We start from the raw sequence: 144,179 nt of genomic DNA, 5'->3' as shown, positions 1-144,179 counted from the left end.
AAGTTGAATCAATGCAGGCTGAAAATCATTGCCCTCACTAATTGAAAGTGGCAGGAAAAAAAAAGAAAATGTCTCTCTTTACACCTGTAGCTAAAAAAAGGCTTTCAAGGTATAGAGGTGATCTTAGGGGCCTAAAAGTTTGAAAATATCCCTTACCATACTTTGCTTCCAAATTTAACAATGCTCCTCATTACTTTTTCCTGTAGGCCGATGTCTGATTATTTGGTACACTATGGATCTACTCTTCCAAAAGTCCTACCCTCCACTTCAAAATCTTAGCAGAGGTTCCTGCCAGTTCCTTATTTCACATGCTGAAATAAGACACTGCAGGCAGACTGTGAGGTATCTTCCAAACACTCCAATCTGAATATCCCATTCCCTGTTATACTAAAAAGAGATCTCACAGTCCACAAAAGGACCAAGTATGCGTGCTAAGTATGCCTTGCAAGAAAGCAGAGTCTAAAGCTCAGACCCTGTAAACTAAAACTCAGAGGGATCTTCTTTCAAATAAATGGGAGAGACTGCATCTTTATGGATTAAATGACATACTGTTGGGTTTTTGTTCTCTAGAAAATTCCAATTTCCTCTCAGGCATTGGTTAAACTCTTACAGCAATAGAAATTCCGACTCAGAGCAAACTCTCCCCTGGATCTACCCTCTCTAAGACATAAGTCTACATAGTTAGTAATGAACTATCATTGCACAACTCTTTATGCAGTGCTATTTTCCTATTCCAAGCCACAGCATGATCTATAAACACACTGCAAAGTCGAAGCTGCTGCCCAGGGTATATAAGGAACAAATATGTAGCCTTTTCTACCTCAAAGTAAGCTGCTGGGAAAGGTAATTATGCCCTTCTTGTCTGTGATTGGCCAGCTTCCTGTGTATGGATGTGTGAGCTTTCATTTATTACCTCCTGGGTTACCGGCACAAGGCTGCAAAGGAAAAGGGTTTTCTAATGGGATTATTTTTTTTCTGGAAAAGGAATTAAAATAGCAATGAGACAATTTAAATCACAAACAGTGGTACTTCCCAATCTTCCTCTCTATCTAATACAAAAACTAATACAGCTAAAAGTTCCAGAGGAATAGTCTGGGGTGGATTTCAACCCCTCTCTATTGTCTACTCCCTTCTAAATAATATGTGCAAAGGGCAGAAGTCTGTGCAATCAAGGTAGAGTAAGACTTTAAGTAACATGATTTTAATATTCATAAGGGTTTAACTTCTTAGACACTACTTATGAAATCTTCTATTACATCATAATAACAGTCTTAAAAGGAAGTCACATAATGTGAAACCTACCATTTTTACACCAGTAGAAATACTTTAGAGCTATATTCAGAACCTGTTTCCATAGCTGGGTCAAAATGACCTGCCAGTCCCTAAAAAGTATCAAAAAACAATGAAATCCAGAGTTTGTGGAGGACAGTTGCAAAGAGAGTAAATTCGTTGCAGAAATAACAATCATACACTAAAGCTTTAGCCTAAAATGCATTTTTCATCACAATACCTTGCATAGGCCCTCACTAAGTCATATCAGAATTATCAAAAACTCTTACCTATTTCATTGGCCTAAAGACTGCTACACAGCCTTATATTGTTAGCTCATATGTGAAGAAGTTTATAGCAGGAGAGAAGGAAAAGGGTTACTCCAGTTCTTTCAGACACCACCGCATGTCCCAGATGACCTGATCTCTCCCTTTCTTCTTTACTGGAAAGGAATTTTTTCTTGGTCACACTTTGTTGTACAAGGGAGGGATATTCCCCAAGAAAAGGAACATGACAAACTAATTAAAACAAGGTTATATTGTACAAACTACAGATCAGTGTCTGCTGAAGGTATCTCTCAACTGGTTCTTTCTATAAAGAACTTCCAGTTAATTTAACTTGTTTACAATATAAATATATTGGAAAATAAGTGCTCTTGAACATCAATTATAAAACATTTTTTTATTTGGATAAATTAAATTCTACATGATTCTGAACCATTAAGCATGATGTATCTGAGCTTGGGAAGACAAGAGGGTGTAGGGGCTGCAAGATACTGTCAAGTGCTTGTGTGCACCACTGTCCTCTGCTGGAGGAAATCAGCCTCACTCACGTGTTTGTGACTGATCAACTCCTGCTGGCAGTAGATGACATAGAGCAAAGATGACATAAGCAACAGTTTATGTTCATTCCCATTTAAGCTCCACAGGCCCGTGTCTTAAGATGGAAGGTCATTAATTTTGTCGTCTGTGACACGTAGCTGTGTAAACATTTAAGGTGTTTGCATCTGCCCTGGACAGCGTTCTCTATTGCCGTGGACCTGCAGAGACTGGACCTTGCAGTTCACAAGAAGATCCAAGACTTCAACCGTATGGTACCTTATCATTCGATGCCCAAGGATTGCAAACTACCGCCTATAAAACAGCGGCTGGTTTTGTACCAGCGTGAACCCAGAGGAAAACCACACACAGGCATCTGTGAGGACCTGAGCCGCCTAAGACATTTCAAACAACAGCTACAAGAGAGTCGCGAACGCAGTGCCTGCCTCCAGCTTCAGCATTCCCGGGACAGGCGTTCCCAGACGAGGCACACAACCCGCATTCCCGGTTATCTTTGGCGGCGCCAGGGCGAGCGGCCTGATGGGAGTTGTAGTCCGCCCTCTCCGCTCCGCACCGCCATCCCGGACTGCATTTCCCAGGGGGCGCTTCGGGAGCCTCTGTGCCGTCAGCAGGGCCATGGCGGCCATGGCGGCGCGGGCTTGCGGCGGGGCCTGGCGCCGGGGCTGGCAGCACGGCAGGGGGGTGCCCGGGCCCGCTCTAAGTCCTTTTCCCCGCGGGCAGCGGGCTGTCGCCTGTAATGCGAGAGTCGAGGCGGTGCCAGCGGGGAAGAGCGGGTACGGTGCCGGGAGAGGGGCGGGTGAAGGTGGATCCCCCCTAGGGCATCCCGCCCTCCGGGTGGAGCCGCAGGGTGGGGGCACGGGAGCGGCGGTGACAGGGGCAGGTCCCGGGCTAGGTGCTCTTCTGAGCGGAGTAATGCGTGTACAGCTTGCAGGTGGCTGGCAGCACCTTGTGAACGCGTGTTCGTGTCGCACCCCTCCCCAGAGCCCACACAGTGGTTGCCGCGGCAGCGGGGCCGTGGCCCTCTGGCACGTTCGGCTGCGATAAGAGCCCGCGGCTCGGGCGCGGGAGGACCCGCGTGTGCGGAGTGTGAGCAGCGAGGGCTGCACCAGCGCTCCCGAGCGTGGTTTCAGGGGTCGTGCTGGTCCAGAGGAGGCTGTCTGCCCCAGTGCGGGATTGTGAGACTTTGGGCAGCGTGCGTTTCATTCCTGGTGCAAATGAAAGTTACGGCATAAACAAGTTCTGCTGTTCTTTGGTGAGCCAGAGGTTTTTCTCTGCACAGCTGATCACCTCATGAAAGTTGCGCAGACACCGGCATAAGCGTGCTGCTGATTGTTTAGAGACACTCAGAAACATAATCCTGGAACAAACATGGGTGAAGCTTCACGCTTCTTATCAGCGTTGTTAGCAGGACTCGAGGGCTGACTGCAGCACCTGCCTTTTCCTCTGAGTGTAAGCCAAGACACTGATTAAGCGAAGCCTGGTGTAATTTTTAATGTCAAGATATGATGGAGATGCATTTCTGAAGAATGCTTGAAACAATGAAATGAATTTGTCTCCAAAATTTGAAAAAGCCCTACATTTTTCTCTAGACCTTGAAGCATTTTTATAGATAGTTGAAAACACCAAAGCAAATACTGTGTTTTGGTGAAAGAAAATGTATTCGCTCCTTTAGGCACCTGAACCTTAATCTTTTATGATAATATTATTATACTTAAAGCAGTGATATAAGTGACACCTGCATCACTAGTTTGGTGTTTGTAGGGATGTCCTCTGCTGTTGAAGGGCAGATGGAGAACTAAAATCCTGGTAATGTATTATGTTCACCTTTGGAAGGAACACTGTACTTGATGTATTTGTTTGATGTTTTTTCATAGCTTGCTTATCTCCTGTAGCTATCTGGGTACTCGTGCTGCTGAAGTATTCTGCCATAGAAATGTGATTTCATCACTGAAATATTATTTGTGCCACTTCATTTGTACAAGGCCAGATAATTACTTAGAAAAACTGTCAAACAATTCATACTGTAAAGGTGACCTTTTCCTCTTGTCCATATAAAGGTTATGGATGTGAGAATTGCAATTACTTTTTAGATAATATGGAGAAGCTTTATTCTGTGGAATACGCTCAGAGAATAGTAGCTCTCTAGTTGAAATGATGATTTCTCTCTTACCAGATTACTAATGTTTATGCTAATATACTGCTAACGCTGCTCTGGAGAGCCACCTTTCCCAGCATGCAAGTGACTAGCTGGCAAAGAATACATAATTTATTATGCCACCTGTCTGTTGGAGATTTATCAAACTACCTGAGAAGTAATTCATATTTATGATGATTTTGTGATTTTCATGAGGCACCAAATTAGGGTTCATCCAGCATGCAAGTGTGCCTCATTAATTTCTCTGAGATTTCTCATGTAAGGAAAAATTAAAAGTTTCAAACCATTACATTTCCTTTTTTTATTACATTCTTTTTTGCGTATAATGAAGACACTTTGCCATATAGTCCCCCCATATATTGTCAAGTAGTCTCATTTCTGCAGTATTGCAGCACAACTTTTTCCATTACACTGTAGATGTATTTGCAACATCATTTACAATATTTTTACAATTACATTTTAATTTTTGTTAATAAATGAGGAGTTTTTAATTCTTGTATTTCTAGGTGTTTGTGGGTTTTAATGTCATCTGTATTTAAACTGTTTTTCCCTCCTCTTCTTTCCTTTTCAGTCTTGCTCCATGGGTACCAGTCGTGGGTCTGGAAATTCATGCACAGATCAGTTCCAACTCAAAACTTTTCTCTGGTTCCCAAGTCCAGTTTGCAGCACCTCCTAACTCTTTGGTGTCTTTCTTTGATGCTTCTTTACCAGGAACTTTACCAGTAAGTTAAGCTACAGTTTAATTTATGTCAGGATTAATGTCAGACAACTTTGCATATGTTTCTAATATTTTATTCTTCCCAAGATTTGACTATGGAGCTGCTTTCACCTAGTTGTCTAATTTCTGGTTGTTTGATAACCTGAGATGCCTAGTACAGTTTCTTTTCAATTTCCTCACTCCCTGGTTATTGCCACAGATACTTGATATCCTCTGCAAGGGAAAAAAATTAGGAGTGTCTTCAACATGCTGAATGAATCGCAGTATTTCTCTGAGGCCAGAGGGGGTGTATTTGGTTAGTATGCCACACAGGAAATTCCTTAAATATGAGAGATGCTTAAAGCCCTATGAGAGAAGAATATCTTAGATTTCTGAGTGGCCATTTGATGTTACTTTGCCATATGTTTGTTTATGTAGCTGTCATTCGCCGTTTGGAATGTCTCACTATGGAGGTACTTTGCTTCCTAAGTAGAAAGTCTCTGACTTAGGAAAGTGTAAACCATTGCTATTTCCAGAGCAAAGCAATTATTAAAAAAGTAATCTCTGTGAGACATTGTGGAATAATAGGTCAGAATAGCTAGCTAGCACTTAGCAATGAGGTTTATTAGTGCAAACATAATAAGTGTTTGAATTCACAGCTTAATTATAACCGTGATGGCTATGACAGTACTGCTCTAGAATTCTCTGAGAATTTAACAAGTTTAATAAAAAATTAATGGTTAAAAAATTATAACATAACCTCTTGCTATACAGTGAAAATAAATATTGAATAGACTTACTATTGCCACATGCAACAAGCATGCAGAGACTATAATGGGGTCTAATTATTTAATGCAGAAGCATTTCACTGAGTATATGCATTAGAGTGGAGGTTTGAATTCCAGTTGCAGATATGTATTTTTTTAATCTAGTGAAAGCTTTTCATCACCATAAAACAGCCTTAAATAATACTCTGAAACTGAGGATTAACTTATGGCTGAATTTCTAGAGTCTCAGTATATGTCATGTGATCCTTAAAAAGGGAAATTATTTGATATTTTCATTCTGTATTTGCAAAGGTATTGAAAACTAAGGAAGTGAAGTTTAGATGTCGATAAAATTTAGGCTTCAGTCTGGTCACAGTGGCAATTCAGGGCTGAGTTTCAGACCTAACTATATGGAAATTCTGGAAACTTTGCAGAGATAGTGTGAATCTTACGCAATCATTTGGTTTTAAAAGAATCTAGACTTAAAGACAGAAAATGAGTTCCTTTCATTTGGGGCAGAGCTAGGTTAGGTAGTCACAAAATATAAAAGAGTTCAAGATTGTGGTTTTAGACCATCTACTTAACCTTCTGTTAATGCACAGAAATCCTCTTAAATTGTCTAATGCTTATCTTTAGTCGAGTAGAAAAGCTGTTCTTGAGTGAAGAAAAGTTAGTGTTTATGAAGAGCTTAATTTTTCTGTATGTTACTATTAAGGGTGGTGTGTATGTGTGTGTCTTTTTCCTTTATTAAAAGTGCTTTAAAATGAGGCTTGTTATGACCTTTGCGAGAAACCCCCAGTACGTGGGGGCTTCGGTAGAGAATATAACTACACCTGAAAAGCAAAAAAGCCAGGACGGTTAGGTTCATTTGAAAGTGGTGATGCTGCGTTAGGTTCTACCAACTGCTTTTATCTATACAAAGAGAAGAAATATTTTTATTAGTGTAGTATTAGTGAACATAGAGTTGAAAGTGAATGTTACGAAATACACGTTCCTGCATGTTGGAATGTGATGCAAAATCCAGTCAGTAGTCATAGCTTTATTTTCCCATTGTACTTGCACTGGTCAGAGACCAGTGTTTGTTCTGGGATCAGTTGGGCTTGTTTTCCATGTGTAAACTTTTATATGGCAGTAGTATCTAAAGAAGAATTGGATTTTGAGGCATTTTGAGAGATGGAAGGTCATTTTTGAAAATTCAAAGTATTTGTAAAAAAAAAGCAAACAAACAAAAATCGTTTTAACAAATGTTACTAGGTTACTGCCTAACAAGACTACTTAGAAGGTAAATATTTGGCCTTTCCTTTGGACTCTGTTTTGTTGAGAAATGGAAAAAATAGGAGGGAAGTTTTTATACAGTAATTGTGCTGTCCCTAGCAGAGAATAATTGCTGTTTTAAACTGAGAACTGTAGGGACAGATTTCATTGTCACAGGGATTAAATTTACTGTGTGACCACAAGATGGTTTTGATAGACAGTTGTGCTAGTATTTGCCACTTCTCAATGGGACCAGAAATAATGGTGCTATTAGCACAGGGGAGCTTTTCTGGTTACCATACATTACTGGGTCACTAATGAGTGTAGGCGTGAGCCTTTGCTGTGCTCTACTCAGGAGGGGTGAAATTAGAAGAATGTATTTAGCTGTCCTCCATCTTTCCTCTTCATATTTTCTTCCTATAATGTTAACACAGCTTATTTTATGCTCCTGCTGCAAGTAGGCCTTAGGAGGACCATCACAGTGTTAGTGTCATGACCATTCCACTGTGCTGTGCTCATAAAGTGCCTCTGAGATACAGCTATAAGCAAGAAGAGCTATGCGGGTGCACTCCTATTTGGCGTGAGACAGAAAATAATTATTATAGAATCACAGAATCATGGAAAGGACCATGATTGAGTGGAAAGAACCTTAAAGATCATCTAATTCCAGCTCCCCTGCCGTGGACAGGGATACCTTTCACTAGACCAGGTTGCTCAGAGCCCCGTCCAACGTGGCCTTGAACAATTCCAGGGATAGGGCATCCACAGCTGCTCTGAGCAACCTGTGCCAGTGCCTCAACACCACCCTCACAGTAAAGAATTTCTTCCCAACATCTAATCTAAACCTGCCCTCTATCAGTTTAAAGCCATGCTCTATCATTACAGGCCCTTGTAAAAAGTCCCTCTCCAGCTCTCTTGTAGGCCCCCTTTAGGTACTGGAAGGCTACTGTGAGGTCTCGCTGGAGCCTTCTCTTCTCCAGGCTGAACACCCCCAACTCTCTCAGCCTGTCTTCATAGGAGAGCTCCCCCAGCCCTCTGGTCACCTTCATGGCCTTTCTCTGGACTTGCTCCAGCAGGTCCACATCTTTGTTGTGTTGCAGGCCCTGGAGCCTGACACAGTGCTCCAGGTAGAGTCTCACAAGAGTGGAGTAGTGTGGGAGAATCAACTGTCTTAACCTGCTGACCACACTGCTTTTGATGGAGCCCAGAACATGGTTGGCTTTCTGGGCTACAAATGAACATTGCTTGCTCATGTTGAGCTTCATCAGTCAACACCCCCAAGTCCTTCTTCTCCAGGCTGCTCTTAATCCATTCTTGGCCCTCAATCCATTCTCTGCCCAGCCTGTTTTGGTGCTTGGGATTGTCCTGGCCCAAGTGCAGGACCTTGCACTTGGCCTTGTTGAACTTCATGAGGTTTCAGCAGCCCCACCTCTCAGGCCTCTGGATGACATCCCTTCTCTCCAGCCTGTTGACCACACCACAAAGCTTGGTGTTGTCAGTGAACTTGCTGAGGGAGCACTCGATCCCACTGTCCATGTCACTGACAAAGACTTTAAACAGCACTTGTCCCAGTACCAACCCCTGAAGAACCACCACTCTTTACTGGTCTCCACTTGGACAGCAAACTGTTGACTGCAACTTTTTGAGTGTGACTACCCAGCCAATTCCTTTTGCACTGAGTGGTCCATCTGCTGAATCCATGGTTTTCAAGTTTAGAGACCAGATGTCATGTGAGACAGTGTCAGATGCTTTGCCCAAGTCCAGGTAGATGGTGTCAGTTTCTCTTTCCTTATCCACCAATGCTGTAACCCTTTTGTAGAAGGCCACCAAATTTATCAGGCACGGTTTGTCCTTAGTGAAGTCTTATTGTCTGTCACCAATCACCTCATTATTTTCCATGTGCCTTAGCATCATTTCCGTTGGCTCCGTGATCTTTGGGCACTAAAGTAAGACTGACCAACTGAAACTGACTGATGTGGCACATCTTTGATTAAAAAAGTAGATTTGGAAGTAGTGAGACTGAATGGCAAAACCCATGGTACTGAGCACACTTTTTGTGCCCTGTGATGATGAAGCCCCTCACCACCAGACCAGACAGCATCTTACTCAAATTACTATAAGGCTGTCCCTTCTTTGGGACTATATCAGACTACAAACATTACATTTCATGTAATGAAATGTGCAAAGGCCTGTTTTTTTACCTTGTGAATGGACTCAGCAGTGATCTCAGCTTGGTGTCTTCAGAGGAAGTATTATGCTATATGTGGTAGCAAGTAGTGCATCACACCTGCAGACTGAACTAAAATTCTTCTGTGGATCCATGAAGATGGTTGCACCCCCAGTCTGATTCAGCCTTTTTGAAAATTCTAAGGGTTTTTATAAAGGTTTTTAAAACTAAGATTAGGCTCACAGAAAGGGAATCCATGGTTATCTATTGTCATGATTGAGGTAGCTGACTAAAGGTTAATTGTAGCTCAGACACGGAAATAAGATAGTAGATCTAGCAGCTAAAGGCTGAAACCTTTTTGTCTGTGCTTAGTCTTTGTTGCATGTTTTACTTATGTCTCTTGCATGACAGGAGTGAAAGCATGATCCTATTGTAGGCAGTCCTTTGTAGGCAAGTGTACAAAGAAATAATCTAGGATTTACATAACCAAGGTTTAAATTAATAAGATTTGAATGAATATTAGCCCTACAGTCTTAAGTATTTTGAATTTTTTAATACCTTCTCATGCATTTGAATTTCATTTTCTTCACAGTGTGAACAGCATCTGTTTTATCCTTTTTTGCGAGTTTTCAGAAACACCCGGTAATGAACAATCTCTTTTTTTAATGAAGAAAAGATAAATACCCTCTGACCTTGGAAGAAACAGAGTAAGATCTGTGTTAAACACTCCTGTAGAGTATCATGAGATGCATGGCTTTATCTGAATATATAATTTTTTCCTGTTCCACTGGACATCAAGGGCCTGACAACTCGCTCATTGCTGCTATCTTGTACTCAATTTTCATATCCTCTTGTTTTTAACTCGTTTAATTTCCCCTCTGTAAACAGTATAGAGGGACACATTTTGGTCCTGCTTTGTCTTCTCTCACTTGTATAATGACAGTCAGGCAACTGGATATGCCTTTTCATGGAAGAGAGTGGTGCTAGAGCAGCTTGATATCAGCCCATGTTCCTTCTGGCATTGCACCACTGGCAACTCCAAACTCGGGCTTCTCCAAAGGTGACGAATGTCAGTGCAGCTCTGCGCAGTAGCTGAGAGCACGCGTGTTTTGCTGTTGCCTTCCACGCCTTGCGATGCTGTACTGCTGCCCAGGGATGGGACAGGGCTAGTACCCAGTTTGGGATTGTAAAGGGTATTTCCTATAGTGACACTGCATCCATCTGTTCTTGTCAGTGGCAGATACCCAGCGTTTTTCCAGATGTTTTGGGTGACAGATTATCAGACTTTAAAAACATGTACAATTCATCACAATGTATGGGATTTATCTGATGCATTTGCTTTCAAAAGCACTCAGAGGTTTGTGTGAGATTTTGGTGGATCTGTCAGCTATTCATATGGGAACAGAAACAGCATTTAGACCAGAATCTATACTTTACAGCTTGAAACTAGATTTTTTGATATCCTGTGCCTGTTAAATCTGGAGGTTGCAGCAACTACTTTACCAACATGTGCTTGCAGTTTTGTTTTGACATTCCTGCTGGCATGCATGTGAATTTACTCCCTTCTTATACTACTTTGTTTTGAAAAAAACTTTGCTTCTTAGTGTGACTTTTGATGACTACAGTTTAAATTGTATGCCCTTTTGATGGGGAACTGCCCAATCTTCTGATTGTTGTATGCATGTTGGTTTAGCTTCCACTATATAAATTTTCTTCTATTCTTTGAAACCACGTGATGCCTGGGTTGTTGCTCTCCTCTAAAAATAAGTTAGTGGCACTGCCTGAAGAGAAAAGCGAATTCCTACTTTTTTTAAACCATTTACTTACGTCTAGGTTCACTTAAACTGTTTGTTGTTTATTTCAGTAAAACTGCAGTAACTGTATTTAGGGAAAAGGAGATATTTTCTTAGAAATTGATGGTACCTTTCTGTTGCAGTCCTTTCTTTACTGATAATATTTGGGTTTGCGATGCATTGTTGTTCACACAGTTCCGGCTTGCTGGACTTGCAGTTTCAGAAAGCCTCTGTAAAGGAAATCCCACATAATTTAGAAAAAAAACTAGGGAAGTGAAATAGGCTTTCAAGTCGTTGCTCCCTGAGGATGCCTTTGCAGTTCATAGATCCTGAAATTTCTGAGTTCATGATAGATTAAAGCCTACCTACTTGATTTCAAGCTATTAATCAGTTCAAAGCTGTTGTGCTGGTCAGAAGAGGTCTTTGAAAGATGAGGCAGGCTGGCTTCAGGTGCCTTTCAGGACTGCGTTATGGTGTGGGTTGTTCCTCATTCTTTTTCTTTGCCTTTCATAGGATCATTCACAGCCCCGGGTTTACCTGTGGAACTCACCTCCTTCACTGCCCTCTGAGAAGTGGTTTCCTCAGTCACTGCAGTTGCTTAGCTCAACTTTATTTCATGCTTAACTGTAGACCATTTTTCCTGGAGATGTCTCTGCTCTTGTGCTTTGAAGTATTTGATGACAGTTGTTGCTCTTCTCTCAAGCTTTGAAAGAGTCCCCTGTAACGTTTTCTCTTGCTTTTTGCTGTGTCTCATGTATTCGTGTGTATTTCTGAGACTCATTCTGTGTGTTTTAATCTTTACGTCAAGGTTTACAATTCATATAGTCCTTTGTCTCCTTAGCACCTTGGTAACTGTTGAGCTCTCTCCCAGTTTCTTATTCTTGTGGGCTCTCCTGTTCACCCTTAACAGGTCCCTCTGGCTGATGTAAACTTGCCAGTTAAAATGGCATTGAGCTGATAAAACATCTTACTGTCACTTATTTCAGTAGATCCTTCAGTGCTGTTATCTATATATTTTCTCTTACCTTGTTTTGTGGGGTTTTTTTATTGCTTTACCTTTTGCTTTACATGGGTATTTTTCTACTTTGTCGTGGGGAGCAGGAGTTTGCAGTATCTTGTTTTCTTCCTTTCACACAGTTCTGTTACTGCAGTTATTGTGCCATCTTTGATACTTTTGGACAGCACAACCATTACATGACAACTGGACATATCAGTGTCCCTTCCTTCTGAATTCAGTTGGAAATTGCTGCTGAAATGCACACCAGCTTTTTGCAGTAGCTTTTCTCCGTGGGCTGGCAATTTCTCAAAGTTGGACCTGTGAGGGGATTTATTGGTACAAATTTCTGTTACTTCTGTTATGAGTCACTATACATGCTCTGGCTTCCTTAAATGTTTGATTTTATTTAATTTTTTCACGGTATGTAGACAGTCTAGTTCCAGGTGACCCCCTTTCAGGAAATCCAAGGTGGTATATTGTGTATATGTGTATGTAAGTAGTGCTCTCTTAATCAAAAGTTTCATGATTCCACCAATTTCTTAGTGTCTTAACTTTGCAAACTGACATCTTGCTGCTTCATTCTTTTTCTTAACAATTTTTTTTCAAGATTTTTTTCATTGAAAGGTATTTAGGAAAGCGTTGTCCAACAATAATAACAGATAATGGTAGACGGGGTCTTTGTTCTCTTCATGATTAGCTGTCTTGAGTATAATGTTGCATAGCTGTCAGGTTTATGTATTTTGTTTAAAACTTATCTTGGTGCAATTAGGCTGTAATTGGTTCCTGGGGTAAAATTAACTTCTTCGTGTTCTCTCTGATTATCAGTCACCTTGCCACCTTAAACATGACTGTATTTGATTTTGAGAGGATTATGTAAACTTCTGCAAGGGGTGTTTATTAGTTACATGTGTGGATTTTGCCACTTGGACCATTGTTTTCTATACAGAAACACTAATTTTGCAATTTTGCTGCCAAGTTCAGCCAAATTTGCCTCCAAAAAGATTTAGGCTTGTAGACGTTTTTTGTGAATGTATTAGCAAGCATATGAAGAGGAAATTATTGATTGAATCTCCCCACTGATGTCAGCTTTATTTGGCCTGCTACTCTTCAGATATTTATGACACATGATACTCATTTTGGGATGTTTGATGAAATGACAAGAAGATGGGGAAATCGTGGAGGAGAGAGTTTTGGGTCACTGCTTATGTAAAACAAACTAGGGACGTTATTCAGAGGAGATTATTCTCTGTTGATTCTGCTGTTCCAGAACAACTTTTTTAGTTTGCTTTCTTAATAGCTCTTTGCAAGACCTGTCGCATATTGTTTTCCTGAATCAATGAATTCTTGTATCAACGTGTGAAAGACCACTTCTGGTTTACTCCCATTTGTATGTTGTGCTCACTTAAGAGAGCTAAGTCAGCCTGCAGGGCAAGGTGGCTACCTTTCTGAGGAACAAATAAGCATATTTCAGGAGACAGCAGTTGGAGAAAAAAAGGAACGAGGGAGTTGGAGGAAAGGCTGGGAGTTCAGCATGTATCTAGTGTGAGCTCACAGATACACAAAGATTGCAAGAAGGAGCAGTGGGCAGATAGCCAAAACTTAGAAATAATAGAAAATGACAGTCAATGTGTATCAAAGGTCAGAATTTGTTACAACTGGAAAACCAGAGAGCTGACTTCCACCAAGACTACAAGCAAAGGCTCTGCAAGGATAAACAGGGCAGGGCAGGGGTTGGTTTATAACCTGTTCGGTCCTAAATGCTCTGAATTGTCTCCATTTAAGAAGTTAAACATTATCTCTGTTATGTTGAAGAGGGCAGATGTTGTTCTTGTTTAAAAGCCTTTTTTGGCCTTCTTTTGTGGAGCTCAGTGTAGGAAAAAAAAGGTCTGAGAAGGTTCACTTCAGGGCTCCTGTTTACTTTGTATTTGATCACGTTCTGTAACTTAGGGTTTAGCCATTGCTCAGTCCACTTCCTCCAGCAGCAGTGCAATGTTTTCACTGGATCTTCCTGTATTTAACTTGTCCTGGATCAGATAGCATTAGTAAAGGTTTAAATTTCAGCTAGCATAAAAGAAGGAGTATCCTTATGGCAGGTCAAAAAAAGCCATGTGGCAGATGCAGAAGACTGCTGTCAACAGGGAGGGCTTGGATGTTCAAGAGATACTGGACTTCTTTATGGTAACATCATATAAGCACAATTTTTGGTTATGGATATCATGAACCACTGTATCACCATTGCATTGTCCTGTCTTCCCTGTGGGTTGTCCTGCTTGGAACTGGTCCTGAATGGTAGAACTTTGTTTTTAGCTGCTGCTGCTGGGATCTGACATACAAAGATCAGTGGTTTGGGGCAATGCCACTGGATTGGCTGCTTTCCTATGACCCCAGAGAACAGATTTATTCTATTGAGACCATTGAGCACTTTGCCCACACAGTGGTCTGAATGGATTTTTCCTCTTGTGTTTCTTTTAGCAACTCCCTGTGGGTTGAGAAACCCATAAGTGTGTCATTATTTAAATAGCTTTGTATCTGGTATTACCTTCCTGTTTTTCTTGCTCCCGGGGGTCAGCATTTCTCCCTACTGCTGCTGAATTTTTCTGGTCATCACTGACACTAGAAGGTGCTTCCTCCAGTTCTAAGTCTCGTGATGCAAGCTTTCAGGTTAGCTCTTCAGCTTTGAGAAAGTGTGCCCTCTTATTCTTTTGAGTACACATGAAGTAATGTGTTTGGGAGCTGGGTACTTCTTAATGTCAGAACTGCCTGGTTTTAAGATATAACTTGAATCAATGCGTGCTGCATCACCACAAGCCAACTTTGCCATCAGAGAAGGTCAGCAATAATAATAATAATGTTTGTATAACAGCATATAGCTTTGGTACCAGACTGGTAGGAAAGGTGAAGTTAAAAAAGGTAAAGTTAAAAAATGCATTAAATGCCCCTCCCCCCATCTTCTTTGCTCTTTCAGATTCTCAGTTGCCATTTTGTTCTCTTAAGATGGAATCTCTTTCTGCTAATCTAAGATCTCAATTTGAAGCGTTTAGTGCTTTGTCCTCTACTGTCTTGCCTTTTTCCTTTGGGGTAAGAACATAGTGTTCATATTGGAACAGGAAACATGCTGTAAAGTAGATGATGGACTGACATGCAGAAGACCCTTAACTGAAGTTGGCCTCTTTAAATTCCACCTGCAGTTTGAGATCTCAGATTTTGGAACGTGAGTTCTTTGCAGACCTTACAATGACAAGATTTAGTTGGCTTGGTTTTTTAACTTTTCACTGTATTCTTAGAGGGATGGAGTCTCATTGTAACCTATTGAAATAAATGGCTCATTTGGGAAATGGTCAGGTCTTCATTTATATTATGTACATTCTGTACATGCATATCTACAAGGCAGTCAGTCCCTTCTCTGTGTGTGGGAGGATGCCAAGGCAGAATGCTGCAGTGAAGTACTCATCTACAGTGTCAGACTGAACAGCCACAATTACATTTGGACTAAGTACATATAAGAGTAGCTTATTTTGAAGTTTAACTTATGATTGCACTTCAAAGAACCATGTATTGCAGCAAACTGGTACTTTTAGCACAGCAAGAATAGTAAGACTGAATATATCCATTAGTGGAAGCAAATAAAAATCAGAGTGATATGAAATGGGAGTACTGGGAAATACGATTAGATATATCTGATGAGGTTTCTAAAGATCACTGCCTGGTCTACAGAGAGCTGTCTGAGTACATTGCACTACCTCCTTCTTTCAGCTGTTACTTTGAATGAAAAGGAGCTAAGATTAAGTGTTTTTTTAGGTAAACAGTCCTGTAGTTAATCTGATTAATGCTGATTTTTTTCATCATTGTAAGTAGGACTGAAGGTCTTAAGATAGTCAATTAATATTAAATCTACTTTATTAAAATGTGTGACCTAGAATCAAAACCTTTAAAAATTTCTGGGGAATTACTTTGATTTTACTGGTTTTAGTACAAGCAGTACTTCGTTCTGTAATATAGGGTACCTGAGTGCAAACATTATTGCAAAAATAATTTTTTTTTGGTAGAAGGTAACAAAAATAAACTTTTTCCAGGAGAGACATCTAGATGTTTCTTCTTTTTTTCCTCCCAATTATATATTCTATATAATACTCATTAGCAAAATAAGAAGATGCATACCTACCCTCTTTAAAATGTAAAAATGTTAATTTACTAAATATAGAAATGTATATCTTCACCTAAAAGGATGCCATCTTTCTTTAATGTATTAATATAAGGAGTAAACCTGTTGTTAAAGAAAGAGCTGTTTAGCGCTCAGTTACCATGGTGCTTTAGCAGAATAGGGTAGCTACAAGGGAAATGGTGCTGTTGTTGTGATGCCATTGGTAAGGTTTTTCATGAGTTTCCAATACAATTTACATTGCTTTTTGTGATAGCTCTCTAGGATTTTTTTAAATATTAGGAGGCAGGCTTCCATTTTAGAGGACCAGAAATACTGAAGAAGCCTTTATAGACTCTTGTGTTTTGTCCATAGCTATTGCAGGAAGTACACAGCCTGCTTTCAAGGCCAACACTTTGCTAACATACCAGACATGCAGCTTGTCAGTTCAAGCCAGTAATTTAAATCTTTGGTGCTAGTCAAAGCTGTCAACTTAATAACAGCCTACTGCATAAACAAGCTGGAGGACTTATTCTAGGTCATTAGTATGGGAAATTTCACATACTGAATTGATGTTTATCACTGCAGATTATTTGAAAAGCCAGGCTTGTTTGAAGGAAAAGTAGTAGTTTGCTTAAACAATTCTGCTTTGTTCTCACAGCCTTGATCACTGGGATGGGTAGTAGTAGTCACTTCAGAAATGAAGCAGTATTAAACAGATAAGTTTTCATTTTTGAGGAAGTAGAGAGTCGTCTCGTTGGGGTTTTTTCCCTTTTAAAGTGACACAGGACAGAGGAAGCAGATTGGCATGGTAGACATTTCAGTATGCCATAGTGGGAAAGATCTGCTTTGCAATGCCTTCTATCACCACAGAGATTGATAAAGGAGTAGCATAGGAAGTTGAATGAGTAGTGGTGCATATACAGTGATTTGGCTAGTATCTGGGGACTAGATACACATTACAGTCATCTAAATGCTTAGTAAATACTACATAAAAAATAATCAATACGTCACATTTTTGTGCCTGTTTTTCCCTAGAGCCACCAAAATGATTCATCAGCAGTAGTGCAAAAGGTTCTCTCTGGTATGAGTAGTATGTGTGTGGGAATTATTTCCTTCACCTCACAACAGTGTTATCCCTTACGACAATGAGTAAGATACACTCAACCCTGTTTGAAACAAAAATGGAAGAGCAAGTGGTCAAAGGCAGTATTTGTAGCGTAATCATTAGCTAATCTCGACCTGTGTTTGAACAATGTGCTACGAAGCTCTGACTGATTATGACTCTTTGGGATTTGTCTCGTTTGCTGATTGCAGTCAGTCATAACCCCTGCACCATCAGGAATTGTAGCAAGATACTGGTTCACTGCTTCGTTGCAGTGGTGTTCTGAGTTTACCAGTTCTTATGGAACCTTAATGGGTTTCCAGTGACCAGTTTTTAAGGGACTGACTGGCATGGTCCTCACTAATTTGTAAAGCTGAGCAGGACTGTGCCATAAGGCTTTAGTAGGAGGAAATTTGCCTGTGTGTTTAGAACTATGATGATATTTTAAACCATGATCACTTTGACTAGCATGATTACAGAATTCCTTAAACAATAAAAAAAAAAGAAAAATATCTTTACTGTCTGGAAGCATTTAATTGTTGACAAGAGGAGTGCTTACTATATAATGAGCTGCAGCTATGCTACTAAAGTAAATGTTTCGTAGTCACCAGTTTTGCTTTAGATTACAAGTCAGGACTAATTGTGTTCATTTTGTCATGGATCAGTATTTCAAAGGGAGATTGTTCTTTTTTTCTCGTTTAGAATTTGCTTTATGTATCTTTTAAATTTTTTAATAAATAAAATATGCCTGAACAGATGATGTATTCTGGTTAGCCATATATAGCTACACTAAAGATCTGAAAGTTCCCTTGTTAAATGTCTTAAATATTTAATTTCTTTTCTGTATAAGCAATTTTTAAGTTTCTGTTACGGTAACAGTTTCCCATATTCTCTCTTATTATTTTGATTTTTTAAATACTAAATGAATAAAGCAAAGAGAGTAATTTTCCAGCTGAAGATGTGGGATCATGGGAAATGTACAGCTGCTTAATATGTTTTCAGAATTCAGGTTGGAGAATTTAAAAAAGTAAATACTGTCAGAAACGTGGAATAAAACATTATTTATTTTATGTTCTGGTCAATGCAGATGAAGTCATGTACATTCTTTTGCATAATGTGCCCCTTTAATGGTCCTGCTGGAAGTAGACTTCTTGGCAGCTGTACAGTGCAGAACAGGATGGATAAAGTTCTGTTCCTGTTTCAAAATGCTGGAAGTGTGAGCATGTCAAGAGTTGTACTAAAACAAATTCAGTCTTTTTTTCCTTTTCAGTTTCATCTATTTGATGTTAGTTAAACAAGCTGTTAAATTAATGAGAGCACATCTGAAGACAATGTAACTTGTCAGTACTTTTTGGAATGAAATTTTCTTTCTCATCTGGATCCTGACCCTGCTGAGGAGGTACAAGGATGTAGTGCTGATAGTGATGGGTCCCTGGTGAGAAACCACATTTAACTCCTTTGTTTCTTCGTGAAGGCCTTTGTGGGTCTTCGATCACGTGGCATTCTGCAAGAACCTTAATCCCATGGATTACCTGGGTACTGGAAACATGTATACTTGCCATGGAATCAATTGATGTCTTTTGGATTCTGTTTAGCAAAGCATGTAAGTGTGCTTCATTTCATCCTAGTCAAGCAAAGTATTAAAATCTATGGTATATGTAGATACTCATGAATTCACTGTAGTTCTGTGGTTACGGTTTTTCTGAAGTGTTTTACTGAAATGGCACTGCAGTCCCTAGTGCAAATCCCCTGTGTTTCCAATTCCCAGTATGAGCTGACAGCTAGTTACAAGTCAGTTATCATTGACTGTGATTTGTCTCTTGTACCCTCAAAGATTCAAAAGCACTGGAACATTTGCAAAAGTAGCAAGCCAGAACAGTGTACATCTCCTTATGTAGTATGACAAAATGACTGAACAGCTTGTTTTTTCATCTTAAAGCTTTGCAGATTTATAGCTACCACAACTTTAATGATGAGTAAGAACTACCCACACAAGGAAAGAGATCTAATGGTGACTGAAGGCAAGCAAAATTGAATATGTGCTCCTTGTAAGGCAGTGTGTGGGAGACACATTTGTTACATACTGAATATCTGAGCAAATCCATGTGTCATGTTTCCTTAGGTTCTCAACAGGAGATGTGTAGAAGCAGCAGTGATGACAGGCCTGGCACTCAAGTGCAGCATAAACAAGAAGTCCTTGTTTGACAGAAAACACTACTTCTATGCAGATCTGCCTGTAAGTATGCATATAGCTGGTCCCTCTGCAGCTGTAGGAAAGGACAAGTCTGGAGCATGGATGGCAGTGGGGCATGAGTGAAGAGATGCTTTTTCTGTTTTCAGTCAGTGCTCTGCTCACTCCAGATGCTGTGCCCTGATGAAATAGGCAGCTGTACCCTGCTGCTCACTGATTGAATATGATTGCTCTGATTGCTGACTCCGTGCTTAGCTGCACAACTCCAGTAGCTTAATGTAATTGAATTGGGAGCTGGAGCTGCTTTGTCCCTTAAGTTGTCCATTCCTGGTGGTTAGTACTAATTGTCTGTTAGGGTAAAAGCACTCTGATAACAGTCCTTCCTTTAAAGTGAATGTATAACAAACACAGGTTCAGTGGGATAAACATAGCAGTCCCTTTTTTGCCCAGGCTTAGGGACCTAAAAATATTTAATTTCCCTTCAAAACTTCCTCAGCCATGGTTCCAATAAATGAAAAAAACCAAAACAAAAACAACTGAGAAATTAAGTCTTTGCAATATGTTTTATTGGTAGCTTTCGTATTGGGTAGAAGATGTCACTGGAAGTCAAATGTGTTTTGCTGCACTTATATGGATGTATTGAAATATTGATATCATTTAAGAACCTGACTTTGGTCATTGCAACAGGATCCAGCAGTGTTCGCGCCTTTTTTTCTATTTTAATGAAATTAAACCTTTCTAATTTTAAACTTTTTTTATCTGTCAGCTTATTTGTACTGAATGTTCAGTTTATCACTCTGTCAAAGGGAGGACACTAATTTTGCTTTCTCTGTTTTTGGGGTGAAGATCTGATGATTGCAGTAAAAAAACCAAAACTGGTTTTATTTTATCTGAGAAAAATCAGGCATGTTAGCTGATTCTCTCTTTAGGTGAGGTGTCTTAGACATCCAGAGAAGCAGAGTGGGAGATTTCTCAGGTCTCCAATTAATGTGTAGGGATGCTGTATTATTAACCAAATTACGTTCTTTCCCACTCTTGTTCAGACATTTGAAATATTTTGTAGTTACACAAAACTTTTCCAAATACAATTTCTCCCCACCTTTGAAGGAGAATTATATTATAGTTGGCAAGTGGAGACCTGGATCTAAGATGAGATTTCTGTTCTGTTCTCTTCTACATTGGAAACTTGTGGCTTGTAGTTCTGATTTGGTTTCTTGAGATAAGTTTGCTAATATTTGTGAGCTCTTTGTTGGGGGCTCTGTAGTGATCTCCTCGGACTGTGAAATGGAAACTTAGCAGTTTGAATTGCCAATACTTTTTTTTTAACTTGTAGAACTATCTTAATGCCCATTTCAGGACCTGAAGGAGAAAAAAGTGAATAGCAGGAAATAAACGTGACTTTCAAAATTCCTCTACACATCATAAGGAAACACCAAAACCATAACAGATTTGTTTGCAGGCTACCTTTAGTGCCTGTGCTGTTAAACTGAAAACAATCTCTTATATTCTTGTGATGTCTTCTATCAGTCTGCTACATAGAAACTATAAGGGATGAATGCTCTCACAGGTGAGAATCCGCATCCATGTGCTTAAGAGGAGAACAGTGAGGTGGAAGAAGGTGTGAGCACCAAGTGGGCTGCCATTGTCTGCAGACATGAGTTACAGGATCCTCTGGTCATATAAGCATGGAAATTTGGTCAGGGAGATGCTGACACATTTTATTGTCTTGAAACATATAATTCTGGTGGCTGACTTCTGTAGTTTAAGTACTGACAATAAACTGCCAGACCTGCGTTTCATAGTGAACAGTCTAGTCAGGAACCCTTTAATAAGATGCAGAGTTTAGGCTAACGAGCTGTATAGAACAAATAAATCCAGCTCTTAGGGTCATTTGACAATGGGATTATTGTTACTCCTGAAAATGAGGCTTTTGATGGGAAATGGGATTCATGTTATTTGTTGTCACTCACTATTTCAAGCTTTAAAAAATCATTTTAATGAGAAGAGCTGTGTGATTAGCACAGGCTGCATAGAGTCAGTTATTTTATCTTTCTTATAGTCATTATGACCAGAAGGTCATGCACTTTGTTGCATATATAAATTCAGCTGTTCACAGGGCCGGACAATTGTTCTCCATTCCAATGCCCTGTCACCATCTCCGCATTTCAGAGTAAGTTTGTCATCCCTGCAAAATATGCACATGCTCCTCCCAGTTCATTTGCGTCTGGCAGACTTTTTTTAATTCTCACCACTAGTGCCATGAGCAGGTGAGGAGAAGTGATGGGGACCCCACCTCAGCTGTCAGTGATTTACTCCTGTATTTTTACATTGTTGCAGTTATATCAATACCTTGTCACTGGCAGCCCCTTTTCTGGCCGGCAGCTTCCCCTTTGAGTGGAGTCCCAGGCATGAGCGGGCATTTGTCAGCTGTGTGCCCTATGTGGGGTCGCAGTATCTGTCTTTTAAATTGCTACATTAATGACATTGAGTTTTCTCATTTTCTTGATTTCCGTGGCCCCACCCCTTCCCTCTAATGATGCAGTTCAGAACAAACAGGGACGGATATTCAGCCTGTTGGGAGGATGAGTGATAGTCCCAGCTTGGGGATGGAAGTACAGTAACTGGCTTCAAACAAGATTTAACATGGTCATGGAACCACAGGCATGGAAGAACCTCTTCCAGTCCATTTCCTGCTCCAGGGCAGTATCTGAGAAGTTTGTCATCCTTGGCAAGAGATTGTGCAGTTGATTATTTATTATTTCAGCGTTAGTAGGGTGTGTATGCTTACCTGAATTGAGGAGTGCTCTTATTTTTTCAGACTTACAGCTTTTTACAGTTACGTTGAATTCTAGACCCATCTTCTAGCTTGCTTCCTTTCCATCTAAGGAAAATAACTTCTGAATTTACTTGTGCATGTGTTCTGTCCTATGGAAGATGTTGCATTTTCAACTTTGTTCTTAGTCAATAATATCTGCACTTGGCCATGACACTGCTTTGTGAAAACCGAATGTTTCATTTGAATATAAAGCTAATATTGTTGACAGGCTGGCTATCAAATCACTCAGCAAAGAGTTCCTATTGCGGTGAATGGAAGTCTGTCGTACAGTCTCTGCATAGACAGCAAGATGAGCCAGATGGTGACAAAAACTGTGAGGATTAAACAAATTCAGTTGGAGCAAGACAGTGGAAAAAGTCTCCATGATGACACAAGGAGCCAGACTCTCGTGGACTTGAACAGGGCTGGTAGGCTTGGATTATTTTCCTTTTTTTTTCCTCCTTTTAGTGTAAGATGAGTCTTTAAAGGTAAATGGGTGACAGGAAACAGGCAAAAAATAAAAACAGCCTTATATCTCTCTCTTTTCAAGTAAAAATTCACCAAAATGACTGTTACATTAGAAGCAGATGAATACTTGATTTTTTTTAATGGCCAGTGGACCTTTCCCATTGCTGTTGGTTGATGGCAACCGGCAATAGCAAGTTGGAAATCTCTTGGCTCCAGTTTGCTCAAAACTATATGTGTCGCTCACATAAAACCACTGAGCTATTTAAACTCTTGCACTGTATGTCTTGTTTAAAAAAAGAGTAAAATATCACAGACCTAGGGAATCAAGTTTGTATATAGAAGGAGCAGCTGTGGGAATTTGTCATTGAATGAGTCAGACATTTCTTTTAATTATTAGCTTTGAAAAAAATGTAAATTTTCTCTTTTAACTCGGAAATTGTAAATGAAGAGATCCAAATTAGCACACAACATGGGCAGCAACCTGACTGGCCTGGCTAACTGAGACATAGTGCTCGGGTGTCCACTGAAGTTAAGGGCTGTACCTGCTCATATTCTTTGAAAGCTAGGTTCTGAAGCTAAAATTTAGACTACATCTACTTACAGCTCTGTCATTTCCAAAATTAGTTTAAGATAAATAAATCTGAATCTGGAATTCGATTAGCTTTAAATGTTCTTCTAGAGAAAGAAGAGGAATGGGTCCTTCTGATCTGCATGTGATCAAAGGATGGAGGATTGTCTATGGTTTGTTACTTTAAAAAAAAGGAGGAAAAGTTTTTATAGTAGTCTGCAGCTAGGCCCATAGTGACAGTTACTAAATAATACATGGGGGTATATGGTTGTTTGGTTGTTTGGTTGTTTTGAAAAAAGCCCAAGTTCTCTCCCGTGTTTATCCAGTTGCCAAGATCAAAAGCTGTTGTTGAAAATCTCCTGTCTCTTTCCCGATAGGAGTTGGTCTCATGGAAGTTGTCATGGAGCCTGATATGTGCTGTGGGGAGGAAGCAGCTGCAGCAGTCAGAGAGCTTCAGCTCATTCTTCAAACACTTGGGAGCAGCCAGGCAGTCATGGCAGGTACTGAAGGGGGGAAGGGCATGTTTCTTTGTCACCAGTAATTCTCTGCATTTGCGGGAGTTTTGCAGGTTCTGGTTATTTTGCTCTGTGGTTGTTTATAGTGCATAGCCTTTTGTAGCTGTTGTTTTTACAGTCCTCAGAGTCTGTCCTAGTGTCTGCCATGCTTCAGGTCTCCTTATAGGCCTGCCTTTGTCTGCAGAGCTTTGCCGTGCTAGATGTTATATTTCCTCACACGGTAATTTTACAGAATAAACCTAGGCAGGAAGAAATGTCCCCAGGGTTCTTGTGGTGCTTCTCCCTGTCTGTCTCCATCTTGATTGCCACAGCACTGCAGCATAGAAGATCCGTAGTAGGAATTAATTGTAGAGTATGGAAGTTAAGGGACAAAGTAGTGGGACCATGGATCCATCTTCTAAGCTGTCTTTTAGGTCTCAGCTAGTCATAAAATCAGCGTAGAAAGTAAACTTGGGCTGCTGTTGTGGATGGGATGGAGTAAATGACAGCATGACGCAGACATGGTGCTGGGGTTAATTTTAGACAAGATTACCTATCTTTCTGAGACCTGCTTCCTCTTGTAGGAACCCCTGTTTCTGGCACCGGCTCTTTCTGAAACTTTAAGGCCCTAATTCTGCTTTTGCAGAAGCATAGCCTGTGTTCAGCCTCCTAACTGGTGATTCTGTCTCATGTGTTTCTATTAACTGGAAAATTCAGGTCATGCCATTTTTCCTCAGTCCTAATGTTACCAAAATTTACAACCAGCCCATGGTTACAGCTGGCATACAGCAGGCTTCTGCTCGAGAGTCCAAAAGTATGGGTTTAGGCATTCATCCCCTCCACACATACACATAATTATCAGCTGCTTATTAGTGTTCACAGTGTAAGCTATATTTTTGCCTGTGACAGTTGGCCTCACTGTCTGGCAACAAATTCAGTCCATTATACAAGTGGATGTCTCCTAGAGAACTGAGTCAGAGTGGCCCATGTATCACCCAATAAATGGGATCCAGTAAATGTTGGCTAGTGATGCAAATTTAATTTAGTGTAGGCGGAAATAATAATTGCTAGACATTATCTATTTCTCTGAATCTTTTCTCACAGTAGTGTCTCTCATATCAAATGAGGCATGGTTGTCAATATTAAGCAGACAGTTTGCATGCTTCTTCAAGGGCCTTTGTGGGCATAAATATATACCATGATTTATAACTATTGAATTTGGCCCTGAGATTGCCATTGGAAATTGCATGATGATACCTTTTATCACAGAGAGATTTCTGACTTTATAGGAGTATTGGAAATATTTTTCTTCCAGGATAGATGGCTTTAAAAGTATTTGGATTTTTTTTCAAGGTGAAGGTTTTAGGATCTGTTGTGGTTTTCCCTCATTGTAATTACTTTTTTTTCAAATAAAGGCTTTACATCCTCATAATTTACCTTCATTCTACTTGCATGTACAGGGAAGACAAGTGCCCAGTTTTATCAGTTTTTATTTCATTAAAAACAAGCAGATGAAAAGATTATTTCATTGCAAAGTGAAAGGAAAATAAGCTGGGCTTAAAGGAAAAAAAAATTTATTTTTTTTTTAAGAACATTTGCAGCTTGGCTCTCCTTTTGCTTATGCCTGATTAACTTTATTGTCTACAATACATCCAATATACAATCAAATATATTGTCTGCGTACATCCAAGTAGAAACAGGTTGTGTCTCAAAATAAAACAAGGGCAGGACAAGACTGTTCCTCTTTTGGAACAAGTACTTGTTTCACCCCAAAAAGGGAGCACATGCACAACACTTCTCTTGAGAGAGATGTTGGGTCATTCCAACACCTTTGTTCTTCATTTGCATGTCTGGCAAGACTCTATGAAGACAGAGGAAATTAGTGTGCCATCCTCCAGCCTGCTCTTACAAATTGTACCCAGGCCTCTCTAGTCAATTTAAATCTATTGACTGGAATGGATTCTGAAGCCATAGCTGTCTTCACAGGTTTAACTGAGCTATTTTGCACTCTCATTAATAATGCCACTGTATCTACATAGTAGGTGTTTGTTTCTTTTTATCTGTATTTGAAATAAAAAAATAAATTAAAAAAAACAACACAGGAAAAGGCTACAGGTGTGTAATGTGGGAAAAATAATGTTTCTTAACATTCCAGAATGTAATACAACCTCCACTGTTTGTTTATTCACAGCAGTTGATAACTGTGGCAAGCCTTTTCTTCTCAGAAGGGATGTTGTTAGAGGGGCAATACTTAGAAAGATAAAATTACAAGTTAGTTGTGGTTGAGTCACTAAAGATCTCTAAGGACATTAGTCCATTTTGGACTAAAACTGCAGGATGCTTTTATATAAAACTTTTTATTCAGTTTCAGCTTTTGGCAGCCAGGGGCATTCTGGGGGGTAAGATTGCAGTTTCTTGAAGGAGAAGGAGAAAATTACCAAAAAATCCACCGCTTCTCACATTTTGTCCTTGAGCTGTAAATTTCCAAGAACACCTTAGTAAATCTGTTCAACATAACCTTAAGTTCTTGTGTACCATGCCAGGATAGCATATATCCATCAAATTGTAATTCTAAAAGGTATTTTTGTGCTGCTTTGAGAGGAATGGAAGCTCACAATCCACCACTTTGCTTGTCTAATTCTGCCCTTTATTTAAGAGCTGTGATTCAGAAGCTCTTTTCACTGTATGGCTTAGAGGATCTGTGCTGCACTGCACCATGCAGTTTTCTGAGAGGATTTATGAACCATGATTTTAAAAAAAAATTTTAAAAAGCACAAGCATTATTCTCAGAAATATTTTGAATTATTCAAGGCAATGCCTTGAAGTAGAATCAGAAGCAGAAAGCTGTGATGAAATGGTTGTTGCTCCTTTCTGAACATAGAGAAGTCTACTATTAATACTTTGCACATAACATGCAGGTTTTAATGCCAGTGTACCGGGCAGACGGTTCTGTTGATAAAATTTCCTTTTACAGAGGGTCAGCTGAGAGTGGATGCCAATGTTTCTGTGCATCACCCTGGAGAGCCTTATGGAGTGAGGACTGAAGTGAAGAATATCAATAGCATACGATTTCTGGCAAAAGCAGTAGGTAAATGGTGGTTGCTTAATTACAAGAGCATCGTAGATATTTTATGAGGTCTGAGATGAAATATGTCAGCTCCTAAATGCAGGAATTTGCTTTAAATGCCCTGACTGGCTTCACCTGTGAGTCTGTTCCATGCACCTTGCCCGTGGGTACAGGAGTCCCATTGAAGCTTAGGCTGTGCCTGAGCTGCCACATCATAGGTGTGCCAGTTTTCAGTCCTGTCTTCTAAAGAACCTTGGACCTATTTTGTAGTCCCGTTCCCAGTCCTGTATCAGGACTTAACTCCTGCTGCTTTTGACTGAACTCCCTGAATGGACCCTGGACTCGGCTCACCCCCTCACCTTGACTGAGACTGTCAGGGGCCCTGTGTTAGTAGCACACACCCCTGCCCACACTGTTCAGATGGGACTGGGACTGTATCAGACCGTGAGGGCACTGCCTGGGCTCTGGTCACTCTTGACTCCTGGTTTATCCCTCTTTATGGAGCAGCCCCACTCTTGCTGCTCCCTGATAGAACAGATCTTAGTATAGGGTACTCTGGAAATAGCAACCATGTTAGTGTGCAGGTTTTGTGGAGGTAAACTCTCTTCCTAGCATGTTTAGTACCGATATATGGTAACAGTGGTTTCGTGTCCTCCAATGGAGAGAATTGCTTTCCACCGGGGATGGTACATGATGTGTGTGAAGTTCAGATGCAGCTTGGGTATGAGCAAGAAAAGATGATTGTTACATCTCCAAAAGAAAACTGAACTGAGTGACTGCAAGGTCACTAGGAACGTATTGCTTGGCTGCAAAGCCTGGGAGAAAATGGTTTCCATTTAAAGGAAATGAAAGAAGATGAGGAAAACACACAAAGAAAGAAACAGTGCTGGAGAGAGACAGTGACTGATAATTCTGCCTATAACTACTGCTGTTGATTTCATTGAGGTTAAAACAACAAACTATTTCATTATTGTGTAGCAGTGAAAAATGAATTAGTGGAGTGCATGAAAGCTATTAGTGTAGTCTAACAAGCTTACTCTTTTTTCTTTTTTTACTGTCAGACTATGAAATACAGAGGCAAATTGAAGAACTTGAAAATGGGGGAACAATTCTGAATGAAACAAGAGCCTTTGATTCCAAGCTTGGGTGAGTTTTTATTTTGGAGGAACATGGGAATAGCCACTTTAGAGTGCCCCAGATACTTAGTGACGTGATCAGGAGACGTAATACAGTATTGCTCAGCTTTTGTTTTCTAAAGGTAATGTTCACAAGCATAGTCTCCTCACAGGTAGTAATTTAAAGCTGAGACTTTTTCACAGCAGATTGTGTGCTGCATTAAAGCAGTGTCTGTGTGACAGTGACTGCCCTCTTCAATGACTTGCACACATTCTTTGAAGTGGTTTTAAGAGGCTCTCCTGATCTTCATGAGGCAGAGTTTTTGTTTTGTGTTTTTGCCATAAAACTAATTCTGTGGTACTTCTTACCACACTTGTTTTCTTTTTATTTTAGGTGCACGGTACCAATGAGAGACAAAGAAGGAAAACAGGATTATCGGTATTTTTTTAAATAAAGTTAACATTTCATGAACTGAGAATTCATTAAATTTCTTAAGTGTAGTCATTGTAATAAGGATATGTAAAGTTAGTCAGTATAGTAAGCATGTATTGGAAGTTTACATTCCACTGGAAGGGGCAGAGACCTATCAAAGTAAGTGCTAGTCTGAGCAGTCCAGATCTAGAACTGTGTCTCATCTCTGCTAAAACCCCTGGACATTTCCCAAAGACTAAGTTGGAGTACTTGAGCTCAAAGTAGGTAAATTGAAGGTTTACTTTGTGGACAGTACAAGTATTCTTAAGAATGCCTGACATAAAACATAAGAACATTCTGAGTTCAGCATTGCTCCCGCTTTAAGTAAAAACTGAGGGAAATGGTTTTCAGATGGCAGGTCCTGTCTCTCCGAACTTACATTCTGTGATCATAGATCACAATCGCTGCTTGAAAGTCCTAACTGCTACTGAAAGGTGTCAGCATGCATAAGCAGATTTCTACCTTGAAGATCTTTGTAGAGATAATGACGATGTTACCTTGCTAAGTACTTTGCCTTCCACGAGAGTGAGATGGCAACCATCAAGCCATAAACAGGTCACCTAAGAGGGATTTAGCTGTAGGGCGAGGGGGCAAGGCATGAGTCCTGTTGGAAAGCAGTGCTGCTGGGAACAAGTGCTGAGGCAACACTGCAAGGCAGCAGCACACCTGCTTAGGGTCATCTTGGTGTTCATCCTCCTAGTAGTTCCCTAGCTTTGCATCACAGAGATGGTCTTCCTGTTACTCCCAGAGTTCACTTCCCACCTGGGGAGTTGTAGTTCTGCAGGAGAACTTTCAAAGCCTCTTAGCTTTGGCATCTCTGTGTTCCTGTTAGATCCGCGTATATTCTACCACTGGTCTTGCTACAGCAGAGCAATGACTTTGAAGACATCCCACAAACTTTGATTTTAAATCTGCTTTTTAAATGGTGTTTTTGTAGAAATGCAACAGTGATGATTTTGTGAATTCCTTGTTATGGTAGGGGCTGGCATGAGGCTTATTTAAAAAGACTAATTTGAATAAATGCAAAAGAAAATTCATTAAAACCTAGGCAAAACTGATGAGCCTAAGATATTTCAAATAAAGACCATAAAACTTACTACTAGTGCTAATGTTATGATCAGTATTAAACTGTAAACTGTGTTTTTCAGGGGTTTTTATGTAACTTACTGCTGCACATTATACATTAAACTTAAAATCTATGTTTAGGCAGATTTAAAATAGAAAATATTATAGTAAATGTAGAGGGTGCCCAATGCCCTTTATTCCGATGGTTTTGAACCTCTCATTTGATCATGTAAGTGTGAAGTTTCTGCTTCAATCGCAGTTATCTGAGTAGTTTGAATTGGCCTTCTCTTTAAGGGAGCCTTTTGTTCTGTGATGGCACTCTGCTGAGCACAGTGACTTTGCTTTTAGCACAGCATGAGGTTTCATCAAGAGTTTTGAAGTTTGTCTGGAAAAGGTTACAACCTGCCCAGATCACTCCTGGCAGTTGGCTGTCAATCTGAGTTCTTCCTGCCAGTCCACTCCCATTTTTGTCCAGGTCCACAGTTAATACTGGGTGCCAAAAGGAGTGTCTTATTTCTATATCTATTATTAGTGGTGTTATTGGCGTTTTTTATTATTTTGGGTGCAGAAGAGTTTTAATTACCCCTTTTCTATTATGAACTCTTTGACAATTGATGGCAAATACTCAAAGAAAGAAAACAGACACTTTGCAGCAGTTCAGGGCCTATTCCCTTTCTACTTACCAGTGATATACCAAGTCATGAATTTTTAATATTTTGTTTAGTTGAAAGAGTGATACAACTTTCAGGAAAGTATAAACTTGTGATGTAAATTTTATTCCTTGTTGTTTAGCTTCTGAGTGAAAATAATTATAAGGGAGTTTTTCTTCATTTTTACTAGGTTCATGCCAGAGCCAAACCTTCCTCCATTGATTCTGTACGATGCAAAATCTTTGCCAGCTAATATGAACCAGCAGCAAGTGATAAATATTGATTGGATTCATGAGAGACTTCCTGACCTTCCCAGTGTGAAGAGGGAAAAGCTTGTTGAACAGTATGGGATTCTTCCTGAACACAGCTTTGCCTTATTGGTAGGTCTATTGATCAAGTGCTAAAAGAAGCTTAGAAACTTCAAAGTTGCACAGTTCTTGAAAAGATTTACAAATGTCGTATTAACCAGCTGTCAGCCCTCGTGGATGTTTTTATTTGGAAGTATGTCTGATGCATACTTTGTACCAAGGAGCCATATACATAGAATGGTGGAGAAATTAAAGCAGACACCACGAGCCTAGAAGTGTTTCTCACGCAAAGTGCAGTCAAATAACTATTATTTAATATTGATCTTGACTGTCTCACATCGACGCGCCCGTGACTGACTGCAACAAATGTACAACTTCTGGTTACAGACCCTTGGCTGCAAGTGCCTTCTCCTCGTCTTTGGGCCTGGTACAAGGCTGGGCACATTGACCATATGTGACGAATACAAACCAAAATCCAAAATCTAAATCTTCCAGCTTCACAGGCCCATTGATCTACCGTTCAGCTTTATTTATTCTTTATTTATTCTTTGGGAAATACACCAGATGGTTGCACAGCATCAACTTTGACCTCACAGTGCATTTTACCAAGGGTAGGTTCAGAAGAGGGGACGAGAAGGAAAAGGATGTGGCAAATACAGTTATAAAGACAGAAGTGACAGCAAAATCTCATAACCTCCAAAATTATTGTAAAGGACTTTGAGGTTCTTAAATACAAAACTGTGACATCTCTCTTTGCCAGTGATAACTCTGGAGAGGGGGCCAGTATACTCACCAAAGATTAGACACTTCACATAGCCAGCTAAACTAGGAGAGTGTCCTGCTTTGGTTACCTCTATGATTAGTGGAGACAGAAGGAAAAGGACTTTTTCAGAGTGAGACTCAGAGCAGAACCGTAAGTACTTTAAATTGTCCTCTGGAGGAGTTCCTTTCTTTTGACTGTAAATGGAGGGAGAGCAGTGCACATAACTCCCTCATATCCCTTCTTTGTGTGTCTGTAATTTAACACACTTGTACAGAAGCTGATTCTACAGAAAGAAAATGGTTCTTTATTCTGAAGGAAGCTGTTAAGAAAACTGCCTTTGTGGTGCTGTGCCATTTTAGTGAGTTGCAGATGTTTCTCTGTTTGGTGGGCAGGTGAGTCATAAGTCTTAGCAGAGTCATGAGACTGCAGTGATAGTATCGAGAGGTGTTAGTAGTTCTTACCTTTCTATTTCATTGTATAAGCTGTAAAATGTGATTTTGCAGCCACTATTCCTGTTCATGTATGCATTTTTTCATGTCAGCATATTTCTCACATATTAAAATAGAAATAGGGGTAGACAGGATAGATGGGTCCTGCACCTTTTCTTTCTGATTTCTTCTTCTTCCCCTCTGTGGTGAGTTGACCTGTGCCAGCTGCTAAGCACCACAACTGCTTGCTCATTTTCCCTGCCAGTTGGACAGGGAAGAGAGTAGGAAAAGCAAAAATGAGAAGACTCATTATTTGAGATAAAGACACTTAAGTGAGGGAATGGGTAAGGGAAAAACCCAAAAGTGATGCAAATGCAATCACTTACCATATCCCACAAATGGACTGATGCACAGCCAGTCTGCAGCCAATAACACTGATTACCTCCCCCAGTATCCCCTTCCCTCAGTTTTCCTTGTTGAGCAGGGCATTACATAGCATGGAATATAACCTTGGTCATTTTGGGGTAGCTGGCTAGACTGTGTCCCTGCCTAACTTTGTGCCCATCCTTGGTCTGCTCACTGTGGGGAACAGAGTGGAAAAAGTACTGCTCAGCAGTAGCCAAAACACCAGTGTGTTATCAGCACTGCATTAGTCACAAATCCAAAACGCAGCACTCTCTGTAGAAAATAAACTCCATCCCAACTGGGCCCAGTACACCCACTCCTTTCACTTGGCATCAACCCACTTTTTGTGGGTTTCAGTTTGCTAGTATGGATGGCTTCTGCTGTGTGGCTTCTGTCATCTCTCTCAACTAGCCCTATATATTTGCCTCATCCTGCCCTTTCTTTCAGCTGTTCTCTGAAATCCATTATTGCCTTTGCTTTTTCCCTTTTATCTTTTTTTCCTTTCTGCAACGTGTAAGACAATTAATGAGCTCCAAGCTGAAATTTGGGATTCGGCTTGTAATAAGATAATGCATCCATTTGAATGCATGAAGTGAACGCGTTCTTCATTGCGGGTCTCCTTTTATTGTGCATTAGAGTGTCAGCACGTATCCTCTCCATAAAAGTTGCTTGCCTGTTCACTGGGAGACTAGTTAACCTTATTCATGGGAAAGCGGTGTGTGCGTTGCTGCGTTCAGCTTGCATCAGAAGTTGCAGGAGATTGCTGATAGGGCCAGATGCACAAATCTAATGAGCATCCGTTCAGGTTAGAGCGCCCAGGAGTGCTCATTAAATAAATGGCTGTTGTGGAGGGATGGCTCTAAAATGCAAAGTCTGTTCTGCACCAACTTGTTAGAGAAAGCGTTATGCGCCAGAGTTACAGTAAAACAACACCCTCCAACAAACTCCAGCGTGCAGGTTGGCTTCCGAGCTTGCTTCCTGAGCTTTGTTCTCGGACACAGTAGCTGCCTGTACATACTGTGGTGTTGAGAAACTGAGACTCCTCCTTTGCCTAATTACACGGTGGAAGGAGTAGCCTATTTAATATCTTTAAATCTGAAATGTCTTAAGTGTAAACTGCTAAATTTTTGACAGTTTTGTATAAATTGCAAAAATAAATGATGTTTCTGATTTTTCTTCATGCAGAGCTATTCTTATTCATAAGGATACAATTCTTTGAGCCATGTACACTCCATAGTATTTGGGTACTCAATTTCTGCATGCAAGTTCTGCTTTGCTGTGTAAACTGGTAAGCTGGCAAATACATCAGTCAAGAAGGATCTTTGACAGCTTTGCCAGTTATGGTATTATAACATTTTTGTCTTGCTTCTTATTGAGTAAAAAATAAGATATATTTGCATAGACATTACTGTATTAATGTGACATTTTGTTTTCTAAATGCATGCTGAGGTCCAAACAGAAAATAGATCAGTTGTCACAGTACAGCATGAGAAAAAACCAGTATGATCACTTTCTTTCTCATGTGAATTCCAAGTCTTCCTGTGCATTTACCACTCCTCTGCTCACTCAGATAGAATTGACTGTTCTGCTTGGGCTAGTTGCTTTGGTGGAACAATTACGTTGGGACTCCTTCAAACAGGCAGAAGTGGGCTGCTGTAGCAGTTGGTTTTGACCATTTTGTTTTATGACATGCCATTCTCATACATGTTGGCATGCAGGTGAACTTATGCTTTTTTTTAGAATTTAAATCATTTTATAAGAAGCTTTAGGAAAAAGTTTGAACTTTCTTTAACTGCTCTGCTTATCTGCTACATGTTCTGGTTTGCTTTTTTTTTCCCCTGACAATCTTGCACATTTTTGCAGCAGTTATTACCTCACAGTTGTTTATTGTTGGAACTGTGATGGTGAAAATGGGAATAACAAAGCAACAAATGACATTTTATTTGTGAACATTGAGGTAGTTTTCTTTTTCAGTTCTTTGGGAAACACTACTGATCTTTAAAAGCATAAGTTTGCATTACAGTCCCAGTGTCCCCAAAGATTGTACCCATGGTATTTGGTAAAATAAAGTATTATTTCAGGCTGTTTAAAAGGTGTCTGAAATCACTCCACCCACTAGGGGTTTTTGACATCTCAGTGCTATGAAATGATCATTTTAAACCATGTTTAAAAAGAAATTTGCATCTGGTTGAAATACTGGTATGTCAGATTTCATGCCAGTGAGACTGTAATGAATAAGTTACAGCATATTTGGTGTGTAATGGGAGCATTGAGGGGGCCTGGATCACATACATGGTGCTGCTTTTCCAGATTTCTGGTTTTCTTTCTATGAAGATTAAAATAGAGTATTCAGAATTAAGAGAGATCAGGCAGTTAGCGCTCCTGTAATCCAGCATGTTAGAGTGTGCTGCAGTGGTTTTCAGAGCAGATCTACTGCAAGGGGCAGGGGTGTGTATGTGTTGGTAGTTGGAGTGAATTTGGCATGAAGGAAGTTGACCAAAATATAAAATTAAAGTTAAGTTCACATAGTACAGTATCTAGAAATGGAAGCTAATCAAGTTATGCCTACATTTTTTCTAATATGACAAGAAAATAAGGAAAATGTTTCATTTCTGTCAGTCATTCTGATGTTTTGACATTCTGCCTTATTCATTTCAGTCTAACACTGCTGGGTTTTCCTACTCCTTGGCTATAGAAAATGACAAGTCACTTTAAAAAACCTAAAACAAATGGAAGGGAATTTTGGGAAATGTGTCTGGTTTTGTGTGTGCAAGTAGTGAGTATGGGGTTCCTAGACCTGGTAGCATATGTAAGTCTGCCTCTCTTGAGTTTTTCTGGGCTTTTCTGTGCTTGCTGCCTGGAAGACATCTGATTAAAATGCGAAGACTGGGTATGTTTGTCCTCAGTTTTCAAAGGTCTGGCAGCAGGGTCAGAGCTGTAACTCCAGCCAGGCTGTAGGTATCCAGAAATCTGAATGTGCCCACTTGTAGGGATCCGCTCTCTAGCCTGTACATGATGGAAGTGTTGGACATGCTGCATCTGAGCTCTGTAGCTGCATTCAGACATCTGGCAGCCGCAGACATTCTTTGCCTGTGCATAATGTTGTAGCTAGAGTTGCTCTGCCTGGAGTGTTTGTAAAGCCTTCTGCAGCATGTGTAAAGAAACCAGCATTTATACTAGCTAACTTTTTCCTATCTAAATTGGACAGGTGTTTCTGTGTAAGGGAACCCACTGTTTAAATAATCAGTGTTTGTTTGTGCTATTGAATCCTGAGGTGAATTAGAAAGAGTACAGTACTTGGCAATGCATCATTCTAGTAATTCCACTTAACACACTCACAGTTTTTAATCAAGTTTACTGTACTTTGGTAATTCCTTTACTTTTTTTTTTAAAGCCAAATTTGTTCCTCTAGTCTGTTTAGCCTTAGTTTTGCATAATTTGATTACAAAGTAACTGCTAGTTAAATTAGTAAGAGCACTGGAGAAGAGAATTACATCTGTATGTCTTATATAGATATAGGTTTACCTTGGTTCACAAAAGACCTCAATGGTTTCCTAAGCTGAGAACTTAGTTTCTTTCCTCATGGTCTCAAGGTAAAGGGGGTGGGTCTGATTTGTAAAACACCAGTTTTACAGCATATCAGACATTAATCTAAGTACATTTTGTTCTGTTTCAGAGAACAGAGAGCAGTAGTTTGCAGTCTTCTCAAAAACCATACATCATTACCAATGAAAAATGTGGTATCCAGAGCTGTTGGAAGTTTGTGTTGTGAAAGTTTGGAGAGGGAAAGTCTAAAATTCTGTACTGCTATGGCAATAAATGGCCTTTAAAAGCAAGGGCATATGAGACTGATGGGATGCGTGTGGATGGAGAACTCAGGCTTTGGTTTAGTGTGTACCCTGCACTCTTTTTGCTCATAACCGTTCCAAGATCTGGCTGCAGTCAGTATGTGCTTGGGAAATGTTTTTGCTGTGATGACTATACTTAGAATAGCTCCTTGGCTGTCTCTAAACTGTTACCTCTCAACTTCTGAGAGCTGCCTTGTCCTCCTGTGTGTTTGTGCCACACACTGCAGAAGGCCAGTGGCATGCTGGATTTGGATTTCTCCTTGAAAAGGTAGGAGCTGCCACTTCATACTTCTTCAGCCTTCAGTAAACCTAATGAGTTCTGTGCTGCAGTTAAAGATCCATCAATAGCTTGATGACAAACACCACAGCATTCAACAGACTGTGCAGTATCTGCTCTTCTAAAAACAATCTCGGATTTCACTTAGGCTATAAATTGAATCCCCTACTGTCATATCTTCTGAGCATTTAAGGGTGCTATGGAAAAGCTTACATAGCTTCTCTGAAAAAAAATGGTAGAATAAACCCCTGCTTCTTACAGTATGACCTTTCCATAGCATTGAAGGGTAAATGCAAGCTACACTTACTCCTTCCATCCAAAACAAATAGAAGTGATTGCAACATCAAGAGTGAAGTATCTGTAGACAGTTTCAGGAAAAATCTGTTTGTGGTAAAAGGTAGCATGACAACATGTGAGATGGCAGCATTGCATTTTCTAGCATTATACATACTTAAAACACAGGAGAAGATGAGAAAGGTTCTCCCCAAATGCTGATTTTAGGGAGGTGTTAAGAGAAAAGTGATCACTCATTTGTTGGAAGTTCCACTGAAGCAGACAGGCTGACAGATAAGCTCTGTGTATCTGTTCTAGGCATAAGATAGTTCGTTTGCTGTTATGTTAATAAAATTTCTGCAAAGTTTTGTGCCTTTGCAGTGAATTTACAACTGAAGTTTACTTCAGGATTGAGCATTTATACGCCGAGTGTAATTGTATAATTAGTTGTAACCTGTAACCTGTGTCACCTGCTCTAGGTGACCTTGCCCTGGCAGAGGGGTTGGACTGGATGATCTCCAGAGGTCCCTTCCAACCCTAATGATTCTGTGATTCTCTGATTCTGTAATCATGTTTGCACTCTGGTATCTCTGATGCATTTAACTTTTCTTAAACAGAATGAAGATGGATTAGCAGAATTCTATGAAAATGTGGTGAAACAGACCCGAATGAAGCCAAAGAGAGTGATCGGCTGGGTTCTGAATAACCTTCTCAGTTACCTGAAACAACATTCCCTTACAGTAAAGGAAAGGTCAGTCTTTGTGATTCATACACTGGTGAAACAAAAGTGATCCTTTTCTCAAGAGCCATGAATAATACCACGTCACTCCTTTGCCCACTGCTGCTTTAGTTGTTACCTGTGAAGTTTGTTACACCAGGCAATGCTGCGCAGGCCTTGGCACTGTCACCCCGAATGGAGTCAAACAAGTATGTTGCAGAGAAGAGGACCATGTAGTTAAGAGTTGTAATCAGTCTTCAGACTTTAGAATATGATGATGGTAAGGCATAGTAGGCTATCTCAAATACCAAACTTGAACATAGAGTAACATGAGGAAAAATACCAGCTTGTATGATTTTTAGGCAAGCAACAGTAGCATAGATATATGACATCACCTTATTCTCTGAGGTAACTTCTCCCTTTCTCCCTAGCCCAGTCAGTTCTTTTCTCCTGGCCGACCTTTTGAACCTTCTAGAAAAAAAAGAAATTTCTTCTACAGCAGCAAAGCAAGTAAGTACCTTTTTGATTTTACTGTACTCTGAATTTGTGGCTGCTTACTCCAGTAGTGTAGCAATTTTATAATTAATGTGTACCAGTACAGTGGTTGCTTCAGAAGGAAATTGTTTAGTGGTGATGAAGGATAAATTTTGTATCTATAATATAATAGATGCAAATGCCTTGTGTGTGTTTATAATCTTACAGATACGTTGCATATTCAGTGTTAAAAGGGGATAGAAGCCAAATAGTAGACTTAAACAGTGTGAACTGAAGTCACTTAAATAAATCCTCCTTCTGAACAGAGCAGACACTAGATCTCAGTTTCACAGTTCAAGTCAGACCTGAGTGAAAGGTCAGTGGGAGCTAATCCATGGCTTGCAGCTAAGCTGAGAGTACCACTTACTACGTACTAAGGGACAGTAAGGTTCCCAAGCATTAGCAGGTGGAAAAGGATATAATTCACCTGAGTGTAGTCACAAAAACAGTTCTTCTTTGGTGTACCCCTGGGTCAGAAGTGGGAGAGGTCTGGCCTTTCTTTTATCCTTGCCTCTTTGAGCAAGTGCTGTTATGAACCTCTCACACAAGTAAAGATGGTACAGCTCGTTTTTTTTAAAAATATCGTGTTGCTTAGGACAGTCTGAAAAATCAGCTCTTCATGATCTATGTCTAAAATTGTGAACTGGTTTTGATGGATACAGTGACTGCTGTGTCTATAGTAAAACTTTGGGGGTTTTTATGATGAGGAATAATTAATCATTCAACTTAAATTATTGCCAGCTCATTTATGTGGAATACATTGTCTTTTCAGACTAATTATTGTACTCTAGATAAATGCAATTAGGACCTGTTTGTGTGTTTATCAGTGAAACTATTAATTAAGACATTTAACTTGCCTTAACTGCTTTCAAACTTTTGACGCCCTGAAAGATATGGAGCAGTTTTCCATTTATCTAACACATATCCATTAAATCCAAGTACAACTTTGGAATAGTACTGAAGTCAGTTCAGGGGTTTTTTGCATTGTTATAAACCAAGTGTAACTGTTGCAAACATGGCTCTTTACCCTACTTGGGGACTTTTAAAATTTCTGGTTTGTTTTCTTTTTTTGGAGATGCTTGTAGTTCTTAATTAAGTTGGCCTCTTTGTTGGTCTGTTTCTGTGGATAGCCAGCTGCATAAGACAGGTGTCATAAATAGGGATATAAGTGCCTGGCCTCAGGCATGTGTGTTTAGAAATTTTGTATTGGAAAAGTAAAAGCTTGAAAAAGGAGATAAAGTATTAATAGGAAAAGCATTGGAATGCAGAGCAGTTCTGTGCCTGAGGGGTTGTGGCACACCCATCAGTTTGGTGTCTGCATTTAAAAGGGAAGCTTCAGAACTCCAGTCCTAAGTCTTTTCCTTGTGGAGGTAGGGATAGGGTACTAATGCTCTTCTGTGGAAGTTTTCTGCCTTGTGATATATTTGTGTGCCAGCACTTCTGACAGGTTATGAAATGTCAAGAATTTCAGAGATGCATTTCTTGTTTAATTACCAACTCCTTGTAATGTGTGTGTTGTCCTCGGTGCTCTGAAATTGGACACAGAGAAATCACAGCACTGTTTGCCATCACCCAGTGATGATGCTATCAGACTGCAGAAACCTTGCCACATTTAGAAAAGTATTTTGGTTGCCTGGATGTCAGAAGAGTAACAAATGTTTATAACAATTCTCAGCAGTAGGCAGAGATGCTGGTTGGCCCGAGGGCAGAAAAGGCTATATATACACACCAGCAGATGAATTGCAGTACTTGGGGAGGGGGAGCATGATGTGCAGTGGCAGACACAGATCCAACAGGAGAGGATGGAAGGGTTGGATGGGGTGAGTGCACAGACATGTGTACACATACGTGCTCGCTGCAGGAAGCTGTTAAAGGCTTAAATTTTTTAAAAGGTTTTGTGTTCGGTCTCTGCTGTGTAAGGCAGTTAAACACAGGCAGATAAAAGCTGTGAGCACTGACTGTAGACACAGAGCACTGTATGGTGGGATGCATGTGCCAAGCAAAGGGCACCGTGTACTCACATAATTACCATGTTGGTAATTACACAGCTCACGCCCAACTTGCCATCAAATACAGTGTCCTACTCCAGAGGTCTCTGAAGCAGTTCCAGGCTAGTGTGCCTGTGGAAAGGCAGGAGCAGCTTCCAGGTCTGTGGGTGTTGCAGGTATGTGGGGGGAGCATGTCCTGGATCGGGGCAGCTGTGGCCCACCACAGAGGCACCATTTTGAAGCCCACAGTGGGAGGTGTTAGTGCTGCTCACCCAGGGCTGAAACCAGTCCAATGGGGAGTGTCTCTGAGATGGGGCCTCACTCCTTATTTGCCTGGATGGCAGCAAGTGCATCTCTGGCATGACAGACCTGCCTTTGAGTTATGGCATTGTGGGAAGAGGCTGGTTCCTGGGCCAGGGAAGCAGAAACTTTCCTCTGCTGCCAAGAGCCATGCTGGAGCAACTCCGTGTGGACACCCTTGTCATGAGTTCACTGGGGATCATTGCCCCAGTAGGCCATGGAACAGAGCAGAGCCCAGGTTTTGCTGGCTTCTGCAGTTGCATAGGTCACCCACATAGGAATAACTTCAAAAGACCCACTGGGCACTCCCGCTTTAAAGTAGATGGCAAGGAAATGAGTACAGTACACAAACCTAAACTGAACCATCTGCTTTGACAATTACGGCTATACCATCTGGAGGACTGGACCCAGCCTGCCCCTCACTTCTGTGAGAGGCTGAGGGACAACTGCCAGACATCAAGGCTTCCGTCACTGGAAATGAGAGATGCCCACAGGACTGACTCGAGTGGTGCTGCCTGCTGCTTCCTCCCACCCTTGGCAGCAAATCACTGCAGATAGGGTTTCCAGTTGGAGCGTTCCTAGGCACAGCAGTCAGCTGGCACGTTCACCAGTTGCAAAATGTTTGATATGATGCCCATGGCAGCCAGACATGTAAGTCCTGATTAATTCATCTTGACCAATGCTGCTGTGCCTGCATGGGTAGAAACTGCAGAACATTATTAAAATCTAATCATGCTCAGGCAAGAATCAATAGTAGAAACTGTTGAGATTTCAGTAATGGAAATGAGACCTGAAATTCACATTTTGGCTCTGGAGACTTCATAATTTGATCCTCCTGTGCTGGTGCGGGCAGTTTGTGTAAATGAGTTGAAATCATTTTTTTTAAACTGCTTTCTTTAGCTTCATGCTCCTTGCCAAGTGGAGAGACACATTTTTAAAAAGTGCATCTTTGACAGGTCTTGGCCACATATCTTTCTGCTTTCCTACGTACCTGTAAACAAGCAAGGGCCTTGATAACATTGTTGCTCTACTAGCTAAGTGGAGATGCTTTTTACCAAATGGAGTAGTACACATGATGCAGCTGTCACACAGGGAAAATCTGGTGCCTTCAAGGTCTTTAATGGCCAAGCTTTTCTCAGTGCCAGGAAATATTGGCATAGGCATAACAGGGAATCAGAGCTGGATCTCTGACTGTCGAGCTGTCCTGCCCCTGCTCTAAGTCAGCCTGATGTATGAGTTGCTCCTGGATAACTCTGCCGTGGTCGGCTGTGTAGATTTTGTTTGTTGCAGATTTCCCCCTCCTGCAGCCCATGGCATCCTAAAAATCCCATCTGCCTTTTTCCAGGAGACTGAAAGGGTTTATTCACTGTCCACTCCTGATTTGTGCAGCACTTCCACTCTCCAGGGTGTTTGCTATGGGCTGTGCTATGCAATGAGGACAGGGCTCACTCTGAGGATGATGTACAGTATGGGTGCATTGGGAGGCCTAGAGGACAGAAAGCTTCCTGCCTAGTCCCTCGAGGAAGAAGCAGAAGGGCTGCCTGGGGTAGCAATGGAGAGCCACAAAAAAAAAATAAAAGCAAGAGGCTCAGACAGGCTGAATCTCTGTTGGATGTAGTGTATTTCTTTCTAGGAGTATTGCAGGTAGCACTGGCATGATGACTTCCAAGTACTGCACTACAAGGAAGATCTTGTAGAAGACATCATATACAGCACTGATTTATTCAGTATAAACATCTGAAAGCTTTACTTACAGCAGTTGTAACTCTGCCTGCTTATAGGTAACTTCAGTATCATGATCTGCCTTTAACCCTCTTAACAGGGAAAAATTAAGATGGAGCTTCCACAGTGCAGCAGCATATCATTACCCTGTCACAAGGTCTCCAGAAGAGTGATAAGATCCCATAAAAAGCTTTGGGGTACTGCTGGCAAACAAATCACCTCTTGCAGGAATTGTATCAATGCGTGGTTCTTAAATACGTGTTGTGGCTACAGAATTCTTTAACTGAAAGTCTTTTGTACCAGAAAATTTGTCAAGCTGAAGAAAATTGCTGGGGTAGTTAAAATACCAACCCACATGCTTCTTTTTTCCCAAGTTCTCCTACTGCCCTGCAAATTATTTAACATTCAATTTGAATGCTCCTCCCAGACTCTTCTTCATCCTACAGTGAATATTTAATGCTGAAATGTTGACATGGCATCCATTTCCATATTGGGACACAGCAATGGCACTTCAGCTCAGGATGGACTTCAAGGAGCTGTTTTAATAAAGGTTTTCTTACTCTCCTCCCACAGCCCTGAAATAAGAGCAAAGGGAATACAGAAAATGACTACCCAAGGAAATTGTTTTTTTATAAATGTTCTCTCCTCTCAAGTGTATTCCAGGGCAATAGCCCTGCTGCAGTGTAGGAAAACACACTAGCATTAACAAGTGATTATTCCACAGGCCTGGGTTTGCCCAGCAGTCCGGTACTTGGAGATGATGCATAGGTGGGCTGGAACTGCTGCATTCATTCTGCTTGGCACCATTTTTCTTCTGCTTTGTCATATGTATCCTCATTACAGCTTGCTGGTGAGGCCTGGTAATGGGATGAGTTACCTGCGATTGGACTTGGTACAATAGTCAGCTAATCGTCATTCTCGGGTAGAGCCATTGCTCATGGAGGTGCATTTCCTCACTGCTCTCAGGCAGTTCATGTGAATAATGTGAGATGAGCACGAGTGCTGCTGGAGGAGCAGCCTTGCAGTCCGTGCCAGTCTCTGCTGGGGTGGCCCCTCTCCGTGCAGCGAGGCACACGGGGCTGTGCTCAGCAAACATCTTTGGAGATGTACTGGCACTGGCAGCAGCAGGCGGGTCCCAGGACTGTGGGAGGCTGCAGAGCACCAGGGGTGAACCATTAACCTGTACTCGTGCAGTAAGTGATGATTCTTTGTCTTATTACAGGATGCAGAAAAGGAGGGGGAGAGTACAAGGGCTCTTTCAGAGAGGCACAGGATTAAATCTTGGGTTTGTTCTCGTTTAGACAATCTGCTCTTGCTTTAACTAAAATCTAGCTTCTTGGATCAGTAACTGAAATACTGCATGTAAACAATGTTGGTAAATCAAGGCACTGACCTTTGCTACTTTATTGTGATTTTCAGGTGCTTGCGGAATTGTGGAAGGGAGAAGGGAAGACTCCTCTTGAAATTGTTAAAGAACAGAAACTTCAGCTGTTACAGGATCAAAAAGAGCTCGAACAGATCTGCCAGGCAGTGATTGATAGACAAGAAAATGAGGTGATTATGATGGTGCTAGGAACCTTCTGCACTGTGGCAGTCTGTGGCACTGAAAGGGCGTTAAAATGGCCTCTCTCTTTTTTCCCTTTTGATGGCATTTGAGCTCTAGAGCCAGAGCAGTAAAGCTGCTGCCAAGATATTATCAGGCTTTTCTTCTCCTTTCTTATTTTACTAAGTGGATTTTTTGAAATTGAAGCTTGCACAAAATGATCAGCAGAAGAAATTATCAGTCTGGCTAATGTGCTAAGTCATTCTGAAAGACCTTAAAACTTTAATGTAGGAAAGCAAAACTACAGAGCCCCGTCCCTCTCTGGCTGTACTGCCATTAACCTGACCCTGCCACCTGACAAAAACCTCTGATTTTTGTGTCATCTGTTGTGATATTGGGGCAACACTGCTAAACTGTTCTGAAGCTGGAGACTGAAGTTACCTGCCAGCAAGGCATATATTAGTTACAGAATTAGAGAATGCATCAGAAACTGGCAATGCAGAAATTTTACTTGCATCTGACTCTTCGCCATGTCCCTGTCCCCATGCACTGCCAAAGAGACAAGTCTAGCTCGCTGTCCTGCCTGACAGTGGCTGTGGGGTGGGGAGGAGCCAGACCCCATGGCAGCAGCAGCAGTGGCTCCAGAGCTGCTGCCCACTCTGCTGTTCTGCTGGGCTATGGAAGCAACTTAAATGCTGCAGTAGGAAAGATGGGGGGAGGGGAAGGTTGGCTCTTCCCCATCTCCTTGGAAAGACACAGCAGCCAGTGTGGCTCATCAGTCTAACAAGGTCTGAGCTGGAAAAAAGGGAAAAAAGCCCTTGTTGCTCATGAAGGGGAGGAGTTGGAATGGATCTTGACAGAGTCTATATAATCTGCTTTATAAAAAGCAAAATGAAAACAAGTGCTTATATGTTCTCTGGAGCAAAAATGTAAAAGCAGAAGTGAATAGCTTACTTCTAATATAAACAATGTCTAGCTACATTTGCCATTTGGAAAAAAACATTAACATCTTTTGAGAACAATACCACCCACTCCAGATCTCATTGGGGGATGCTAACAGCTCTGCAAGAGCTTTTGATAAAGAAAATGAGCTTGCAGTAGGTCGGTGTGACCTCCATCAGACTGACTCATTTGCAGAGCCTGATAAAAGTGCTGCTGTATTTTCAGGCTGGTAGGAAAGCACAGGCGTGGACAGAAGGGACGATAGAACCAACTGGGAAGTGCAGGAGCCGCAGATCCATAACCACACTCCTGTTTCAATGCGTTTTGAGAGTAACTTTTTTCAGAATGAACTAATTTAAAAACAGCTGCTCGAGCCAACACTGGGCACTTTATGACAGTGCAGTATCTGGATTGCACTGCGCTCTGCCCCACATAGGTGATTACTTGCAGATCCGGAGTAATGAGTCCTTTCCATAGTGTGACATTACAAAGAAGATTTTAGACTGACAAAAATTCAGATACTGTAATAAGTAGCAATATTTGCATTTCAGCTTGGTATTGGCACAGTTGGTGGTTCCTATGTTCACAACCCTTCCCTTAATATCTGCAAATATGACATCCTGTTTAGTTGGCAGCTATTGTGTTCTACTCAGTAACTCCAACAATGTAGAGATTGCCTTCCCTGCCACACAAGCAGTATGAAGGCCAGATGCTTGTCTTTCAGCAGTAGGCTCTCCTTTAGGAATGCCCAGAGGTGACATTTCTGATCCTTTTAGCCTTTAAATATGGCCCCTGCAATTTTGCAAGTGATTGTGCATCAGTCACTTGCTGTCTGACAGGCAGTTGTATTTCTGACCAGTTAATTAATTGTCATGTTGCAAAGAATTCTGTGCTTAAAGGAAGCAACACATTGTTACAAAAACACCTACATCTGTTCTTTAAGGACCTCACAAATATTATCAAATAGGCTATGATTTGATGCAAATTACTTGTTAGAATATTCAGTAAGAAGGTAGATCCTATTAGCAAGAAAAGTCCATCTTTCTTCTCTGGCTCTTTTCCAGAAAGTTGCTGTTCAAGTTGCAGACACTGTTAAAATCCAAAAGTGTTTTCTGACTCTTTCTATAAGAGGAGCTGTTTTTATTAATTGTAAGGCCCTGCTTCTTTGGGGACTTGCTGTTCTCTCATGGGAGCAGAGCAGGAGCTTATTGCAAAGCTGAAGGCAGTAATAACACCTTAGCCCAAAATGTAGTGTTCTCTCACAACAGTCCAAAAGACAAAAATATTCATACCCTGTCTGGGAATGAGTGAAGATGTTCAGTATTCCTGTAACATTGTTGCTTTTTTTTCTTTAAGGTTATGGCGATAAAGGCAGGAAATTTAAAAGTTTTAAATAAGTTAATTGGCCTGGTACAAAGAGAAACACAAGGACGGTCGAATCCTGTTCTGGTGAAGCAATTATTAGAGAAGAAGCTAGAAGTAGCCACAAGAGAAAAACCACACAAGTGACTACAGAAACATGTGCTTCGTTCTGTCTGCAAATGCACTTTGGTGTCTCCTCGTGTAGCATCGGGCTTGTTGGTTTTACTTCAAGCAGCTCGAAGTCCCAGCCTTCCCTGGATGAATCAGCCAAAGGCAGATGGGCCAAAGAAAAGCAGATGATACAGCCATTTGCATCTCTTTCACTTTGATGTGGCATTTGGAAATGTGATTTCCACACAGCCCTGGGAAGCAGGCTCCCAGGAGTGTCTGTGAGTATGCAGAAAGCTGAAGCTGTATGGGTTAGTTTTCTAATAAAGCGGGTGCAAACTCAGCTTTTCTGGCTGCCTGTTTGTGAGAAGGAAAATTCACAGATCTCAAATACTCAGTGTGGTGGTGCACACGAGTAACTCACTGTGAATTAGTGTGAGCACACTCATAACAATGATTAAAACGCCTAGAAGACCACGTCTGCCTTGATGCCTAACAGAATGGAAAAAAATTTCCCTCCTATCATTCTTCCTGGTTTCTGAGGGATGGGGAAGGGATGAAATCACTAGCTGCTTAAGTGTGTGCCTGAGGCTAGTGCCACAGATAGAAGTGCCTGCATCCCAGTGTGTCAGATTGTTTGCTCTCCTCCTCCCAGCTATGTACCCAAACATCTGCTTTGCCTGCTCACAGCTCTCAGTTCTCAGGAGTGCCTGAGGGATGTGCCTGAGCCCTTCTCTGAGGGTCGCAATCCAGTTTGGCATCAGCAGATGTGCTTCTGCCAGCCCTGCACAACTTAGGGAGGAACAAGTAGAATCACAGACCCACAAGGATCGTGAGAATTCAGCTCCTGGCCCTGCACAGGACAGCCCCAAGAATCACACCATCTGCCTGAGAAAGTGGTGCCTTCCTCTGATGCAGTAGCTCAGTAAAAGGACCACTTGTTCCAGTGTAGTTTTTTTCTCTGCAGGCGAGAACGTGACCCTGTGTTACAAAGGCCCGGTGCCAAGGGCTGCTGTTTCCCTGGCACATGGTTTTCTGCCATCACCTGGAACTGCACTGCTTTGGGGAAGGAATGGAACATGCAGTTGGCTTACCAAAACTGAGCAGGCTTCAGCTGGGGTCCAGGGCCTGCTCCACTACTTAATCCTAAGGGGTGTGGTATGCTGGTGGGTTTTGTTAGATTTTTTAATACCTTCTGTTTTTCAGTTCCTAGCTTTAACTACCCACTGAAATGGACCTAGAATAAACTTGCCCATCCCAACCCCCTTTAGCTGATCAAACCATTAACAGGAAATGCAACTAGAGGAAGGCTGTCTAATTTATATCTAGTAGGGAGAGAAATCCCATTTAGTACCCGGGGTTTGAAGTTCTTAAATCCCTCCTGGAGACTGCTAAGCTGTACTTTTTAAAGATCACATTTACCTCAGGCCTCAGAGCTACTTCTTCAGAATTGTTCTTTAGGATCTGCCTGCAGGGCAGACATTGTCACAGGAGAGCAGCAGGTGTGGCCCTGGGACTTCAGTCACCTTTTGCAAATGTGGTACTTGCAACACTAGTTCAAAGTAGGTTGATTGCAGTTCATTCTCCTGAGTCACAGCACTAATGTATATCTGGAGGAGGACATTGCTGTACAAATTGGCTCGAGCTTCAAGTGTGAACTCTTTAATTAGAAGGTTTTGATATATTTAATGAATAAAATGTATATGCATTATTCACAAAAAATACCTTTACAATTCAGAAGTCATACAGCTGACAAAAAGCAGTAACATGGTTGCCGTCAAAAACTGTGACCCTTCAAAAACCAATCAACCAAACAGAAAAACTAAACCTGTGAAAACTCCCCAAATCACACCATTCCCATTATTTTCATGTAATTGACCTTCCCAATAAGGCTTTTACTATCACTTTTCACATCGTGAGCAAAAAGTACCATTTTTAGTTACAGTGGTGTGAGTTTTCAGGTGGGTGTTCAGGCAATAAAGGTTTAGATTATACAACAAACTTTAAATATCGGAATTCTGTTCAACTACTTGCCATGACAGCAAGAAACAAGAAGGCACAAGGGTGTCTGCGTGAAATCTTGAATCTTAATTTAAGGGTAATCCCTCAGTTTAGAAAAACACAATTATTTCCCATAGATGGTCCTCCAGGGTTAATGCTTGTTGTTGCACAGCTGTATGCTGCTGTGCTGAGTTTCCCACTGCTGTAGTGGGTGCCTCTTAAAAAAGAGAAATCAAAATAACAGTGTATTTAGAAGAGTAATAATTAAGATGATTTAAAATAAGGAAGGATCTCAACTAATGTAGCAAGGCTACTGCTGATAATTCTCTCTACTGGCTACTTCTTAGCCACTCTTTTACTGTAGAGTTATACTTTGCTAATATGGTACAAAACCTCTTAAAAATCATGAACCAGGTTCTCTGTGAATAGAGTCTATTATGAGTACATCATCCACCCAGGCTTGGGCAAAGCACTTGACACTGTCCTGCATGACATGCTCGTCTAAACTGGAGAGACATGGATTTGATGGATGGACCACTCGGTGGACAAGGAGTTGGCTGGATGGTCACACACACAGAGTTGCGGTCAATGGCTGGATGTCCAAGTGGAGATCAGTGATGAGTGGTGCTTCAGGGTTGGTATCGGGAGTGATTCTGTTTAACGTCATTGTTGGTGACGTGGACAGTGGGATCGAGTGCTCCCTCATCAGCAAGTTCACTGCTGACCCTGAGCTGTGTAGTGTGGTCAACAGGTTGGAGGGAAGGGATGGGATGATATCCAGAGGGACCTGGACAGGCTTGAGAGGTGGTCCTGTGCAAAGAAGTGGGACTTGGGGGTACTGGTGGACGATACACTTGACATGACCTGTCAGTGTGCGCTCGTGGCCCAGAAAGCCAACCGTGTCCTGGGCTGCATCAAAAGAGGAAAGGTCAAGGGAGATGATTTTGCCCCTCTGCTCTGGTGACACCCCGCCTGGAGTACTGCATCCAGGTCTGGGGTCCCCAACACAGGAAGGACATGGACCTGTTGGAGCCAGTCCAGAGGAGGGCCACAAAGGTGAGCAGAGGGCTGGAGCAGCTCTCCTGTGAGAACAGGCTGAGAGAGCTGGGGCTGTTCAGCCTGCAGAAGAGAAGGCTCTAGAGAGACCTTACAGCACCTTCCAGTACCTAAAGGGGACTGACAAGAAAGCTGGAGAGGGACATTTTACAAAGGCATGTAGGGATAGGACAAGAGGGAAGGGCTTTAAGCTGACAGAGGGCAGGTTTAGGTTAGATATTAGGAAAAAAGTCCGTACTGTGAAGCACTGGAACAGGCTGCCCATAGAAGCTGTAGATGCCCCTGAAAGTGCTCAAGGCCAGGCTGGATGGGGCTTTGAGCAACCTGGTCTAGTGGAATGTGCCCCTGCCCATGGCAGGGGAGTTAGAACTAGATTAAGGTCCCTTCCAACCCAAACCATTCTGTGATTTACTGTAAGTCTCAATTTATTTTCACCCCACCTGCGAGACACAGGGAAGGGAAAGAGCAGCCATAATCTATACATTTTGCACTATATTATGAAACAGTCACTTCTGAAATTTTTAAAGAACTCTTTTGCAGACACACACAAAATGTAAATTTCTTTCTGATAGAAAAAAAAAAAGTGGTTTGAGTCAGTTGAGATCAAGATGATGAAGCTTTTAACATTTGTGGAGATATCAGCTACCAACTTCAAAGCAGCGGTAGCTGGCAGTGCTTGGACTTAGCGACAGGAAGGCTCAGCAAGGGCAGCTAACACTGCTCCCAGTATGCCAGCCTGCATTAAGAGGCTCATCAGTCACCTCACACCCTTTTGATTGAATTAATACAACCAAAACATGGGATCCTTTTTGCTGCCAAGGGCCTGATAGAGCAGCCTAAATACAACCACCACCTTCCCATTCCCCTAAATGGAGCTAAAGGCAAATTCTAAATACTCAACAAGTGAACTCTGTACAAAGCAAACCAGCTTTGGTTTATATCTGCATAGCAGTCGTTGATGGAGCACATAAGTCAGAAGCAGCAGCCTCAAGGAATTTAGTATCTGCTAAAGACAAAACAACTCCACAGGACAGGAGGGTCTGCAGGATAGAAGGCAGAGCCTGACAGTGAAGTGTTGATGTCAGAACACTTTGCAGACCAGGAGGCTGTTCTAAGTGTGGTTGTATCAAGGCTAGGAACTCAAGAATTAGGATTGAGGCTTTGACCCCAACCTGCAAGTCTCATTTAGCTACTCCAGTGCTCTCTGATCTAATGATTGCAGATGCCATCTGTGCAACAGCATTAGGCAGGGTGAATTAAGGACAGTTTCATGCAGATTTTCAGCAGTAACCTTCAACAAAGAGAGGGCCAAGGAAAATGCTCACAAATTAAAAGCTGACACCAGACACTGTTGCGACAATCTCATCTACTCATTGCTGGAAGTCTTTTAGGAGGTCAGTCCTGAGGGTGGAGAGCTGATACTTACTATCGCATATAGCTGAAGTATCCTGTATCTGAGGTTGCAGAAGAGGAGAAGAAAGTTGTCTAAAAAGATGCTGGCAATGCTGTAAGTACTGAAGAAAGAATTTCTAGCGCTCAGCCTTGGCTGCAGAATTTAATTTTAACTGTGTTAAAAATAGAAGCATATGATAGGAACCTTAACTAAAAAATTTACAGCTAGAGTATTCATGCTGTGATTTCACTGTGGCCCCTTCCCACTGCACTTGTGTGGTGCGGTGTCAGTGTTCTGTGATGCTCTCATTTCAGTTCTGAGCACCCTTCTACCTACACGCTTTCACAACCACTGACCTCAGCAGCACCTTGCCAGTGATTTATGGCCTTGTGTGCATGCTCAACATGGAGAGTGTTTGTTTTTATACACATAAAGAAAAAGCAATTGAGTTTTCAATCAACTCTCTTTTCTCAGACTGTGTGAGGGAGAAGAGGGAATAGCACACTGCTGGTCTTTTTGCCCTTGTTGCCTGCATCGTCCTTGCAATGCTGTTTACAAATACTCCAAAGTTCATTGGATTCTGCTTCAGGCAATGGCCACATAAAACCAAGTTACAGCAGACAGCAGGTCAAGATTTATCAACCCAAATGCTTACCTGCACTGGGTTGGCTGTTGAGTGCAAGTCATCCCTTTCCCCTCAGAAGCCACAAACTTTCCGGTAGTGTATATACAGAGAGAATTCTGCTAAACAGTGTGAGGAATGCAATAAAATACAAATTCCTAAGTTGTCATGACCTGTAATTTGCTGCGCCTTTTTCTGCCCATTGTAATGGCAAATTTAAACTCAGTCTTGAAGAGCCCCATGGCCAAGCCAGATCAATGATTAGGGATGACTGCAGTGGGAACAGAAAACCACCAGGAATGCTGCTTCTCTTCTGACTGTCCTCCAACACACATCCCACATCAGACCATACGGTCTGATTTTCAACTGCAATAAAGCAAACTGCAGGAGTGCTCAGGTGCTGCCGTGAGGCAACTCAGCTGCAAAAAGAAGGCAGAGTTTACTGAGCAACACAGCTGTGCATGGTCCCAGTGAGAACTAAGCCTTCCTTCTAGGACCATCCTAGTCCCAGACCAAAACTGTGAGATCTTCCATAGGGTGTACGTGCATTTCTCAACTGTCTGCAGCATGTACTGTGAAGGACCCTGACCTTCCCTTTATCTGTGTCTGTGGGGTCCAGCTCATGACCCTGCAAATGATTCCATCTCACCTGCTGGCTTTGACCCAGAAAAAGATTGGTGACAGCTGTGCCAGACCCCATGTTAACCCAGCACATACACAGGCAGCAAATTACTCCATGCAACATCCACTGCCCTGTCATGGCAGCTGTTGGAGAAAGGCCTGCATCTGAGCTCAGTACCACCATGACGCTCACAAGAGCGCTTGAAGGCCAACAGCTTCACTGTTCCCTCCATGCACAGCCATTTTGTGCAAGCAAAGCAAAAGTTCTCCTGCCATATGGTTGCATCAGCCACAGCTTTAATTATCTAAAGCATTTACACCCACTAAGCAGGCATTGCCATCAATAAGTTATATTTTACCTTCTCACTTCTGAAGCTTAAGAGGCCACATATTCAGGCTGGTCTGAGAGGCTGCTAGATTTTTTTCTCACTGGAGCTCAAACCCCAGTGTTACAACCCTGGAGTTTTACGACAGATGTTGGTTAGAGTTTCCTACACCAAGCTGCAGTTGGACACCAAGAGACACCAGTTGTTGGCTCAGGCTGCAGCAAGGGACATCGAGACCCAGAGCCGCTCCCTCTCCTTTGAGGTGGAGATGGCATTTTGTCTGAGCTCTGGCCAAACTGACACAGCAGCACTGACCTGGAGAGAGTTTAGTTGTCTTGGACTTGACTCGTCCACGGTATTTTTTTGTCTAAATCTAAGCTAGTTATTTTTAAACTAGACTGCAATAAAACACAGCTGCTGTGGAACTGGCTTCATCAGAAATGTAAGTTTGCAGGTATTTAGTCCACAATATGTAATTGTATGCAGGCAGTCTGCCGAAGTACCAAAGTTATTTGGTTGAGAAATGCAGCCTTTGCACAAAAGTTCCATCAGGGCTTCTAGCCCAGAGACTTCAGTCTTAATTTAATCCAGCTGCCACACAAGAACCATTATAATCAATGAACAAAAAGAAGATTTGCACAGTCAGCAACAAAATGCCACTTTAAGTACCTACATATTTGAGAGTCCAAGTAACGCTCCTATTCATAAATAAGAGGCTTCCAACTGAGCATATAACAAATGAAGTACATTGATGCTGGGCCACAACATGTTTAGAAAAGCTGGAGGCCCCCAAAAAAATAAAGTGCATTTAGTCAGAGTTGGACTTTCACTGCCAACAAAGTCACTGAAATAGCATTGCACTCTGCGGCTGTCTGTGGTCAGACAGCTGGCACCTCTGTCATATTACCCAAATACTATTTATGCAAGTCTGACACCACCTTCACAAGGAGCAATTTTTACCCTCCTTTGCACAGTTCTCGCCCAAACCATCACATGGCACTGGTCTCCACTTGGACAGGTACCATAGGACATGGTGATATTAATTTTTCAAGTTTACTATGAGCTTTTTCTTTCTGGTCTCTGGTAAATCAGAGAAACACAAATGTAAATTCTTACTGCATTTCACACAGAGGCAGGTGCCCCCTGCTAATCTGCAGTGTTTTACCTTTGGTTTGCTCATTAACGAGAGTGGCCCAAGTGTCATGTACACTCTGTGCTGATAATGCTAAAAAGGTGCAAGGAAGAATATACTGTAATTATCTAAATCAGATCTGGACACAGCAGCATCATTACTGTACAGGGCCAGGGCTATCTGAGTTAAAAGAAAAGAAAGGAAAATCCCAGTATTCTACTCCTAACCACAGATGCAATTTAAATGTTACAAATGTAATAGGAGCCGTCGTAAAAACTGCAGGCATGACATAGCAATTTCAGTAAACACAGCACAGTAAATTGCTTATTAAATCAAGCTGCCCTCAAACAGGAGCTGTGGCTACAAATTCAGATGATACAATGACATAATTTAACTGCAACAAATCACACCACTCCCATCCTTTTCTTTCCAACCCTGAGACTTTTGTGTGTCTTAGGGGACCTCGAAAACCCTTCCTGAAGCACAAAACCTTCTGTGAGGCTTAAGCAGAGTTCACAAAAGGGTAGGAAGTGCGTACACTCTGTGCTGAGTGGTGAACTTCTCTTAGTAAACAGAACTTAACCTCTTGAACTTAAACCCTTGGACTCTGCGGGATGCCGCAACGTTGTTTGCAAATGTTTTTCTCTGCAGGACTGAACAGACCACTTGGGCATTGTGTGCACAGGCCAAAGAGCAATTGGAATGGCGTTGGTGGCAGAAATGCTATTCAGGCTTAATGTCTGTCCAGTCCTGCTCCCGTTCCAAAGCACAGCGCCCCTGCCGATGCCCAAGGTCCACCCCAATCCCGCTGTGTTTTCTCCCATTCTAGGAAGTTTACTCATCTTACTAAAAGGCAAATGCACTACGTGGGTACTGCAGCGGGACACTGCTGAATTCATCAGACCTTTTACAAAGTGACAAACCCCTTTGAAACCCCAATGAAAGAGAAAACAAGTAATTTACGAACTGGATGCTTGGAAGGATGTATCTGGATGTGCTGGTGTGAGGGACAGCCCATGCCTGCTACTGGGAATTTTCTCATCCCCACAGAATACAGCTGAAAACAGTAGTTCTCATTTCTGTTCTTCCAAAGTAAGGTCAGAAGTTACTAGGACAAAGGTACCAGGACAAAAAAGACAGTGCATCTTTCACGCCCAGAACTGCAACACTAACAACTTGATCTCATTCGAAATACTGTAATATTCTTTAGGGCACAAATGGAAAAAATCAAATTTAAGAAAAATACCTAATAATGATAGTCAGTATAGCACGTGAATTGCAGCTGTCCAAAGATCAGCACATGTAAAGGGGATGCTGTTCTGAATGAAAGTTGCTGAGTGCTTTAGTCCAATTAATACAAACCAGGTGTACATGTGCTGAGACTAACCCATGTGGCATCCAAAAATGTCCAAAGGTAAAAGAGAATGACCACAACTGTTTTAAGACAGTGTTCACTTTTTAGGTAGGGTGCCAGTAAGATTCCTTGCTATAGCAGAGCAGCTTAAAAACACATTCCAAGGCTACATGATTAGAAATGTGGCATTCACAGTATGAAACATCTAGCAGGAGACTGGAAATTAACTTTGGTATCACTGAGCCACCACCTGCAGTCTTTGGAATAGATCTGCCAAGGCCAAGACACTTCATTCGTGACTGATGCTGAGCCAATGTGCCAAAGAGGGACCGCTCTAGTCACACACCCCCTGAGTGTGGGGAAAACCAGACCACAGAGCACTTCCCGACTCTTCCAGCATAATGATGTTGCCCTCCAGGGGCCTACAGGCTGGACCACAGGCACAGGGTTTTTTGGGAAAAGAATGTATGATTGGTGAGAGATGGGATTACACATTATCCAACTGGAGGGAAGGAGCTTATTAAACAAGCATTTGGCTGAAGAACTTACACATGCAGATGTGATTAATCTCAAAAGATCAACGTTTTCAAGCTAAATCACAGGTTCTGCATTTTGAAGACAGGAAGAGGCAATTCCTGCCAATAGTTTTTGTGCTGGGTGCCAGACATTATGCTGCTGTCACAACTAAGACATAGCTGCAAGTCTGACCCCACTGAGGAACCAAGTGGTAGGTTATATGCAAAGGTACACGCATGATCTCCACTTTTACAGCCCTGAGCCAAGGTCACTGCACTCATCCACCTCTTCCTTTTGGGAAGCTGACAGACAGATTTTCCATTTGCAAGGGGACACTGCACAAACACAGTTCTGATCTTTCAGCAAGAAGTCTTCCACACTACTCCAGATTTCAAAGGCTGACTTTATCCTGCTGGATGTAGAGCATAAGCTCTACTACAGCTTATGAGGCAAATCTTCTCCATCCTCAAATTTACAGATGCTTTTTTGAGCAGTCCACATTTTAAAATCCTCACGTAGCTTAATAGACTTGCTGGGATAAAACTGCCATGACTTTGTACATTTGTTGAAAACACCAGTTAAAATTAACAACCTCTAAAGAAATCCCTTCTACTCAGCAAATAAAGATTCTTATTTTAGAATACAAACAAAGGAAGGGAATGTTCATGTAGTAACCTTATTGCCTTGAGCACTGGTCTGCAGAGTTCTCTATTTAAAAAAAAAGCAAAATAATTCTTTACCATTCCTTTTTTAAAAGTCCTTCAGAAAAAGGATTAGATTGCTTCTGCAATTTAGCACTTGTTTCTGAAGCACTAGAAGTCAGCTGATCACACTTTTCTTTCGCTCATGTGGAGTTCCTAGCACAAGAGGTGAGAAGAAGCACTGACCCTACATCAATAATGCTAAAACACTTTCAGCACACATTACTGACCCCCCTAAGGCCAGGCCCGTGAGTACAGCATGAAAGGCAACATTGCTGGTAATAGTGGGGGGAGTGGGGAAAGAACCCACCATGGCCTAGGACAAGTTTTAAAAAAAATAATAATAAATCAATAAATCTTATTACCCATTTACAACAACAATGCAGGGGTTAAAAAAAGAAGAAGAAAGAGCTCTCTTCATTCTGGACAACTAAGATTTTAAAAAAATCTCACAGACCTGTCTTCAGCTTCCAAGAAAGCTTGTGAGGTGAAAAAGGGCCATGTGGAGGTCACTAGGTGATTTACAGGATGGATGCAATGGCACCTAAAAAAATAAACAACTTAGAAATGAAAGCAAACCAGAGAGACTCAGCCAGGGAGCAACATGACCCCCAGCCATCGTGGAAGTGAAGAATGTGAAGCAAACAAGTGAAGATGGACCCAGAGAAGTTCTTGAGGTGATTTTGTTAGAGGTAGACTTTGGGATTTTTTTTTCCCTGGGAACAGCCTACAGCAGTCTGACACAATGAATGCAGACGCTTTAATCTATAGCTTGTAGATTAAAGGCAGAACTTTCTGAACCATCTAAAGGATTTAGAAGCTTAAATTGCACTGCAAATTCCAGAGGAATTTGACCTGTAATTAATTAGACTCTTCTGGAGTGTCTTTGTTTTTTGTTTTAAAAGTGTTTTTTTTCCTTGCAATCTCTGAGAAAGTGTGTTTCAACATCAGGATGTGATTAACTGGAACATCTCACATTATGGAACTACAATGACCAGGAGAACTAATGTATGCAAGTGTTATTTCTGATTTCCGTTTCTTCACATTTTTTGGAGCCACTGTTAGTTTCTGTCCTGGAGATACGGGTTTAAGGCTTTCTTGAACTAAGCCACTTTTTGTGCAGCCAACTACAGCACACTGGAAGCACAATTATGTGACTAAGATAAGACAAAATGCAGTGGTGATGCACCAATTCATCATGTTTGGGTTCTTCTAATGAAGCCCATTACTCACAGCAGAGCATTTTCTCAAGCAGTTAGTCACCAGCAGACAGCTTTCCCCGTTACTCCTTCCTTTTCTGCAGCTGGTGAATAGTCTGGTTTTCCCCTCACCATCCCAAAAGTGCAACATTAGGAAAAGTCAACACCTACATTAAAAGTAAACAAACAGTATTTAACTTTCCCTTAAGCAAAAAAAAAATTAACAGTAAAACAGAACACCTTTCAGGAGCAAGCAAACCTTTTTCATTTAATAAAAAAGAAAAAACAGACAAAACCAGCCTGCTGTCCATTTAACACTACAGAAAGATACTGAATATCTTCCTTTAGCTTATTAAAATAAGCATAAAAATAAACTACATACTAATAACAGCTTGCATAGAAACATTTTGTTTTGTACTTTGTGCAAATCTTACTAAATAAGGCATGCTTGCAGAGATGTAGGTAGCAATGCAGTAGCTACCCAAGAATGCTGAGAAACTGCAAGGAAAATTCCAGGCAGTCTGCAATCCACATCCACTTACACAGTTCATTTGACTTCAAAGCCCAACAGCTGATAGCTGCAGATCTGTCTGCACCATAAGGCAATATGGTATGTGTAGGGTCCAGCACCTGCTTTCAGCTATTCAGGGGTTTAATACACATAAGATCACTTGAATTCAAAAACCTGACCCACTAGTTAAAAAGATGGCTTCAAATGTGGATTGGTAAGAACCTGGTTTCAGGGAAAAGGAAGGGAAGAGGAAAATGACACCAAGAAGCACAGTCCTTCACATAAAGGGGTTTTGTGCAGACTGTGCATGTCTTTTTATACTGTGAACTTGCCCCACGGGGCAATGTTTTTTTCAAACAGTCTCCTAACAAGTTATCCAGAAGTGTATATCTGGAACAGAAAAAGCTAACATGTTTGCCTCTCTTAGCCAGCCTACAAGTGTCTATTGCAGAAATTCAACAGGAATTAGTAACACTAAAGAAGGGTGGCTGTGTAAAGAGGAAGGGATGAAGAAGGAAGCTGCAGTCAGAGCAGTATCAGAAATCTCTCAAATAAGTTATGTAGCACAGAGGGAAATTATAAGGCCTAACTGGAATAATATTTTGCCTCCTTCTTCCCCCTCTAAATCAAGTATTTTCAGGAAATATTAAAGTACAACCTTCTTTTGTAAGCAGCTTTGCATTAAAAATCTGTTTAAATTCCAAAAGCTTTTTTAAAACATGTTTAAAAAACCCACTAATAATAATCTTCAAAATCCCCCAGTACTTTGTAACATAAAATGGAATGTTCTTGGGCTAGAGCTGCCAACTCCTTCAGGAACTCTGGGAAAAGGGCAGCTGCAAGCACGGCGTTCCTCACGTGGGCAGGAAGGCTGGGATGAGCCAGGCCTTTCTTTCCTTTCTGTCCCAGGAAAGGCTGCAGTACAGCTGGGTAAGCTTCAGAGAGGTTCCTTCCTTTCCCTGCCATACTGCTGTGCTGGACATTACCTAAAGCCAGGAGAAGAGGGAGAGGCAAAAGCAGAAAAAAAAAAAAAAAGACTGTATATTAAGCACACACAGTATATGTACAGTGTCCAAACCTAGTTTACAAGGATTGTGTTCAGAGCTGTAATCTGCAGTACCCAGATTGTGCGGGGATCCAACATTCCAAAGTTCTACGTGGCCTTATTCTATTGCATTTTTTATTATCTATCTTTCCCCAGGTTATATATTATTCAGTTCCAGCTCTGATGAGAGAAATATGTGGGCAGAAGAGGAGTCAAGGGAAAGAATAATATGGATTTACTTTCTGAAATAGCAGATAATATCTACCCATCTAGACCCAGCATGGTTGTCTCCATTCCAACGATATCGTGCTCTATCCCTCCCCCAGATCAACCTGACATTTTGACTTTACTTCTTCTCCATCCTCTCCCTGTGAATCATCATGTAAATGGGTTTGAGGCTGAGTTATAAGATCACCGCATGAGTTTGAAGCAAGCGAGAATCTAAGGGGAAAAAAGGTTTAAAAATTTGATTTTTCTGCAGCTTCGGGCCCCACTAACTACACTTACCTTAAACTCTCTGCAAAGCAACTAAACATTAAAAACAGAACAAGCAAAAACCACTGAATGCTCTGCTATAGTGTGTGCTGCTGCCAGAGTTCAGAGGATCAGAGCTCAAGCATCAGAATGCATGGAATTACAGTGACAGCAGCACCTAAATTTCAATCAACTGCTCCTTGTTTCAACCTGAAGCAGAGCTGCCCTTTAATTAGATGATAATTAATTTAGTGAAACTAAAAAGGTGACAAAATTTAACACTGATGGAAAGAAATACTTTAAAAAAAAAAATTAACCTGCAGAACTCACTGCTACAAGATGTCATTGAGGCCAAAAGCATGGGCAGATAAAATCCTGTTTAACTTACAAGTGGATGCTCTCAGAAGCTGTTTAAGTAAATCATTAAAAAAAAAATAAAAGTACTTATATTAACTCACATACTGCAGATAAGCCAAACACTACATTTCTGCATTAAGAGGTTTCCCTTAAAATGCAATTTATGTTAAAACAACTCAGTCTCAAGTGACACCAGCCTTGTTCTGAAATCTCTCCAAGTATCAAAGGCGAGGAGCACAGCCATCCCTCTGTTCAACAGCTCTGCACTTTTGTTCCTTGTTTGTCCTTCTCCAAAGGCACTGTGGAACACTTCCAAACACTCAAAAGAAATTTTCATCTTAATCATTTAACAGACTCGTACTTTTCTTGAGTTTAAAACACCTTTCCAACCCCAGACTTATCAATCATTCATGCTGTTATTCTACACATTTCTATCTACTAGAGACAGAGTACAGGAATTTCAATTCTGTGGAAAAATCTGACTGTGGGAGGAAAAACAACTTACATTATGAATTACAATAAAAGGATAAAGTTTTGAGCTTCCCCTGAAGATTTTTTTTCAGATTTTCTAATGTCAAAATGTTTCATAATTAATATTTTAAATTTTGATTTAGATTTAACTGCTTATTTGGGGGAAAAAAAACCCTAAACAGCAGAAAAGCACAGAAAGCTGATCTAGGAATCAGAGATTCCAGTTCTTTACTTTGATCAAGATTGTTCACTTTTTTCTAGGATCAGGAGGCAAACTAAATCATACAACTGAAACTTATGAAAATGGGTACTCTGAAAGTGGTTACCAACACACTGAAAGAAAGGCAGCTTTTCCCATGGAATCTACATCATGACAGCTCTGTATATGTAACCAGAATCCAATCTACTGTGTAAGGAAACCACAAGCTACTGCAAGCAGAAAATAGTAAGTTGTCCATTTCTGCTTGAACACCTTCAGAGATCATCCCTGTAAAGAGAAAGGAAACACTCTTGGTTTTACATTTGTGTTTCCCACTAAGTCTGGCTTCGTGTTTTCAGATGTGGATTCTGCAGGAAGCCAGTTATGCTCAGACCTGTAGAGAACATTGGGATTATTCACCACTCCTGTCCAAGGGAAAAAATCCCTCAGAGAGCAGCCAACTTGCATGACACTCAGAGGTGGCATTCAAGCAAATGCAGAGAAGTCCTATAGGAGTTCCTAATTTCTTGTTTAGTTGTGGTTTGTTTTTTTTTTATTTATTTATCATTATTGTAGCAGTTCCTATTTTGCACTTCTTAATCAATATAATGAGCTACTGGTTGAGGGACTACTGAGCCAACTTTCCTGCAGGATTACAGTTTGATGACTTCCATCACCAGTCCTGTTGGGAACCAAGCCTGCAGTTATCCAGACGTTTGTTTACTCTCCACTCATTTGTCAAGAGAAGCCTTCTTTGCAGGAGTTGCTACTATACAGAAGAAAATGTACCAACAGGGTGACTAAGCAGCCTTGTTTCAAATTCCTAAATAATGATCAGCCTGAGTCAACCTAGCAAATTCTGAAGCCCACAGAAGAAAACAGATGTAAAATCGGAAGTATAAATATAAATGCCATCAGGAATTCATTATATAAAAGCTCCTGAAAAAAAAGCATCTGAAAAAAAAGGACTCTAAATGTTACCTCCTAATCTCATCTCCCACATGCTAGCTACAATACCATCTAATTGTAAAGCTTTCTAATCTCTGGCACCAGAATGCAGAGCCTAAAAACACTACTAACGTTCGCAGTATGCAGCTTCTTTACAACAAGCACCTTCCACAGACCAATTCTTCAAGAAGCAGCCTTAGTAGGATCATAATTTTACAGGCTAGTTGTACTGCAAACCTTAGAAACACACACTATGCTGACCAGAAACTAGGTAGATTACTAGTCAGAGCCTTGAAAAATTAAAATACAATTAAAAGTGGCACATAAAGAGTCCTGCTTTCCACACCTCTGGAAATGGAAGAATAGTTCAACATCTTCACAGAGGTGTAGGCAGAACCGGTGATTATTAAGGACTCCCAGTGATGAGTAAGCACATACCTGTAAATGCTGCCTCTCACAAACCCTTTTGCAGAGTCAGCTCTTAATCACTCACCGAATTTGACATATTCCCATCACGTGGGTGGTTGGCTCTCAAGGGAAAACTGAACCTAACATTGCTGGCTCAGCAGCAAGCTGAGAACAAGCACATCCTCAGGGCATGGCCCCAACTCCACCCATTGCCTGGCTGTGTCTGGAAGGTTCTCAGTTAGCATGTAAGACTCTTCGCTTTGCTTATTTTCACTAGCATGCCGGTAACTGAAAGACAGGTGCAGTGTGCACTGTGCTGGAGAAGCAGCAGATGTTATGGAAGTCCCTCTAAAGCTGGCTTGTGGGATGATACCTGTTGAAGTCCCCACTGCTCTCAAAGTGTCCTGGCTTTTACACATCTCCCCTTTGTTTTTTCTGTTTGTTTTGCTTGGTTTGTCATCCAAGAAAGCACATTAAAAGTTTTCTGGCTAGTATCTATCTCCTTCATAGCAGCCCTATTCAATTGATATGAAGCCCTATTCAGTTGTTGCAGAAACCAATTCATCGTGGACTTCTGTCCTCCCTAACATTTATCAAAAAAGAACCAGTGACTAGCTGAAGGTCAAGCTAAAAATAAAATGAAATCATGCACATATGCCACCTCACCTCATGCCTCAAAAGTGAGTTTGTTTACGGTCAAACTGACAGCAAGCCAAGAACTGACTTTGTTACTTCTTTAAACAGACATTTTATGTAACAAATAAAAGCTTCTAAAGAGCAAAGAACATCCAAACAGACCCATACACTGTGGCCTACTGAGCATCGTCACTTTAAAGTCAGAAGGATACATCTGGTTAATGATATTCCCACCACACCACACCTTCTTTTAATCATCTGAGAAAAGGAGAGGGGTAACTGGTAAGTCATTCCACCCAGCACTCCTCGAGCATGGTTAACATTTACCTTTGGTTAGCAATTCTTCCGCAGCATCAGACATGTCCACACGAAAAAGCAAGTACTGTTGGGCCTCCAGGAGAAGACCTGGAAAGTCTTTTTCAATGGAAGCAAAATGCTCAATCTTATTTTTCACAGATGCCAGCACCTGTCGAAACAACAGTAACAATTACTTCTTCCTCCTTTGCTCCCAGTGCAGCCACAGACTGAATACTTGGGCTTTCTCTACTTTTGCATTAAAAGAGAGTTCCGACAAAATCTATGGTCATACAGAGTTTCCAGTTCTTTGCACAAATGTAATTAAAACATGGAAATTAAATAAGAGGCTCTCAGACAGCTGGGAAAGCTACAAGTGAAACTGAAAGGAGCTAATGTAAATTTTAAGGAGACACCAAAAATACTGCTCCAGTGGGCATGGCTAACACCCGTGGTCAAATACCTGATAGAGTGACCGCACGCTAGGCTGAAACACCATGTTGGTGTTGAGCAGAAAGGAGCGAAGAAGTGGCTGTGGGTAACTTGCCAGCTGAGTAATAATCCCAATAAGCAGCAAATTTACATGCAAGGAATTCTCCAGCATGTTCTCCAGCTTCGACAACATTACACTGATGAACGGTCCTGCAAGAAAATAAAAAGGAACCAATGCTTTTGTTTTCACAGAAGAAAAATCCTAAGATCCAGGAAATAGTTATTTAAAAGGAATTTTGATCATCATAACCAACAAAATTAGACCTCCCACACACTAAAAAAAGAAAGCAGGTAGAAAAACCAAACTGTAGCTGAACAGACAAAACAGACTTAACAGAGGTGTTAAAAGCTTTTGTGATTAAAAGCACATTTGCTAGATAGCCAATCAGTTTGCATTAATGGCATATTTAACATGCATAACTATTCTACTTTACATGTACCAATAAGGATTTAGCCTAGTACCTTATGGTCTACCATTCTATTCCCCTTGAAGTTAATCAGAATGGTACTACTAGTTTCAATGCAAACAGAATCTGCTCTTTTTACTCCTGCTGTGCCTTATTTCTACGTAAGGACTGCGCAAAGTAAATTATAGCTAGCTTTCTTGTCTTATCAAAACACTGGTGTTCTTTAGAACATGAAAATGCTATTCTAAACATAAAAATCAAGAGCTGTGATAGTTCACATCACAAGGAAAGGCATTTGCAGTACTGTAAACAGTCACACAAAGCAGGGAAGACATTAAAATAGATTTATAAGCAAAATTATTGCTAGACATAGGCTTTAGCATATAAATGTCACCAATAAATAATAGCTTTAGCTTGTGTATTCATGTTGCAGGACAACCACTGAAATACAAAAGCATTTACCATGGAAGTACATAAACCCTTAGTACTCAAGCTTATGAAACCTTTGCAAAGCTGAGAATGACTTCACTACATGTTGCTAGACCACACAGCTGATGAGATGCTTGAGGCAGCCTGTACAAGTGACCTAATCACAAGTCAAGTCTTAGAAACATCCTTTGTCCCACCCCCAGTTCCACCCACTATTCTGGCTGCATAAAAGCTAGGAAAACCAGGCAGAAGAATCCCTTGGTGACGCAGTTGCAGCACTGCTAACTTTGAATATCCCACCCTCGATCTTGGCAGAAGATGCATGCCATGGGCACTTCTAGGGTCAAGCAGGTGGCCATAATCCAACCCCATTCCAGCTCCCCTCACCTTGCACATGGCTACTGTCCGGCACAGCTACGCTCACAAGATGAAAGGTAGGAGGGCCAGCGTTGGCAAGGCTTTATAGGCTGCTGCCTTGCAAGCACAATGTCAGCCATCAGAGCTGCAGGAATGCCCCCTGCCCGGGTACCCAGTGGAGCAGCCCCAAACCCCTTCTGTTGAGATACAGTTTCTTCTGTCCCAATATAACTTACTGCTTCCCCTATCATGTTCATGGAGACAATTTCACAGAGCTCCTGAAGACCACAGTGCAGTGGAAACTCTACTCTACCAAAAGGGATAGTGGGAGAAGGTGTCAGTGTTTCTCTCCACTAGGTAACACTTTAAAGCTGAGCAGGTAAAGCTGAATCTAGATACTTGTAACAACTGCTGCTTGCCACTGCAAGAGAGGATACCAAATACGTAAAAAAATTTCTCAGTGATAAGCGTGACTTTTACCACCAAGAATTTATTAGAATGATAATCAGAGAAACAAAGCAGAGTTTGGGAGCCTTGTAAGAAACAGGGCAACTAGATGAAAAGTCAAAAAATTATTCCTTTCATGGCCATGAAGGGAGGGAGCAAAATATAAATTCTTATTCCTGAACAACACATTCTTTCTTGCTCCTGGGATGATAGTGTTTAATGCTTTTGCACTGGATACAAGACATTTTCTTCATAGATCTATAGGCCTGAAGAAAGCATCTTTGCACTGCTGACACTTACTGGGTGTAGGAAACCTCTGTCAGGTTATTCAATTCTGCAAAGAGAAGCCCCATCCCATGACAGTATCCCAAAACAGTAAAAGCAACCCAAAACTTTATCAAACACATCTACAAACATAATACACTATTCCAAATTAAATACAGAATCATAGAATGGTTTGGGTTGGTAGAGACCTTAAAGATCACCTAGTTCCAAGCCCCCTGCCAAGAGCAGGAACACCTTCCACTAGACCAGGTTGCTATCTTTGAAAGGCCCTGCAATCTCAAGATTTCCAAGGCAGAGGCACTAGAGGCCTGTCAGTCCCGCTTCAGCGCCTGGTAAATTATGGAGAAGATTATTCTGGGAGGTATTGAAAAAACACCTGAGACACAACACAGTCATCGGTCACAGCTTCAGCTTCATGAAAGGAAAGTCCTGTTTATCAAACCTGATTTCCTTTTATGACAAGGTAACCCACCTAGTTGATCAAGGGAAGACAGTTGATGTAATCTTTTTGGATTTCAGTAAAACTTTTCGATACTGTCTCTTACAGCATCCTTCTGGACAAAATGTCCAGCACACCTGGATAAATGCACCATGTGGTGGGTGAGCAGTTGGCTCACAGGTTGAGCACAGAGGGTAACAGTGAATGGGGGAACAGACTGGTGACCTGTCACTAGTGGGGTTCCACAGGGCTCCATCTCAGGCCCTGTGCTCCTCAACATCTTTATAAATGACTTGGATGAAGGACTGGAAGGGACATTGAGTTTGCAGATGACACAAAACTGGGAGGAGCTGTTGACTCCCTCAAAGGCAGGGAGGCCCTGCAGAGAGATCTCAACAAATCAGAGGACTGAGCAGTCACCAACCATACGAAGTTCAACAAGGGGAAGTGCTGGATTCTGCACCTGGGATGAGGCAATCCCAGATGTACAAACAGACTGGGGAATGAGATGCTGGAAAGCAGTGCCACGGAAAGGGACCTGGGGGTCCTGGTCAACAGCAAGTTGAATCTGAGTCAGCAGTGCCCTGGCAGCCAGGAGGGCCAACCATGTCCTGAGGGTCATCAGGCAAAGCATCACCAGCCGGTCGAGAGAGGGGATTGTCCCACTCTGCTCTGCCCTGGTGTGGCCTCACCTTAAATACTGTGGCTGTTCTGGGCACCACAATATAGGAAAGATATTAAGCTCTTAGAGAGTGTCCAAAGGAGGGCAACAAAGATGGTGAAGGGCCTTGAGGGGAAGCCATGTGAGGAGTGGCTGAGGGCACTTGGTCTGTTCAGCCTGGAGAAGAGGAGACTGAGGGGAGACCTCATTGCAGTCCACAACTTCCTCGTGAGGGGAAGAGGAGGGGCAGGCACTGATCTCTTCTCTGTGGTGACCCAAGGGAACATCCGAAGTTGTGTCAGGGGAGGTTTAGGCTGGATATTAGGAAAAGGTTCTTCACCCAGAGGGTGACTGGGCACTGGAACAGGCTCCCCAGGGAAGTGGTCACAGCACCAAGCCTGACAGAGTTCAAGAAGTGTTTGGATGATACTCTCAGGCACATGGTGTGACTCTTGGGGATGGTTCTATGCAGGGCTCAGGTGATGATCCTTGTGCATTCCTTCCAACTCAGCATATTCTGTTATTCTGAGCACCTCCTTACATGCAGTCACCAAGATCTGCACTAAGGCAAGTTAAACAGCCTAAGAGTAAGACATACTGTGAATGGGGAGCAAACAGTGTGGCTTATTGTTATTAGCTTTTTATCTTCATTTTCTTCAGTTTTGAGTTTTTCTTGGGTTTGGGCAGGGGGTGATTTTGATGTGGGTTTTTGGAAAGGAACAAATGGAGGGGGGGGGGACTAGATGAAGAATGAGAGACATAGACAACATTTTCGACTACATTTGACAGCAGATACTGGGAAGCAGATTTGGATGTGATTAGCTTCTGGTACAAGGAAATTGCCGCCACAGCAAAAAGAGCAAATTGTTTGAAAATCAGGCTGCATTTTTCAATTATGAAACAGTGCCAAGCATTCTGGCCACAGCTGACCAGAAAGGGCTGGTTTTCAATGAATACACGTTTTCCCCCTCCAAATGAACAAGAAGCCATCTTATAGAGGTTTTATTTTGGGTGAGGAAACCTAGACACATTATTATTATTTTTTATTATTTGTATTACTCTGGTATCTAGGAGACATAACTAAAGATTAGGAGCCTGCAGTGCAAGGAACTGTACACATACCGATCAAAAGCCTACTCTGACCTCTGGTAGTACTGTCATTCTTGAGTAGCTTGGACAGTCAGCAGAGACCAAGCTTAAATTGCTGCGTGGCACCAGACAGAAAAGCATGCCAACAGCGAGGGCAGGGTGACACTGAAGGAACAGGATGCCAGGGCAGAGCATGGAGACAGGCACATACAGACGTGGCACCAGTGCTGACACCTCGTGCTACAATGTGGAATAGCAGAGAGGGGAAAAACGGCACCATGATACTGCATCCACCACATAAGAGATGAAAGTAACCATAAAATAAGCAAATTACTTACCTGGGCTCTGTATATTAGAACAGCTACTCCAATCCCCTTTCAACTGAAAAAGCTTCCTCTACAGTGATGGAGCTCTCACATACAAACAACATAACCCCTGCTCAGCGTTTTAAACAATTGCCAAAAAAAAATAGCACCCAAAGAAGATCCCCTGAGAAACAACCATTTGCTGTCACCACACTGATGACTCTGCTGTATTTTCACATGGGATCTCTCACTCTCCTTGGACTGGTCTCAGCTATTTGGGCTATACCCTCTTTAGTGCCAGAACTGTTCCTTGCTCTATGCTTGTGCTGTGTGCCACACAGTGTGATCTCATTTGGCCCCCCCTTAATCAGCATGCCATCCTGCATTTATGTACGTAATTAACAGGACATTCCACCTGTAAACGGAACACTCTGGCTCCTCGAAGCGTGCTTAGGAGAGACATCCTCCTTTGGTCCAAAGGGAGATGATATGCTCTCTGCAGAAAAATTCTCAAAGTCCTCCTCCTCTTCTGCTGGAGAGACAGGGTCAGGAGTATCTAGTTTCTGTTCCTCCAAGCTTGCACTGTTTGGATCCAGTTCCTTAATAATTTTGTCATACTGTGCAATGAAATCCTCACCATCTGTGCTCAGCAGTCTTAAGTTACAATCTGCCTCCTGAGGAGAAATCTTCAACTCTAAGTCTGGCTGTGGATCAATCTCAGTCATTTTCTGGTTTATTTGTTCTTTCATCACACCTTGAGTTGGGCTTGAATTTCTCTTACTGTGCTCATCCAAGCCCATTTCCAGCTGGGTCTTTGCAAGAGGCCCATTGACTACTGTCTGGCTTCGGACCTTACGTTCTCTGGCTGCATTTAAAGTTTTCTCCTTGGAGCTGTCATCATCTTGAGTATCCTTCTGGGCACATAACCTGTAAACCATAACATCATCCTGAAAGTCTGATTCCTCTATATAAGAACCTTTGATGAGCATAATGGCATTTTTTTTCATTTCTTGTATGTGTTTCGGTGGCTCTGCAGGTGGCTGCATTTCTGTGCTTCCCAGATCATCATATGGTTGTGGTGAGCTCACATTAGAACCAGGAGAAATCCCTGTGTCATAGCTATCATCCCATTCTAGCTCCAACTGCATCTTCTCACTGAATGGAGTTACTCGAGAGGAGCTGCATGTGCTAGGTGTCCTTTGCTGGAGCTGAAACATGGGATGTTCCACATCTGTACTGTTCTCCTCTGCAAGCGTTTGGATAAAGGTGTCTGGATCAGGGTTTACTCCATCATACAAGGCAGACCAAACTTTACAATCTTTCAAGCACTGGATGATGGCTTCTTGAGCTTCCCCCAGGTACTGCAAGTAGCTGATGTCCACAGCTCTTCCATATTCCACAATGCAAGTAGATTCAGAAGAGCGTCTACCAGAATCTAGAAGTAAAGAAGACGACTCATACCATTAGTAGTATATCAAATTTTCTCTAGCAAGGGATCCACTAAGACATTGCAGAGTGTTTAACCCCAACCATCCAATAAGGCAGGAAGACAAAAGCATAACAATTAAGAGATTTGCTCGTAAACATACATGACTCGTTCCTATAGCAAAGACAGAGCTGTAACTCAAGATTTCTGAGAGAGAAGCCTGCATTCAAACCTTAAAGCAGCAACCACTCAGAAGCAGCAAGGGTTGCTGTCATGTATCTGTACATTATTTTCATGAATGTATATTCAAGCTGGATAGCTGTTAAAATAAGGTTTCAATAGACCCGGACGCATGGAAGGAATTAAACAAGCTTTCTAGTCCAGGCTTGCCCAGTTTATTGTTACCCACCACATTTCCTTCCCCTCTGATTCTTTCTGACTTCCTCCCATGAGCTGCTACCAAATCCAATGCACTTAATGATCTGGTCTTCCCCTGAGCACCAATTACCTTTAGTTTGTGCTGCTTTTGTCCATAAAATATAATCTTTTCCTTGGCTTTCAAATGTCAAAGTGATTCCAGTGGAGCAGCAGACTGGCGTCAGGGCCAGCAGTTTTGCAGCAGACACAGAATAACAGTCTCTCTCTTTCACAGCTCCTCGCTGGCTCAACATCATGTGGTTGCAAGGAATCAGATACCTGAAACAGCAGTGTTTAGCATTACTTATCATCCTTTGATGTTAGAGAAAGCAGCAACACACAAAACTCCCCTCCTACCTTTCTGCCTTCTCCAAATTAAAAGAAACAGTCATAATATTTACAGCAATTCACTTTCTAACCTCTCAGGAGCATGAAACCCTGACTCTATATTGTGACACTTGGTTTGATGATGAACTGTAAAGACAAGTAGAGACAGGAGATCAGTTGCACCAGAACAGGGAAGCAAAAAATCCTTTGCAGGTTAGAGCAAACCTGTTGCAAGAAAGTATGGAGCAAGCGTGGGATGGGCAGATGTCAAAGGCCAGAAGAATGGGTTGGTCTGACAATGAATGAGTTTTGTCCCAGAATCCTCAATTTATTTGTTTTCCTGGGAAATCCAGAGAGAGGCAGTTTATGTTTGCCAGGCAAGCAGCCAGAATAAAAGGAGGGAAGGGTCAACAAAGTGTCTTACTGCAGTAGATCAAGACTGAGCTCTCAGGCAGAGGAGGGAAAAAACTATTGGGAGTACAAGAAACAGAGGAAGCACAGTCTCATGTTAAACTTCTTTAGAGCGCTTTTGTTCTACTTTTAAAAAGTACTTTAGTAAGACTCTCAGCGTTAACTGGATGTTCTGCCATTTAAAAGGCAAACAAATTCTAAAAGATTCCCTAAATAAACAAAAAAATTAATCACAGCACTCTACTGCTAGAGTAGTGACATACTTGTGTTCACAGCATTCCCAGGAACAACAGGAAGAGCTATAGGGAATTTCACCTTAATGCCTGTGTGTGGAGGGACACACAGTATCTGAAACATTTATGTGATCTACAATGCTAAAAGCCCAAGTTAGTTACACCAATATCTCTCATCTAATGCACACACCGAAATTATAAGTAAGTATCTTGAAGCAATGTATAGAATCACCACTTAAACCCAAAAATAATCAGTGCATTTAGTACACTACAATCTACCTACAATAGTTCAGGAACCTGAAGTATTTTCACTGAGAGAGGAATCAAAGAGGTGAAAAACGAGAAAGAAGGTGGAAGCTGCAAACAAGGATATAGTTTTGTATCACAGTGCATAATACACTAGAGAAAACACGCACAGGAGAAGAATTACACATTTAGAAGCAGGGAATAAGGAGGTGATAAATATATTCTTAGCTTCTCTCACTTCTATAGAAATAAATCACAAGAAAAATCTCTTGCTCTGAAGATCTCAGGACGTAAATCACACTACATCAGGTCTGGTAGACTTTTGTCACGATCATAAATATTCTTATCTCTGTAGTTGCTTGGATTTCCGCTCTCTTGGAGAACTCTCATCCAGCTCTGCATCCACAGGCAGAGATTATATGTCCCAGAGTCAGGATGAAGGATGGAAACAGGAGTTTGGCCTTTACCTTAAAACTAGCTGTAACATCACATCTTCACAATGCAAGCCAATGAGCGTTCTGAACAATGCCAAGGAGACCACACAGAGCTGAAAAATAATAAACATGGTCAGTTTTTGATCTGAAAATTGGATCTTTCCAATCTTCCCTGCATACTACATTACAAAATGGCTCCGCCAGAACATCACGCTTTATAGACACTCTTAGTATAATATTTCATTTTGTCAGCACCCTATGGGATTTTTTTAAGTTATCTAGAGCTATGCACATAACGTTTCATTTTAACAAAATGAAATCCAGAGCTTTCCTCCAAATAAGCTAGAAAAAAGTCAGTAATTTACCAGTCTTAACTATTATTCATATTTATTAATTTAATTTAGTGTGAACTGAACCCTGTAACTTCCAATACAGTGTGTTAGTTTTTACCTCTGACATGGAATTTGAACCAATTAAAGGTTTTTTCTGAAAGAAAAGTTATAAATCACCTCAAGTTTCTGTAGCTTTAAGTATAAGGAATGATTAGTGTTCTGCACATTAAGAAGCTGACTGGTTCTAGAAATACAGCTTAAGGTACTGGACACAGACCAGGACAAACAAGCCATCTTTTGTCAGAATCTATTCCATATGGAGTGTTCATAATCTCTCTATTACAGGTCAGTTAACAGCTGGGAGCTACAGCAAAGCACGAAGATCCTTTTTGCAAGACCAGGAGAAAGGATAGCATTCCTCGTGGGAACTGCATGCTTGCCTTTTTGGCAGAGGTCTGATTAAATACAGCTGTAACTAGGTATTTCAGTAGTCACACTCAGCAGAGACAAAAATCATACCCATTCTGTGATAGGCAACCCACTTTCACCCTGGCTTTAGGACAGACTAGAAACATGGACTTCTGCAGGCTTTTCTGGTCATTAATTAGACATACAACACTTTTGAAGCTATCATACAGTACATTTCTACCTGCCAGACACTTGCTAGACTGCAGTTGTGCCCAAAATGGTAGAAGCATGAGCTGTATGCTTTCACAGACCACACTGTCTCTGTATCCCTGCCTCTTAACGTGTATTTCTCCTGTGCTGCTCTCTCATGGAAACAGTATCTTATAGTCAGCTTAGGCTCCCAGACCAGGCTGACTCTTGCAAGAATTATTTAGGATAAATTGACCCTTTCCTAAAGTTTCAAATGGGTGTTTAAATCCTGTCTCTCCCTGTATTAATTATGTAAATAACATATGAAATAATAATATATGATAATATATGAAATTAATGGCACTTTTCAATAGCTAACAAAATAAACAGATTAGGACAAAGTGAGGAAAAAGCTACAGATATTTCTCTACCTCATTTTTTCAATCACTGAACATAACCTGTAATTCATTCAGGATTAAATCCAGCATCCTGCCTGGGCATTGCTTCTCTTCCACCTGGCTCCTCTTCCCTGCAGTCACTTCCCTTACTCCCACTGTTAAAATGCTCTGTTCTAGCTCTGCAACAGCACTATGTTCCTCTCTCCAGGCCGTGTTTTCTCAAGAATGTCAACTTAAAGACTTTTTGTTTCACCATTTCTGGTTCTCTCTTTCAGATGAGTGACAATGTGATCAGCTGTCCATGGTGACCAAGACCAAATGAATGCATAGATTTCTTGAAATATATATATACATCCATGTATTTCCCCCAACTTGGTAGGTATCTCTGTGAAACAGTTAAATAACAAAGTTTAAGTGAACCTCACTTGATAGCCTCTGAAAAGAGAAACCTTCTTTGAGTGCCTTTCCTAGTTTGGTCATGGAACACCAACAGAAGAACTAAAGAAAGGGAATAAGCAGAGAGAAGAGAAATGGAAAATGCTCATGAACTAGCCTGCTGAAAGGTAAAGCACAGCTCAAACTTGTTGCCTTGTCACTGCTCTTCACTGCCCGTGCTAGGAGTCAACAAATAATCCAAGACTTCATGTCTACAGAAATAGATGGAGAGAGTAAAGGGACAAGAGAGAGAGAAATATCTGCAACTGGAGTTCTTAACAGGAACGTGGGGACAGAGTTGAAGAGCTTCACAACAAGCCTCTGGAAAAAGTCAGATTTTTACACGAAAGGTGTGTTTTAGCCAGGGGAGGGACATCAGAGAAAACCAGGAAATTTCATTTCCTCTGTGAAATTTAGAGAGAGTTAAGTATAACTTTTCTTCATGCCATGAAAGTTCAAAAAAACCTGCTGCTGCCCTAAATTATCCTGTATTTAAGACATTTCAGTTTACAGGGAAATATTATTCATTTGTCTTTGCAACCATATTGCAAAACGGCAATCTTCTGAATAAATAAAATCTATTTTTCAATTTTGTAAAAAGATTTAAAATATGCTCAGGAGACAGGACAGTATTTTTACAAGTCCTGTAAAAAGCATAGTCCTTTTTACAAGTTTCCTGTCTGTACATAAGTTTAACCCTGCAGATTACTAATCAGTATTTTCATCAATAATAATGTACACAGCTTTTGTGCTACAGAAACACACAGAAGGCTGCAGTTCTGGCAGTTCTGCACTTGGCCAGGCTATACTGCAGAAAACTCCTTTAGCATCACAGAATCATTTTGGCTGAGATCCTGAGTTGCTCAGGGATGCAGAATTCTTTACAATTCCCTTTTTGTTTGCCTATGTAACAGTATTAATGATTAGCAGAGACAACAGCATTTGCATTTTTGTTGACAGAAGCCATTTCAGTTCTCATAGTTAATCCATCTTACAGATGCACTAACAGCAGCATATATCGATATTTCCATGCACCCATATTTCAAAACAATTTTCAGATGAAGCTACTGTCCCTAACACACAAATTTAATGCAAGTGCTGATGTTCTGGCTTCTCTAAAATATTATTGCACATTCTAAACATTCACTTGCACTAAAACATTATTCTTAATTTCATCCATGAAGCTGTGCACCACCCAAGAGTCAGCCAAGGCTGCCAGCCAAGCAAGACTCAGAAGGGCAGTCTGGTGCAACAAGTAGTCATTTTCTCAGCCAGAAGGTCCAGCTGTTAGCAAAGGTAACTACTCACTCTGTCAGCTCTCTCTCTAGCTACTGTGGCACACTGTGCCTGGGCTAAGAAGGGGTTCAGTGCAAAGCTGAGATAAACTTTATTGCACAGGGGAGTGAAGGCAAAGAAAAGGAAGCAGCAGCTTAATCACTTGAGCAAGAAAGTGTCACCTTCTAATCAAAGAAAGCTGGTAACGTCAGAGTTAAGTAAACATGCTACAGTAATACAGACTAGATTCCTGAGGAATACATCAGTGATACTGCAGCTAACAAATGGGATCAATTTGGAGACATCAGTTGTTTGCCTTACCCGGAATGGCGTGTTGATTCTACTAGTCAGTGTATCTAGGATATGCACATTCTCATGTCGGTGCAGCAAAATAAAGCGGAGGAAAATCTTGAGGAGGGCTGGTTCTGAAACGCTGCGCAAAAAGAGATCCAGGTATGCAGTAGTAGTCATCACTTCTTCCACAGTCACCTACAAGCAAAAGTAAAGCAAAAGTAATGTAAATGCAAACATACTGCACTCACAAAATGTCCATCCATCCATCCATCCACCCTTTGCAACTGTATACCTTGTAAACACTCTTAAGTTCTCCACCCATAACACTGCCACAAAACCACTGAGGTCTTCGCTCCTAAATTTTCAAAATCATGCTTCTGAATGCCTTGCAAGCTTTTTAAACCCATTTCTTATCTGTCCTGCTTCCCCAAGAAAAAGAAGCCTCCCCCAAACTGACACCCCAAATCTCACACATACAGAAAATCAAAGAACCAAATCATGCTAGATCCCCACCACCTTTCTGGCCATGTCATTTCTTTTATCACACTTCTGTCATCCCTTTTTCAGGGATCTGAAGCTTTTTCAGATTTTGTGAAAACCTACATCTAACACAATTAAAAATAAATGTCAGAGCACAAAGCACGGTACAAAGCCATGGTCCTAGAGCTTTAAAGAGAAAATCCCCATAGATGTCCAGAATTTTGTCACAATTTTCCTTCCTTTTATTTTGCCACAGCACAATTCTGCACAATTCTTACTCAATTTTTAAAAGGAGTATGCATACACATATAAACACACATAAAGCCAAACCTAAAATCTTCATTGCTGACTATTAGTAGATCAAAACAGAATTCAAATATCCATGTGACATTTGCATACCATAATGCACACTGCTCTGCTTACTGCAATCCTTTGGAGATTACCTATTCACAGTATACACTGGCAAAGCACAGAAAATTCCAAAGCCCACCTCTGCACCACGCACTGCTTTTGCAAAGTCAGCTTTTTTAAAATAGTTACCCAGGAACCTAATAAGCTTAAGTGCACAAAGATAAACCCTTAAATACAAGAATCTGTCTATATGAAAGGAAGTATTAAACATCTTTTGTTTACCAAACTTAGCTGGATAAATGAAAAGACTGATTTTATTAAAAAAAAAAAAGCTGTCACTTAAGAGCTAAGAGGATTTAGAAAATATTCAGAAGGGCAATGTTTACGTAACATGCTGTAAATATTCAAATCCCTGTTCCATTATGCTGCATATTAGCCATGTACACAGTAATGTCATGATGCAAACATTCTCTTTAAAGCAGTTAAGATCACAGGCTGCTTCTGGCTGGTTACACAGAACATAGGAATGGGGCATGCAGCCTGCAGACCTTGTGAGACAGAAGCTCTAAAGTGAAGGTCGTTGAATCAGTCTGAGGCTTTATTCTAACACTCAGCTACACCACCCTAAATACAGTGGGTGACCAGCTCATTTTGGCATTAGAAGAAAAGCACCAGTGCAGTAGCAACAGTTGAATTTTTCATCAGGAAATAGAAGCACCTCAGTTCCAACCAGAAACTCTTTTTTTTTTTTTTTTTTTTTTTTTGCAATAGCCAAAAGGTCTGGGGACTTGTGGTGTAAAAAAGAACAGCTTTCTGGTGAGAGTTAGTGACTGTTGTCCTGAGAACTGGCTTGCTTACTTTTATTTTCTTTTTTTTTTTTTTAATAGCAACGAGCACTAAAAAGCAAAGCCCAAGAAATCCATCATATGACATCATTATTACAGCACACAGTTCATTGATGAGTTTAAACCTTCTGCCAAGGAAAGGCCAGACAGAAGTAATACATCGTCATGTCTCCATGTCACTTCTTCATCCTTTATGGGGAAAAGAAGCACATTCTTGGCCTGTAGGTTTCACACCTGTTTGCTGACAGAATGTATATGCATAAAATACTGAACCCGTAAATGAAAGGAAGAAAAGCCAGTAGATTCACAAGGGCAGTGACCTTTTTCTGAAACTGATACTCTTTGGACAACTCATCCTACATTTCTAGCAGTGAGAGAAACCCATATGCTTTTCAAAGCGCATATCATGAATGAAACACAGAGCAGAAGAAAGCCAGCTGGAGACCACTTTAGAAAAGAAATGCTGAATTCTGAGAGCATATTCAGTGCTCCTAACAGCTTGGGGACTAGACAAAAAAAAGAAATCATTTTTAATAGCCAACACTTCACTGATACCACTAAACACAGCTAGAAGAACCAAAGATTAATGAAGGCCTAATAGTTCACAAGGGAGTTACTTACAATCTTGTTAAATCTTAATTTTTTTAATTGAGGGGATTTTGTGCAGGGTACCACATTACAACTAATTTTTAGTTCTTGGGAAAGAAGCTGCTGAATCCGCTTAATCATTTTCCAAGAAAGAAATATGATGATTAAGTTTTGTCAACATTTAAATGGATTTGTAAAAATCTTTTTATTTTTCAATGAAAACACATTGCCTTATCCACAACACTCCTTCAAACTTTCTCAGTAAATGAAGCTAGGGTCTATTTTGCAGCTTACTGTGCAACACTCAAAGCAGGTAAGTCAACGCTGTGCAAGCAATTTTAATGCTATCATGTTCTAGAAGTTCCAGTGCTCTCTCAGTGTGCCTTGTGTGCAACTTAACCATACAAACCAGCAAGGAGACCGCCCTTCTGCTTCCCCACAAGAGCAAATCAAACAAAAATATTGCTTTGGGGCATTTAAATGAAAGCCATGTTTGCAGCTTAGGAAAAAGACTGATTAACCTGGCAAGCAGATGCCTTGTGCTTTTACAGTTATATCTTATTTTGCCACCTTGCATTCTGGGTTTGCTTCTCTCTTTCAGCATATCTGACAGTAGATGTAACTTCTGAAGATTTGAGGCACCTAGAGAAGTATTCGAGGAAGCCAATTTTAACTCCATAAGGCTAATTTTTCTTTTACTCTATGGGACACATTAGTCTGCTCTGATTGAGCCTCTAGAGAACTCACTCTTTTTGCAATTAACTAGAGAAGGACGCTGGAGAAATGAGTTACACTAGGCAAATCCCATCCTTGGCAAAAACCCTTTTAACTCTGCACACCTTCTCTACAGATCACATCATACATAATACATGGAGTGTTGAAAGTGAGACTAGTTCAATTTGTGCAGTTATTATTGAAGATCTTTGTTTTCGAAGATCCTAAAGCCATGCTATTAAGCTTCATTCAGACTACCTGCTGGTTGTCTCCTCTTACACAAATGTCTCATGAGACAGATTTGAGGAAAGAGGGAAATCATTTCTAATAAATTCAAATCAGTGCTTAGGTAAACAACAAAAGAACAAATGTTCCCAGAGAACTAAACAGGTACTACCCATGTCAAGTATGTCCATTACAGTCAAATACTGAGGCAGCTTTACAAAAACTGTTACTGTAAACATTAGTTATAGTATCATTTGTTCAAGTAAGCTTTTAGCTAGCCCTCAGAATTGAACATCTTTGAAAAGATGATAAAAAGCAAGTCAAAACTTACAGAAATCTGATACTTACTTTGAAAATTCTTCACCTCTGATAATCCAAATGTCAAGAAAAATACCACAACAAAGGGAAATTAATAAAATTCCTTCGTTAAGGAAGTAAATTTCAACCTATGTTTTGATAAAGGTATTTCAGCAATATTAAATCCACTGCTTCCTCAACAACAAAAACAGAAACCCACTAGTAGCATCCCTTGCTTTAGATCCCTTCTGCTAATGGCAGAGACCAGGGATATTGCTGCTTTGAAGATAAAATTATAGGATTGAAAATAAAAAAAAACAAGAAAAAAATACATATCCATTGCATTAATCAGACCACTCTATCATTTTTATTTTATTTCATTATTAACAGTTGTAATAACTAAAAGTTGATGGATTTTTTAAAATATATATATAAATTTAAAGTGTCCATCTAAAAATACCATTAAAAAAGCCTAATCCACACTGTTTTTCTGCACAACAATCATTTGTCACAGATCTGTTTAAGATCTGTGACAAAGATCTACAAAAGGGACTGCCTGAGACTCTTCATAACCAGACAGATACTTGACAGGAGATTACTGAAAAGAGAAAGCCACTTTTAGCCATGTAACACCCTTCTCTAATTATGTAATAATTTTTAGGAAATCTTTTCTCGCCTCCTCTGATGACTGATTAGATGGTGAGGCAGAACACTGTAAAAGAGATCCAGCTTTTACAAGTTACTGTGCCAAGTAATAGCAAAGAGCTAGAAATTACTGTCGTGAGTTCAGTTTAATATATTACACTCACTGTGTTAGACCAATTGCACTGATTCTTTATTACTGGCTATTTTCCTTTGGGAATCACACAATATGTTTTCTAATTTACAGCTTCATGCCCACTTACAGGAATACGGCTACATGATTCCTCCTTTCCATCACAATTTTCCTTCTTACAAGGACTTCGTATTGCCCATGAAAAGAACATAAATGTTCTTAATAGAACTTATTCTCTAGATCCATGAGCAGTTTTAATCTGAATAAGCCCACCTCACTGACAAAAAAAAATTACAACCATTTCTACTCCCTCCTGTTAACTTTCAACTTCTTGCCCTCTGCTTATATAAGCAAAAGGGTTCCTGTTTCACTTCTCTGCACAGTGAATTGGATGAGGGAATTGATTCAGAATAAAACTATCCAGAAGTAAAGGTGAGTTTTAACCTCAATCAGTTTCAAATATGAACAGTTGTCCTGGCAAAAGAGAGAGGGACAAGCAGGAGCAGGGACAGAGGAAGTTTGCACTTTGGGGGAACCAGAAAATGCATACTATTTCAGCTTCCCTCACCTTACGTTTATAAACTGCTTCAGCTTACACCAGATGAAAATTCAACTGCACTCCAGTGTTTGATGCAAAAAGTGAAAGGCACCTTTACGTATACCCACACCACAGCTGCTACAGTTAAGCTTTGTGCTATTACTGGGCTTCTCCAAAGCACAAGACTACTCAAAGTTTTCAGTGACACTTGGTTTGCATGTTTTTACAGCAGCTGTCTGAATGCTTTTCAGTAAGGTGAAAGATGGTATTATTTCTAAATGGGAACTGACAGTCTTGTAGGATATTTATAAAGATGCTCCTTTTAATCTGTAGAGTATAATTTACAGGTCATTTCCCCCTAGCTGAGCTGTGTAATCATCAAGCAAGTATTACTGAATTATCACAGTAGCATGCCATGTTAGAGGCTTTCTTTTAGATGGGTTAGTGTGCAGTAGATTTGAGATCCATTTGACAGAGTTTATTTGACAGGACCATGCCAGCACTTCCACAGAGCAATTCTGTTCACTTGGCCAACAGAAATGTTTTACACTAAAAAGCTGGTACAATTTTCCATTATTCAGACTAAACCAAGCCTATTCAGATTAAAACAAGCCTTCCAAGTAGAAAAATAATTATATCACAGTTAGCAATTAAATGCCACATAGTAAAGCAGTAAACGCTGACATTAAAAATTTGCTTTTATCATATCATTTGTCAAATTTTAGTGCTTTCTTCAGTAAATTGAAGTACCGCAAATTATATAAACATTCAAGATGTTCTGAATAACTGTCTTTGTCACCCAAATTCTCTGAATGCCAAACTAAAATTAAATCGTATGCGCTTACAGTACAAGGATGTATATAATCAATCTGAATTGTATCAAAGATAACATAATATTTACATATACCACAGTGTGCCTCCTAATTAACTAGCACATGGTTATGACTACAAAATATATATCCATATTAAGAACCTTCAGAAAAGGATTTCACTTATATTTCAGTTAATAGTGCTGTAACTACCTAAAAGAACAAGGTAAATAAACACAATCTACTAACAAATATATGAAGACTAAAATAAGGCAATACGGTCTCTAGCAGAACCAGTAAAAATTACTTCCACGGGGTTATTCTGGATTCACTCTGGGATTTCAATTAGGTTTCAACTGAGGAGAAAATTAGTCTTATTCGATCACTTAGACCCTTGTATAATTTGCCCCCAGATGATCTTGTATTTTATTGATAGAGCTCAAAGATGTTAGTTTTGAAAGCGCAGCAAGAAATAGCCAGTGAAATACGTCACAGAATTGAATGGTATGGCCCTGTACCTGAGCAGAATTATACCTTCTCACAATTAATTTTTTCCTGAGTACCAAAATGTAGGGAAGAACATACAGAATCGCATACTTTAAGTTGTAACTGATAAGCCATCAAAAATTACCAGTCTTAATTTAAGAACTGATTTAGTCAGAAAGTCTCAATTTTCTTAAATCCCAGACACTTACACCAGAAAGAATAAAAGATAGTTTGGGCAAAAATTTCAATAATGGATTGTTACTACAAAAAGAAAACTACCAAATTAACATTTGCTTTAGATCTGCATCTTTACAGACAAAACATTTTATTCCTTCTGTTTTTAAATGAATTCGGGACCTTGCACAAAGACACACGCTACCACCACCACCCAAACAATATCACTGAATCACTTTTTTTGATGTCTGAAGAAACTCGTATGTCAGAAGTAAGGAAGTTAACTCTTCCATAAAAAGTACAATAACACCCAGACAACCAAAGGACGAGGCAGGGCTATCCAGCACAGCCAGTTAATGCATATCCTCAGCTACACAATACAAATCTGGGCTGTGAGTACCCACTCAGCAATGTGCAGCTTTGGAGATACCAACACACTTGTCAATCGCTCATTACACGTTGGTGGGATAACCCACGTAAAGTGACAAGACTAGTACAGACAAGGTATAAATTAGGCTACAAGAATATACTATATTTAGGATACTTATCTTTGAAAAATGAAGCTAGGTAGTCGTAAGCTTGAGAATGTTTGGGTTATTTAAGCACATCACAGTTAATCTGCTACATAAATAACCTTCACAGAGCTCACTGTGAAGAACAGGTTATTTCAAGCTAGCTTGCTTGCCCAATCAACTTGAAACTTCCTTAACTGGAAAAAACCTGAACTAGAGAACTCTTTTTTCAACTCCATACTAGCTTCTTGAGATAAAACCAGAAAAATCACACCAAGCAAAACACATTGGTCTCCCCACCCCCTGACTTTTTCATAGAAACACATCTCTATCCTCAACAGTCTTGTACTGTTTCATTCACACAGTGAATGGTGTACACGGTAAGTATTTATAGGGAGATAATCTGCAAAAAAACTAAAAAAGGCAGAGCTTACTACACAGTTCCATAAATGTTACAAACATTTCAAGATCACACATACGCATATCTCAAAGTTTTGGACCACATACTGAAATTCTGAAATACTTTTACTGAAATTCTTATGCTACTTTAACTAAAAGTCTTGTTTGATAGTCAAATGTTTTAAGATGGAAGAGGGGAAAGAAGTCAAGGAAAGGAGACAAGAGGTCTGCATGCATGAATTAGGAGCTCCTAATAAATCTGAAACATGGAAGAGACATGAGCAGGTAAAGGTGACCCAGAAGAAATATGGAAAAAGTGTCCAAGTGTGCAGTGAAAGGATTAGGAGAGCCAAAGCCCAGCTGGAGTTGAAGAAGAGCTTCAACAGCAAAAGAAAGACTATGAAAAATGCATGGTCACTGCTGACTGGGGACGGGGACCTGGTGACAGAATACATTGAAAAAGTCACAGTATAGCAGAATAGTTAGGATTGGAAGGAACCTCTGGAGATCATCTAGTCCAAACTCACTCCTGACTGGAACCATCTTTGGAAAAACAAATGCAAGTCTTGCTCCAGCACAATTTTCTTCCTCAAGACGTTACTTCTTGAAGAAAAACCAGAATATAGTACAGAAAGATCAGGTTTGTAGTAGTGTGCCTCCCCAGGTCATTCAAGAGCAGACCCAGAAGCTCATCTCCCTTCCATTTTACATTAAAGGTTGAACCATGGGTGCCAGACTGGATATGGGATGTTAAGGGCTGAATGCTATATGAAGTTTAGACTTTCTTCCTTCTTTCTTTTCTTTCTCCCTCCCTCCCTCACCCCTCGATCACCAAGAAGCAGCTGTTCTACCCCAGTTAAATTCTAGAAAAAAGATTTATAGAAACACCTTAGGAAGATGTGCCAATAATTATCATCATCTCCTTACCACTCTTTAACCTTTCACAGATCTGTCTTCCTAATCAGGTATTTATACGACACTCCATTACAAACTGAATTTGAACTCACAAGCCAGAATGAGTCAGAACAACCCAAACTGAATGACTGAATGAAAACTAAAATCTTCAGCCACAAGCAGACTTTATGATATCAAACCAACTTCAAGTGAGTTTAAAAGAAAAATCAAGATCCATTTAGTATTGTGTTAAATGAAAGAACTTCTGTTTTAAAAACCATCATAGTACACTGGCCTTTCTCTCATTTTGGCCCTTTCTAATTTTTTATTAACCTAAAGGTTAATTACAACACAAATCCCCAAAGGGGTGATACAGTTTTCAAAGCCCAATCCTCAACTTAGCATGAATGTTTCCAATGGCAACTAGAAATTACTTTGATATATGGAAGAGCTGTTATAGCATAATTATCTGTCTTAGCACACAGACATCTGTCCCAAAATCTAGTATGTAAAATATTTATTTTCTGTTAAATTAACATGGAGCACAGGAAAGAAAGACTGGAGAGGTCAAATGTGCCTCTACTTACTTGATTCCTTTTGCTATGGAGTTTTGGTCTCACAGATGTGAGAGGCTTGTATCAGATCCACTAGATGGTGCAATCCATCTTCTCCATTAAATGCATTTGAAGTTTATACACAAGTAGTTAATTTTTAATGAGAAAAAGGTCAATCTTAAGGCTAATCAAGGAAAGGCGTATTACTGGAAGAACAAGGCACCAAACAGTGCTGGGGTTCAAGAAAGATCTAGGCTTAAAACTCTCATGTTAGCAGCCAGTATTCCCATTTTCAAGAGAACCATGATTTCACCCAATTTCAGAGTATATAAATGAGGTTCAACAAAATTTTAATCACATGAAAAAAAAAGTAATCAGAATAGCAATCTTTAAATTAGTTAAGTAACATGAACAGGGAAGTAATCAACCCTATAGGGTATTAGCAGATTTTTCTGACCGATAAGAACGGCTTTTACAGGCATAGTAGTACTCAAAACAATCTAAGATTAGTCTTGAGTACTTCAGAGATAAAAACAGAACTCACTAAGAATCCATTCTGATATCTCCCTTGTTATCCATAACCTTGACCTAAAACTGGTTAGGCTTTTCACTTCTAATTCCCAGTCTTGGTAAGGGATTAAGTCCAGATACAGAAATAGAAAAAATTACTGCCAGGTAAGGAGGTGAACTATTTCAGTGACAGGCTACAGCTTTGATCTGGATCACAGCCAACTTTTACTTGAACCCTCACCAAGTTCCAAAATGTTTGAGGTCTGCTGAATCATTGAAAAAGACTCTATGCTGCTCATGACTTTCTTGGTGACTATTTATCATGAAGAATTGTGTGTGCTACTAAAACAAGTCGTGGACAAGAAGGCAGGGTATGGTGTTTCACTGTCCTCTCAGGAAATGGAACAGCTGCAATGCTTTCTGCTTGGCAGGCTTAGTGAAAATCAGGAGACCTTCAAAAAGTAATTTATTGGTTATCTTCTGCCAGTTTTTCATGGATTTTTACTTTCAGCAGTTCCTCCTTTTTCTCCTCAAACAAGGTGTGCTTTTACAGGGCAATGAAGACTGTTAATTCAAAGAATCATAAAACCATAGAACGGCCTGGGTTGGAAGGGACCTTAAAGATCATCTAGTTTCAACCCCTCTGCAAAGGACAGGGGCACTTTTCACTACACCAGGTTGCTCAGAGCCCCATTCCATTTGGCCTGGAATACTCCCAGGCATGGAGAATGGACATAATTGACATATTATGCAACAGCTGGAAATGTAACTTCTTGCAGCCTAAGAAACAAACAAAAAAAATTAAGCAAATTCACCAACATTGGTGTCATATTTTGCAGAGGATAACCCCTAAAATTCAAAGAAAAGGGGAACATTTTTTCTACAATGTAACATAAATTGCACACTAACACATTAGAAAATTGACACCAGACTCCACTTTAGGAAAATAGCTCTACCAGCTATGATAAGGAAATACAAAACAATTGCAACTTTGCTAAAATTAGTGTAATAATTATTGACCCTTTCCTTGTGGGCATTTTCCTTTTGGAAAATATTTGGAAAAAAAATGCTCATGGAAACACGTCTGCCATGATGAAATGCCTAAAATGTCACTGCTTTTTTGACAATATGTGAGCCTAGGACAACAAAAATATTTTGGTTCTGAACTGCACTTAAGAATTTTAAACGTTTTCAGAAATACCTATATTGTGCTTAATAAAGCATAGAATGAAAAGATGGAAAGTTAGTCTAGAAACTTACTGAATTGTATGGAAGTCACTGCTGACAGTACATTTAGTAGGATCTTTACAGAGAGGTCTTCCATAATACCTTTACGCGTTATTATTTTGTGTCACGCTTGCATACACCACTGACCTTATGGAGTGCAGGAGCCATTACTGGCACCAAAAATCCATTGTAAATGTAATTCACAAGCTGGTTACGTATCAAGGGATGTGCCACCTAGGAGGGTGAGAGAGAGAAAGACACAGAAGAGTTCCAGTGAGATTTAAAACAAGACAGGGAATAGATAACTATTATCCACTACCAAAACGTTTCCCATTTCATCAAACATTTGTCCTTCTAACCAGCATTTGCTACGACTCAGGTTCTTAAAGACTGTTCCCTCTACAAAGAAACTGCTTAATTACAGTAAGTCTGCCAAAGTTAGCGACAGGGCTTTTCAATCTTCCTGCACGCTGACAAGGATGAATGGATGGACAGAAAAGTGTGTATGCCCATGTATCAAAGGAAGATTTGAGATTCTAAATTTAGCTCCCGCAACCTCATCAGGGTCACTTGAAGGTGGATTTGCCATTGTTAACCTGTCTTCCTACAAGAAGAAAAAGCAGAACAGCTGCTTTCCTATGGTTCAAGAGTAGGTAAACCAAAGCACTCGCTATCTATAGGGTAAAAATATACTGTTCACATGCCCTTCTCTCAGCCACTGTAAAACAAACAGAAAATATACCAAAACCTACATTATTCATTCAATAGGATGGTTAGGATCTTTAAAAAAAAAAAAGAACTGTTATTAAAAGACAAAAATTCACTTTTATAATGAAGTATTCATTTTGTCTTTGCAATGAAAACATAGTATTAATTCATGTATAAAAAAGCAAAATAAAATTCCATTCAGAAGCTTTCAAAGTTAATATATTTTGTTTGAAGTTCACAAAGTTCACATAGAGACTGGAATGTCACAGCCTACTTGTGGCCACAAATACATTCTCTCACTTGCAATTCTTACCAGACTTCCTTTAATTTGGAACCCTTAATTTGGAAATGGGAAGAAAAAGGGTGGCCCCCTCCTTTGCTGTGATCCAGGGAAAAAGTAGTAAATGTCCTGGCTACACTGTCCCTTTTTAACCTCTGGTCAAAGTTTTTGGGTCAACACAGAGAAAGCCACATCACAAAGACCACTGCATGCACAGAGCAAAAATTCCTGCAGTAAGCAAGCTTTCAATTTAACTGAAGAAAGACTATACTAGACACAATCAACCAGCAGTCAGAAACTGCTCCTTCTACATGTCAGCTGAAGGTCCTCTATGATTTTGAATTTATTTGAACAGTGATTTTAAAAGAATTTGTTCCTCTTTAGTTTTTCTGCAGCACTCTTTATATTACCTTTCAAAATAAAGGTATGAAATATGGTCTCCCATAAATGTAGATCTGTAGAATAACTCTGGTTAGACACCAAAATGAATATTGTCTCCTATTCATGTTTAAACATGCATGTTAAAAAATCTCGTATATTGCATTTGAACAATGACAGCTGTTATTTTTGCTTGTTCAATGCTTTAACAGTCAATCAGTTCCTTTATTTCGCATACATTGCATTAAGACATGTTTTATTTAACAATAAATGTGACTAAACTTTCAATTCTATTCAGCACATTTCTTCAAATAATACATAAATCTACAGTTTTTTGTAGAATTTATATTATGTTTTAATGAAAAACTGGACTAGAGTTCTATAGGGGTTTTTCCTAGCCTTAAAAACAATATGTAAAGACAGAAATCTCATTTTAGATTTAAAACAGAAAAAAAACCAGTAAGGAAGCAAAGCAAAAAAAAACTGTTAACAAGAAATATTAAGCACAGAGTGGATTCAAAACAGGTCAATCTAAAATGAATTTATATTTCTAGGAAGATACCTAAATTCTGTTCGGAAGGCTTTCTTTATGTTGTACTCACCAACAGGCAAAACAGACTATTTTCACTATTGTCCTTTGTATGCAATTACGAGAGCTTAGACAAACACAGATACAAAAACATTTTCCCACATGTAAAGGCATTCAATTTACTTTTAGTATCAACAGTGGTATTAAAATGCAATAAATATTTGTTTTTTCTTTTAACAGAAAATCCTCCCAATTACATAACGAAATATCAAGCTTTCATTTGAAACACTTGTCACTTGAAAACAAAAAATTTATTAATTCATCCTTATAACCAGGACAGACAGCACAAAACATTCATTTTATAAGCAATTTATTTTAGTGTAACTTTAAAAGTCCATACCATTAAAAAAAGTAAATTAACTCTATAATCTACAAACTTCTGCAGAAAATATAAAAGACTACTATTTCAAAAGAACAGGCCAACTCTGCTCAATTACCTGTATCACAGCATTGCAAAATTCAAGGGAATTCATGAATTGCACAAGGGCTGGTGACAAAAGCCAGTCATCTTTCAGCAGACAGTGCCATTCTTCTCCTTTTTCTTCCAGCTTTGTAGGTAAAGATGAATAGAGGCCACTTAGTCCTGTTGCTAGCACCTGTATTTCAAAAATAGAAGAGGAAATAAGCTAACTGTCCATCTGTTTGAATGGCAATGCTACAAATGGTTTCTCCTATTAGTTTAAGGAATATAAGAGAGTGTCAAGATTAATCTCATTTCCTTTCAAAAAAGTCCCGGGGCAGAAAGACATAAATATTTTAAAGAGCCTTCTATACAATATTCTTCTTTCAAGATCTGGTATTTAGGAGAAAATGATGGAGAAGATCAGATTGTTTTGTCTATTTTTTTATTTTTAATCCTAAATTATAATTTCTTTTTAAATTCTTCTAAAACCATTTGTCACTTTCTTTTGGTCCCTTTTAGAAACAGCCATCACTGCCCTATATTCACAGCTTGTCTTTTGTTGGTGATTCAAATGTTACTGCTTACACATGCCTACAGGAAGTCATTTCACTTGGAAACATGAAACATTAGAAATGGAGGGGGAAAGTGCCCCATCAAGAAAAAGCTGATGTTCAGCGTCACTTAGACCACAGATATATGTTGACTTTCATTCCCAGGCAACTGAACTCAGCTGAATCCACTTAAAAAAACCAAAACAAAACAACAAAAAAAGAACCACCACAACAACAACAACAAAACACACACACAAAACCAACACAAAACAAAACAAAACAAAAAACCAATCCAAAAAGCACAACTGTTCAGAACTTCTCTTTTTCCTTTCTTATTTACTTGGAAGGGGGAAGAAGAAATAAGAAAGCCTGAAATAAGTTACTGTTTAAACATTTTTTCCAGTAACATTAAGGCTTACAGGCGATTTATGTAGAAGGTATCGCTGAAGCATAAGATCACACTTTTAATTACAATTTAAAAAGCATATTTCCAGAAAGTGTTTTTAAGTTTTGTTTAATATATCTAGAGTATGGTAGCTTCAGGTGAAGGTTTTAATTATTAAAGTTATTTGAAGCCAGAAACTTTCTAAATATTATTCAGTACTCTTATCTTTCTGACATGATTTTATACAACTTCAGGATAATTTTTATGATGATTCTCATTTTTATGGGAACATTAAAACTCAGCCTGATGGAAATCTTTTTAATTTTCATTCAACAGACTCCTCTAAGAATTTTTTCTCTTACAAAGGGCTACTTGGCATCTACAGGAATAGACTGTCAAAGCTCAGATGAAACACAATTCTCTTATCTCTTAGAAAACAAACAGTTGACAATGTGCAGGTCAAAGACCAAGGGTTGACAGAAGGGGATTCAGGTTCTGATCAAATGCAAATGCAAGTGACTGTAATTGTTAACCCATCCAGTCAGACAAAGGCTGTCTTTCTGTATACTTTCCATTCCTAATTCACATAATTTTTGAGATGTATTTATTCTGGCATATATAATTAAGCCAAATATTAAGGGGGAGGGGGGAATACTGTGGAAAATTCACTGCTTTAGCACAGTGACATATACACAGTTTTATACACATATATATGCAGACAGACGAAGGACAGGTAAAAGACGATGCTGGAGGCACATTAAAAAACTAAGAAGTTAAAGCTATTGAGCAAAGTTTTATTTGTATGACCACATTCTTTTATAATCAGAATCTTTTTTGTTGGTTTTTTTTTTCTCTTTCTCACAATAGAAGAGTTCAGAAAAAAGTTATGAAAATCCTACTTGGCCCATAGAACTACCTGTATGTAACCCACACAAACAGTTCCACTCACAAACACAGGCTTCAGACGAGAGAACCTGAGATTCTTTTGTGTTACAAGCTGTTAATTAATGCATACTTGATTTTCTATTGTCTGCTTAAAATTTAATTGCTATTCATAAACACATCCTACCGTCTCAGTAAGCAATCTGATTTTCAAAGCAGTGTACTATCCACATTTCTCCTTCATATGGATATTAGTCCCTAAGCCTAAGACACTGACCTTGGACAAAACATGCTACTCTCGGCTAAAAGGAGCAGTGAACTCACAATCAGTCCATGTCTTGAATTCTTTAGTTTGTCACACCTACTGAAGTAAGAAGTGTCAGATGTAGCTGCTAAAATCTGTAAAGTTTAGAAAGCTCTTATTTTTGCTTTGAAGTACAGCTAAAATGGCTCTATGAAACTGTTTCTTAAGCACTAAGAGAGTAGCCACTGGAAGCAATTCCATCTCTTCAGATAAAAAATATTTAAAAACATTCACAGCAGTGTATGGTATGAACAGGATTACCACTTGAAATTACCAACAGAACATTCTATAAGCAGATCTATAAAATACTGCACATATACAGGCTACATTACAGAGTTTTAATCAGTAACAAAACATCAATAAAAAAAACCTGAGAAGTAAGGAAATGAATGAGTTCACATCCTGAAAGGGCAAGATTGGTTTTATTTCTTGTTTTATCCTTTTAAACTTTTCCTGACATTTGTCATGTCAACCCTACATACTCATCTACTTTCAGAAGCATCTCCAGCAGGTTCCTTCTCACCATCAACCAGTTTAATTTTTACTTTCTCTTGACTCACAGAACACACTGACTGACTACGTGATTTGTAATCACAGATACATTATGTGATTATAATATGTTGTTAATGAATGATCAATTGCTACCTGGACAATTCCTTCCCTTTAATAATTCCCTTTCCTCTCACATCCATAGTCTTTCTATCTCTATGCAGTTTCAACATTTCAAGGACACTGCAGAGCCATTCCTCCTCCTGCTTTAATACTTGCTTTCCTCAGCTCTGAGGTATTTACAAATACAAGGTTTTATGGAGAGACTTTGAGATGTGATCCAGCTCAAAATTTTTAAGGAGCATTATTTTCTTACTATAATGCTGAACAGATAGTGTCTTCAGTCAGATTCAGAAAACTTTCAGATCGAAACATGATTGATAAAAATTATACGGTGTGACATCAGAAAACTTTATCCAGTAGTTTGCCTACACATTGTGTCTTCAAAACATTTGTTAGTGATGTACCTTACTGCAGCCTCTCTCCTTCCTCCTTTTTAGTTTATTCACCTACAGTTCTGAATACTATGGAACTACGGACAATCCAGTTTTTAAAAAGCTGCTAACCAAAGTTATGTGTCCTAGTTAGGACAGCTGAGATCAGTTCATCATGGTATGGGTGTAACCCAAAACTGTGTATTCTATAGCCTTCCATGCCATTTCCCAGAAACTGTTATCAACAGACTATTCGCACCCTCTGCCCATAGAGCCTGACTCCTCAGGCTATAAACTAGGTGTTAAGAGGCCTGTGAGAGAGGAGGATGCTCTTGTCCTCACACCCTTTGTGGAACTCCCCGCCCTGAGGGAAGTACTGAACATTCCTGCCTGAACTGGAGAATATATAATCTTGGAGTTTTGGAACATTTTTAACCACTCTGTGGGATCCAGAGAAAGACTGCAACAGCTCTTCCCCCGGCATCTCACTGCAATCACCACTTTTGACCAGACTGCAACAGCTCTCCCACCAGCAGGTTCTTCCCCTCTCCCTTTACTTTGGACTCAAGCGGGGCCCAAGGAACACCACTTTGTTCATGTCCCAGGGTACTGGGTTATACATTTGGGTTTTGTGGGTTAAGACCAATTGTTTGTTTGTATGATTGTACTTACTGTATTATTTTAGTAAATTGTTATTCTGACTTATAATCTCTCCTTTGAGTTGAGTTCATTTCCCCTGCTGGTTAACTCTTAAACCAGCACATTATGTCAAAAAACAGTATCAAGAAAGCCTTAAGGTTCACTTTGGCACAGATCTAACACTGATCTGGATATATGAGGCAGCATAGATTTATAGCCAGACACCATCACAGGGGTTGCCTATACTATGCAATAAGGCACACCAAAGAAAACCCTATATGCCAACCCAGCCCTAGAACCAGAGATAACATCACAGTGCCCCCCAAACACGGCTCCTATCAGCATAGGACTGTGATAACTGGTTTGCAGAGCACCTGAGGCAACATTTGTACTGATTTGAGTGACATACAGCAATGTCACTGACACCTACAGATTCTTCCACCAGAAGAAAATCTGTTCTTCAGCTCATCACAACTCAAATTTCAGAAAGATAGTGAGTTAGTTAGCTGAATCTATGGCATTACATTAAAGTCTTACTATAGACTTAGGCCAGTCTCATTACTGTTCAGAAAAATCTGATTTTAGCACATTTTGACAAGAAGCTTTCCTAATTGGAATGATTGTCAATCATGGCTCCCTGATGTTGGAAGCTGGCTTTTATCTTCAGTATAATAAGGGTTTTTTTCCTTGTTTTGCTTCTTTCTTTTTTTTTTTTCATTAATTGGAAGATGTAATTTTGGAAGTTATAGCATGGATCCAATAATGGTATCTGTCTCTGGGACAGTTTGAGGACCAATATCATATTCTTTAGCAGCATCTATTAAACAAGGTCAACTGGAATCTCTCATCAGAAAAAAAAAAACGATGCGATATTTACAACTGACCAAAAGAAACTACTCAGAAGTTTTGGTTTGCAATTTGTAGGCCTCCCCTAGCCTGCAAACCTGGCTCTGCCTTATGGCTCAAAGCAGTCTTGGAATAAATGGAAAACTATGGCTGGAGCAGCTGTCAGGCAGTGATGTTTAAGTCAGGGGTTCTAGTTTTCTCTGCTCTAGAGCTCTCTGCTTTAGTAGCTATGTGAGGCTCTGGCATTTACTAAATTAAAATGCAAGCCATGAAGAAGATAAAAGAATCAGTCCAAAAACTGACACACAAGAGCAACTTTTGTAGAGAATGATACTAAGGTTTGAACACAGCCATTGCAAATCTCTGTGATATGGCATGAAAAAGCAGGTGGTGTTATTCCATTCTGCTTTAGCTGTAAAACTGCAGTAGGCCAGCTTTGTTAGTTAAATTAGATTAATTACTTAACAGCAAAGCCTTGCTATTCATGTAGTAAGATCGATTTGCCAGATGTAACAATGGAACAGTACTACCAAGTTTTGTAACAGAGCAAAACACAGCAAGATGGTTCTTTGCCTGAGACTGCCATAGAAACATCCCATTCTGTGACAATGAGCAAATCTTCCTTTTATCTTGCAAAAAATATTGCAGTTTTATAACACTCTCACTATTTTCACACTTGTTTTTTGAACTGATGTCAGTGTGGCAAGCGCAGCCTGCTTAAGCCAGCACTGCCACCAGAAACGACCTCCTCAGAACACCTCACTCCCATTTCTCAGACACTTCAGCCCCAGAATCTCAAAGGGGCCTCACAGTGAGACAGAACAGGTTTCCCTCCGACCGAGTTCTGTTATAACTTCCATCAATTTCCCAATTTAATTCACTGTGTGACTGCAAAAACACTTGTGCTGGCCCAAAAGCACAAGCCACTGATATGGAAACAAGAAGCAAGACTGTGTTTGGCATTGGAGCTGGTTTATACAGCGTTATCATTTGCAAAATAGCTGTTAGCAGAAATAAAGGTGTTACAACACATCTTTATCAAAAAAGACAGGAAAGGATGAAAAGAATGCAGGAGAGACAGTTAGCTTAGCACTGAAGACTATGCAAAATAAGAACAACTTACTGGGCAAAAATAGGTGTTTTCTGCTATGTGGTTTGCAACAAGGTTGTTTTCTGCAGACAAAGACATTATGAAAAGCAGCGCATCACGGGCCTGTTGGCCTACTGTTCCTTCTCGATGGATGAAGGGAATCAGCAGGGAAAATATGAGGAAATTGGCAGCTCCTTGGTCCTCGCTAGTGTGGAAAAACAGTTCTAAAATGGAGGGATCTTTGGCGATAATAGAGCAGAGCTGGTTCAAGAGGACGACCAACTCTGTTTCCACTGTTGGAGTGGCTGTTCCTGAGCAGGAACTCAGCAACATCATCAAAGGCTTCAAAATGGGCTTGTGATGCAGCAAAGGCTGATGAGACTGGGTTACTAGCATTTCGTACATTTTGAGTTGCTCAATTTTTGTCTCATCGGTGAACTCTCGCCGTAGGCTCCAAAGGAAAAGCTTCTCCATGATGTTTTCTGAGACCACAAACTCCAGAATAGGCCCCATTGAGGCATCCTTTGCTTGCTCCTCAATTAATAAGAAAAGCATGTGCTCCACATAATTCTGAACAGTGCTGGCCTCATCAGGTGAGATTGCCCCATACTTTGCCTGAGCGTTTTTCAAAGGATCATGCTTCTCTAAGATTTTCAGAACCTAAAGAGAAACAGAGGCAGATCAGTTTGAGTGCATTTTAAAAAATATGCACTTGCCACTGCAAGGAAAAAAATAATCAAAATTCTTAACAGAAAAAGTGTAGAGTCTTTTTATGCTTTCAAATTTAAAAAGTTTGACAGACAGAAACTAAATTTGCCACTTGTCCTATTGCTGAAAGCCAGGGGTTCTCTGAAATAGGGATAAGCTAGGTTTCCTCAGTGTTCGGAAATTGAGTTTCAATGATGTTTGAAATAAGTTTCTTTGTCACAGAGGACTGAAATCAAAGGACCTCCTCTTCAGCCAGAGTAACTGCTCAGCAGTACCAGTATCACAGGATGATTTGCAGTAGTAAAAGTAGCAGCAGCAGCACAGCACTGCTCTTTCTTTGCCACATCTCATACGATACTGAATGGCCACCGATGCCCACATACTCATGCAACTTTCAATACAGTTTTAGGATTGAGTAATAATTGTCATCCCAGCACTTATACCCCTGGATTAAATTCTGTTGGGTATACAAACGATGAAGCTCATTGTTTGTGAAACAACCGTTGTCTTTAGCCTTTTAGTGGAGGATAATTGCCGCAAAACCACAGGAAGAGTGGCTCCCCTAACATGACAACATCACTAGAATTAAGTGAGATTGACACTGGGAACATCTCAGAAACACTACCATTTGTCTGGTTTGCTTCTTGGGATAGCCAAAGGACAACAAAAGCAGCAGCACAGAAATCAATTTTACATAAACTGTTATTTATGTTACTGCAGCAGATAAGGCCTAAAAGTATGGTGCTCAGAGCAAAACATCTTTGCCTAAAAGCAATTATAATCCTGATGACATGCAAACAATTTTTAGAATATGCTGAAGTGTATAATCTACATCTGTGCATAACAAACAACAGTGCATACAGCTTTGCACTATGCATCTAATATACTTCACAAAAGATAGGCAAGCCTTACCCAGTACAAGGAAAGGAAGCATAGAAGTTTGCAGCAGGGTACAAGTCACAGTGAATCAACAGGAAAGCCAGTAAGAAGATCTACGCCTTCAGTAAGATATTACAATGTCCTACCACTTCCATTTAGATGCAAATCTGCAGTTCAAAGTGTGATTAGTAAAGGCTAACCATACCTTGGAAGGTCAATTCCTTTGCATTTTCAAAATAATTCATTGCCATCTCCTACATTCTGCATGAAAGACATTTGTTCCTGAGCAATTCAGGATTATCTCTAAAGAAAGAATGAAGCAAATTCCTATTAATGCAGTTTACTTCAAATCAATAAAACTAATTAACATTACCTGTGCCCAGTGTGTTCTAAACACTATCATGCATGTTTCTGGGTCAACACCCTGCAGGCGGGGAGCCTGCCGATTTTTGCTGATACTGGTTCCAGAGGACATTATAAATTTTCCAAAGGTCAAGTCAACTAGGCCATGCTGAATTCTTTTAAATCCACCAGTGAGCTACAGATGTTCAAGCGTCATGATGAGATTGATATTGTGTCCTGAGCTTTAGTATCCACAGAAATCTGTTAAAAAGAAAACAAAACCAAACTGAAACGCACGTATACCTATGCACATCAAATTATAGCGCGTAACAAAAAAGAACATAATTAGAGAACATTAAAACATTTTTTCTTTTAATTCTGTTTGAGGTTAGAATTTTTTAAAGTATGTTATATGGGACCAATCTCAAACTTTCGCTCATGATAACAGCTTACAGAGCTCAAATTTTTGAGATCAGTGACTGAAATAAGGTGCTACTGAAATAAACAAGTACAACAGAAGCTTATGCAGTAAACATCTTATGCAAGTCACTACATTTTTAGTTTTTTGTTATGATACTTTTGCCATCCGAACATATTTCTTCAGAGTCACTTAGTAACTAATGCTGCATAGAATTACACAGGTAAAAAAAAGTACAGATTATTTCTCTATTTTTTTTTAAAAATAATATTTCCAATAACAGAAATAATTATAAATACTTAGAAGTTTTCTGCCAGAAACCATATCATAAGCAGTTGAAAACATCTGTAGAGCACCATATTCACATAAAAGGGTGCATCTGTATCAATACCAAAGTAAACAAAACTAAACAACATAAAAGATAAAACCTTTATGTGTCCAAAGCCAAATAAATTGAGATGTCATATTAAAGGACTATGAGAATAGGATGAAACATTGAAACATTCCTTTCATCCATTATTTAATATCCTAGATATCTGAGTATCAAAGTAGTTGCACACCTGCAGGGGAAAGTTAAAATGAAACAAAGACTGGTATCTTCCAGATATTTGAGAGGCTTAAGAGAACATATTATTCCCTCAAGCACCAATATCTTAGTCACATAGTCCCCCGCTTTCCTTCTTACCCTCCATAAGGTTTACATTTTTATTCTCCTTTTTGCAAACCAAGTAGGCATTTAATTTATTTCAGTTTGGGACCAAGGGGGGGGGGAAAAAGGCATCCAACAACAACCAGAATTTTTTTGTACCATAAGCTGCCAAAGCCCATACAGGAATACTTTGCCAGTACAGAAGGGACTTCCCTGCACATACCCTAAAAGATGAAAATCTTCTCTCTCTAGTGGACATCTCTGCTAGCACAGGAAAACATACAGCCTGCCTCACAAGTAACAGCAACTTTTGCCATTTTCAAAGAGTCCAAAAACATACAGGGTACAACTTTTAAGATTTCTGAGGCAAGCAAAAATGAAAAAATGGTTATGCATTTCTCTCTGTGTATATATATTTATATATGTACACATATATTCATATGTTCAAGATTCAATTGCATGATCAGCCTCCCCCTTCCATCCTAACCCTTGCTTCTTTCAGCATTTAAGATGCATTTCCTATGCACTTGCTAAGCATTCTCATCAACACAATCTAGTCCATCCCTTTTGCAGGTAACATGTTCGAGCGTGAAGAAGCCAGCATAACCAGCATAAATCTTGCACAGTTTATCTGTTTGGGTAACACCACTTCCAGAATGAAGCTGGCACTCCAGATAACAAACCGTCTGGAGCCAGATGCACTGGGGAGTACTGTGCAAAACCAGTGAGAATTAGCTTATGAGAGTCAGCCAATGCTGGAAATAGAAGGAATCCCTAACAAAGTGTCATCAAATTTTATCCCCGTTGTCCTCCTGCTCCACCCACACTTCTCACCTGCCTAACTCTTCCATGCTTATACAGGTCTTACACTTTCAAGCATTCTCCTTCCCAACAGCTTGTTTCGTGTGCTCATTTACCTGAAGGCATCTACCTGTATACTGCAACTTCTTAAACAGTCCTGAAAAATGAATTGTACTATTTCTCCATTACTGATGTTCCTGTGTCGGGGGGGAAAAAAGTAACATACAAACAAATAAACAAACCCCAAAACAAAAAAAACCCCACACCAAAATAATCAGAGATTTGAGAACCCAGCTTCAGACCTGGGATCTGGGAGGTCTTATCGACTTAAGCAGGTACAACCATAAATTATATACACAACTTCTGGCAACGTGCTTTGAGCTCTGTGAGTTCATCATTCCTACCAAAAACCTCTCAGGAACCAAGATGCATGCTTAGACACCATTTAGAAAAAGCCTGCTCTAAGCAGCTTGCCTAATACCATATCTAATAATCCAAGGAATACTTAATTGACATATTCTTCAGATCACCTGCCCACTTCCTGCCAATTCCCTTTTTGTTAGCACTCTCCTTCAATCAGAAATCTTTCCATTGCTGTAGAAGTCCAGCAGACTCCTCCAGGCAAGAGTGTCCTTCACTGCACAGCCCTGATTCACCCTTTTAGCAGATCTGTCCCATGCACGAAGCAAGCAGCTTTGGAAAAACTAATGTGATTGTGTAATTAAAGATGGTATCAGAAGGTGTAGCAAGAGAACTTAATTAACAAAGCAGAGGCAAGCTCAGTTCTGGAATTCATGAGTTGCTTGACTGGGCAACTTAGAGGTTGTTTCAATGTAGTCTTTGTGTGTTGTTTAAGAATTTAAATAAAAGAAAATGATATTACACATTTAGCTATCACATGAGAAATTCTGTCAGCAGCACAGCAGTATGACACCAAGAGTAGAATCGGAAACTTCAGATCAGCTTGCACTATTTCAGTTAAGGGAGATTATGGTTTTCTTCGAGAATTCTGATAAAAATCAGAGATCAGTGATGTAAGACTCTCCAGATGCATGCAAAGCTCTAGGATGTTACCACACATGGGCAACCCAAAGCTATTTAAACTGTTACCCTCTTTTTTCCTGTAATCTGTTCTGTGTCCTCCTTGGCCTTCACTATTTTCTTTATGCATCTTTTTTCTTTATGCATCTTTCCTATCCCAGCCTCAGACACTACTTCTCAAACATCAACACAGTACTCGTTCCCTCACCGTAAGACAGACCCTCCTTTAAATAACTACCCTATCTTGCAGCTCTCTAAACAGACTTTTTTGTGGTAAAGGTCCCATACTGGTGCTTCAGCTTCCGGAAATATTGCCTACACTCTGCAGCTATGAGAAGACCTCAAGTGAACAGAAATGGTACATATCTCGCCACACATTCAAAATACACCAAGATGCCAAGAGGTCCAGTGACAGAGTCACTGTTATGTCTCTGTGTCCAGTAGGAAAGCTCACTTTCCACAACAGAGCTATTTAGTTACTGGACTTTTGTGTTAAGAGTTTATAACCACCACTATGTTACTGAACACCCAAGTCCTGTCTTTGTTAACAGCTTACTGCCCAGGCAGATGACTGCTACAGTCTGCACTTGTAGTACAGACATCTCTTCCTACACAAGGATATCCTAAGTCTAGTCAACATATATAAAGAACAGATACAGCTCTGGCGAAATAAGTCTTCAAGACAAGCAGGTACCCCCTCATCTCCTCCACATCATCCCCTAAGGTCTTATTTATCCAAGATATTTAAGAACTTCTTGCTCTTTCCAAGTCCCAATTTGGGCACACTCAAATGACAACACAGGGAGTTCTCAGATACACGGGCCATTAACAGCTGCCAGCATATCGATTCAAATTGCATCTTTGTCAGAGTTAGATCAGAACAGCAAGGGCTTTCAGTGTTGCTAACTCGAGAAATGTTGAGAAACTTTTTAGGAAGGTCTCCTCAAGCTGATGTTTCATGCGCCGTCTGGTCCATTAACTGTATTTGTTATTACAGGCACAAACACTATCCCACTGCTTGGCACAGATCTTTGGGAGTATGTGACTGACAAACTGTAAAATGGCAAATTCATCTCCAGTATTTATGTACTATAAATAAAACCTCCACCTAACAGTATACTGCACATACATACAATCACAGTGTTAAAGCCACTTACCGCTTTATTAACAAATAATCACAAAAAGATCATTTGTCCTGTGGTGACAAACAGTAACATCTCTAATAGTTCATTCTGATTGTTTACTCCTACTGCACAAAGTCATCATAAACAGTCTGTACAAAGCATCAAATGTAAGAACAAAAATAGCAAATTTAAATTATTAGCAGAAAACAACTTGCCTGCAGCAAACATTGTTGATGAGGGCTAGGTTCGCTTGCATCTAGCCCAGCTATTGGATCAGAAATCTGACAGTAGTCGAAGAACACAGACATTACCCTCACAGCCACCAATTCTACGGTTTTTAATCATCTCTAATCTAAAAGTAACAAGACAGCAACAAGCAGACTACAATGTGCAATAGTATTTCTAAGTTCAAATCAATTCCTTTAAGGAAGCAAATATTTCCAGTTTCAAAAGTATCTTGGGATGCTGGGATTTCCTCAGTAATACAAAACACTGTTAGATTGTGCAGGCTTCAAAGACTCCAAACTCAGTGTTTCAAAAAGCTTTTGACAACTTAAGTGGTCACAAAGTAGATTCTAAAAACAGCGTCCCTACTTAAAAAAGGAAACTAAATGGATTGGAAGAGATGCTATCTTTTAAGACACATATCAATCTAAAGTTACTATGCTCTAGTTATAGCAGCAGAAGCAGGCAGATTATATTAATTGCAAGCAGATTTTGTGACTAGACCAGACAGTAGGTTTACTTGATCATTTTGCAAGATGCAATGTGCAACAGTAACTGCAACATCACATTATTCTCTGTGAAGTAAAAAACTAACTCCAATTAAACAGGGCAAATAACCTGATCACAATGAGTCCAAAGGTGAGAAAATAAATTAATTTATAAAACATGGATTCATGGAGGAAAAGGTAGGAGTGAACTTGGGGGTCACTAAGAACAATAGTACCCATTTATTTTAATCAGTTCATGGTTAACATCTTACAAAAATTTAGCCTTTTGTCTCTGCTAAATCCTGATTAAGTTATTAATCTACCAAGTGTGAACACACCTCTCATGAAGGCCATTCAAAATTCTACTTCCAAAAGCCACTGTTCAGTTTAATAACTTTACTCTGCCACACAATAACAGAACCTTCTTAAGCAGGTAAATCTTTCATATCTTATCTATCAGTTGTTTAACTGTATCACAAGGTCAAGTCCACTTACATATGCCTTCTAGAGCTATTTCAATTACCTGTACTGACAATACTCTAATTCCTTTTCTCCTACATGAGGTACCTGCCCCTACCACTAATGTTTTATGTATTTAACAATCCCCATGTGGAACAAGAAGCACTAGTGTACATCTCACATGCATGAGGAACTGAGGTTCAAAGAGAAAAGTCACTATTTCTCCTAAGATCTTCCTATATTCTCTTTGTAACTGGACAAGAGCTTTTGAAATTAGGCAGCTAATTTCCACTTTCATAAACTTTGTTGGTTTCATATTAAATACCTTTCAATGTAGACTCAGGTTGGGGTTTTTTTCTTGCAAATCAGGTCAAGTGTTGCATATACAAACATATTAGGAGGCACCTGTCTCTCCTTAAGCAGTAGCAAAGTTGTACAGTCACATACATAGGTTTATAACCACATCTGTGCAGTCTCTGGTAAGTGAAGAGGATGGAAGAGAGTAGAAAACTTCAGTACAACTCAGCCTATTCCAGTCCAAAAAAAAGCAGCAGTCCATAACTGTGCTGGGCAGCTTTACTTTAATGAGATTGAGACCCGGTCACTGGACTCATGGAGGATATCTTCTTGCAGTTCTCCTCCAGAAGTCTGTAAGTCCTCAACCCTTTTACACAGCTGATTACAGGGCTGAACTCCCCCGTCAACAAAAGTACTTATTTTACTGCAATGTACACTGGAAGAACAGCCTAGCAAGAATCCCACTGGAGTGTCTCTTCTCAAAAGTCTCACCTTTGAATTAAAAAAAAAACAGCACAGAAGTTTGCAAGATTGGGGTTTCCAGGGCAATGCATAACAAAACATACACAGCCTAATACAGTAAGGTAGGCACAAAATATGCTGCAAGGCTCTTGACTTTAATTATCACAGTTGTCTTCTGTTGAGAGGTTAAGATGCCATGTTCTCCAACAGTTCAGGAACATTAGTGTCCTTCTTGCAATAAGACATTGCACACTTTTGCTGTACTAACCAAAGCTCTGCACCCTGTCAGCCCAGGTAAACAAGAGCAAACAGAGAAACCTTGACAGCAGTGAAAGCAACAGCATATATCAAAGTGTTTTCATGGATTAGTGTAGCATAAAAGGGGCTTGAAATTAGACCACTTCAAAGAAGTAGGGGGAAATTATATGATCTTACGCACAGGTATGCAATCACACCTCTGCAGTCTCTGATAAGTGGATGAGGGAAGGTAGGAGAAAAGTGAGTGGCAAATTTTCGCAAGCCTCAACTTAGTTCCAGCTTAAAAGGGACCTTGTTCAGGGTTTGTTTACTTTTGATTGAAAAGAAAGCCTTCTGCACAAATTTGTTAGCTTTTCTTTAGGGACTGTGATTAGGGAGAGGGTTTAAATTTTATTAACATCAGTGTTTCAAAGGAAGACATCAATCCTTTCAAAGGAAAGGATTCATAGTTCTTGTGCAAAGTTTCACTGCAAAAGCAAAACCTATGAAGAACAGTCATATCCCCATCCTAAATCTCCTATACAATCTCCACCAGAGTGCAGAAGGATTACAGGATGCTCACTGGAGATCAGTAGGTCTGTGGTAGGCAAGCAAAAACCATCAGTGGTTAAAAGTCACTGCATCAAAGTATCCTCATTTTCATTGTCCTACTCACCTTCAGAAGCTCTACTACCAAGAAAGCTGAAGCAGATTACTAGAGGAACAGTTTAAACTACATGAACAATTATTTTCCCTCTTCATTTGTTCTTTCGTGTTTCAATGCTTCAGTCCAACAATTGTCCTGTCCTTTGTATGCCTCAAGCAAACATTTCACATTTAGTCAGCTTTTTTCAATCTAGCTTTTCTACCCAGTATTTCAAAGACACTATGCTTTTTCATGTGTAGGTGTGAGAAGAGATAAAGCTACCTGTTTAAAATCCTAACAGAGAACAAGTCACCACAAATTGTAAAACAATGTAGTTAATCAAAGTATCAATCTGTTCTCATCAAGCACAATTTAACCCAACCTGTTAACATGAACATCTTGTGACTTGTCCCCAAAGAGACTGCCTAACAATTTATCTCATGAGAGACACCACACACAGTATGGTTTATAATGAAACAAAAATATTACTGTCCCATCTAAAGTCAGCCTGCTGCAGTTAAAAACCACAATTCATCTTTTATCAAATGTCTGTGGAGCTACACAACTCACACGTTTATTGCAGATTCACATTAGCTCAACTAAGCTCTTCATGTGATCTATATAATCCTGTGGTATTACACATTAGGAGGTCCAGGTTAGGGCATTGAGTAAGTACATGGTTGTCTAGACACATGAACAGGCAGTTCCCCCACAGTAAACAAGCAGCAGTGACAGCAAAGAGGCCCAGCTGACCGCCCCAGTTCAGGAGTGCTACAATGGCATAAACGGGCTTGATCAACTCTTGCTGGCAAGCCTATGCACTGGGACACAGGCTAAGCCAAATCCCAAGCCCTCAGAGACTACTACTGCATTTTGGGGTCAGCCAAAATGAAAGAACAGAGACGCTGGTTAGGTAGTGTGGTCCAAAAGGTATTGATGGGTTAAGCTAAAACTACCCAGAGTGGGTCCAGGAAGGTATCCAGCTAACCAGCAAAGACAGTTCACCAAAGAGCACATTTCCAAAGCTAGAGAGATGGTGGCGATTGCTCAAGAAAACAGTAATTAAACAACACAAAATACTTGACAGAGACCTTGACCTCCTCAGGGAGGGCCCCATTTACCTGTTACACCACAGGGCATGTTCATCTATCACAGGAATTTGCACACAGGCAATTTCACTGGATCTCGAGAGCACAAAATCACTGAAGTTGCTCTTGCAAAGTCCCAGGAGAAATGAACTACACATTCATATCCCTGGGTCATAAATCTGAAGCAAGGGAGAGAAAAAAAATTAGGTTGCTATTCAAGTGGTACAATTTGTTCCTTTTATATAAGAAACATAACAAACCTGTTTCTCTGTTGTATTTGATCTCCTCACATTTGGCCTACTACAGAAAGGCAACAATTCAGTAACAATTAGAGGCTCAAAATACAGATTACATTGGTTGAAAACTTAAGAATAAACTAGCAGCTAGGGTTCTTAAAATCTAAAATAGATCTCTCTCTATTTTTAGTAGAGCTCTGGCACAGTATGACTGAGGTATCTTGTCTGCTACTAGCAGACAGCTGCTACAAAAGGGATATTAAAACCTTAAACTAAACTTGGGGAAAAAAAACCTTAAAAATAGCAGTTCAGAAAAGTTCACTTCTACCTACATACTAAAGGAGGCAGATGTCATTGAACTGAAATCAATTCAAAGGCTTTAACTTTGTTGGCTCATTCCCACATCACTACCAAAACTGATGACCCCAGAAAAGCCTGTTTCTATAGAAAACCAAGTAATTAAAATGTTGTACTGTGTGAGACAGGCATTACAAATCTCAGTTTAAAACTTTGTACTGTGAGTGTGCTTTCATACCAAGCTTCAAAGAGAAACAAAAACAACCCCAAAGGGCATAGCACACGTCACTCAATGAAAGGTACCTTCCATTCCTTGATTTAGAGGTAAATTACAAATATCAGCTGCTATGTCTACACTAGTAATTTTGTTGTGTCATAATTGAAATGAATTACTGGTAAAAAATAGCTGTTGTCAACTTTCCCATCTCTACTGAGAATTTGTACAGGGTTTATTTCAAAATTCATCACTATCCAGGAGTAGGAGGGAGTAACGCATCAGAAAGCAGATATTTAACAAAACCCACTTTATGTTCTGGCTATGCTAGTGGAAGAAGGAAATCAAAATGATCAATACACTCTGCAGCATCAATTTTGCTTTTCAAGATAATTCTGACATCTGTGTGACATACAAACCTGGCCCCAGCCTCCTCATAATTTAGGAACCCAGATGCTTCTTCAAGTTGTGATGCTGAATTGAATGGAACATCTTTTTTTTTTTTTACATTTTTTTAAAAAGGTAAAACAGTGTCCATAGCCAAAAGTATAAAATAAATTCATAGGAAATTATTAAGTTGCCTTTCTACAAAACCTTCTTGACAGGAAGATGAATGAGAGCAGTAAAGCAGTAGACTCCATACTCTGAAGATTTAAAGCTATTTTCAGAACACTAGTGTACAGAATAGGAAATACTACCTTCCCAAGAGAAAGATGGTCTAGAGAAATGTTATCAATATACCTGTAATTATCATATGTAGATTACAGAAAACAAGATTAAGGTATATATTTTATGGCTACAGCAATAATACGTAAGAAGATTTTTCAAGTGATTTGTAGAACATGTCAAATTACTCATTATAATAAACATAAGAAGTCCAAGAATAATGTTCTCAAGTCTACAAAGTGACATTAAAGAAGATGTGTACGCTTCCAGCACTAATCCATAATAAAATGCAAATACACATATATTCTAAACATTCTGTGTTTCATGATAAAGAAGCCACAAACTTTTGTTTATAATTTCCAAACTCTGAGATGATTCTGCAGGTTCTAAATATAGTTCAAGCACAAGAATCAGCAGTAAAACACCATTATGACTATCCTGATTATTTGATCGATAAACCAACAAACCAAACAACAAGCTTCCCAAGTGGATTGTTGCCAAGTTTTCACTGAGAAAAGAACTTCTGCTTCACAGATGGAATTGCTCTCCTGTTCACATGCACATGATACTTCTCTTTATCCCTCTTTCAAACTAAAAACACCAGAAAAGGACAGAATATGCCATAAAATCAAAGCTGAAAGGTGTAGAACGGATATTGCGTAGTTGTTAACATAATACTCACTCTAGAAGCATTTTTATTTCTCCAAAACTTAATGTGCAATACAAAGTTCTCTTTGTCCTGGAAAAAATGGGTTTATAACTCTGTCTAAATTTAGGTAGCTATCTATCACACAAAAAACCCTTTTATACTTCTTGGTATGTTCATTATAGTACACAGACTGCAGTAATTGGCCAGATAACTGGAATTTGTCATTTATCTTTCTGTACATGATTAACTGAAACTACTCACTTTAGAGAGAATTACCACCCCAAGGTACTTATCCACCAAGTCAACATGATTTCCTACACTCTGAAGTGATAACATGTTAGTGACATGATGAACTAATGAACGAAGGGAATGAGCAAAAGCATATCACTACAGAGCTTCAGAACAACTGTTTCAGTGCACTGTAGGATGACAGAAGCTCATCACAAATTACTCCTTAAACCTAGTCAACTTAACGAGCTACTGAAATCTGAAAGGTCATTTTCATACCTCACCCTATGAACAGGTATTGCCTGATAGCAGACAGGGCCTCATGATTAAGTGCTATATTTAGTGGATTGATACTTTTGAATGTAAATGTACTTCTGTGGTCTTTTTTTCCTTCTTCAAAAAAATAAAAAGGAGAATAGAAAGAACAGAACACTGTGTGAACCAACATTGTTTGCTTCAGATATCTATCTGCAATTTAGCTTGGAGAAAGCTCCAGAAGCTAGTGAACTTCCTTTGCCCTAAATTATGTTCAAGGCTTGGCAAAGAGAAAAGCACTTGCAAAATTATTTTTATGATTATCAATTCCCAAATCTGAGGAAAACCACTGACTAAATATTACTGTTTAAGATGAGACCAACAAATCACTATAGCACACTGTTTGCTGAAGAACAAGGATGAAGAATAATCAAATTCTGTGATTAACGAAGATGAAAACAAAAGGAAAAAAAAGGCAAAATGAGCACTCCTTACAAAATCCAATCATGTCCCTCCAGTTTCCTGTTCCCATAATGCACAAAACCCCAGGTATTAGGTCTCATAGAAAACTGCATAAGAACACTGTTTTTCTTCTCCCTTTTTATTCTAACTCAGAGCAGACAAGCAGAACTTGAAGATTCATTTTATATTAATTCCTACAGCAAAGTCAAGAACCTCAATAAAATAACACTTCCCTATCTGTGAGCATAGATCCATGAAAAATCAACCTCTCCTCCCGCAGTGACACCCTTATTTAAAAATATTAGTACAGATTTGCAAGTTGGGTGGACTTTGACAGATTATGGCTTTCTCTCTGTACATTAAAGTTTTTGCTTTTAATACATATGGTAGTAAACAACAAAATCCAAAGTGGATTGTTGGCATTTTTATGATGTTTAGTGCATAAAAAGCCAGATCAAAGAAAAATTTACATGTTATTTATATTTCCATTTCTGTTTAGTTTCATTGCATTTTCTACAGGTGGTAGATATTTTTCCCTTGAAGCTTCTCCAGTTTTCCTAGGAATAAAATTATTTGTGTTGTGTAAACAGTGTTAAGTTGGCCATTATGCAGAGTAAAAATTAATGATTCATCTCTGATACCCTAAGACAAGTCTGCTCTTCTATGAAAATACTTTACATTCTTACACCACCCAGTCTTGTGCAAATGGAAACTGAGTGACATCACAGCATCTTCTGTTCTTGTAACTACCTTTCCTGGCTAATGAGACATACGAATGCACTGGCAAGAAAAGTAATACATATAGTCTATACAACACCTGTCTTAGACATGTTGCCAGCATGCAAAAAAAAAAGAAACTGATAAACAATCATAGGAACAATTGGGGGGGGGAAGGGAACGACTGAGGTAATCTGACACTTTCATAACAATTCTTACAAATTCTTTCAGTCTTGCCTTTGAACCTTTGAGAAAACATGAACAGAAATATAGGTGTCTTTCTAGTCCAGCAAGGAATGAAGATAAACCAGTAACCTGAACACCCTGGAGGGTAAATGAAGGCAAATAACCTAACAAATTGCAAAGAAGACTATTCATCTCATAAAAGGAGTGCTCTGGAAAACACCAAACCTAACAAATATACCTATTAAAAAGTGGAGTAAGTATCAGAATGAAGTAAAAATAAAATGTAATTACTATTTGAACCTTTTAAAACTTGGAATGATCAATATTGAAGGCCTACTAAATAAGGGAGTTGGATATCAGCCCTGGCAGGAATGCTTCTTGGTATAGATAACCAAAAGCCAAACCACAGCCTCTCCCATCTAATTTTGTAACACCTATGGAGACAGGCGTGGGAATGCACAGGTTCCACCCATCAACAGGTTGTTCTTCTTCCTGCCTGCACAGCTCTGAAAGTGGGGAGTGTCTGTGTATGTCTTCGGGAATCCTGCTTCTTCTCACCTCTACTTCTGCCCTTCCGTCTGAGGCTGTTGGAGCTGCAGAAGCTACAGTACACCAAGGTTTGGGGAGTTTTTCAAAGTAGTTGGAGTGTTCTCTTATCCCCTAGGCCTGAAGTCAAGTACCTCTCCTCTGCCATTTCGTCTCCTTAATTTTTCAGTTCACCTTTACAATTTCCTTGAAAACTGGTAATAGATGTGCTATCCGAATTTGCAAACTGAGCCTTATGCAAAGTCAGATCTGACACACAAGTCCTCAGAGAGCTCCAAATGAGAACCACAAGCTACAGGCAGAAGCAGTTCAAAGAGGCATGAGAAAGTCTGTCTGTATGCACAGGCCTTGAGTGCTAGTCAGCTGTAACCACTGAATGTTTGGAACTGAGATCTCAAACTTTACTCCTGAGGATATGGTTCTTGACACTGAATTACAAATTTATGATTATTTTTTCAACCTCTCAACTGAAAGGCGAAAAAGACTATGAGAGTTAGAAAGCCTATGTCAAACCAATTTGTTGTTTTCATGGACCAGTTACGAAGTACTTTACTACGTGCAAAATTGTTACATCATTCACCAGTTATCCCTCTGCTGAAACAAAACTGTCATCACATATATTTCCATCTCCGTTCTGTCTTCAAGTCCTCCTTGCCTCATAGACACCATTTTACTTGCACTGTAATTCATGACATGGCCACTCCAATAATAAAGCCCTTCACCGTTGTTTCCGAATATGTCATCTCTCCACTAGGTAGTGTTGTGAGATCCCTGCTGGTCTCAAGAATACCTGTACTCTGAAGGACACGAACCTTCAGCCCTGAGAGTCACAGAATGTCTCAGGAGCCCTTCAGTGACATTATGAGAGCATTTGCACACAATCCAGCGTCTGCGATGAAAAACTAAATGAAAATAAATGGTGCTGTAAGTCAGCACTAAACCAAATACATGTAACTAATGACAAATTAATGAAGGATAGAAGAAAACCCTGCCCTTGTGAGACCCCACCCGGAGTACTGTGTCCAGCTCTGCAGTCCTCAGAACACGAAAGCGGGTCCAGAGGAGGATCACAAAGATGACCTGAAGGCTGAAGCACCTCTCCTACAAGGACAGGCGGCGAGAGTTGGGGTTCTTCAGTATGAAGAAGACTCCAGGGAGACCGCATTGTGGCCTTTAATGGGGCTTACAAAACAGAGGGAGAGCGGATAGTCATAGAACAAGGGGGAACGTTTTTAAACTAAAAGGGGAGAGGTTTAGATTAGATGCTGGAAAAAATTCTTTACTCAGAGCGGGATGAGGCACTGGTTGCCCAGAGAGGTTGTGGATGTCCCATCCCTGGAAGTGTTCAAGGCCAAGTTAGATGGGGCCCTCAGCAATCTGGTTTAGTGAAAGGTGTTCCTGACCATGGTGGCAGGATTGAAACTGGATAATCTTTAAGGTTCCTTCCAACCCAAGCCATTCTATGATTCTATGAAAACTTCTCTTCAGGAGTACTGATACGAAAAGTGCACATGTCTACAATTATGGATACCACAATGATCAACCTAACTGGAAAGAAGCGGTCCCCGAAGTTGCCTACACTTGAAAATTCAAGTCCGCTAGATTCCAAGCGGTGGTGTGGCAATGTCCCTCCATCCTCTAAATCAGCAGGACTGGGAGCCAAGATCCATGGTTTTCTCTGACAAAGGAAAAAGTGAGTTTTCCCTGTGACAATGTATCTATCTACCAACTCAACCATCAACAAGATCAACACAAAAAATGAAATACAGTACTGTGACGGATGACTACTAGCATAGTAGATGTACCACCTCTGGTAGCAGTCAGTCAACAGACTCTGTGTATCCATGAGGGTAGTAGCTACTGCTATTACAAAACAGTGCTACAGAGCTGTCCCATCTCACACCCTTCAGCTACAAAGGGGTTTAAATCTTAATTTAAAGTATGGTAAGAAAAGAGATTCAACTTGCACCTCTGGCAACCATTTAAACAAATTCTCTTATGCTAGAGCATATATATCTGAAGTACTGTTATATCATAGAATATGCTGCGTTGGAAGGGACCCATCAGGATCCTCAAGTCCAACTCCTCACCACACATAGGAATGTTGCTCTAGAGAGAGGTGCAATCATTAAAGAACTCAATCCAAGAAGGCTAGTATACATTTTTCAAAATAAAGACCACACGGAAGCAAACCTGAACCAAATCAGCTTACAAGTGGAATGACTGAGTTCTGTTGCCTCAGACACCAGAACCAACCCTGCTCACTCCCAGTCACTGAATCTTATAAACATTTACTAGGAAACCTTCAAAGCCTGAAAGTTTCTAGATGGATTGAACAAGTTTCTTTGGACTCAGACAAGATTGTATGAGCAATTTGCTGGGAAAAAGTATCAAAACTGGACTTAGCAGAATAATTACTTCAAATGTGTTTAACTTCCTCTTACTTGCTGTGAATAGCATGCAGGGCACACACAACAATCATCACGAGCGACAATGGTAACTGCCTGCATGCAAGAGCTCAAGCCAGGAGACTTAACAGTCTCCTCCAGTTCTCTTCCATTTTACATGAGCCTAAGGCAAATCACTGAGCCCAGTTTCTCCCTTAATATATGAGCCACAGAGTTCTGGAGCCCTCTGATTATTATTCAAGCAGTAAGTCATCATTATTCAGTTGACAGTCTAGCTGTTTACCTGCCCCGAAAAATCTCAGAATCCCTATGCACCACACTCAGACTACACACTTAAGACTTACAGCCCCTACTGGAAACTTCTATTTGGCAAAACACTTCTAAACCCATGGCCTACAGGTAATGAATTCTCATCTTACCTTCATTTCTATATTTTGGCACTGTGCAGAAGAGATAAGACACAATCAAGGCCCTCTAAATGAAAAAAAAAAATAAATAAAACACATGAAGTGTTTCAGAACACCAGTGAGAGGATTTCATGCAATGTATGGCTATTATTAGATTGCTATTTTGCTTAGTAGATCAGAGGATATAATCAGCAGATGATGCAGCCATGATTTGCGAAGCACAGCCTTATTAAAAGCTAATGAGATAAACGAGTTAAAATTTACATTTTGCTCCACTGATAAGGTTCATTGGCACACTTAACTCCAACACCATGGTTTGAATATTAAACCCACTTATTAATGTCTAGTAAAGCTAATTATAATGCTGAGTGGCATTAAACTATAATAACCAAGCAGGATGTTAGAATCACATCTTTCAGTATTACTGTAGCTCTGAAGTTAAGTGTTCTGCACGTGGAAATAAATGCCTTTTGAGTTCATGCTGTAAGAAAGTACCAGCCTTCTGTGACTTTTTCCTGACCCTTCTGAGAGCCCAAAGCCATGTTCTTCTAACAATGCAAAAGGCAGGTAAACATCGCTTATTACTATGATTTCAACAGCGTCTGTCTGTCTTATTGCAGTAACAGTAAGGATTAAAAGTATTTTTTTATCTACAATATATGACATTTACACTTGTCATATACTCTCTAAACTGTTTAAATTAACAACAAAAGCCTGGAAACCAAATCTGTTTGATTTAACTCTCCTTTTTCACCATCTTCTGTCAAAACTAGAAATATCACTATAAAAACACCACCATTTACTGAAAAGAATACTGAAAATACAATTTAGGCCTTACACTACCCTATATCTTCTGATGTCGCATCTATGTGAGCACCTCAAGTGGACAACAATAATTTTTAAGGATAACATAAGAGGACACAGGCCATAATATTCTTTCCATTTTAATCTCCACAACGTATCTGTCCTGTGACAGCAATGGAAAGAAGGCAAGACAGGGGATAATTAAGTGCCAGATATCCATGGATCAACAGTACCCAGTGTGAGGACTCACATGTGTCAGTCCAAAAACAATCTCGCATAAGCACAAGCTTGAGATGCACAGTTCCTCTGGGGTCTCCCCATCTCAAGACAAGAGTGGCATCAGCTCTCCTTCCATGAAGAGAGTCATGGAAGGTACAGGACTGCTCAACAGCCATCATTACCTTTTAAAAGTAGAATATACAAAACGAATTACAACAAAAAGCATAAAAACAGTACAGATAAAACCTCCGCTTTTTATTTGTAAGGTAATACTCAAAAGCAGACATTCATTATGCACATAAAAAAGGCATTGCAGAACTCCTAGATTTTTTTTCTTCTGTGAGGCAAAGCGAAAAGGTACTTGCAGTGTGACAATAAAAGAAACTAGCAGAGCAAATCATGTGTAAAACATTAAATGCAACTGCTTTTTGGCACACGTTTTTGTTCCTTTCAATTTATCACCCAATTTAAACATTCAGCTTGTAATGCACTCCATTCCACTTTCTTCAGCCCAGCTTTAAAATACAGGCATGCCATGTTTCAGCAGCAGAAGCAAAGAAATGCAGTGCAGCTCAGAACAAAAAGATTCAGTATGTGCCTTGCTGTGAAGCATTCCCCTGCATCCCTGGTTGTAGGAATCCATAGGTATTCACTGGAACCCCTGAGTCCATGTTGCACAACACAAAAAAAGAAAAGGAGAAAGGCAAAGACAGAGCAGTCTACTTCAGTGGTAGATTCTAGCGCCACAAACTCACTGCCAGATGAGCCTCCACCAGACCCTTTTAGCTACTGAGAGTACAAGTTATGTCAAAGGAACACACACCCACCATTCCCTCTGCCATACTCTTCATATGGTTCCTATGGCACACATCAGCCAAACCTGGAACGGAGTGGGTTTTGAGTGCTCAAATTTATCCCTCCCAAAAATCCGTCTTGAAAATAGATACTTGTGACTCTGGAAAAGCAGAACCATTCAAACCTCTTTGCCTGAGGGAAAATCCTGCCAGTCTGATTTCACAGGAGCAACTCTCTCTACACAGGTTCTTCCCACAGAGTATAAAGTGCCCTCTGCAGTCTTTTTCCTCCAATACATTGCACTAGATGTGGCTTTTCCCAAGCCATTTTATGAGTATGGTTTGTTTACTAAAAGCCTCATCAGAGAAGCTCCTCCAATTACTCTTTCAACTATGCTAATACTTGGTAGGTTATTCTGAATCTAAATGTTTCAATACTTCCCTGCATCTGTAATCAACAGATGCACCTAAAGCATATTATATTTTTAAAAAAGAGACAGCCAGCAGCACAGTATTCCCACAGGCAGCCTTGCCAGGAAAAGATATGTGGTAAATAATTAATTTTCCTAGGTTAACTTGAATTCCAGACTAGCATTTGTGAGCATCAGTGCCATGGAAAGGCAACTAACAACTCTAGTTTGTATTCTTGTCCAGTAAAAGCTTTGCCTTACATGCAAGCACTGATAGCAAAAGTTTTATCATCTCAGAGACAGGAAAAGTAAAGAACACTTACAGAAGTCCAGCAAAGTCTATTCTGTAAAATGCAAAGAACTCGGAACTCTGTGCTTGGCTACTACTGGGGTTTTTTAATTATTTTTTTCTTTGACTGTTGATGTGTCAAACACAGAAAGGTGCTGAGCACCCATGTCAGACTGCAGCACACAAAAGCCTCCAGTATAATCTACCCTAGAAATAATTAAAGACTTCATTCACCGCTTACTATGATTTCTTTTCGTACCTTGCAGGTGTTTGGCAGGAAGGTTGGGGACAATTCCAAACACAGGGGGAGGGTGGCACATTCCAGACAAATCTTCTTTCCAAAACTGATCTTAAGCTTAGCAGTTAAACACAGAAAGGTTTCAAATAGCACATAAAATGTTACAAATAGTACCAGTGTACATTCAGTATTCGTGGCTTGAAGTGACTGAACATTCATACAGACTATCAACTGTGATGCCATATCATTCTTCAAAAAGGTAACTGATTTAATTCTTTTACCACTTCTATTTGTTGCCTCAAAGGTGCTGGCAGATCATAACAGACAAAGAATAGTTCATACAATCAGGTACAAGCTGGCATTTGAGAAAAGGCTTTGCAGAAGGTAGTTCATTTTCCCTGGAAATGGTCCATGAAAATGGGCTGAAAAAATATCTAAATAAATATTTAAGAAACAAACTTCATTAACATATTGCTTATGCATTGATTTATGACAAATCAGGTGTTTCTTAAGTAACTCTATACCTGCTGGTACCCATAAAGGGAATGGAAAAGCCTCTCACAGTTAGTTTCCCTTCCAAGTCATGGAACTCAGTCTAATACCCCTGGAATTTTTCTTCCAAGTTTGATTTTTTATTTGACTCTTTGACTGAGAGCAAAGTTGATGGACCTCAAGATCCTACTTCCTTTCATTTCAGTCGGCTGAATTTTTAGAGGATCAGAATACAGTTATATATTTCTTTATAATGGAGTTGCATTACAACCATGATAAAGAAATGGGAGAAATGTTCTGCTCTGTTCATTACAATCAATAGATTATGTAGCTCAGTCACAAAGCAGAAGGAATTATGAAAAAAGAAAGTAATCTTTAAACTATTAATATTTCCAGAACAACTTTTCTTTTAGATACACGCATTCACACCTCCCAAACACAGCTAATAATGTCAGAAGCCCTGAGATTCATATGGTCAGAATGACTAATATTTACATTAAGCAAATGTATTGCCATAGTAACACAGACACCACAGAGTTATCTACCTGCCACAGCTCACTAAATTATTTAGCATGCCAATACTACAGTGACACTGTGTAAATGATCACATTCATTAAGAGCAGAGTATGTGCTGAAAAACTGAACGTTAGACAGCTATATTTATTGCTATGAAAAAATCCAACAGCACCAGTATTGAAAAAAATAAGCAGAGAGGCACAGAGGGAGGCTCTAGCCTGTAGCAGAACAACACACCTTGAAAATTTTCATCTAAAACAAATGTCCACATCCGCATCCCTGTGCAAAGCAGCACAAACAATAATCTCACTTATGGGACATAAGGCCTATCCGCTGTGGCCAGAACAAACTGAGAAATCAGTTGCTTCCCAAATTACATTTTTGGGTAGTCACTAAATTTATTTAATTTGCATCTTATATTGCCAAAATATTATTCTACATTGTGGGATTACAAGAGCTAGTGCACACAAAATATTCAGAAACAACTATGGCACACCCTGAGAAAGTTGTTGTTCTTCAACGGTCAACAGATTTCTAGTTAGAAGAGAGGTGCGATACTTTGGGTGTTGGTCTGCCACGTCCTCCAAGCAGCAGCAGATGATGGCAGGGATCTAAGTGGTTTGTGTAACCCACTATCTTCAACCTAAGTTAAAGCTTTTGGAAACCTCAAGCACTTCCTGCACTATGGATATTTTCTCATCATATGGAATGGCAGAATCAATGACAGATCAAGAAAACAAAGGGACAGCTCAGGTCAACTCTTGTGACCAGATGGATTTCTTCCATTTTTATCAGCTATAGCCCCTTCTTTTATTGGGCACAAAAGAAGTCTCTCTTTGAATTCAAAGTAGCAAAGACACCACTTAAGAAGCGCAGCACAAAGATCCAGGCACAAAATTAACCCAGCCCAGCTCTAACCAACTCCTGTTCTCTCTGATCTTTTTAATTCTTCACGGGCTCGATTTACATTATTTCAATGCAAGAGAATGCTTTAAATAATTTCTTCTACTAAATTTTTATGAAAATAAGCCTGGCATACACCCTTCTCTTATTACTCACTTGCATGGAAATGACACAAAGTCCTACTTAAAGACATTTTCATGGTACTAGCAACAATCAAATCCAGCCTCAAACCAATAGATTACCATAACAGATACTCATGTGGAATTTGACCTTGAGAGACACAATTTTCGAAATATTGAAGTGTTTGGGCTGTTCTCCAGAGAGAATACTGCTTAAATAACAAGAGTCTGCTTGTCTTTAGCAAGTTATTTTAATTAAGAATTATTTAAGAACTGAGTTGGTCCTCCAAAAAGTTTAATACCGAAAAGTTTACTGCCTACAAAAGTCAGGTCATCTCCCAAAAGTACTTAGGTTGTGAACCTCTATATGGAGTTTCCACTCAGTATGCCACTTGAAATTGTGGGTTTAACAGAATGTCTGCTGTTTGTGGAGAAATATCTGTATAAGATGAATACTGCTCTTAGGATTGTCAATATATAAAGGATCGTATGAGAAGCAAGTGCCTAGCAGACTAATTAGCAGCAAGGAATAGAATTATGCAAAGCCTCCAGATTCCAGCCAGAGCTATCAATTACATTTACATGTTACAAATCACCTTGTCGATGAAGTGCAAGCTGGAAATAGGAAGTCACCTTCAAGTATTCAGCACCTTAAAGCACATTTGCAATGGAGTTAGTGGGGCTATCTGCTTGGTTTGTTGGAATAATTTAAAATGTGCACTAATACTTGAAATGTTTCTATGACAATTGAGCACCCAGATAAAGTGGCTGAGATAAGCCTTTACAATTATAGATAAGAAAGACTAAGCAAATAATAGAGGTATCCAAACACTAACCTTAAAATCCACTTAGGTTCAATTTTCTCTCACAACTTCCATCCTTCCAAGCTTATAACTAAGAGCACTAAAATGTCAGTCCTGCTACATAAACCACAATTAATTCTAAACACAAAACCTGTGTTCTGTTTTCAAGCCAACAGTGAGTAGATGAACCCCAAAAGTAATGGCAATCCACAGAAATACTGGCTGAATTTCATTAGGTTTGGCTCAGCACCACTACCACTGAATCCAAACTGTCTTCTACAGAACAATTCAAGTAGCAGCAACACAAACCACTTGGGGCTCCAACAGGAATCCCTTACCTATCAGATGTTTCTGCATGTGCTATGCGTGGTGCTACAGTATGCTAAAATAAATCTTTTCAAAACCTAATATTAAGGAAGTTTAACGTGACATCAGCTTACACACAGCAGAACAAGAGCTAATAATGACTGCAGATGAAGCTGAACTGAATTCAGGCAGAATGGGCACCTCTGTGCTGAGCCTCTCAGTGCTTTCCATTCCAGGAACACATCTCCAAGATGGTTCTATACAGCAACTGTTTCTTAAGTTTAGTTCTTATCAGGCAAAACTGGTTGCTGTTAGTTGCAGTGAGACACAGTGACTTGCGAAACATTAAAGACAGATTTTATGTAGTGCTGTGCCATGTCATGCCAACTCCCAACACACCTGAACTATTTTCAGATCTGCAGCATGGTTAGTTCACAGTTCAGATAATCTGACGACATACAACTGTGAGCTGACATTACACATGTATGGTCAATATGGATTATGAACATTTTGCACATCATAAATTATGAAATTATATAATCTGACATAAAGCACACTGCACAACAAACAAGATTTCTTTTAGGTTTTCCCAGTAATCAAATGTAACTGCTATTTGAATTCTCTTAACCACTACACAGAGTAGCAGGTTCAGAAGAAATGCAAAGTATGAAATTTCAGTATCACTTATCTTTAAAATATGACTTTACAGCAAAATGTTTTTATTGTATGAAAGATAAGTATATACAACAAAATCTCACCCCCTATAAGGCTTTTGCATGACTGTTGTAAATAGACCTATCACACACATAAAAAAGTGAATTAAGGTCTACCTGAGCCCAAACCAGCACAGTACCAAAATCCCAGATCTGTGGAGCACCTTGCCAAAAAACCAAACAACTTCATACAAAGAGAGTTAAGAGCCGATACTGAGGTTTTGTTTGTTTTCAAGGTGTTGCAGTATCTGCTAAATACAACTAGCAAGAACATCCTAAGTGTTCAGATGACTCATCAAAATCCATGGGAAACAACCACAGCAAAGACTCTGCAGCTACAGCTGGAGAGTGAGAGCTGCTTTTATTTTTACTAACCCAGAAAGACGATTTCCACATTCTACTCTCCTTCTCAGCCAGAATGGGAATGGAGCCTTTTGTTAGGGTTAGCTCTCACACTGGCAACTGCTTTTATACATAGCAGGAAGACTGAAGAGGTAGAGTAAAGCTTAGTATTACTGCCTCAAGCTCAGGACTTTAAAAGGAGTACAGTCTTTTCCCACTTTGCATACCACAACAACTCAAACAACTCCCTAGAGTAACAAACTCTGCCCTTTTCCCCTTCCCTCATGCCCCCACAATGAAAAAGTATCATTGCCATGTTCTCTGACAGAAACTTCCAGTCCAGACACACCAAACAGGATTAAGGAAGGCATACTCTGCCCATCACTGAGATCCTATCTTTTAAGCCATGATTTGCTTGTAGCTCTGAATTTCTCCCGCACTTTTAAAACTACTTATAACAATCAAAAAGACCTCCGAGATCATCAAGTTCAACCTTTGACCAAACACCATCGTGTCAAATAAAACATAACACCAAGTGCCACATCCAGTCATTTCTTGATTACTCCCAGGGGTGGTGACTCCACCACCTCCCTGGGCAGCTTGTTCCAATGCTTAACCGCCCTTTTAGTAAAGAAATTCTTCCTGATGTCCATCCTAAACTTTCCCTGGCACAGCCTGAGGCCATTTCCTCTTGTCCTGTCACTAACTGCCTGGGAGAAGAGGCCGACCCCACCTGGCTACAATCTCCTTTTAGCAAGTTGTAGAGTGATAAGGTCACCCCTGAGTCTCCTTTTCTCCAGGCTAAACACTCCCGGCTCCCTCAGCTGTGGCTCATAGGACTTACTCTCAAGACCCTTCACGAGTTCTTTTGCCCTTTTCCAGACATGCTCCACCACCTTAATGTCCCTCTTGCAATGAGGGGTCCAAAATCGAACACAGTTCTTGAGGTGCAGCCTCACTGGTGCCGAGTACGGGGGAGAATCGTTGCCTTGGTCCTGCTGGCCACACTATTTCTGATTCAAGCCAGAATACCATTGGCCTTCTTGGCTACCTGGGCACACTGCTGGCTCATGTTAAATGGCTGTTGACCAGCACTCCCAGATTCTTTTCTGCTGGGCCACTTTCCAGCTGCTCTTCCCAAGCCTGTAGCAATATGCCTGGGGTTGTTGTGACCCAAGGGCAGGACCCAGCTCTTGGCCTTGTTGAACCTCATACTGCTGGTCCATGGAGTCACAGCCCATCCAGATCCCTCTATTGAGACTTCCTACCCTCCAGCAAATTAACACTCCTGCCCAACTTAGTGTCATCCGAAAACTGACTGAGGGTGCACTCAATTCCCTCATTCAGATTATCAATAAAGCTATTAAACAGGGCTGGCCCTAATACTGAACACTGGGGAACCCCACTAGTGACCAGCCACCAACTGGATGTAACACCATTCACCACCACTCCTGGGTCCAGCCCAATGATCAGGGCAATTTTCTTACAATAATTCCTGCATATCTAGAATAATGCTTTTAATCATTCAGTCATTTGGTGTCAGCTGATCTCCCACAGACAACCTGCCAAATTGCTGAAGGTATTGCGTGAATGATAAAAATAAAATCGGTACAATCAAAAGAAGTGAGTAAAGAAACAGATCAGACAGAACTAATCAATTTTTTCCCCCTCCTCCCTGCACACAAACACACATGCCTCAAAACCCCACTCACAATTGGCACCAGGGGCGCTGGAATAGGATAATACCAGAAGCTCAGTAAAGTAAGGCAGCAGCTATCTAAAGTTTTTTAGCTAAAATAAGAGAGGCCCCCTCATGATGGATGCCCATGAACCCAAAAGTCTTAAATGAATTCAATAAATGCAGAATTTGTAAAAGTTTTGATATGACAGAATTCAACCAACAGAAGACCCATGTCTCTGATTCAACAAAGGCAAGCAGAAATTGTGTGGACAAATCCATGAGGACCTGAACAGACTGCCTAACAAATATAACCTTTACCTAGACTCTACCTCCTAATTCTGTTCGTAAGAAGAAAAAATAAAAATCTGTGCTGTTCACTCCAAATTCCCTTTCACTTAATCTACTTAACCTGAGGCAAGACTGGAACAAGCATTCCAAGCAGGAAGGCAGAAGAACAAAAGGCTCCTCTTCACTCCAAAATTAGATTATTAACACTATTTTAAACACAATTTTACCAAGCTTACTACACCATTTTATCATAGTAAGTACTTACATAATGCAAAACTCCTATCAGCTTTCTTTGTTCCAGTAAAACAGTTTTCAAACAAACTTAAATATCCAAAGAACTGTAAGGTCCTGTGCCTGGATTGGGGCAATCTCAAGCACAAGTACATTGTTTTTGCACAAAAACATACTTTTGTGTCAAACTGCTCAATTTGAATGCCTGTTGTGTGTGTTCATGGACACTTTTACTGCAGGAGCTCCAAGCAGTGCAGAATTAAGGCAGGGAAGTAACTGCTACCATCCTTTAGTTATTGTCACTGCCTAGTTCAGAAGAACTAGAACTACAACCCATGATCTTCAATGGCTGGTAGAGGAAGAAGAGCTACAGAAATACATGAGACAACAAAGCAAGAGAGAAGAAAAATTAGAGGGAAGTGCAGAGGAAAATGATAGATGCAGGTAAGCAAGGGTCACTTAACAGACCAGTGTCTGTCATCTCTCCCTCCACTTGCAGCATCATTCCTGTGGCACAGCATTTGGTTTATCAGAACAGAGTAAACGGAGCGAGATGGGAATAGCAGAACTGAAGGAAACAAAACCAAGCTTTTTTGTTTTCCAGGCAAAAAGTGATGGAAAGAAATAAAGAAAAACAAGAATGGAAACCAAAAGATACATATACAAGCACAAAATACACACATGGCAATACATATACAAGTCAATATATGTTGCTGTTAGGAGTCAAGCTGCTGCATATTTCATACAGAGGTAGATTTACTCATAAGGTATTTCTAAATTCATGTTCAAACCCCACAGGTGCCTTACCTAAAGCATATCAAGTCCTCAATATCTACACCTTGAACATAAAAATTACAGTTTCAGATGCAGAATCTTGCCATTAAAAAAAATGAAGGATTACATATGCATTAAATAAACCTTATGCCATTTATGTCCTCGATTCTTTATGTGTCAAAACACACACAAAAAAACTCCCCAACTTCCAACAGAATAGAAAGCAAATAAACAAACAAAACCCCCAGACATAGGCCCAGCTTACTATGCATTATTAAAATGCCAAGCACAGTAGGTTGTTAATTTTTCACTTGAAGTAACTGCATAACTTGGTTGGGGAATTATTCAGTTCTAAAAACTCTGTAGCCATTTCGTTTCACCTTTCATTTTCTATCATCCCTAAGTCAAAATCACGTATGCAGTTTAATGAAAAGTAAAGTGCGTAAGTCCTTGAATCCCAGATACAGATGGGATGAGCTGTGAGTGATTTTCTCGCCAAAACTAATAAGCAAGAAAACAAAATAAAAATTGAAATACACAGAGATCTTAGTAAAAGCATAGTAAGTCAGAGGCATTTTTATCACACTGGAAAAAAAATGTCTTCTTTCTATAAACCCAAGATATATTTTCAATCTTTTTGCCATCTATCCATGCTATGCCTCATGAAGATAGATGGTGATAAATGAATGGAAATAGAATGGTGATAGATGAATGGAAAGAGAATGGTGATAGATAAAAAATAGTGACACTCAAGAGTACAAGCAGCTTAAACAGCACTTTGAGTATAAAGATAAGCGTATGAGCAAGAAAATAATTTTCTATATTCCACAAACAAACACAGCTCATCCCCAGGGACAGACTCCTCTTCTGGGAATACCCTCCTGCTATTAACTGAGCAGGAGTCAGGGGCAGGGAATGATGCAGAGTCAAACTTGTGGCAAATAAAAAATTCAACCACAACAGATGCGCGTTTACCTAACAGCTGCTCTCCTGACTCAAACAAAAAGAAGTCTTTAAAAACTTCTTAACACTTAAGCCTCTAACAGATGCTTGCTTAAACAGTCTAGGAGATGGGAAATGTACACACTGACCCCTTTCAAAAGGGTGATTGGAAGATCACAGACTGGGCGACTCTGCTTAATATCCACCTGGGCTGCAATTTGGAGGTGCAGAAGCTGCCACCTGGTCACTTGCACAAATAACTGTTCAGGCTGTGAGCACGCTGAGGGGAGGGCAGCTTGTGCCATCATCTCACTCATCACTTAGGGAAGTGGGAATCCCATTTGCAGGGATCATTTGTGCCAACCACTCCCCTACAGATAATTTAAAGACAATTTTTCTCCATCATGAGATGTTTGCTGCTTTTGTACGCTACTACAGCACATTTTATTAAGAGGCTCAACTAAGATGGCATACCATACAGGTTTAAAAAGAAAGATGTAAAAAAAATATCACTCAGCACAAATTCTCTAATTTGATAGGAGAAGAGCGTTGGGGGCCTATGTCCTTCTCCAGAAGTATCCAGCACCAGGCTTGTCGCAATTAGATTCAAAGCCCATCATGTTTTAGAACACTTAAGAACTTTTTGGAAGTTAGTAGTGACATGGTAAATGAAACATGCTGACAGAGTACACTGTCCTATTATTAGTAACATGCTAGTCGATACAAAAAGAAGAACAAATACTTTTAAAAACACAGATGCACCCACATGATCTCCCCACTTTGCATTTCAGAAGACACAGATGTAAGATACACTGCCCCATACCAGTTCAAATGTTTTTCTGGAGTACGTATTTATAAGATAATCATGCAGAAAACCAAAAAATTTCCATTAAAAAAGAAAAAAACAAAGTGGTCATAAAAAAGAATCAGTAACTCTGCTCAGGGTTTGTTGGTTTCGGTATACTTTTGGTTTTTGTTGAGGTTTGTTTGTTTGGGGTGGTTTTTCAGTTGTTTGGTTGAGGGTTTCTTGTTCTGTTTTGGTTCCCCCCCTCCTCCAGTTTCAGGAAAAGCAACAATTTCTGAACAGGGTCATTCATGATACTGATTCAGATGCTGCCCTGCCTTTCAAAAGTGCCAGACCAGTTCTTCTCGTTTCTTTTAAGAAAGCAGTGCAATGGGACAATAGCTTCATCTCCCAGATTAACTACTGTTGGGTACCCAGCTCCAGGCAATTGGCTTGCTCTGTGCAAGCACTTTATTACCACCCTCCTACTTGTTTATATTTCTCAAAATGCAGCATATTATTCTCTTTGACAGCAGTTGCTTCCCACGTGTTCATTCATCTTAGTTTGTCTCACTGGATTTCTTCAACAGTGCCTCATTAAACAGCCTAAATTTTTCTCTCCAGCTGCCTGCTAGGTTGACTTTCAGTGAAATTAAGGTAGATTTACCAATGAAAGGAAAACAGAATCCAGTCACAGTCTTAAATTTTAAGAGACAACAAAGCTTTCTAGGCTATGAATTTTAATACTCAGAGATTAGCAATTCATCTTAATTTTAGTTCTATCCTTCTAGGACAAAACAGCTGCCTAGAGAGCTCCTGGTAAGTTTTTTACTAAAAGCATTGCTCCAAAAGATGTGGTGAACCAGCAGAACAGTTCCCAGTTCCCAAGAGAACGATGCCCTATCCCTTGTTCCACATCCCTAGCACATTTATTCTGTACTTTCTGTTCAGTTCACAAATCAAATCAGTTTAACAATGGCTCTAGCAAGACTAAAACAGAAGGTAGAAAGCCCCAACACCGCAATGTGGGAACAGAGGCTGAGGGTGCTGTGCAGCTTCCACCTTGTATGGGGAATATCACCCCCGCTGCTCCTGGAATTATTCCCCAATTTTTATTACCATAACTGCTTATTTAGAGCCAGCAAGTCAAATTCTGAAGATTAACAGCCAGTAATTGATGATATATTAGTTCTTCTGTAATAATATCAGAACAATTCAAACTCACTAGCAGCAAACATGTTCAAAATGTCAGGAAACACCAGATTCCAGGTCTCATTCTGAACTGATCGAATGCAAGAAAAATATTCCCTGGTCTGGTAGCGACTGTGCCCCTGGTAAGGGACACAAACTGACAAAGGAGATGCAAGGAAATATAACAGGAAATGCTTGCAGAACTGGACAAAAAGCTCTACTGAACATGATCACGACTCAAAACATTCCCAAAAATGAATCTCGTTTTGCAAACAAATTAATAAAAATTCCTAATTTTCTTAAAGTAAACTTTTCACATCCTTTTCTCTGGAACTGAAAGAATTCTGTTTCTCAAAGATTGCCTTCTTTTTCCAAAATTAAGCCTTCAACTCTGCATTTAGCAAATTCCAAGCTGAACATGACCCTTGGAGGCCAGCAGATTTGTTTGCATCTCACCCATCCCAGCAGCTAAAAGTAGGACTGTGCCTGGCTCTACTTGCCCACAAAGAAAAGTAACAGCAGATATAGCAACTTCTCCTCTATTCTATCCCACCCTCGACGATCCTTGGTATGGAGGGAACCGATTCCAAAATGCATCTACCATGGCACAAGTAAAAAGATGTTAGTTCCCTCCTTAAAAGGTACTTTGCTGTACAGCTGACAGTTTGGAAAACAGAGATAATGTTACAGCCTTAAAATAAGGAGAGAAGCAGGAAAACAAGTTGTTCCTCTCAGGCATAATACTTTTTGACTTCCTCTAGGATGAAACCTACCATTACTTCCTTAACAGCAAAATAAAGTTTCTGTCTTGCCATTCATAAATAGCAAAAAGTTATGCAGAAGTTTCTAAGCTGTTTTCAGAAGAGAAATATTCCAATTACTTTGGCTTTTATAAGTTTTTTTTCTCCGTGTCATGACTTACATTAGGAGTTGGAATTTCCTTGGTTATCAAGTCCCCCTCATCTGTGATCATAATTTATAATCCTTCATAAATTGATGAGGCTCCAGCTTTTTAATGTACTCTTACATTCACTGAAGATACTATGACACTTCCAGAGCAGTGAAATATCAGTCCACACATTTTTGCCCAGTATTGTATGGTAGCCTACTTACTCACTAGAATCACCCATAGAATGAGATTACTGTCAGAATGTTTTATGAGTCTGTTTTTTAAATTAGAAGATAAGTAATTAGATCTTTATAGACTGTACTGCAAGTTAAATGTTAAAGTTACTGAATTCACATGTAAAAGCTTCATTACCTGTGTCTTCAAATGCACCTGGTTGCTCACGGGTATACCTGAACAGTTATGTCATGAGGCTGAAAGGAAGGCTCCTCCCCAGCACATCCTACAACAGTAATACTCTGTTGCTGGTGTGTAGAAAGTGTATTTTGCACAAGCCCCTTGAGAATCTGCAACATTTTAGAGATCTGCAAAGTAATTTCAGCACAAGGAGAACAAACTCTCAACCCAAGCAAAGCTCATTAGGACATAAAAACAAGCAGCAAAACTAGGAATGATTAAATATCAACATCCTGATATAGAGTTGTGGGGTGGAGTTTTTCTAATGATGTTGTTACATGTCTTCTCAGTGTAACAGTACCCTTGAAGTAGGTGAAAGATTACTTTTTCATTATAATTCAATTCTATCTGTAGCAAATCAGAGTTTTAAAAAATTCTCAGGAAACCAGAGAGATGAATGACAATGTACATTCATAGCTCTGAAACATTCAATAAACACAGAGAGAGTCTTTAAAAAAATTAACATTAGTATATGATAGATGACTTAGACATCCAGAACTTGGATCCTGCATTCTCCTTCCTCTGGATAACTCTTCTTCCCCTCTCTGTTCCTGTACATGTGTCAATTTGTGACAAATTATAGAATTCATTGTTACAGGCCATGACAGTTACCAAAGGCATACATGATTTTTAAAACTATTTTAAAAGAAAAAGACAAACCCCACTGAATTGACAGAATGGAAAGACTATTAAATAAACCCATGGACTGCACATGGCCAGAGACACCACCACACGCTTGGACTATGCACATATTCTCCTGCCTCCTTCTCTTCCATCAAATCCTATTGTGAGGACAGCTCAGCTTGAAAACCCTCAGCAATCACCACTGCTCCATATACAACAAATGCATTGAACTTCATTATTTTCACTGCTTGTCTGATGAACAAGAACCTTGTTTGACAACAGCTACATAGAGGTTTCTATAACATATTTCTGTTCAGTCCAACAGATTTTAGCACTGCAAAAACAAAAATCCAATGAAACTTCAGCACTCCAATTCAATCAGTTCTTGCAGGTCTATATATTAACAGTACATCTTACTCTTCTTCTCTTCCATTTATTCCAAGTTTATATTTTGAAAATTATAATAAACAATTTAATTAATCCACACTAGCTTTACCCTAAAATGCTTTTTGTTTTAAAAAACGTTGGGATGTAAAGAACAATGATGCACAGCAAAACATGTCAACTGAGAATTTGATCCTTCGAGACTTTGTTCTACAGTTTTATTTTGTATTAACAGGATTTTTTCCTTCTAAGTTAACTGCCATCACAATGGTGGTTTTTTCCTCCAAAGTAAACATAAAACTGTTATGTTGATAATGTTCAGTTTTAGTATGAAAAACATAATCACCTTTTTTCTGGTTTGCTTTTTGTGGTTTTTTTAAGTCTATCATAAAATCTCTTAATTTCTAACACCGAACTTACCAAATTGCCTTCATTAAGAATGGTTACAAATTCCCTTAGGTTTTATATGCCTACTAGCAAGCACAATTTACACTGATTCAGTACTAAGGTGTAGTCAATTTTAGAACAACAGCTACTTGCTATTTTTATTTCAATAAGACCAAAGTTTAGAAAAACAGTTGTCACTATTACCAGAGAACCTGTCATATTTTTCTATATCCTCATGCCAGTGGCCTCTACCTGCCATTAGACACTTCCTTGCACTGTGCTTCATTCTTCAGGGCAAAATATTCATTTACCTAATTGAACTCAAGACACAAGCAATGACAAGTAAGTCAAGATGTCGGACTAAACATTCTTTATGACATACCCTGAAACTTTGCAATGAATACATCACATGATGTGATACACACAAAAGCTTTTTCCTTGTTTATCTTGAGCTGAGAAAGAGCAAGAGTCTTATGCATATGAAAGCAAAGTATACATCTTTATACTTCTGCAAACAGCCAGGCAGATGTGTCCCTTACAGACCTCTCCCTCAGCATCATAGTGAGAGCAAATTTGTATGCTAGTATATAGTGATGAAAGATTAGAAATAAGAACCATTTAAATTATTTATAGAACATCATTGACTCCTAAAGAAGGCCATGAGAAGTAGCCTGCAACCGGCCTGAGGAACCCTATGAAAGTGAAATATTAATAGAAAATAGCTATTACATGATTTATATTAATATTTTGTGAAGCTCAGGGCAGTTTAAAAATTACCTACATCAGTAGAGCAGTATCTTCCTCTATAATATTCATTTCAGATAACTGACGGTAACCAAGTTTTTACTGGATTACTCCTAAGATCAAACTCACTGCTGAACGGAAAAGACACTTTCCTCCCAACAAGTCTGAGTCTTCACAATTTTTCTACTTTTTTTTTTTTAAATCAGAACAAATTCAAAACCCTACAAACTGCCACCAGAAAAAAAAAAGAAAACAAAAAACAACAAACCAAAAAAACCCCACATCACAACACAGGAAGAATACAGTTGAAAGGAAGCACGATCCTAAGATAGTGCATATAACTAATGCAATTTTATCCACTTACTGTCTTCTTTCATTTTGAAATTACATCCTGAATCTATGAAAGCTTTACTTAGAAAAGTTTAATTGAAAACAAAAATTTATTAGAACACACTTGTTTCAGATGCATTAATATTTTCTGATAAAAAATGTTAAGGTTTTAATACCAGTTGGGACTAGAGTTGAAAATCACAGATACTTAACAATCTTAGACTAGATACTAAAGCTCTTACATTAAGAAAGTAGAACTTGTTCTTCATTATTACTGTTAGCTAAACTAAGGAGAACTCAAACGTACTAGTACAGTTGACAAGCTGAACTAACATGGAACAGGAACAAATGAGAACTAGAGAAAGACTTCACATCACTGTGTTGGTCCAGGTCACTTCCTCCATCAGTGACTGTATTGCTTTTCCAGCAGCATAGCTAGATTTTAAGTCAAGGGAAGAAGAAAGAGCTAACTGAAAGCTGTACACTGCTATAAATGAAGTTATAGAATGAGACTGGACTCTGGTTTAAACCAATAGCTGTTGTTCTTTTGTTTTCTCACAGGAGAAAGAAATAGACTTGTCTTTATTGTGCAAGATATTAAGTTCTAATGCTACAAATCATCTGAAGAACTCTCACCTGCAGCAACTGATTGAGAAACAGTCACTTCGGCAACCTAAGCTGTTTCCACACAGCCAGAGAACCACGGAGTAGCTGTAGCTCAATACAAGTAAAAGGTGATACTCATAAAATTTTGGATATGGTGCCATTAGTCTTGGGAATATGTAGTTCTTCTGGACAAACACCCTGCTAACAGAGCTTTTAAGAGACGGCTTGACATTCAGAAGCATTTTAATATTTGTATTTAATAAAACAGGTTTACAAAACTGTCAGAGCTGGCAATTAATTCCTTCGGAGTGTGGAAACAATAACATACTAAATACTTAACTTGCCAAGCATCAGCGTGTCTAGAGCTCCTCAATTTCCTGAAGATACTTTGATATGATACTTTGGGAACTTGTACAAGCTGCTAAAGAGAAACCAGATGCCTCCCTAATCGTTACAGAGCAGCACAGGTTAGGATGAGAAGAATAATATCCTCACTCCAACTTGACAAAAGTCTCCCATCAGCTTCAAGAATTGCAACAAACTGCATCAAAAAAAGAGGTGGAAGCATGAGTATGTATCATTTCAGGGGAGGATAAGACCAGACACATGATACATGAAAGGCTTCTGAAAAATGGTGTTCATTTTCATAAAGTGTTTGGCATTTTAAAAATAACAAACAAAGCACAAGAGTTTACCAGATAGTTAGTATTTAGTTAATATCTACCAGCTATTCATATTTTTTCTAATCAATTTCAAAGAAAACCTGGATATATAAAAACCAGGAACTAGTGGTTATTGTAAAGTCTCATTTCATATTTGTTCCCCTTTCTAATGTTGTTTGACTGGTATGAATGCTTTACCTGATACAACAAACACAACTCTGGAAACTGAACACACTGTCAGATTTTCTACGATTTCAAGCTTGTCTGTACTAATCCCAGCTTCATTTCACACCCACACACCAGGCTCCCTCCCTAGCTAGCTTGGGCTTCTCTTCTGCACAGAACTTCCTTATGACAATCTTGCAATTAACACCCACATCTCCTCCCCAAATGATGCCAAGTCAGGCTACGAAGACCACACCCCCCTGCATGCCATTTCATCAGCCCCTCAGAAGTGACTCATAAGCATTCAGCCCTTTTCACCTTGTAAAACAGCTTATCTAATAAAAACAAAGCACATGTACAATGTTGCATCAAATGATACTCATGCTTGTAGATCAGGTCAGGAAAAACACCTGAATTTTCATCTGTCAGCTGACTAGTTTCACTGTAGAGTAACATGAAGTAAGACGATCCAATGACAAAATAAAGTCTAGGAGCCTCTATCCCTTCTTCAGTTTTTGTTGAAAAAGGTTTTCTAAAGTTTTTGTGCTCAGTTTTTAAACTCAGATGGAGAAGACAAGTGTTTCCTCCTTCAACTCTTTTTGTATTTTACATTGTGACTGTTAAGAGTCATAATTAAAATAGAAAACATCCATTCTTCATCTGACAGGCATTTCAACTATTTCATACCCCATACTCCAAACATGGAAATATTCGGAACAAAAAAAATAATAATAAAAAAAAAAACCACACAAAAAACCCCAAACAAACAAACAAAAAAAACCCAACCAGAGAGTCTTGCCAACTCAAGAAAATCCTGCTATACAGGCTGTCAGGTTCTCATCAGTATGCCACTGGTGATCTGTCACTGACTTACAGGGTATATAGGTCACATAATATTGTTCTCCAGAAGTCACAGGGCACTAAGGGACAGCTGAAGTGCATTTGATAATTGCTGTATATTCATTTCCCATGTAAGCAATTACTGTGGTTGTCACAGGGATATTACACAGTCGTCCAACTGTATAGGCAGGAACTGAAACACCAAACACTGACAGGATGCTCCGGAGTCCACGTTGTCTAAATGCAACTCAGTGCTACTGGAGACTCTATTTGACATTTTAAATAAGACTGAAGTCTCAAGCCCACTTTTCGGAAGACAGGCGTCCATAACACAAAAACTGACCTGACACCCAGCATTGCAAATAGAAAGCTCATGGTTCAGCAAACAGACTTCTGTTCTGAACTAACACACATACACACACTTCTCTTACCTGCAATTAAAGCATGTCAACAGGTCAGCAAGGAAAAACTTGCTCTGGCAGCTCTTCCATTTGCGAACAATCTAGAACTAAAGTTTCTTCAGCTGACACCTTTCAGCAGCATTCAGCTTTCCACTACAGAAAGAAAAGGCAGAGAAAGTAGAAAAGTAAAAATTATCATTCTCTGTTATTAGAAAGTAACTGCCCAACACCTAAACGAAATTGGGGGGGAGGGGAGAAGACGACCCAAAACCATCTTAGAACAAGATGATAAAATCTCTAATACAAAAGAAAAGCAGTTACAGAGTGTATTTCACAGCACCAGACAGGTCCACACAGACAAGGTCAGGGCTTTCAGGTCTTTCACCAATACCTTAGTGAGAAGCCCTTGAAAACACCAAGGACATCATCAGCTATGAACCCACACCACTGCAGAAGCAATCCACACTTTCCTTCCTTACTGCCTTCTGTTCACTGCTGCAACTCAAAAACACTTGCATCCATGCTGCACCTCAAAAACATTCGTGCATCACACACTGAACACGTTTGGGGCAGTTAAGAAACTGTTCTGGCTAAAAAGTAACCACTGGGGGAAAAAAATAAATAATAAAACGCAAAAGTAAAAAAAAAAGTGGTATTACGCTGAATACTAAACCTGCCTACACCGCCAAAAAGCTGATTACAAAACTCACTTTTCAGACAAGAAATGCATCATAACAACATCTTGTTAAACAAGCTAAACACTTGCAAAGGAGGAGGAGGAATCCACACCTTTCTGTCAACACTGAAGTGATTCATATTAAATCTACATTTGACATGCAACAAGACTGCCCACATACAGAAAAATGCAAGTATGAAAAGGGTGTCTGTTCATTTACACAGTGCTTAGCATTCAAAATTGATTTTACAGACATCCTGCTAACCTGTCTGACAGAAATTCCTCCAGACTACACAAATTCAAAATAGGGAGGCTGTCAGTTTTTCTCTCTTATAAGCAAGGAGGTAAAATTCTGAAAGTTTTCAGTATGCGGAAAAGAATCATGCAAAAGTTAAAAAAGTATATACATCAAGGGACAAAATAATTTTTTTTATACATACTAATATTTGGCCAAGAACTCATCATTTAAAGCAGGTTCTTAAACAGCTTTCTCAAAGTAGCATGAACAAAACACCCGAAAATTAAGATCTTATGGGAAGACACTATGAGTTTACAGGTCACAAATATAACATGGTTTCAGTACAGGCTAGGGTAGATGATCCTTGTCATTTTATGTTCCTGAATTGTAGGGACAATTACATCAGATTTCTCCACAGAGACAACTAGAAATCTCATAACATCCTGTCTTTTAACATCATTTTCTGCCTCTATTAAAACAAAGAGGTAGTCCTAAAAACTAGCCAATTTCCAAGTGAAATCTCTAAAATATTTCCTACCCTTAATACAATTGTACTCCAGCCTGTGACTCTAAATAACAAAAGAAAATAAATACCTAACACTAACATGGAACCAGACGAACCCAGAAAATGTTATGAGCTAAGGCTTAGGATTTTTTTTGTTAAAGTATCCTTTAAATAGTATGTGGGGATTTGGGATTTTTTTTTTTTTAATTCCACGAGGAAAAAAGTTTGTTGGTCGTTTCCTACTTTGATCCCAGTTCAGAAAGGTATTACACTGCACAGTTCTCTAGAGATAAAAATCCTTAAGAGATTTGCAAAAACTCCTCCATATGCTTTCATCTGCTGACATTCCATATGGCCTTTGTTACTACTAGCTGGCTTCCACAGCCTGAGGATGTGTGTAGCATCACTGAAGTAGTAAAATACTGTTCACAAAACACTAGCTCACTAAACCATGATATTTTTAATATAGTTTCTTATTATTCAAAATATTTCTGAGTGGGGACTCTAAGGGGAGGAGATTACTCCATAATTTGTAATTAATACCTACACCTCTCCTGTCTGCTTCCTACATCCGTTGCACCTGGTCATAAAAATAACATTCCAAGTTTGATTTGGAATTAGTTTGATTTAAATACAGTCTTTCCATTTTTGCTTTGCTCTATCACTTAACTATGTAAATTTTTAAGTGGAGCCTATAATTGTGTTCTTGACCAAGCTGTCCATTAGCTTAAATAATAATTTTCTCCCTTGGATTTATCTTCTTTAATTTGAAGCATAGCTTAAAAACTGCTGTCATACACATAATGAAATAGGTATAGTCTAAATGACAATCTCATAATTGAGATTTACAAGTTGATCAACCCAGAATTTTTCTTTCCTTTTAGCTACATAAGAAATAGTCCATCACAGGGAACGTAAAAGAGGAAGAGGGGGAAAAAAAAAAAAAAGGAGAAATAACCCCTACCCAGAGTCAAAGTCTACACATATTTAAGAGTGGGGCCATATTATCCTAACATACTCAGTGTTTCAGCTTCAAAGTACTGCAAGACTGACTCACTGAATCCTTGTTACTACTACTGAGGCAGTATAGAAAATCACAAAGGTCTGTTCTTGTACTTTACAAAAGATTTCTCTATGATATGCAATTAGTGTGCAGGTTTTAAAGAGAAAGCACTTGGAACATGGAACAATTCTCTGGTCACACATACGTAAAAAAATCTGGATCTGAAACCTTAGCACCAAGCTCTGATAAATTTCCTGTCCTTATGCCTTCAGCTTCCCAAATCATCTGGAAAAAGAAAAACAAACCAAAAAAACCCCATAAAACCAAAAAAACACCAGCAGGCACCTCAGGTTAGATGGCAAAAGAAGACTCAGTCTAGTATATGAAATAACAAGAGTCTGAATAATTTAACACATTCCAATTTTGAATCAGGTTTTTTTAATTAAAAAAAAGCTGTAATTAAATTAAAGAAGCATAGTTATAATTAAACAGAGAGCTTCTGTACTTGTGGCCCAGGAGAATCATATTCATCACACAGTATCACCAGTTCAGTACTGCCAGGTAGAAAATAATACATTGTTATCTCCAGAGAACACTGACACTGGGATCTCTTTCTAGGCACTGAAAAACCATTACTGCCAAGCACAGTCTTGCCTTACGTAACACATTTTTGGAAGAGCAAATATTTTGCTTTTGCATCAAATACACAGCTTTCTAAAAGAAAGCAGGCAACACAACACACCACGTAAAAAAACCCACACATCTGCATTCTGTATCCTGGACAGGGAGGAGGGAACAGAGGGAGAGAGAGAAAACACAAAAAGATTCTGCCTTCTGATTTCTGAAAACTGAGACAGATGAGGAAAACATGAAATGGTGGAGCAGCTGCTCAAAAACTTTGAACCAGATATAAAAATGTTATATTTTATGTAAGATTTTCTGATTCATAGGATTGATATTAGTTCTTATATAATATTTTCTGGCTTATTCATATTAATAATATTATTCATAATGACAGGAATATCAGAAAAAAATATATCTCAGCTTACATTACTTGAATAGCCTGAAATTCTGTCCTAAAATGAGTGTGATAAGGTGTGTATATTAAAAAGCTTTAGAACATAAAAATAATCAATTAATGAATTCATTAATTAAGATGCTCTACTTTATACCTTGATATCATCAAATCCTAACAGACAGGCATTTTCAACATTTCTTCAGCCCACAGCAAAGCAGAATGTCAAACTTTCTTTTAACAAGCAGGCTGCCAGGACCATCCTAAGAATGGCAAAAGCCTTTTCAAGGGCTTGTAAATTTTCTCTCTTTTTTTTTTTTTTTTTTTCTAAAATACAATTAATTTTGAGCTCAAGATTATACTGCATTTTATTTGAGATGAAAGTTGTCCTTGGAGACTGTATTACATCCCATGCATCTTAACCAACACCATTACCCAGGCTAGATATTATGAAAGATGCATAGTTTTGTGGTTTGGGAAATTCAAATTGCTTTCCTTATCTTTCCACTTCATGTGAAAGCCCAAGAAAATAATCCCAGTAACCACGGTCCACAGATATATGAATCAATACAAACACTCCCAGTAGCAATATATGGCATTCAAAAACAACAGATGGACTGTAAAATATTAAGAGGGAAGTATGTCCCTGTTTCATACATGCATGAATCAAGAGAAAGAATGCCCTAGAAGTGATACATCCCAGGAAATTTCCCTCTGTGAATAACAAACCAAAAGTCTCCTAAACTGTTAATTTTACATAAAAATGTGCCTATTTATTTTTGATTTAAAGACCAGTTGACTGTAGGACTTCCTCAAATCTTTGTTTTTCTTCTGCTATTCACAGCTTTGCCCAATAGCATGCAACTGAAATTAAAACCATTGTTTAATGTCACTGTTGTTATCCCTGTCATTTGAACAAGAAATCTCACACAGCGCAGAGCTACCTCTGATTTGGGCTGGTACTGGACAATTAATTAAAGGAATAGAATTAGTGTACTCAAATAAACACAGGCTACAAGGGCAGCACAATAGAGGGTTGTTTACAACATACAGCGGATTACATGAAAGAGTTTTCCAAATTTTCACTAACACAAGCTGATTAAGTCTGCATGGCAGAGAGCAGACTAGCACAGGCCTGGGAGCAGTGAAACCACAGTGGCTTGGATGCAATGCCACACAAATATGACAAAACTGTTTTTGAAGCTAATCTAGGCAACTTCACACCACATTTCCTAGCACTCCCTGTTCTAGGATTTGCTCTTGCAGAGCCAGGGTGGGTATAGGCATGCCCACAGTCATTTTTTCATATTACTACCTTCTAACAGAGTTCTAGCTACTTTTCAACAGCCACAGTATTGTGAAGTTACAAGTCTCGCTCATCTACTCCATGCAGGTGAAAAAGGGAAAAAAAACAGAGAGAGAGATATAATGTTCTGATATCTTCTGGATCCTTGTTGTCAATGAGAAGTAAGTGTAGAGGTAGCGAGAAAATGAATTCTCGGTACCGCTTTCTCCCTGGATTTTACACATCGTGTTGCATCACAATAACCATCTCCTATAGCCAGTCAAAGGCTAAAAAAATCACCTCAAAGCCACCTTCATCATCATCACCCCTGTGACATGTTAATACCCATCACATTTCTGTCACAGCTGCTTTCATTACCTGTTCTTAAAATCATACACAACTTTTCCAGATTCCAGTGCAACAGTACCTTACCAACCAAGCAAAGAAATTGTGAAAAACACATGTATCTCACACACATAGACTAACCCTCATTTTCTCATGTCTCCACTACCTCCTTCTCTTCTTTGAAGGTAAAATAACAGCACCCAGCTTATTCAGTCAGTCCTCCAGCCACCCAGCTATTCTTACTGCTCTCCTCCTCCAGACTCCCTCCAGTGGGTTCATGTTACCTTCTTTTTTCCTTTTTTATTTGTAATTAATTCCATCTTCAAAACTGGACTCTACATCAACATTGGCTGGAAAGATTACTTCATTTAACTTGCAGAGATGACTTCTCACATATGTGATGCAGTCACACAACCCCATACTAAGAACTACAAAGCTCTTTGAGGTTTACTGAATCAATCCTCAGGGAGAAGCGTTTGGTCCTTCTGGCCTTCTCCAATTGCTCCCATAAGCCAGTAGGCAGAAATTACTTTAAAGAAGCCTTGCTATGTTTGAAGCAAGGAACTGTGTTGTGGGGCTCTTTTGCCACACAAACCTCAGCCCCAATCCGAAAACTGGCTCTATTTAAAAAAAAAAACAACTTTTCTAAGAGCAGAATTCAATCATTCTGTGATAGTTTCTTGGTATGATCTTCTCTAATTTTACAATTTTATAACAACATTGATTCTTGTCATCCATTAAAATACATAAATGCTTCACATATATACAAAAAAATCCCACAAAAAGCCCCTACACCAGAACACTATCTCATGAGTCCATTCCTAGAGAAAACAATGTTTTTGAAGAAGTTTAGCACTAATCCACAGTAAATTCCTCCAGAAATTCTTTAACAAGAATGAAGTTTTGACAGTTTCTATCACAGAGTCAAGCTATCAGAGACCAACTGCTCCTCTTCTGTTAGCATTCTGGAGACAGAAATTGCATTAGTCTAACATGGTTTAATCTCAAAAATAAACCCATATGGGCTACTGCTTATTTCTTTGTCATCCTCTACTGCTTTAGGAGGGTTTAATTCCCAGGAAAAATACTTGAACAAATAATCAAAGATAAATAACTGAGTCTACAACAGCTCATTTCCACTTCCCCCTCACCCTTGATGCCTGTACAGACAGACAGTACAATTACTCTTCTCAGTGGAACAGTATTACACATATCCTCCATGAGTTAAGTAACTGCAGCAGCTCAGGGATTACATCAGCCAGCTCTTACCCTTTCAGTAGTGTTTTTTAAACACTTTAAACTTAAACTTATCTAAATGCTCCCAAACTCACACTTTCCTCACACCAGCTTGGGGTTTTAGCAGTGGCCTTGGACACAGTTTCACCTCCCACTCTCAGTATCTCTTATTAAAGGTGAGGTGAACCAAACCAAACCAAACAACAGACCTCAATCTGCTTTGAATTATCTGTCCACAGCTCCACTTGTCAAACAGAAGCAAACTTCCCCTGGCTTTCTTTTTACTAACTTTATATTTCTATAACGATTTCTCCTTACTCTTTTTGAGTTGGCCTTTCTGAATGTTGCATTTGAACTATATGTGCTTATACTTTATTTTTACACTTATGTTTTATTTTTACACTTGTCCTTGGCAATCCAGCTGGGATTTCCTTTCCCTCCTTGTTGTATTTGATGCTGAAGAGCTCACTAGTAGCCAGGACAGCCTCTCACTACTTTTCATATTTTCCTCTGTGAAAGAATATTTTCAATTTCTGCCACTAGCATAATTTCCTGACGGAACAATATTCCCCTAGTATTTTTTTCTCTAAAACACAGAACTACTTGTTAAGAATCATGTTGCCAGACTTATCCAAAGTCTGCCTTTCTAAAAATCCAGTTGTTTTATTTAGCACAAGTCCTCCTTCTCAGACTCTCATTTGCTCACTCTCACACAAGTTACTTATCTTCTAGTTGTAACAAAGCTTGGAAGTGTCTATCTTCTGGTTGCTTTTTTCATATTTAGCACCAGGAAAGCTTTACTTAGGTCCTCCAACAACTTACTAGGAACCTGCATCCCATCATACCTCCTAACCAACACTCCTAGATAATTAAAATCCTGGATCTGGATGGTTTCTGCTAGGTGTCCCAAACACATTCAGAATATTTCCCAGATTTGCTAGCCTTCAGTCACCTCTACCAAGGCAGTATCAATATTCTTTACCTTTTGATTTGCACAGACTTTTAGTAGGATTATTTAGAATGGAAAATTTAATTTATTCTGCCATTAACTGTTTTCTCAACACCCTTATGCCACAGACTCCAATACTCCTGTTCTTAAATAAATATTTTTATCTCGGAATATTTGAATGTATTTTGAAATTATAACTGCTCAGATCACATTATCTCCTGACATCATGCCCAATGCTGAGTCCTCTTGAAATGTTGCTGAGTTGATGCCTCTTTTAAATCTAAACTGTTGTTACTCTAAATGTTTGCCAAAACTCTGTACAAATGTACAGTACAAATCTACACTAGTAACAGAATATGCCTTGCTGCCAACACAACAAAATTTTAGCCCCCACACTTGCTGCTACTTTAAAATTTAAACAGTAACATTTCACCTATTGAATCATGGCACATGTACCTGCTATGGTAATGATGCAATGCACAGCAAGTACTGAATTTAAGCTATGCATACTTTATCACTTCCTAAACTAATACAACATCTGTGAAATGAGAGGCATTGCTATCATGTTAGAATTTTAAATTGTCAAGAGGAAGAATCAGGTAACGTCATTCATCTTTAATTCATTTAACTTTTTAAGATGTATCTGCACACAAAGTAATTCAAATGCTGTTGAATTTCACAGAAGGCTAATGGGAAAAGTTCATGCAAATACAAGCCACAAATTCTGCTATCATTTTTTTCTTATAAGCAAAGACTAAAAGAAACATTAATACCTGAAAAAGTGTTCAGATAGCTTCTATAGACACCGAAACTCAAATAATTCAGCTGATTTAACTGAGCTAGTTTGAATGTCAGCAGAACCACGGTCTGTATGCCCAGAATTTTATCTGCTCCCTCAGCTACAAAAGTAGATCTAACACAGAGTATTATCACTTCTTTCTGTAGGGACCCTTGCCCTCCATCCTTAATGTTGGGTTAATGTTTCTGATTTACTCATTTCACTAACATGCAGGTTGCTAAAAACACCACTAGAAAAAGATGTCACTTGCAAATAGCATGTATTATAAATGCAGTCTTTGCTAAACTGCCTTAGTTGTTGCTCTCTGAATATTTAATTTTTTCCAACAATAAAGGTTTTTTGTGAGAAGAAAAAAAGTTCTTCAAGTCCAAGCATTCCACTGGCATCCAAGCAAAACAAACCTAGCTCTATCTAGCCAAAAGGAATCCTGCAAAAACATTTCAGTACTACTACTGTGTGTTCTGCTGTATCAACATTAGCAAGTCAGGAACCCATAAGCACTGTGCTGCTGCTGGCAAATATCACCACATGAAAATCATGGCAGCAAAACATGCTGAAAGCAGATGCAACCACTGACAGACATAAAAACCTCTGTGTTATCTGGCAGCCAGTTCACAGTAATGACTCCCGGTGTTGTTCACACTGCTGGGACCAAAACATTAAGAACAGAATAATTGTGAGGGCAAATCAGTTTCTGCCCTCCATGTTTTTCCTCCATTCAACACTTCACAGGCTCCTCATCCCATGAATATGTTTCAAGAAGCTGATAAAGAACTTTCTAATTGTTTACCTGAAACCACTCCAAGCAGGCAAGCATAATTAATCTTAATGCAAGTCAGCAATTCAGAAAGAAAATTATCCTGTGACACCTACTGCTGACTATGTTCTATGCTTCCCTGTACTGAATGGCAAAATGGGCAATTAAAAGAAAAAAAAAAAAAAAAAGGAAAACCACCTCAAAGTAACAAAGTAGCTAAACCCACTACTTCCTTGAAACTCAGTCTCAGCATGACTGATATTCCCAATCCACACCAAAAGCATTCCAAGGACATTTGAGTAGTTTGAGAACAACATTGGAGTAGAAAAAAAAAAAAGGAGCAACACACACTTTTCTGAAGATGTTAATGGTTTGGAGTAAAATTTTTGGCTGTTTAGCACCTGTCATCACTGTACCTTGATCAGGCACACAAGGGAGACAACCCAGAATTCAGAAGATTCTATATCACTCACAGAGACAACAGAGCCCTCACTTCCAAAATGAATCCACGTCTTGCTTGTGGTTGGGAGAATGCACTTCCTGCAAAGTTTAGCACTGAAAATCAAGGGAGTTGCTCAAAAGGAGAGAGAAACTTTCATCTTCCATAGGTTTTCTTACAGAAATACTGCATTTACAACACTGAACTAAACCATATTTATGGCACAAGCAAAGCGTAAAAGCATTGCAAGTGTGCAAGGAGCAAACAGCACAGTTCTGTTAATAAAGCCCATGAGTCCAATGTAACAAGCCACAGATGTCTCACCTTCAACTTGTAATTATAAAAGGTACACCTCTCGACTCAGGCTCCCTTCTTCCCTTATATGTTTAAGATATACATGCTTACAGAAATACTGCTCTTAATGTAATGCCAATACAGTGATGAAGCAGCAAGCCAAGTTATCTCTCTCTCAGGTTTGCAGCATTAGGGTAGGAGCCTACCACAACAAGATGAGTTAACACAACTCAGTAAAAACCCACACTCCTCTTTGGACTGGCTGCAACTTTTCATTCATAGCTCTTTGACTTGTGTGTCAAAAACCCCAAATATCTGAAATTAGTTTATTTATTACCATTTATTTATTACCATACCATTAATGATTACTGTTAATCATTAATAAAACTAACTCAAAAATACAAAATTTGCTTCCCTCTTACTCAGAAGTATCTGAGGTTTTACAAAAGATTTTGTGAATGGAAGTGGAATTGTTTCTTCAGGAGTCCAACTCTTCAACTGGCTGCACAGTGCAAAAAAAACAGCCAACAGTTAAATTTAAGTTACATTGTAGAAGTTTACTGGTATATAGGTCTTGCCAATATTTTGAAGGCTTAATTTTTTTTCACATTCATTAGGAAATCCTTCTAACTGTGAGCTCTTTCCCTGGCATCCATCACTCGATCAGTTCCTCAGGCAAACTAAACTATGGCTAGAGAAGTCTTTTTATATAAAAATTTTCACAGAAATAAATCCTGCCCCCCACCAATATACAGTACAGGTAACTTGTAAAAACTATCTAGAATTAGAAGGATAATGGGCACAATTGTCTTTCAGTAACAGTTATTAATGCAAAGAACCTAGCACATGTTTTTAGTATCACACAGCTTTCTGTCTGGTTGTTTTTTTTTTAAACAAAATGGACAAGTTCTTCTAAGGCATGAAATGTTTGAATAAATAAAACTGTCTGTCATACTGTTTGGAGACTACAGTAGAGATACAAGGGGAGAAGACAGCATTTGACTATGCTTCTACAGTTAAATGGCAAAAACTACATAGTGAGAATTTGCCTAATACTTTTAGCACTAATCTAGCTATATATGTCCCCACACAAAAGCAGATAACATGTCCACTACCATGCTAATCACGATTAGACCAGAATTAGCTGTCATGGTCTAACATTACTGTATGTGTAGGCAATTCAGTATTACATCATAATTTGACCTCTTTTTTTTACGGGGGGGGGGGGAAGAAAAAGAAGTAATTGATATCCCAATAACTCGCTACCCATGGGAAGCCAGCACAGCTTGGAACAGAATAAATTTCAGGGCAAATTTTCCAACTGCTAGGAAAAGGTGCTACATTTAGTTCAGGGGTAACACGAGTCAAAGACCCAAGTACATCTTGGGCCTCCTGCTTGCCGATAGCTGTACTTGTGTCATGTTTCCAAACTTTCCTCTTTAAAAGCAATCCCACCAAATATCAGAGGTAACACATTCTTAGTGTCTTCACGTGCCTTGAGCTTTTATCACGACTGTCACCAGCTCTTACCTTACCTGTTCTGTTTCCATTCCACATGGAATTGCTTCACCTGGACATGCCCTTCAGGATCACCTTTGACAAGAACTTTTTGGCCATGTGGGTTAACACAGAAAGCATTCTCACCTTACTATCAGTAAGTCATTGATTGAAAGATACCTATCCAAAATAAGAGGAAGTCTCACAGTCAATGACTAAGAGAGAAAGTAAGGCAAGATGAGTTTGCAAAAGCTCCTCAGTCTTCATAACTTTAACTGGTGAATGCTTTGCTATCATCACAGCACTTCCACAGTTAAGCTGGCACTTTAAAATGTAGTGGTGTGTGTATACATATATTACACTAGAGCACTATGTGCCAGATCCAGTCGTTTCTTGAACATTCCACCACCTCCCTGGGCAGTCCATTCCAATGTTTAATCACCCTTGCAGTTAAGAAATTCTTCCTGATGCCCAGCCTGAACCTCCCCTTGGAGCTTAAGGCTATGTCCTCTTGTCCTGTCACTAGTTGGGAGAAGAAGCTGAACCGCGTCTGGCTACGACCTCCTTTGAGGTAGTTGTAGAAGAAAATAAGGTCATCCCTGAGCCTGCTCTTCTCCAGGCTAAACAATCCCAGCTCCCTTAGGAGCTCCCTGTAGTCCTCATAGGACTTACACTCACCCTTCACTAGCTTTGTTGCCCTTCTCTGGACTTGCTCCAGCACCTCAATGTCTTTCTTGTAGTGAGAGTCCCAGAACTGGACACAGTTCTTGAGGTGCAGCCTCACCAACTTGATCCAGGTCTAACTGACCTGCTACCTGTGACACAGTGAAGTTCTACCTCTACTTTCCAAATAAATTAATCACATCAGGAAAAGGCTCTGCTTCTTGGAAGCTGTTTTTGTGAGTTTTTAAAGGTACAGAAATTCTTACTGAACAGCCAGGATTGCAAAAAGGACTGAAAAAAATGTCAGAATCTCCAGATCACTCGTGCCCCAACTTCTGACCAGTGCAGGCCTTTGTAGGTTTTTCTGGAAGCACCCCAAGGTTGCTTTTCTTTTCTCAAGACTATCACAGGATACCTAAAGTATGCTAAACCATATAACATACCTGAAGTATAGGCATCTGCTGTTGTGTACTACACTGCCTGAAACACACCCAAAAGCAGGACAAAAAGCACTATTTGCCAACAGCCTTCCTTCATGCCCTCTTTCCTGGGGCTTATTCTAATAGGGATAAAGTATATGATTTTTTTTTTTTTGGGGGGGGGGTTTGCAGTTATTTAGTGTAAGACTGACCTATCCCATTAGGTTGAGAAGAGACCACAAGTAAGGTAACAATGCCAAGTCAGCATGTTTGAGAAGTCTTGCAGTTTAAGTGTCTGTAGCCCAAAATATAGTTATGAAACTGTTACCAAAAATGATGACTGGAGTAAGAGGTCACAAAAGCTTTGCTCTCAGCAGCACATAAACACCGCAAACATACCAATGACACTAAATATGCCCCAGAGAACAGAAAGAGAGAGAAAGAGAGAGAGAGAAAATGTCTCTCTCATGTTTGAGGGAAACTAGTAGTCACAATAACATCAGATCAGGATGTGGAAACCTGCATTTTTAAGAAGTCAAGTATGCAACTCAAGCATTAAAGAACTAAACGAGACTTCCATGAGACTAATTAAAATTTGAAAATGCTTTGCAACGAAACCTTCTGCAAGCATCAAAAAGAAGCATTTGTATACTAATAAATAAAGATGTGCAAAGGAGGAACAGCAGCATTTTTAAGTTCTTTAAAAAAAACCCTCTTAAAATTATGTATATCAAAGTAATCTTGATAACTCTTCAAGAACAGTTTAACAGAGAAACTGATGCTTCAGATAGTACTGAGATTCTGTAAATTTGAATTCTTAAGCTTAACAGGTATCAATGCATTAGCATAATCTTTTGAAGAGAAAATATATCTATAATAATTTCTAAAACAGTTTCATGTAAGGATCAAATAAGACCATATGAGCAGCAGTTTCTCCAATTTTGGTTCTCTTGGTTTCAGATTCTGTGAAGATTTGTATACTATTTAGGTGAAAAAAGATAAAACAAAAAACCCAACCCAAAACAACCCTTATAGAACACAATTCAATTTTTACCATCACCACCATATAATTAGACACATTAAAAAAAAAAAAAAAGTTAAGTTTCTTCCATGGGCTTTGGCCACACATTTTTCATCATTCTAATAGGATTCACTTCTTTCTCAAAGCACATGTAGTCAATCACCATGGGTCAATAAATAAGACTAAAACAGCTGTTAGCAAAGTCAATTGTAAACATTTGTCTTGATTGAGACAGCTAAGAGAAAAAGGCATCTGGATTTTCCATGAGCTTTACAACTGTGGCCCTCACACCAGTATCTCACTGGTACAATCTTGCCCTTTGCAACTGTTTATACTTTACGAAGTAGATTGTAAGCTTTTCTGTCTTTCCCTTCTCCCTTTGAGTTTCCATGTTCATTAAAGCAGAGCCAGAGAGGAAGAAACGAATTACAGCATTAGGTCCTAATTCTTAGATTAGTTTCAGGTCAGGCGGACTCTTATGCACAGCCCAGAAGTAAGGCAGCACAAATAATGTGAAAACCCTAATACTCCTTCAGATATTACAAACCCTTCCAAACAACAATTTTTCTAAACGGTTTACTTCTGGAAATTACAACATAAAATCAGCACAGACCAGAAACGTAGGTCTGTACTGCATGACCTAGCATTGCTACCTTATTGGGGTGTGAGAGATGTCTTTGAATGGACAGTTTATTATCAGTCCCTCTTTTCTCTGAAAATGAAAACAAAATAAAAACCATCATGTTTCCCAACTAACAAGATGAGCCTCTGAATCCTTACTGCGATGAAGAAGAATAAAAACTGTTGTACAGAAGGAAAATTCAACTATAAACCCTTGCACAGCATCAGAGTTTCACAGTGATCAACAGAAAACACCTAGGCAGAGAGAGAGGGCACTGGCACATTCTGAAGTCTCTTTCAATTCAATCAGAAGTAGTAAGGTGGCATATAAAATAATACAATCATTTTCATGCATTTTTTTCTTCTTATCATCATCGTATGAGTTATGTTAATGCTAACTAGAAAACCAACCATACACCCCAGGGAAAAGGAGAAAATTAGACTGAAATAAAAATCTCCAAAGACTATCAAGTGTGCCTGAGCATTTCTCAGTTACAAGAAACCATATGCCCCAACCTGGCAAACTCCTGTACTGGCAGGCTGGCCCCAGGCACAGCCTCCGAGCAGGCAGCGGGCACCTGTCGGCACCTACGGATTTGTCCACATGGAGCAACTCAAAACCGTGCCGAGTTACTACCAACAACCCTAGGCGACAGAACAGGTTCACGTGACCTTGCTAATAGTTCCTCAAAGACCAGAGAAAGCAACACAGCAATCATTTTACCAGGGCACGCTGCCTTCTCCAGTTACCAGGGCCCCCAAGTTGCCGAGACCTCGGATTTTTTGCATCCAAAGCAAATATCAAAACAGCCTTCGGTGATTTTGGTGAGTGACGCAACGAGGAAGAAGAAATCAATGTTATTCCCCTGTTAAATCAGCAGCCCGAACCCGAACTGACCACCCAAGCACAGGGTCACGGGGGTGACAGACCCACGCAGGAATACCTGGCACTCTGAAAGGCGTCACACTGCTGAGGAAAGAGCCGCCTTGGAGATAAAAGCACGCATCCCACGCTCTCACCTCGGCACTCACAGCCCTGCGCGAAGCCTGGGTCCTCTCCCAGAAGTTTGCGACCAACGCTGCCCAGGGTCGCCCCACAAACCAGCAGCGGAAAAGCCGAGCCAAAAAGATAAAGGGGATTAGGCGGGCATTACTTCCAGTGACCTATATACTGCCCTCAGCCCGCGGCGGCCCTGCGGCAGACGGCAGCTGCTCGGCTGCGGGGGACACCGGCCCGACACCCCGCCCCGCCGGCGAGGCCGAGCGGTGGCGCGACACCTCCGAAACTCAGTCCAGGGCCCGTCCCCACCGCCGCCGCCCCCTCACGGCTCCCGCCCCGCGGGGACCTGCCCCTACCTGGCGCGGGAGGCGGCTACGGAAAGTTTCCCCTGGGAGGGGCGAGGCGGGCTCCACTCCCTCTCCGCCGAAACGACCGGCTCCGGGAAGGAGGGAAGGAAGGAAGGACGGAGGGAAGGAGGGAGGCGGTCACCCAGGTAAATCGCCGTCCGCTACGGGACAGCGAGGCCGCCGTTAATCCCTCGGGCGGGAGCGCCCTCACGCCCGCCCGCCCCGGAGGCTCCGTCCCCTCAGGGCGGGCATCCTGCCCCGCGCCCCCCCGCGCCCTCGCAGCGGGCGGCCCCCGCTCGGCACCGGCCGCAGACTTTGTGCGAGCGGGGACGGGCCGTGACTCAGAGCGCCGGGGAGGAGCCGCGACCTGCCGGGGAGGCCCGGCCCGCCGCGGCCCCTGCAGGGCGGCTGTTCTTGCCTCGGCGGGCACCCTCCAAGAGAGTTTAGGAGGCCCCGACTTTAGAAGAGGTGCCCCTGTAACTAACAAAGCTTCCTGCCATCTATTTCTCCCTGAATGGAAAACCCGCAGGCTAGAAGTACCGTTTTAAATCTAGCCCGACCTTGCAAATGAGAATTACAGGTAATTCCCCAATGATACAAGCTACAAGGTGATCAGTGGGCTGGAGCAC

At 39.9% G+C, this 144,179-nt stretch overlaps 2 protein-coding genes across 8 annotated transcripts; one reads left to right on the top strand and one right to left on the bottom strand.

The window, feature by feature from the left end:
• Positions 1 to 2,723: 2,723 nt before the first annotated feature.
• Positions 2,724 to 45,948, top strand: GATB (glutamyl-tRNA amidotransferase subunit B). 3 transcript variants are annotated; one of them, XM_027721674.2, is made up of 13 exons: positions 2,724 to 2,881; positions 4,835 to 4,985; positions 19,304 to 19,417; positions 22,417 to 22,615; positions 23,601 to 23,723; positions 26,692 to 26,805; positions 27,846 to 27,930; positions 28,294 to 28,338; positions 30,277 to 30,466; positions 37,006 to 37,139; positions 37,538 to 37,616; positions 43,070 to 43,204; positions 45,492 to 45,948. In XM_027721674.2, the coding sequence occupies exons 1-13, from the start codon at positions 2,724 to 2,726 to the stop codon at positions 45,642 to 45,644; spliced, it is 1,680 nt and encodes a 559-aa protein (XP_027577475.2). In that variant the 3' UTR covers positions 45,645 to 45,948. The 3 variants fall into 3 exon arrangements, with proteins under 3 accessions (XP_027577475.2, XP_039235814.1, XP_039235815.1); XM_039379881.1 differs by lacking the exons at positions 2,724 to 2,881; positions 4,835 to 4,985 and adding exons at positions 18,484 to 18,580; positions 18,656 to 18,784; XM_039379880.1 differs by lacking the exons at positions 2,724 to 2,881; positions 4,835 to 4,985 and adding an exon at positions 18,481 to 18,784.
• Positions 45,949 to 56,767: 10,819 nt separating this feature from the next.
• Positions 56,768 to 143,886, bottom strand: FHIP1A (FHF complex subunit HOOK interacting protein 1A). 5 transcript variants are annotated; one of them, XM_039379870.1, is made up of 14 exons: positions 143,560 to 143,886; positions 128,472 to 128,594; positions 101,919 to 102,064; positions 93,982 to 94,211; positions 92,055 to 92,681; positions 86,376 to 86,534; positions 84,131 to 84,217; positions 73,633 to 73,800; positions 70,308 to 70,387; positions 68,715 to 68,902; positions 67,196 to 68,215; positions 62,333 to 62,511; positions 61,903 to 62,041; positions 56,768 to 58,023 (listed from the first exon to the last, which is right to left on the bottom strand). In XM_039379870.1, exons 4-14 carry the CDS (start codon positions 94,081 to 94,083, stop codon positions 57,773 to 57,775), a joined length of 3,000 nt encoding a protein of 999 aa, XP_039235804.1. In that variant the 5' UTR covers positions 94,084 to 94,211; positions 101,919 to 102,064; positions 128,472 to 128,594; positions 143,560 to 143,886; the 3' UTR covers positions 56,768 to 57,772. The 5 variants fall into 5 exon arrangements, with proteins under 5 accessions (XP_039235804.1, XP_027577480.1, XP_027577479.1 ...); XM_027721679.2 differs by lacking the exon at positions 101,919 to 102,064; XM_027721678.2 differs by lacking the exons at positions 101,919 to 102,064; positions 143,560 to 143,886 and adding an exon at positions 143,224 to 143,473.
• Positions 143,887 to 144,179: the final 293 nt, after the last annotated feature.

Source organism: Pipra filicauda, unplaced genomic scaffold (genome assembly GCF_003945595.2).
Source record: "Pipra filicauda isolate LSUMZ 115617 unplaced genomic scaffold, ASM394559v2 scaffold17_size4572894_pilon, whole genome shotgun sequence".
Classification (NCBI taxonomy): domain Eukaryota; kingdom Metazoa; phylum Chordata; class Aves; order Passeriformes; family Pipridae; genus Pipra; species Pipra filicauda.
The sequence above is the reverse complement of the archived record's forward strand: the minus strand, read 5'-3'. Positions and strand labels throughout refer to the sequence as shown.

Coding starts and splice junctions, on each gene's coding strand:
- GATB (XM_027721674.2), top strand. CDS start 2,724: ATGGCGGCCATGGCGGCGCGGGCTTGCGGCGGGGCCTGGCGCCGGGGC. Junction 26,806..27,845: donor ATTTCTGGCAAAAGCAGTAG/GTAAATGGTGGT, acceptor TTTTACTGTCAG/ACTATGAAATACAGAGGCAA. Junction 30,467..37,005: donor AACACAGCTTTGCCTTATTG/GTAGGTCTATTG, acceptor TTTCTTAAACAG/AATGAAGATGGATTAGCAGA.
- FHIP1A (XM_039379870.1), bottom strand. CDS start 94,083: ATGTCCTCTGGAACCAGTATCAGCAAAAATCGGCAGGCTCCCCGCCTG. Junction 84,218..86,375: donor TTTGCAATGCTGTGATACAG/GTAATTGAGCAG, acceptor TCACCCTCCTAG/GTGGCACATCCCTTGATACG. Junction 62,512..67,195: donor CCAGAGTGTTCCGTTTACAG/GTGGAATGTCCT, acceptor ATTTTCTTGCAG/GACCGTTCATCAGTGTAATG.